Here is a 144179-nt window from a genome sequence, read left to right as displayed (position 1 = left end):
CATTAGTAAGATTAGAGGATATTTCTTCATGGGAATCTGGGCAGTGTCAAGTCACAGAGCCTTTCACATGAATTTAGAAGGGAATAGTCTTTCTTTGAGAACATCTGCACGTTTCAGCAGCACCTTCAGTGTGAGGGTGTTTCTTTCTGCTTCCCAGCTAGATTTTCCCTCTTCTCTGTTCAGAGAAGTAGGTCAGCTTACCACGGAAATAGAGAATAAAGAGAAGAAAGCACAAGGACGTACTTGTGATCACAGATTTGATTCTGGATGGCATTTGCTGGCAAAAGGATTATTTTCTCTTTTTTCTGTGTACTGGACCATGGAAAACTTGAAGGAGCCACTTATGTATATTCTGAGAGCCCTTGACTGTGAACTTCAATGTTGACTTCATTCTGGGCATCAGATTATTGATATGTATACCATCTCGTGTCTTTCCTAAGGCTTGTTTTATCCTAAAGATACTCAAAAAGAGAGATCAGTTATGTTGACAGGAATGCCTTTGGAAAGAGATAGACTTAGAGTTAGCACATCATAGGAGTAGTCAAAGACTGGCTAGCCAAATCTGCCTGGAGTATCACTTGTTACCTTTCAAAAGATATGGAGTCCAATGAGCATCAAATAAAATTAAGCAGATCTGAAATAGAATGAAGATTGATACACAGGGTTTGCACCAAGGTAACAAGGGATGGAAAGGGACTTCCACACACAGTAATGAGTAGACCTCTGAAAGAACTAGGGAAGAAAGAAAGAAAGTACCCTATGTGTATTGGAAGTGGAGGTAGTTGAAATACAGCCACTGCAGTGCTTACATATTTCAGAGCTCATATAGGCATCTGTGGCTCAGTATTAGCCTGATTTTGTATTGCTGAACTGTGTGCCTTAAGGCTGAGGCTGATGCATGTCTGTCCATAACAAACCCATAGCAGAGAGTGCAAACCCAGCATAGACATACCTGGCACCACAAATGCAGTGAGCTCTTTCTGTGTTCATTCATCTTAGTTCCTTCTGTTTCAGTTTCAGCTCTCCTTCTCCAGCATATCTCATTTATACTGAAGCCATTTATTTTGCTGATTCTAACATCTATTGCCAATAGCAATGTTGTAAACTAAAGAAGTCTTCAAGCGACTTCTAAGGGTTGATTACTGCTGTTCTCAGTAAATGTGTGCATGCCTCTGTTTGGCTTGCTGGAGGCCTGAGCTCAGCACTCCTCCAAGCAGCTCCATATGCACCAAGACCAGCAGAGCAGCACCTGCACTGATGCAGTGAAATGCTGCTCAGTGAAGAATTGCAAATCACAAGCAGTGCCATTTGTGCATACTCATAAACTCTGCTGCCAGAGTAGGCATCAATTCAGTGACACTGTGGCCACATTGATACCATGAAAGGATATGATTCAAACTATGAGATTTTAATTTCATCCACAGAATCTCCCATTCCAAAACAGAAAAGGTGTTCCAAAACAGAAAAGGTGTTCCAAAACCTTGGCAAACCTTTCAAACTCTGCCTCTGTTCTTCATTTCTTGGAATAAGCAGAATCAATGTGGTTAATACATAAATCAAATGAGCTCTGTATGTAAATAGGTTCAGTCACACAAGGAGCACTAAATAAAAGATATATAACAAAGGATCTTCACAATTTATAGCCTGCCAGACTTAAAGTTATGACAGTGAAGTTTCTTATTTTCTCCAGAATGGTCCTGTAGATTATTACCGAATTAGAACTGCACCCCATTGAGGAATGCTTGCCTGGAAATCTCACACAATAAATGTCATATTTCTTGCCTGATCTATAACAAAAATGAACACTTCAGTAGAGGGTCAAGGGAATGACATGCCATTACTACAGAAATTTTCTCCTATGGCTACTCTTTATTCTCCCAGTGGGATTCTTCCCAGGATAATGATGGAAAGCTGTTTGCACATGAACTGCTTCCCTTTTAGATCCAGCAGGCTGACAGGAATCATTCCTGCTCTAAAGACCCTGAAGTCAAGTGAGCTGAACTCTTTTGGAGTGGGGCTCCAGTGCTTACAGCTTTTCTATTGAAAAATGGCTCTCTATAGGGTGAAAGAATGGAATCTTCATAAAATCTGTTCATCTTAGATAAAGCAAAACTGAACTAGATAGAATTCACAAACATGGGAAAGAAAATGTAGGCACAAGGTGCTCTGTTTTTAAGAGACTGTGAATAAGCAGCTTAATGATACTGGTATAATAGCAGACAGAAATGGATGTGTGCACTATGCAGATCAGAAATGGATGTACCACTCCCAGAAAGCAGCATGTGGACAGCTGAGCAACAATCACACGCATTTCATGTAGCAACTCTAATGCAAGTTTGGCCCAGATAAGTTTGAAATGCAGGTCTGGGGAAACAAGAATTTGGTGTAATGAATTTGTTGACAAAAAAAAAGCAGGAAGCTCCTGTTCTGTCACAGGGGTATGCTGAAGAGAGGAGAAGTTTTCTGAGTCCCCAGTTTTCTGACTCACCCACAGGTACATGGGAGGAAAGACTGAGAATTGCAAAGCATGACACTCCCTAGCTGTGTTTTTCATGTAGAAAGCTTTTGCTACTGAGCTCTGGAAGAGGAGGGTGGAAGAAGGAAGGCTTCCCAAACCTCTTGCTGTGCACCAAACCCTTATCAGAAGGGTCTGTGTGAAAGAAGAAAACTACACTCCATCAGTAAGATGTGCAGGCATTGCAGTTCACGACAACCTCTTCTTCAGGAGCCTTGTACTCTACCTACAACCCCAGCAGGACCAAACAGCCATTAAACAGCACATACCTGCTGCAAGAGGGGCTGCTGCTCTGCCAGTTCCTACTCACCCTGCTCTGTCCTACCTCTCCAAGGCCTAAAGGCCACGTCTCACTTCTTCACCCTAGAGACGCAGCAGTTCTTCCTTCACCCATGCTGCCTACATCACTTCACCTAGCAAACACACTGCACCCACCTTACATCAGCGTTAACAGCCACACTCCCTGTGTTGATGTGTCCCTGATCTCACAGCCTGAGCAAGAACTGTCAGAACTGAGGCATCCTTGCTGCAATCTCCAGCAGCAGAGGAGCTGGGCAGTTGGTTGGCTGCAGGTGATCAGCAGTAGATTTCGAAGTGGAAAAATAGGGAAAAAGTTCCCATTATCTCAAATTCAATAAAACATTGATAGTTTTCTTCAGTGACAAAATCTGTATGTCCACAAGAGAACTGCGTATCATATTATTTCTGATCTTTTATATCTCATTATATCACTATTATCTAATGAATTTCTGATATTTATACATGTGAAGTGGAATGAATCCACTCTCTTCTTTAAAATATGCCTCACAATGTGGAAGACACAGAAATTGTCAATGCTCTCTATTACCTACCCAGAGCTCTAATCCCCACTAAACTCAGCTCTGAGAACAGCTGCACAGTGACTCTGGCCCTGAGGAAAGAGGAGTGCTCAGGGAAGGGAGGGCTTTGGGCAGGGGGCTGCACTGCACCCAATGAGCAGTGTTTGGCACAATGCACAATTGTCTTCCAGGTGTATTCATTTGTCTCCACCAAACAACATTCCCCAGAGCACAAAAGCCTTCAGTGTGGGGACAGCTAAGCATAACAAATGACATACCAGACTTTTCTGAGGTCTTTGATGATTATAAGAGGTCTCTGTTCCACCGTTATTGACTTTGCTGTCTTTGTGTTATTCCTTTAGAATGGACTTAGTGTGTTGCATCATTTCAAGTTCTGGTGCAGGGTTTGCACTGGAAGGTAGGGAAACCAGAGAAGGAAGAGGGACTGTGAAATAATTCTTAGACTGGCACTTTCTGAAGTAGTCTGTTAATTTGTTGTCTTTCTGGCTACAAGTTTTGTTGTCTCCACTCTTTTTTTTTACAAGGCACACATTTTTACAGAGTGAACGATCTTCATGCAACTCCCAACAACCACTTATTTTGGTAGAATTTATAACACCAGATTCTACTTTTAGCCAGGAAATGCAAACAAAGCTTGGAGACAGCTTGTTCCCTGACCCCAAATTCATTCCATGTTGCTATAGCATCACCCCCTGAGAAAATGGGACCAGCTCTTTTCCTCTCCTTAGACCTGCTCAATGGGCTTTTGTCAGCTGTTGAATTATAGCATTAAAATTCAAATACTAGGGATTTAATGGAGGATTATTATGACACCCTGGTGCATTCTTTGTGTTGCTCTTGGCAACAAACCCAAGGAACGAGTGAAAGAAATAAAAACGAAGAGCTGTCTTGTTAAAATCATGCTGGTGCTATGACATATTTAGGAGAGAGAGAAATGGTTCCCTAACCTTGAGTATTATTGTTGTACCAAATTGACTGAAAACTCTTTTCAGCCAGTAAGCACTGCTTGCAGCTGAACTCTATTTCAAAGCTGTTATCATTTTCTGAAAACAGGTTTCCTTCTACCTTGTGCACAAAATAAATGGGATCAACAGGAGAAGGGCATTGCATCTGCTTACTACTTTCCCTTGCTCACCAGAAAATAGCAATACTTTGTAATATTCTGGCATCTTAAAAGTGCCTGAGGGATTACTTTAAAGCAGAAAGTATAATCTGTCTCTCTCAGAATATATGTGTAGTGTTTTTTGTATACATACTGCATATGCATGACTGTCACATAAATGCTTAAATCGGTCACATTTTTTGCTAATGTCTTTAGATTGGAGGAATGTTTGTGAAAAAAATAATCAGCTGTTTCATAGAACAGAATAGGATTTTATGTTGGGCTTTAAATAGGAATTGCAGTCTGCACCATATAACCAGACTGTGGGGTGAGACATCCAAGGATTTGTGGAGGGAGAATAGTCTGCCGCTCAGCAGTTTTCTCTGGAGAAATTGGGCTCAAATTCATCTCCAATGTAACTGCTCTAATTTTTCTATAGGTGTATTCCCACTCTTTTTCTTGATTTTATTTGTATTAAATATACATAACCCCCAAATTTATCTGGAAAGATGGATATTATATTGATTTGAACAATCTAATACCACAGGAGCTTGAAACCTTGGAGAGCAGCTTAACATGTCCTTGGCAAAGACTATGAGCACACTATATTTAACATGGTGAAATTAAGACTGTGAGCTGAAGCAGAAAAATGTAGGCAGTTCTTGTTGGGTTGACTAAGGGGGTCAGTCATCCTGAGCTTCTTTTTCTGGGTAATGAGAACAGACCAGGGCAAGTTATTACACATGACCCTGCACGCCTCTGATTGTGTTTGGCTGAGAAGACTGCTAACAGCGAGCATCTGACTGGTGTGCACAGCTGAGACAGAAGCAAATGGGACAGGAGTTATAGACAACATGAGGTAGTAGTCAACTAATGACAGCAGCTACAACAACAATAAAAGAATCTTATCTCAGACTTGTTCACTTTGGCATTTCAATCCAAAAAAACCTTTGAGTGAGGAAAGGCAGCTCCAATACTTTGTTTTCATTAATAGAAAAAAAAACCCCTAACCTGAAAGGATTCTATTAAATTTTCTCTGTAGACTACAGAGAAAAAAAAAAGAAAAAAAAGAAAAAAAAAATCTCATATAGGTGGCTGGATTTTGAGAGCTTCCTAGCCAAAAACACAGAAGAAACTGGAGAAAAGTGTTTCTTATACCCTAGAGAAATCAGTAGTTGTGGTGATGTGTTCCTAGGGTTATGTGTGAGCTTGACTTACACAGAAAACTTGTTCTGTTTCAGGAGGGCTCAACACACAGGATTTATCTGGTCCCAGGCTGAGGATCAGAGCAAGTGACATCTTGAGGTGATTAATTAATATGATCTGTCCTCTTGAGGATTTCAAATAGGAAATTGATTAAGCCCCAGGTGCATCAGGAACCATTGCAAGCTTAAATTCACTTGAGGCTTGCCCACTATGTCTGCAACCAGAGTGCAGCTGTCGAGTGAAATCAGTGGCAGGAACTGTGCCAAAAAATAAATCAGCTGCTGGGAACTTCTGGAGAAAAGCTACCTTGCTTACCAGAAGGACAAAGAGAGAAGAGGGGCCTCCAAGGAGGCTCAGGGAATGGTAAAAACATCTGAGAGGGAAGTGTAGGAAGTGCAAGGCAAAGTTTTCAATGTGCTTTTCCAGCACATGAGATATCTTTTATTTTCACTGTGAAAACATGCCTTCCTAAGTACTGATCTTTACTAATGTCTTCCAATGTCTAATGAAAATGTATCAAACATGTTAGCCTAAAATGTATGCTAACATGTCCCAAATAACACCTTGCCTGGTCACCCTGGAAAAACTGTGTGTAATGAAAATTATGACTGTGTAGAATGAAAGCAATGGCCAGCATAATGTGTGGAAGAAATCATATCATAACCAGGTGCAGAAACTTAAAGAGTGGCCTTGTTTTTACAATTGATCTGTTTGCTCTGGTGGAGATGCCACCTCTGCTAGAGAAATAATGCAAATGTTTCTCATTTCCATTCTGCCCATTTTAGCACCTGGTGTTCTTCTTTTTTGTTTCTCTGGAGTAAAATTGCTCCTCTACTCTCTGCTGCTCGCTTTGCGCAGTGTAAACTGGGCATGTACAGTAAAGAGAACTACAAAAACCCAAACACACCACAAAACCCAGCAGCTACCACATTATCTCATAAATACCTTCCTGCTTGTGTTTCCAGACTGTCAGAAATGATCTTCTCAGAGTATTGTGTGGCAGGATCACCTGAGAAGTTTTCTTGACTCATTCCCACTACAAGGGTTTAAGATGTGACTGCAGCTTTCCTTATATATGCAGCTGGTTACATAAACATCAAGGACACACAGTAGTTGACTGGCTCTTGATTATCATTGTTTTTCTACACTAGAAACTATTAAGTCTTGATATATCCATTGATTGAATTTTGTTCCTTTTATTTGAACAGGATTGCTTACTGATATTTGTAGTATCTGTATTTTAAATATGCTTTTAGTTTATTGGTAAGCATTTTAGAGCCTATCATCAAAAACTAAACTAAGACTCTTTACAAGGTTTTAAAAGTATTATTTGCTCTTGAAAAAGTACTGTAGGCTCTAGACCTACCTCAGGTTACTGCAAATGACATAACCACTGCACCCAATTAACAAAGAATTAAGTGAATTCCAAATTGCAGGAAATATGCTTTTCTCTGTAATTTCTTTCAGTCTTTTATTTCTGGGGTATTTCAAATTTTCACTAATTTGAAAAAAAGAAAAAGGCTTTAAGACACTAGTTATATTACAACTTCCAAAGCAAATTATATTCCTACCACAGAAGTTAAAATTTCCTATCAAGAGGAAACAAATCACAATACTGTGGGAAAAACAAAAAGTCCCACATACCTGGCTGACCTCAGAGAAAATCACCTACTGAGAGGGAAAAAATATTATTTTCTTTCAGTAGGAGTCCTTTTTTTTTTCTTTTTTTTTTTCTCTTGTGATGATGGGCCATGGCCACACTGAGTCATACCTGTGGAACAAAGAAAGAATTCTATAAATAAGAAAGCCTTTATTGATGATTGAACTTTGCTCTTTTTTGATCTTTCATGTTCAAGAATTATAGATAGAAGTGCTACATGTGAGCCTGTCTTTTCTGGACTGGGTTCAGAAAAACTTGGCAGAGAAACCAAATGACAAAGCAAATGGAATTGTTCTTCAGACAAGTGTTAGACTACAAAACAATCTTGAGGTTTCCTGTGTATTAACATAAGTATTTTCAATAGGTTTTGGTTATTTTCTATTCTGTCACTGTCAATGAAGACAGGAGTAGTCAGCTTCTTGCCTCTTGCTATCCAGAAGCTGATTCTACTCTAAAAGCTACTTCTTCCCACTGCCTTGATAAATCCTGAAGAACTTCCTCTTCATGGCGAGATGTGTGGTGTTATTCTTTTGCAATGCCAGTTATGAGAAGTACATCTGCTTTTCAAAAATGAATGTTTACAATGAGTTCCTTAGTGAGAAGCACATCTGCTTTTCAAAAATGAATGAGTGTTTACACTGAGTTCCTTACCGACTGTATTCTACATATTTCACAAGGATTTCAGAAATTTGTTATGAGGACAACTGCAGCTGACGATGCTAGCAAAAGGAAATATCTTATTTCAATGTTTGTCATTGAACACCTGATATTTAGCATGTCTAAGTATATTACAATGTGTCTTTATCCCTCTTTATTGATCTGCTGCTTTTAGATTGCACTTAATTTTGGAGGTTTTCTGTGATGTCATGTAAATCCATAAGGATCAAATCCTGTCTCAGACCATATAATCCATATTCAGAACACAGAAAAGAGGTGAGAGAAGAAATAATCATGGAAGGATGATGTGACTTATTGAACTTTGGGAACAAGGTAGTATTTTGGGAACAGAATGCACCTCTTGTTTGTCTGCCTAGCAGTTTTAAAGTTGTCTCCAATTTCCTACTGCTTAAATGACCCATTTTACTTTCCTGTAACATTTTATGAGATGTTTGTTTACATAGCTCCCAAAATCAGCTCCAAAATTCTTTTGCAATTTTCTTCCAGGCAAAAATTATGAAAAAAGGAAAACTACCTTTCCAGTTAATAGTTTAATGTTCTAAAAATTTTACTTATTTTACAAAGAAGTAAAACGTGGATATTAAAACTAGTGGTCTCGAAAATATCCCACTGTTGGTCTGTTTTCATTCCAAACTGTGTAACCCATTGCCCATCATATCCATCAGTGTAGCTTAGAATCTTGTCAATTCCTTTGGTCTGCCCCATCTTTCTCAAAGACAATAACACAATCTTTGTAGATCTTCATTTGTAAAGGGTTTCATTTTTCTGTAAAAAAAGTCCCAAAAATCAAGTTGCAAATTTCTCTTTACCATGTTCAGATAATAATTTATTTTTGTTTCATCACTGCTTCTTTCTCAAAAATAGCATCTTTTTCTTTAAAATGTTGAAATGTATTTGTCTAAAGCAACCTTCTCATTCTCAGGCTTTGTGACCATTTTGTGATGCTCCTGAGTTTTTTCAATGTCTCTAATAAATTGCAAGTTTTCATATCTTTTCCTTTCAATAATGATGTTTCCTTTTTGTTGATTTCTTTTCAGTTTTCCAGCTCTTGCTCCAAGGTCATCTCCAAATTTGGTAGCAAAGTCAATGGGATGCTTCCTGGCAAATACACTGCTTGCATTTTTGTTCTGTGATTGTGTTCACTGAGTCCCTGCTAATATCCCGAGACCCTGTGGGGGCAATAAAAGCCTGTTTTCTGTTGCAATAATGTTTTTGTGCAATCCATTTCCTTCTGCTGAATTAAGAATGACTTTATCTGAAAAAGGTTCTCTATTATTTTTATAATGGGGCTGATGTAATGGTAGCAATTTAGAAATAGATCTGGGCAATGTTTTCCTTCATGTGAACATATGGTCTAATCTACAAACAACATGTAATGGTGATTTATCAAAAGGGCTTCTTTTTGCAGTATTTTATGTTGTACTAGGCATTCATTTAGACTGGAATAAAATTAATTCTTTAGCTCATATGTGGGTGTGCTTTCAGAAGGACAGCTGACTCTGTTGCACTGGCTGAGCAACAAATCCATATCACTTTTTCTTTGACTTGGTGACAGTCACAATATTTCCATATTTCAAAGCAATTTATTGTATAGGGTTTTCTTCCCTTACAGCGTGTGTAATTTATTCAATTCCTCATTTCTTTGCTTTACAAACTATAATAACACTCTTCTATTTTCACAGGTTGGAAATTCTTTTCCTGTACTCTTAGTTGGCTTTGTCATTTGACCTACAATGTGTCAAATGATTTTTCACAAACATGTTTTTGATCATTATTACTGGAAGGTTCATTACACTGCTCCTTTGGCTACAAGATCATACCATAAAAAGAAGACTTTTCCCCTAATCTTTTCTCGATTTTCTGTTTAAGGCACGTTTATGTTTGCTTACATCTTCACAATTTATTGGGGGATTTCATATCACCCTTCCATTTCTACTGAATACCATAATGACTTTCATTTATTGGAAGGTATTTCATTGCACTTTCATGTACTGTGTACATCAAAAATTAGTTCTTTATCATATTAATGGGTCTTTCTTGAATCCAATCTGTTCCTCAATCTTAGCTAGGGGATTTATTTGACAGAGGTATCTGTGGCAATTATCAGGACATTCAAATGGGAAAATGGTGGTCAAAATATTTTCCTTATTTATATCCAGTTCAAACCATTTTCTGGAAGAGATGGCATGGGTACAACTGGTTTTAAAAAGTAGTTCCCAGAGAAAACAACAGCAGGGAAATTGGATTTTTGCTGGAATCATACTAAAGCTTTACTGGAATCAGATTCAGTACTCAAAGTAACTCCAGATTTTAAATTCTGTTCTTGCCCAGCTGGTTCTCAGCCAGACTTCATTATTTTTGGTGAGCTCATTTAAATTTTTACTTTTTTCCTCAATCTGCAGACAGCTGGAACATTATACATAGATTTCAGCTCTTGTTTTTTCTTAAAATTTTAGCAAATATCTGTGCAGTTAGCAAGCCTTTTAATCTAGCCTAATGTAAGGGATCGCAGAAGCATTTGTCCTCTACCTGAAATATAACAGCATTAAAATAAGGGCTACCCCTAGAAAATCAGAATAAAATTTATTATACCTATTTCCAATGAATCTTTGATAGCAAATCTTTTCAGCAAAGTGCTGAAAACAGTTGTTGCAGAGAGTTTTTTAATTTTTATAACAGTTTTTAAAGAAAGTTTTTAATCCTAATTGAAGATTCCATTCTGCACACATTACCTTGTTTTTACTTATTTTGAGAGGAACTTCTTAACCAGTTTCCTCTCAAATACCAAGTGAAACAGATGCAGTCTGCAGAATGGGGAATCCCTAGAGCTAGACATAAGAATAGCTGCCAGGGTTTTCACTTTTTTCTCTTACTGGCCTTGGTTTAAGCTGTTGACCTCAGTGATGTCTAGTGTCATTGAGTTCCTCAAGTTAATCAGGATCTCTGAGAACATTTCCATTTGTTTTGCATCTGCTACCTTTCAATTTCATCAGCACACCACATTTCTTATATTGTGAAAAAGGCTAAATATACTAGTCCACATGCTTTCTCTATAACTTCACATATTTTTGGAAGCAACCATCACATCTGCTCAGTATTCTTGCTCTTTTCACTGTTTCATAGAAAAGATGCTGGCTCTAACAACAGTTGTCACAAGTTATGGACTTCTTTCCATGTTTTTGTCTTTCCCAGAACTGCTGAGGTGCTTTGTGTGAGAAGGTGTTGACATGTCTCAAAAGGAACAATTTGCAATTTATAGAAGGAACAACTTGCAATTTACAGGTCCATTCTACGTGCTCTTGGCTCTCTCTTGGGCTGTTGATACAGATGGAGATTTCTGTGGCTGACCTCAGAGGAATTCTTCTGATGGGCAGGAAGGCTGGAATGTTTGCCTGGTGACTCATCCTTGTACCCTCTTTTCCTGTCCTTGCTTCTTATATTCAAGTGATATCAGATAACATCCATTAAAAGAAGGCCACAAAAAGGGCTCTCAAAGCTTACTGCTCTTCATAACCACAGCTTTTGCTCTCAGGGTAACTTGTCACAGGGAGTTGGACCAGGGAAACTCTAGATAGGCTTTACATCTGTTTCTCTGCTGGGTCCATCTCCTAAAAGTCCTTGCTGTTCTGCTACTGTAAAATCAAAGATAGCTCTGACATAAGGTGGCTGAACCAAAAATGTTTTAAGTCTAAACACAGTAAAATCAATTCTGGAAAAAAATAGGTGACTGTTTTACCAGGAGAAAAAAAACAGTAATTCATATTTAGATCTTGATGTTGGGTTCTGAGAATTCCAAATGTCAAAACATTAATGCCACAGAAAATAGAAACAGCCGTATTGACAGTTCCAACAAGTGACAATATAAAGTTACATACTTGTGAGCTAATGAGTGATTAACAAGTCACTCTTTTTAATTACTTTTCCAGAAGGACTTCAAAGACTTCAGATGGAATTTCAGCTGAGTTTGGGTAAGTATTGGCAAGAGGTAGTCTGCAAAATTGGTTGGGCAATGCACAGGCACTTTGGTGAGATTTCTAGTTCTTCCATCTGGTCACTTGGAAATCTCAGAACTAGGTTCTAGCTTGGCCTTTTTCTGGCATTTTAAATGCAGCTTAAATCCAGGAAATGGAACAGCTAATGAAAACCAAAAGGAAGGCAATTCAGGATGCTTATGAATTTAGATTCTTGATCCTTCTAAAAAAACATTTTTGCTACCCCTAAAAAATTAATTTCAAAATTTTCCTAGATATTAAAGAAAATGCTGTTGCTATTTCTGTGGCTGAGCAAAGAAATAAGAGTGTGCTGATTAAGGCCATGAAGCAGATGGAATAGGCTTAGATCACTTTTGTCAACAACATAGATTTAAAAGCACATGAAAATTCTTGATTTCTAAGACTGAAAGTCAAAAAACGCATCAAAATCACCACCAAATTTGAATTTGGTCATAGGTAGCTCAATAACTGCAACCAATGACATTTAATAGTAAGTTAACAAGACTCTAGTTATGGCTTGCTTTTGGCAGTCAGCAGTTTGAACTCATGCACACAGATAAAGGTAGACTGAATAGAGCACTGACTATGTTTTGGATCATGGATTAGGCTATTTGGAAAACAAAAATATTACATGTGGTGTGCCTGATAAATATTGACTTTCTGGAAGGTTTAAAACCTACAATGCTAAATAAAATGTGCAGTTTCTTAGTGACACTTGACTTTCATAGTGACACTTGATCTATGAAGTCATCTCCAATAATATTATAATACGTTGAAACAGGAACAAAAAACAACTTGGATGTCTCCTGGGGCCAAATGACTACAACAGCTTTTGACTAATTTTCTGAATTTTACCTCCCCATGCTGTTTGCCACCTAGAACTCAAAGTCTGTTTCTTATGTTATGAATGCCTGTTTTGTAAATTCAGAAAACATTAGGTGTAAACATGCACATCAATTACAATAAGAATGAACTGATTTTGCAAAGTCATAGAAGGATATAATACAACACTATTACAGAATTACATTTCATAATGTAATCCTTTATATGTTTTTTGGTTAAGATAATGGTTATAAATTTATTCAACTCATATAAACCTGAAGCATCCATAATCTGATTTTGGATAACCCTCCAGCATCACATAATCTCCCCCCTGCAATGCTCTGTAGTCATGTTTACAAAGCTCATTTTGTTTTTAATAATTCTCAAGGACAAGAGCTAAAACTAGCCAATTCGCCATCTCAGCTCAGCTGAAACATTGTATGTATGATTCTAAACTCTATTTTACAAAATCATCCTGGAAGAAGTACAGCTAAACCTAATGAGGCTGTCTGAGAAAGGGGGAAAAAGTCCAAGTTCTTTGTGTTAGACTGATGAATTTTTGCATTTCCATGTTTTACAAGTGTTTTTCATGCAATTCCATAGATTAGCAAAAAAACACGATTAATGAGCTGTCTTTGGTCTTGGCTTTTTTTGTCCAGGCTCATGGCTATTTTGAGAAGAGTAGCCCAAAGCACCCTTTAGCCTATACCTTGACTACATCTGATCTTCTGAAATGGTGCAATGGGGGTAGGGATGACAATTCAGCTTCTATTTCTGACTGTGCTACACTGTGATAGACCTGTTACCATGAAATATGTGTTGTGTGCCCACAAGACATGGCACCCTTCACTTGGGGGTGAGCTGTGGAGCCCCACCCTACTGATTTGCTCTGCAACCATGCAGTTTTGCTCAGGACCACAGGCCAGGCGTAATCTGCCTGAATTTAGTCATTGTCTCATACATCCAGTTATGTGATCTTAATCAAACAAATCTTCTTTTACATTCTGCTTTCCACAAGATTGCCATGCTCATGTTTTTACTGTTGAGTAGATGCCAATTATGTAAATGATAAAGTAAAAAGTAATTTATAAGAAGTATGCTTTTAATTGAGTTCATCCTCAAATGAAGCCTTTCCATGTATTTTAGAATTTTTACAACTGAGTGGACTATCGCAAAAATCTCTGGGTAGATGACAATTACAAGTGGAAAATCTTGCTGCAAAGTAATCGTTAACACTGCTAACCAAATAACCTGAATGGAAAATATACTGAAGAAACAAGAAAAAAAGCAATTTGTCTAATGAAGCAAAGTAACTTCATGCTTCTTTCAAATTTTCTACCATTAGGTATTGAGAACCAGAACTAATGTTTCAGATTAAATATAAACAAATGGGATGTAAATTAAATGTATATTAAGCAGAGCAGTAGACTAGTGCTAGGAAAAGGAAAGGAAAAGGCTTCCAGTACAGTGAGTGACTTAACAATGCATGAGATATAAACTGAACCCCTGTGAAGACAGGAAAATACAGCTTAAAACCATCAAACTGCTTTCACTGTTTTGAATAACCTTGGTCTAAATGAATGATAATAATAGCTAGAATTATATCATATTTTTATTGTTTTCTAATCAATTTAAGCTTTTAAAATGGAAAAAAAACTCATAGTGTCTATGCAAAGCTTTAGCCTGCTGTGAATTGAGGTGTCTGGGTTCTAAATTAGATGCAGAAAGAAGGTTTTAATGGGAATAGCAACTGACCCTTGGCAGTCACAGTGTTAAGAATTGCTGCTGTAGTATTAAGTTACATCTCTGTTCCCTGGGCACAGTTTTATAAGTTGTTATATAACAACAACCATTGTAGGATTACTCAATCCCTTTACCTAACCCTAAGTGCATGGTGAATTTGTGGTTTCTGTAATAGTTCTCCAGTGCCATGTTCATAGAAGATGTCAATGACACCATCAAATCCAGATCCTGCTCAGACCAATAATGTTCTGCTTACTAGTACCACCCACCCTAAGGGACATTATTTTGTTTTTCCTTCTCTCCTTTCTTAGTTGGCAACCAATTCCTGCCCAAAATTATCTACTCCCGGAAAAAGTCTGCACATATAATAGACACATAGGCTACAGGTACAGTACATACTGTAATTCATTTCTTGGCATTTGTGTGAGACAACCACCCAGCTACGGAAGGAAAGAATAAGACATATTAAAATATGTGATACAAGTGATTTTTTGTTGGTTTGGTTTTTTGCTTGGATTTCCTGGAAATCATCTGTACAATAACACCACATCTTGAATGTTTTTTTGTATTTTACATAGGCTTTAATAGGCATAACTTGACAAATTTCAAGACAACACTTTCAAACCTATTCACTTGCAGTTAGGCAAGCAAAAAGCTATTTTAAATTGTGTCAGTGCTGTGAGTTTTCAGAGAGCAAGTCATCTGATAGGTTCCTGTTAACAGCTGCCTGGTACCACCTTTCAAAGATACAGGGGGGCTGTATCTCATTGTCTTAATAGTCTGGAAATTATGTAATTACTGATTACTAGTAGTAGCCTCCAAAGTCCTTGATCTGGCACAGCATCCCTCTTTACCAGTATGATGGCCAAGCAAGTATCAAGGAACAGTTTTCTTCTGAAAAAAAAATAATGGTTTCTCTTCAGGGAAATCTGCCTCATTCCTTTTAGTTCTTCCTGTTCACCCTGTAACACCTGGGGGTAAAAAGCAATCTGCTACCAGACTGCCTACTGTGAAGTCAGATCATCAACACTGAAAAAACAAGGATTCAAGAAAGAACAGACTCACTGCCATCCCATGGACCTGTGTTCATCTAAAAGCAACTGCATTCAGTGGAAATGTGCCTGCAGGAGAAATCCAGCCTACACAGTTTCACATCTTGTCTGCAGAGTCATCTCACTGGCAAGTCAGACTGGATAAGGGATTTAGCTACTTCATGGCATTCAGGATGTCATACAACAGATGGAGATTTCTGAGAAATCTCTCTGGCATGCTTTCAGCATGCAAAACATCTGTGTGAAAGGCAATAGATACAGTAAGAAGTGGAAAGGTCTCCTTAGTGGTGTGCTCTGGCAGATTTGGTTGCTAATGAGGCAAAAGGCAGAAAAAGGATGCAGTGTGCTGTGAGCATACCATTACCTCTCCTTAGCCTAACTCAGACATTCCTCCTAACTTGCAGGTGGGTCCCAGAGGAAGGAAAAATTTGTTGTGGAGATGGGCAAAGAAGGATAAAGAAATGTTTGCTCACTGATCAAAAGCTTCTTTCTCAAAAGCATTTTGCTTGAAAATGTTCTTCCTTTCCCTCTCTTCTCAATTTTCTTCTGTCTTAATGTTACCACTAAGTTTGCTACTCCACTCTACATATCACCTTTATTGTTTTCTTCCTCCATATTACCCTCTTCTGGTAACAAGTTATGCAAATGGCAAGACCCAGGAGGAGCAGCTGCATATATCTTTCAGTATTTAGCCTGTGAGGCAATTCAAGAACCTAATCTTTTCTCTGGTGTTTTTTGTAGGAAAGGACTTCTTGTTTCTGCATACTCAATAGAACAAACAAAATGTCTGTACAGCACTGTGGTGATAGCTGCCCAGTTCTACATTAATCAAAAGGTGATAAATTAAATATAAAAGGAGTAGACTTTAGGAAGGTGAGGCTGATTGTAATGGAGCGATGTGGTAATTGGGAAACCTGGGTCAACAAGTATCCTCTGCTTTAATTTGGTTCCCAGTGTCAGCATTAGACATTCTAATTAATGATTCCACATTTCCTCAATTTTTTGAAAAACAAACTCTCATAAAGCAGAGCTACAAGACCTTCATAGGTGCAGTTGTATCAATAACCTTACACCTTGATCTCAACTCTCACTATCTGTGTGAGATCCCTGACATGGGATGCAAATGCTGGAGTTAACTGTGATCTGTGGATTTGCATCGGTAAGCATATTTAAGGGACAGCCTGTATTTGGAGCAAGAGGGTCTGCACTGTCTCTGCTTCCATAGCTGACTTGATGCAAAAAAATTCAAGGTTATGCTTGCCTCACTAGTAAGATAGAACCGGAAGAACATACTCAGTTCTATTTAAAGTAGTGGTATAATAAATAAATGAAATAAATTTTAAATAGATTTTTAATAGATAATAAATAATAATATAATAATTAATAATAATAAATAAATAAAATAATAATATAATAATAGATAATAAATAATAATAAAATAATTTTAAAATAGATTTTTAAATTTAAATTAAATTTTAAATGAAATAAATTTTAAATTTTAAATATAATTGCATAATATTTGTCTAAAAAAGTGCAGTGGTAGTATAATTGTCCAGTGACTGAGTCAAACAATTATAACCATCTGAAAGCATAGCATTGTCCATTTACTGTCTCCAGTAATTTTCTGCAGTGGCTAGGCAAATTACTGATCTATTTGTTGCTAATGCTGTTGCCTGCTCACAAGTTGCCAAGACAGGCTTCCATTTCATCAGCAAGCCCACTACTGAAATTATAAGACACATTCATAGGTTGCAGAATATATTTCCTTGAAATACATTGCTTTCAGCATTTGCTAGTCATGAACATATCCTCCTGCTTAGCTGAATTCTGTGACATTACTTCAGTTGTTGCACTGAGTACTTACTTTTAGAAACAAGATGGAAGTGGAATAAGTTAGAGAGCTTTAAAGTTTTCGCAAGCTGGAACACTAGCCTTTGCATGGAAATATACCTTAGTTACAAGGCTTTAATTCTCTATAAAACATTATAGAAGTATAACTTTAGTGGAGTGGTGGTAGTTTCCATCAAGCAAAGATTCATACCATTTGAGCTACTCCAACACAAAGCAAAGGCACTAAGCTATTCAGTCAGTCATTGAAAAAAATAAGTGAGTGGAAACATGGATAGTAATCACAAATTACTCTTTGCAGTGTAAAAACTGGGGCCACAAGCCTTGCTGTATCACAGTGGGGCCTGGACCCCAGCTGAGATCTTCAGGAGCTACCAAAATACATGTCAGACCCAGAGAATAAAGAGAAATCTGGGTTGGTACTACTGAGTGATGGTGCACAAGCAGTAAGTGATGTCTGCCTGAGAACTGCTGATGTAAGCTGGGTGCTGCAAAAGTCCCTGCACCTGCCCCCAGAGAGACGTGTTTGCTCTGCCTCTGTTTGGAGGAAGAATTTGTAATACAGAGCTCAGTAGGTTAATGAGAGCAGGGGCTAATGGGAAAAGCAGTTGAGTTGAAAGGAGAGAAGGGTTTTGAACTAAGCTGTCATTACGGTCACTCACAGGTGTCAGTGGTGACAGCCCTCAGATAAGTACAGCAAGATGCTCAGATTCTTTGTTCTCATTCTAACCAACTCCTGGCTCCAAAGGAAGTTTGAGTGGAAACTGGATAAGGTGCCTGGTACTCTGCTTAAAGCTATTAGAGCTGGAAATAGCCCATCAGGGTCTTAGGGAACACTACAACATGTCTATGAAGGTTATATCAAAACTACACAGAAGCAAAAGGGCTACAGGAAGACACTTATCCTTCATGAAAGATTAATCACTACCAAATATTTCAGAACTTGCTTGTACTGTTGATTTCATGTCTGCTGTCTCTGACTAAGCTGCAAAAAGATTAGTCAACTCCTGTGAGACAGTAGCAATCTCCATGTCTATATGCTTCTTCTCAGCAGCATTACTTCATAGCCTAGGTATCTATTGTCAGCCAGAAGCACTGGCCAGCCCATGAGACAAACACAGTAGCCAGTCAATAGCTGATTGCAGACATCTGCCGTGCTCAGGAGCAGCGTTCAGCTGCAGTGTTTGTATTAAAAAGCTTTTGTGGCGAGACAGCAGGACTGACTCGCTCGGAGCTTGCCTATGGTAACAGTCCCCCAAGGCAATGACGCACGGCTTGAGCGAGGAAGCAGGTTCTCTGATTTACAAACCATGCTCCCCCTTCTCTCTGCCAAATCACTACACTATCTAATTGCACCTTAAAGAGGGAGTGACTGTGTTGTTAAAGAGAGAATACGTGTTGATTGTAGCTTACACTACTCCTGTATTTTATTCTTTTTTCTGTCCTACTTGCACTTTAGCCACTACTTCAGGCAGAGGAGTGTGTGTATCACCCCAGAACTGATCCTAAAAGGCAGTGGGACTCAGGGAGGAAATGATGTCCCCAGTCCTCTGAACAAGCAGAGTGTCATGGTGGCAGGATCCTCAAGCATTTTATCCTTCTTGACAGCACCATGAGCCTCGCCCATGGAGGGGTTGGTCTTTTGAGAATTTGTATTTCCCTAACACCATCTTCTTTACCAAACAGCAGTAATATCAAATGAGGCTTCCTCAAGACTACAATAAATGGCCCATGAAGTGCTCCAAATTTCTAATATAAGTCTACTTCATGGAAATTTGAATATTTTCACCACTGTCATTGTCTTATTTTGCTTTTGAAGTGTAAAGAAACTTTGCATCTGGTCCCTATCTTTCCAGGCTGGTGCAATTAAAGCTGAGAAGCTGTGGTTGAGTCCTTTTCCCCTAGTATTTCTCTAAGGATTTGATATGGTGATATCAGAGAGTGCCTTTCCTGGCACACAGGAAAACTGGAAGATATAATCAGTTCTCAAAAGAAGAGTTTACTTTGAAAACCAAAAATAAAGTGGAAGGGCAAAGAATGGGGTTCTGCAATATGATCTAAAAGCTCAGGAAACTGTGGCTTAAGGACAGTCACCATTTAAATTTCCATCATCAGTAATACTTCGTGCTCTCAGTCTGAGAAGCACTAAAGTGGGTCTGAATTACTAAAAAAGGCAAAAACATAAGAAAAGTTATCTGACATATTTAAACTTTTTGACCAAAAATCTGCTGTATCAAGCTTTCTTTCTGCATTCCAAATGTTGGTAGTCTTGCCTGTATTATTTGGATTTTCATGAATTTTTGCCTCTTTGGCATTCATTGTCAAGGGGGTGGGATCTGTTCTCTGCATTTTGGTCTCTGACTGGACTGCTGAAAGTTTCTAAACAGAATAATTATTTGTGCTTAATACCCTTTCCCAGTTATAGATGTAAGTGAAGAACTGACTTGTTTTTAAATAGTGACATTAAAAATAAAGATTCTCTGTGTGAAAATGGTCGAGGGAGAGAATCGCAGACAAATTGAATGCTGGAATGTGAACAAATATTCTCCAAGTCTGTGTTTGCAGCAATCAGGCATCTCTCACTACAAGAAGGGCAGTCATTCCAGCATGTAGTAAAAGGCTCTCAGGTTTAATCTTTCAGTGTTTCTGTGCCAAGCAGGTTCACATAGTTTGGACAACATTTGAATAAGCATCAGTCTTCTGAATACTTATCTAAGACAAACTTCAGAAAACTTTCAACTGCCTCTATTGGAACTAATTAATCCTTTGAGCTAAAGCCAGTGCAGCTGGGTTTATTCAATTTTCCAAAGAAGAGAATTATTACATAAAAAAAAAATTATCAACAAATTTTTAAGAAAAAAGATAGGATGCCTTATTTAAGAAATAAGTCCCTGATTTTGAAGTCATAGTCATAACAAATACTATATTTTATGGAGTTAATATTAGCCTAGCAGATTACTGTCCAGAAGTGAACCTGACCTTTTTGAAATCAGAAATACAGGCCCCAGCTCTCAATTCACCTTATCTAAAGTTACACAACACTGGCAAAAATAATGGTTTTTTGCTTTCTCTTGGAGCCTTTTCTCAGAAGAAATCCCATCTTCCTCACTGCCTGAGGGGCCAAAAGGAGGTGATCATATCAGCTTTTTGAGAATGCCAGTGCTCCATTTACCTTTTTTCTGCTGGTGCTAATTGATGGTGAAGAATTTTTTCTCAGAGACTCTGACTTTAGGTTCACTTCTACATTCATCAAAGCTCCTTAATTTTGCTTCTTTGTCAGAGCAACCTACCTCACTATAAAAGTGTTAAAGAAATAATTTACTCAGTGCATGAGTGAAATTCAGAGAAGCAATGAAGCTGTTTATGTGGACTGGAGTGCTCCCTCCAAAGAATAAATGTGTTTTTTTGACAGCTTCCCCATATTTGCTTTGCTTGTAAAGCCAAGGAATGGTGGTGGTAAGGCATCATAACATGCAGAGCTGTTCGCAAAGTACCATGTCTTATTATATAGAAGATACTGCTTTTCATTCTGCAGTAGAAAGATAACAAATCTTCCCCCTATTTCTGACAAAAGTGAGTTGTTGCAGTCTTTGATTTTCTTTGAATTAGATTCTGGCTTAGTTTCTCATCCCAAATGCATTTAGGTCAGGCAAAGAATGGACCTTAACCCCAAAATTATCTGGCTATTGCACTTTTTCACCAGGCTGTTTTTCTTCATTGGTCTTATTTCCATGAAACATACTGATTTAAGCACATGTTCAGCTGTTCTCCACTGTCTCATTTTCTTTTGAACTGGTGATTATTATATGTGCACTTTTTTGTGACATAGTCTTTCAAATCTTTTTGCTCGGCTATGCTTACATAAATGCATATTCATGTCACTGCCTCCCTCCATTAAAAAAAAAAGAAAAAAAAAAAGAAAATACATGCTACTTGAAAAATTAAAAATTTAGAAAAGAAAGCTTCAACTTTGTGAATTCTTCCCCTCTGTTGTATGACCTTTGCTTATCTGTTGCCATGAGGTACATCATTGTCTATCACATTTCATTTCCCTCAGGAAAAATCCTCATACTCTTTTTAATCCACTTTGTTTCATGCAGAACTGATTTTTTTTAACTTGTTCTGGGCAAGTGAAGGTCCACCTTGATGAAAACATTTCCTCAAAGTTCCTGACTACTGTTGATCAAGGCCAGAGCAGAACTTAGAGCTGTCTCAGATGTGGGCACACAGACCCTCTTGGGGGAGAGAGAAGGTGTCAGCTGGCAGACTACACCTCTACACTTGGCATCCCTGCATCTCCCTTTCTCATGTAGGTGTCCTAGGGTCTTCCCAGTGACCTCAGTGTGAAGAACTGCAGACTGGTGGTGGTGAGTCACTCAAATTCACTCAGCTTGGGGCTCTCCTCCTGCAACATCTCTGCTCTCCCTCCCCAGGCTCTGCTGCCTCCCACAGGCCAGTTTTTGTGCAATTCTATTTCTCTTTCACAGGTTTTTTTCAATTATTAAAATCAGAGATAAGGGTTTTGTTTTAAAAAACATAGGGGCATACCCTTTGAGACTCCTCTGGGGACAGAATTTTCCAATGTTCCCTTGGCACTAGAAGTACTTGGTTGTTACTTTTTAGTAGTAAGGTTTGGGATTTTGTTTGCTTGCTTTTTTGGGGCATCTATGGGGGTTTGTTCATTTGTTTGTTTGATAATGTACTAACCATTGTATTCAAAGTCAGATTTGAATTTTGAAACAGGAAGTCGATGGATGCTTATCTGGAGTACCTGGATATCTCTAATCCAGAATTATTAACATATCTCCATCTATCATACCTCATTTAATATGGGGATTTTATCACAAGATTGCTGAATGCTTCAGGTAGGAAGATAGTTTGATACGGCCTGAAAACACTCTAAAGTTCCAGACATTAATCTCATCCCAGCTCCAAACTTTTCACTCACTTCTTCTTTTATATGGTTTGTTTCCAGAGTTGCAGTGAGTATATGTTTTCAGGATGTGTTATGGAAAAGTGAAGGTAGGTCAGAAAAGTCAAATACAATTCTGGTTTTAGCAAAGACCTTTGATCACAGGCTTGGGAAAAGTAGAATGAGATTAATGGAAGTTACCCTTTCCTTGGATTCACCCTTTTGAAGCCGCATGACTTATGCAATATCTCATATAATACCTGCATCTTTGCTATGAACTAATACGACATTCACATGACAGCAAAGCTCAAATTTAGCCCTCCAAAAGCTGCTTGCTGAGGTCTGAGATGACGTGGGGGGAGTAAAACCTCTCTAATGCTTAAATCCTCCTGCTGCTTCGGAACAGTCAGCACCTCATTAGCCTTAGCTCTTTGTTTGATAGGAAATGTCAGCTCGCCACAGGAAATCTTCTGCACCCAATGGCAGGAGCATCTGTCTCCATCTAGTGTTCACCTCTGCGTTTGTAACTCAGCTACCCCATGGTGAAAACTGCAAGCTGAGAACACTTGCCCACTGAAGTGTCATCCTCTTACACACAAGAAGTCAAAATTACATGGTGGTCACAGTCAGAGGTAGAGGATTACATATAAACCTGCTTGTGAGCTGCCCTGGCATTCAGGACTCACTTCTGCCTTGCCCTAAAAGACTATGAAGTAACAAAAAATGGTTGAAAAATTTTTCCTTTCACAGTATTCCTCTACTCATGACCAAAGTTATATTCAGGGTCTTTCTATTGATTAATGCTGAGGGAATTCTTAGTAAGAGAGGTGAAATGTTTAATTAAGGAAAAATATAATGGAAACATTTATAGGAATACTTTCCACTGTCATTCTCAAAGAGTAAGAGTTACTCAATTTGCCTCACAATGTGACTATGAAGGAGATGTCACACCCTTTGTGGGTTGTGAAATCAAGATAATTTTCCCCCAAAACCTTCTGCATAGTTTAAGGGCATTTGAAGTGAAACCAGGGACAGACTTCTACCAAGGCACCCCTTGTCTCCAGAGGCCCAGCTTTCTGATTAATATCTTGCCCAAACACTTTTAAGAAGCGGAGAAACCTGTGTACAAAGTGCAGGACAAACATTTTGTGCTGGTAGAAGTAGAACCTGAAGAGAATGGTGGGCCACATAGGCTTTTTTGGGAAGAAAGTGAGTCCCTTCAAAATATTTTTAGAGTCCCAGAGGATCCTTCAGGCTACCTAACTGGAATGGGACCCAGGCTGGAACCACTACTGAAGAGGTAGCACTGAGCTGTCAGCCACAGAGACAATATCCTGAGAAACCCAGGATGGGTACAAACACAAATTCTTAGTTTTAAAATGAGAGGCAGAAGATAGATTCTGCAAGCTCACTATGGAGTGGATTGTATTAAGAGCCTTTGTGGGAGCCATGGTCTTTATCAATCACTCTTTGTGAGATCTTTGTTAGTCCTGTAATCACTAGTTGAAGGAAATTAAGCCCGAGCTCAATTTCTTAACCCTTCCATATTTCAGTAAGTGGAACCAATTCCAAAATCTCAGAGAATAATGTAAATGTCAGTGGGGTGAACCCAAATGATTCTGATGAAAGCCAAGAGAGGCAAGCAAGGAAACCATGGAGTTCCATCATGCAGTTAGTGCTGGTACCAGCTTCCAATGCCTTAGATATTGTCTCAGGGCAAAACAGGGCTGTGTAAACATGTTAACAGCAACTGTAAACATGTTTACACATCCCAGTTTTCCTGTCTCACATCTGAAAGTCTTCCCAAAACATATTTACCCACTGACAGTCAGAGAACACTGAGGGCTGTAAAAGTGTGAGAGGTCTACTGCCTTTCATGGTGGGGACCAGAGAAGAAGGAAACACAGAGGACTTAAGTGAAGAAGGAATTTAAGACAGATTTTCTGGTCTGTGGGAACCCCTTAGACCTTCAGGGAGTTCTTGAAGTGCCAAGATATAGGGAAGTGGCACACAGGATTCTCCCGGAAGAGGTGTGGGAATACATGGAACTTCAACTCCAGCAACAATGTGAGATTCCAGGAAACCTTACAATATCACATTCCTTGTTTTTTTGAGAACTAGATCTCTTCTGTTCATTCTGTCTTCTCTACTGCTTGATCATTTCTCCCTTATTCTGAGGGCTCATCTGAATTGTAATCTCCACCATTGAGTTCTTGCTGACCTCCAGTTAATGAGAAAAAGAAAAAGACCACCCATGAAAATACTGCAAGCATTGCTGATGTTGGAACTCTCAGTGAGTGAAAATAGGTTAAAGCTCTCTGTAAGAAGAGAGGCACCAGCATGGCAATATTCAGCATTTGGTATAAATTTTATTTTTGTATTTAACTCCTCCTACCTACCTTGCCATTCCTCAGGCTTAAAAACTTAGTGCTTTTTGTTTAGCTTTTGAAACAGATTTTGCTGGATCACTTTCATTTTGAACATCCCTAGTTAGCATGATAATGTCAGGAGATATTGTTTCCCCTAGGTGTTAAAGCTAAAGAAGAATAATGTGAACATGAGTTTTACAATGTACAAGGGCTGAGTTTAAACTTTATAATAAAACCAGATGAGTTTTCATACTTCTGAGTTTCACAAAGAAAATTTCAGATGGTATCAATCACAAACGGGCATACTGCAAATGAAGTTGTTTTGATTAAGCATCCAAAAGCTTGGATGCATTTAGAAGCCTCGCTTGGTTTGGAAATAGGCAAACATTTTCATCAGATTTGGATGTCTTGATCATATTCCAGGGATCTTCTGTTTCAGTCAGTTCAGAAATGGTACAGAAACTGTCACTGGAATGTTTCTATAGTATATAGTATATACTATATACTATATACTATATACTATATACTATATACTATATACTTGCTGGCAACAGGCAGATACAACATATTATATTTTTTTTTTATTATCTAATACTAATATTAGTAATACTAATCATTATTAGTATTACTATTACAGCTGGTGTTAGTTGCATATTTATGTATGTCTTCCACATTTCAAAATGCTTGAGCTCTGGAAAAAGTTTGGGGTTTTTTTCTGACCTACATTGCACCTCTGTAAACAGTAACAATAAATCTGTTGACTAGGTAGGTACAAATTTGTGGGTATATGTACAACTTAAAGTGAAGTAGTACTCAGGAACAGGAATTAAGTCCTTCGTGTTATTCTCAGGATAGTAGAAGCACTTGTAGTGGCACTGCTGTCTCATTCCATGGACGTATCTCCAGTCTTCTCTTGTGGAAACATCCTTAGCTATGACAAAAGAGTCCAGAGTCCAGTTTCTGTGGCAATTCAACTCTCAGCTTCTTTGCTGAAGCTGCCAAGAAAGTTTGCCTGATGTGGTTTTGGATGTGAAAAATGATAATGGCAAAAATGATAACAATGTTAGTTTTGAGCAGTTTGGGTACTGGAAATCTCACAATGCTTCTTCCTTCAGTTCCATCAACATTCAGTGTACCAATTTGATGTTGTGCCAATTTATGCAGACAATCTTCAAACAGCTTCTGTTTTAAATAAAATGAAGTTCCAATTGCTTGAGTAGCAGGGGTACCATATAACTGCCATGGGTTAACTAGGATTTCAGGACTTTGGTAGGGAGACACCAAATTACAAACCTCTCCACAAATCCCAGACTTTTCTTAATCAATATTGATGCCACAAATCACTAATCTGTTTAGTGCTTAAGGATGTCACATATGGCTTTTACTACTTTCATGGTAGCTCTTCTGCCCTGTAATGTAGGCATGAGGCCCTGAGTAAGCTTATGTGTGATATAAGAAGGCAGACTGACTCAAGAGCAGCTCATGAAATAATGACTGGAAAAAACAATGATCTGTGGGAATTCTGCCCAGATCTATGAGAACTACTAGGATCGCTTTTCCCAGACTAATGAGCCTTGGGCAGAAACAGTTTGAAATGTTGAAACCAAGAGCATTTTTGAGGGAGGACATTTTAGAAGAATGTCTTGAAACTGCATTTTGTAACCGTTGAGAATAAAGTGGAGACTGTGTGTGGGTTGAGACTGTTGGAATCAGGATGCATCTCACCTAACTTCAGATATCCTCAAGGAACATATTTAGTCTAAACTGGTAATTTGTTTCCTCTGTCAGCAGTAGAGAGACAAGTCTATGTTTAACCCATATGAAAGACTTCTTGGTGACACCTGTTTTAGGATATGGAGCATTGTCCTTGTAAGTATCAATCATTCCCCACTCAATAGCACCTAGAAAACTGGATTAGACAGGATAATTATCTTGTAAGCATCTTGACTAAAGTTAGGAGATACAAAGTCCCATTTTCCATCTTCCAGGAGAGGATACTAACACTTGCATGCTGTGGACCTGGTGGCTGTAATCCAGCAGTACAGACTTGCTTCTTGCTGGTATTTGGCCCTTGTCCCTGTGATGAGCGGAGGAGATGAGGTGGCGAACAGGCAGGCTGTATCCATAAAAATGATGCTGTGATCTCTTCCAATCCTAGGAGATGTTGCCTGCCTCCTTCTCATGAAAGACCACAGGTCTTTAGTCCCCTGCACAATGTCCCCATGGAATGAACCTCACAAGATATTAGTGTTTATCAGTGCTGGGACCCCCATCATTGACACTGTAGTTAACTATGCACAAATATTTTTTTTTTCCAATTTCATTGTCATTGTCCATGCACTTCCCAAAGACCCATGTCATCTTCCATACCTTAGGTGCAGATCTTCATACCAATTACAATTATTTGTGCTAACTGCCTTGGCCATACAAGGATTTAACCAAAGCACCTGAATAACATGGACAAAGAAGTTGGGTCCTACAGTCTAGGCAGGCACGGTTCTGGCCAAAGCAGCTGCGTTATTTTGATTATAGGAGGGGAACAGCAGGGAATATATTAAGAGTAGGGTTTTCTGTTTTCACTAGACAAATGTTTTGAGAGACTTGTATCTTCATTCTTTAGTTGGACAGGCCATTCAGCGATGACAGTCACACCCTTTGGCACTAACCCAAACCACTGGCTTTTTGAAGACTGCTATAGTTTTGGACAGGGAGCAGACTACCTTGGCCAGATTTGGAAGGTGATGAATAAACAGAGGTCTTTGTCCAAAGACTCTCTTCTCTAAAATATAAAATAATTGCCTGTGTCAGTAAAAAAGGGGGATTCATCTCAGTTGTTTTGTAGTCAGTACAGAGAAATAACCGCTCCCTGGAATCTTATCCTAGACAGGCATCTGGCCTGAGAAGCTGACTCTGAAAGTTGACTCAACTTTGAAGGTGCCAGTTTCTGCCAGGCTGATGAACTTAAGTGGGATGAAATAACTTATATGAGATGATGTGACTAGCAAAACTGGGAATAAGATTTCCCAAACTCTGACCAAGTGGTGATATCACAACCCATCTTTTTTGATTAATTATCTTTTAGCTTCAGAAGAGTTGCTGTTATCATCTATATCTAGTTAGCTGTGTTTATTTTAGCAGTGAAGGCACTAAGCGGATTGTCTGAATTACTGTTTCTAATCTGTCATGCATAATTGATTTTTCAGTCCATTGGAATTAAATAGAAACAAAAATAATATTTTCAGTAAAACCAAAATGACAAAGTATCAATGTCAAACATTTAACAAATAAAAAGTGTAAATGAATTTCATGTTAAGTCAAATTCAGTATTTCAAACATTTTGAAAAGAAAAAGAATACTCTAAGCTTTTGAGTACTTTTAAGACTTGCTTAACTTCTTAATTATTATTTTTTAAAAGAAACTGTTTCAGGAAGTTTTTTGTTTTCTTGGCAAGTATAAATTGGCAAAAAAATGGTAGTTGTGCAAAACAACTGAGCTGTGGCATCAAATTAACATTTTTTCCAAAGAAAAGAGGTTCAATCAACTCTAGCATACTGGAGCTGGAGAAACTGAAAAATGGCAGCTGTCCCTAAAAAATGAAATTCAAAATGAATGTGCATATGTATTACAATGTTCAAACTAATATTCAGATGAAGCCTGTAACTTAGTGAGGATCATTTAATGCAGTGAAAAAACCACTTGCCTAAAAGAAACATTGGACTTATCACATGTTGTGGCAGGAAATCTCCCAAGCAAGTCTGCAACAGACTTGACAACAATTTATTCTGACTTAGACAAAGATGAGGGAAGAAGGTTAAAAAAGGTGCTAAAACCCCTCAAAGACAGGGGCAAAGCCAACAAATTCCACCTGTATTTTTCATTTCAAGTAATTCTTTTTTAGTGTCAAGAATCCACCAAAAATTATAGGACCTATCTGGAGCTATGCCTGAGCCCTTGGGACACCACTGTGTTCCTACAGCAATAAGTTGCCACTGTTTTCATTCTTTCCCTTTCTTCCCACAAGGTTCAGATCATTGATGCTCTTCTTCCTGTGCAAAAGTAGTACAACAGCCTATCCCCAAAAGCCAAGGAGGTTCTGACTACCTGTGTAAATCTAAATAAAGTGAGTGGTATGTTGGCTTGCAAAACTACCCCTGATTCTTGGACCAGGCTCCACCTGTGAGCTGTAAAACAGTAGCTTTTTTACAAGGTTGCCTTGTAACAGCTCTGGATCTGATCTGACAATCCCCTTGTTAAAAAAAAACCCATTGCAGTGGAGTTGCCAATTTTTCTGGTTTTTTGTCGTTTTGGTTTTTTGTTGTTTTTTTTTTTTTTTCCTTTGAAATAAATTCATTATCTTTGGAATTGTGACAGCAAATGTGAGTTTGATGATGTTTCCAGAAAAGTGCATAGAGCATATGGATGAGTGTTTTGACATTACACACAAACTGGAAAAGAAGATTGCATATAATTGTCCGGATGTCATCATCCTTGGGAAAACTTCTGGCATCCTTTCACTCAAAATATTTGCTTCACCCTGACCTCCTCCAATGATTAGAACACATTTTGTGATGCTAACAGATTGTTTGTAGGAAGTTTGTAAAGAAAAATATAATTGATGTAAAAAAGGGAAAAAATCCCTTTTAATCAGTTCCTCATGCCAAAGATTAGCAGTGATGTTGACGTGTGCAACATAATCAGTCATAATCAAATCCTAGCTAGAATAGTACCTCAGATGTTGTTAATTGTATTCCTATTAGCCTAAATTTGGTTTACCCATTAAGTGCTGATGGAGGAGACAGAAACTTGTTCAAGATACTGTATATTTTCTGTTAGCAACCTAATCAAATTGATGGAAACACAGGGAATTGTAGCACACAGTGGCAGATTGGAAATGCCCATAGGGGTTGAATTTCTGCCATGGAGAGTTTGCCTTATCTTCCCTGCTTCTGGGCTTAAAGACTTCAGAATATAGCTGAAAATAATATCATCTCTACCAGATATTTGAACTATCCTCCCAGGATTTAACCATAAATTATGGAAATCCCTACATCATTCTTATAGTACTTCATTAATTTCTAAGACTTTTTCCTAAAAAGGAACAGACTCCCTGATATTTCTCTTGGCTTTTCCACTGCTCTGAGATTTAGGCAGCCTGCTAGCATGTGCAGCTCAATATTGTTTCAACCTACAGGATTCAACATCTCTTTTTGAAGTGAAAATATGCTTTCCTGCAACCTCCATCAAACATGCCCTCTCTGAGACCTCCCACTGTGGCTAGGAAGAATTTTTGCTGAAGTTCTCAGAAAATACTTACTTTCCTTTCTTTGGTTCACGATACTTCTTTCACCATTTTGTCCTATACTCCACTTGCTCCTTCTCCATTTTAACCTTTTCTACAATGTTCTATCAATACTGCTTGCCCAAGATTTATGAAATAATATATAGGGAAATAAAAAAAAAAGTTAGCTGTGGTTTTAAGAAGGAAGACAATTTGGCAAAAACCCTTTTGAAAAAATAGTGTTAACAGGGAAGTTGCAATGACTTCAAATGTACGTTTTTCAAGATTTGAGGCTTACAGACTTTGATACAGTGTAAGTTTGTGGTCATACAATAGTTCACCATATGCAGGTGTTGTACCTGGCTTCACACTTGCATTTCTCCCTCCTTTGGTTCGAGATAACTCCATGAAAAATGGACATAATTTTCAAGGAAGGGCAGTTTCAATGTTTTTGCTTCTCTTCCACAGGTGGGATGCCAATAAACTACATGAAGATTATATCATGACTAAAATGAAACTTTCTCAATACATAATGTTAAAATATGTTTCTACACACTTCCTTCCCAAATCCAAAATATAGGGTGATTGTGCATGTCCCTTCTACTGCCAGATTCTGTAAGAAGTAGCAGCTGCTTCCCAAGATTGCTGGGTAACTAATGGCAATATCTCATTTTGATCAGCTTTATAAATGCAGAGGCCTATTGCTCTGGCCAGAAATGAACATCTGTTGTTAAAGAGGTATCATTTGACCATTTCTTCCAGCTAATCAATTTTATTCTGACCTTGTTTTCCATGGCTGTGATACACATTTTGCCTTTCTCTGAGGTTAGTAAACTACAACAGCAAAGTTTTGCATCATGCTTCTTACTGCTGCACTTCATGTGATCTAGGACAAAACTTGTATGAATCTGACCAAAAGTCCCCATAGTGATTGCCCTTATCCAGGAGGGGTCAATCAGGATAAACAGAGGAAAGTATAAACATAGATGAAGAACACAGAAGTATTTTCCAAGAAAATCTGCCTTCCTATGGCAGTTTGTGGTGAATAAAAGATGCTACCTTTTTATGTAATCCATCTCTTGATGGGTTTTTTTTCCCAGATTAGTGCAGAAAACATCTGAGTTGGGAAGGAAAAGTTCTGTTAAATCTAGTACCCTACCTCTCTCAAAAATAGTTTGTGGAATTTTTGACCTTGCTACTACTACCTATAGTAGATATTAAACCATGTGTCATGACAAGTACAATTCCAAATAGTGATTAACAAAATTGATGACACTTTTCTCTCAGCTTGTTGTTGTGAATGTTCTTTTTTGGTTCTTACAGTTCAATTTTAAACATCATCTTGCATAAAGAGGGATCAGAAGAAAATTATTTGTAATGCATATTCTTTGTTTTTTAAAAAACAGCAATCATTTGGAAACATAATTTGTCTCAGTTCTGCTCTTGGAACATGGCTTGAGTCTGGTTGCCAAGTTGCTCTTTCCTGTCACACATTTTACTGATTCTGCAGCCGGGCTGCTGAGTACCATCTTCTATTTACTGCTCATGTGCCAGTGTACTACAACAAAATCCACATAAGTGTAGTTTAAGACAATTCATTCGGGCTCAGCAAGCAGCCATTGTTCATTGGTGTTCTACAACAGCAGTTACCCGAAAAACCTCAATGTTCACATCTTAAATCTTTTCCTTTTGGTTCCAAGTCCATGAGGTCTTTAAGACTGGTTACACCAAAAGCAGGCCAAGAGCCTTCTATGCAGTCATGCCAGAATGCCCAAGATTTTCTTGGATTATCTCAGTATTTAGGGATTTGATTATTTATTTGTTTGTTTGTATTGTATGAACACTGTCATTTCTAGTAGAGAAATGGTGATGCAGAGTAGACAAATATTAGTCTTAAATTTATACCATCTACATCAAGATATGTTTAGACTACCACAGCATATGATGCTTTTTATCTGTACAGATCAAAGAACTCAAATTAAATTCCCAGCCCTCTATCCCCAAACACACTGAGCTGTGGTAAAACTCCAGCATTATTTTAAAGTGTTCACACATTGAAAAAGAAAGTCCCTGCCTATCTGCTAATATTTTCTCTTGGTGCAATCGCTTCTACTTGCTACCAAAATGCCACTTACACACTACAAGAAAGGAGTTGAATTACGATGACAATTTCTGATCTGGTTAGCAATCTGTCATTAGGTATTTTGTCTTTCCTCTGCAGTTCTTTACTCTGCTACCAGGCAATCTATGGGAAATCTACCTCAGCCAGTGTTGACCATAGGTCATTTATGGTCTGTGGAGCAGTAGGCAGTGTTTCTTAGGAAAAGCCAGTATATTCTGTTTTGTTCATCGTAGAAAGCAGAAGTCATGAGTTCTTGAGTCATTCACCAAGGAAATGGGATATCATAATTATGTTACTTACATCATCCTTTTCTTCTGCCACCACATTCTACCATATCTACCTCCTCTCCCGATTTCACAGACTCTCTCTGAGGACAGCAGCTGCTGTCCAAGATGTTAAGAAAGACTTAACATCTCTACTTTGTAGCTTTATTTTTGTCTCCTGTTTGTTATTATGGAGCACAGAATTTTGCAGACTTTATCAATAAAGTGAATCTGACAAATGGATTTCCTGTCAGTAGGCCTTTTGTCAATATGGCATTGTCAGAAATGGGGGTTTTTTGATTGTATTTTACACAGCACAAAGATTTTTATGTGAAATTTTTGGAGTTAGGATAGGCTGTGTTTTTCTCATTCAGAAACAAAAATAGAAGACAGAAAACTAAGAGAAAAAATAACAATAAATCCTTTAAAAATGTTTATTTTGTGACATCAATGAAACTTATACTGAAGGAAATAGAAAATTCAGTTTTTCCTTAATTAACTAAGATCAGATTTCAAAAGGATCTGTGGAAATTGAACTGTGAATCTCATTCTCTATACTCAGTTGCTGGAATGAAACAGATGCATTTGCAGGTATTAGGAGGACCTACACAGACTGCTTTCAGTGCTCCCCCTGTGCCCTCTTAAGCAAGCCAGTCTGCTTCCAGAAAGTGTCTACCACTTCCAAATGAAAATGACAGCTTCTTCAGAGCACCTGACGTCCAATTGTCCAACTATGACTACTCCAAGATAATAGCACAGGGTCCTGGCTTTGATGTTCTAAATCTCAATTCTGTGGCTCCCAAAAAGCAATCACAGAGATTTCAGACCTGATGAAATGGGTCAAGTGCTTAAGTATTTCCAAAAACCCAAGGAAAAGTCGGTTACACAACCCCTTCTGAAATCAAGCCTCTGGTGTGCCAATGCTGGTGGTGGTGGCATGCAATATTGGGTGATATTTTTCCAGCAGCTCTTCAGGATCAGACACTTCCTACACTTTGTCAAGTCTGGCTTTGAGGCATTCCTAAAATGCAGGGGGATCATGAAAAAATCTGTGCAATGAGGAACTTGCAACGTGGTGAAAGGAACTCAAACTAGGTCCCTCCCTGAACAAAAACAGATGGAAAAATACAGACAGACCACATCAGTCCTCTGTGACCTACATCAAACCACCCTCCCAAACATCTCCTAAACCAGTACAAGAACCACATCAGAATAAACTTCCTATTGCTGGGATCTGTCAGACCAACAGCTTACAAGCATTGGGGCATGACCCAAAAGTGGGTCACCAGAGGACACCCAACTGGGTTTCATCCCACCAACTGAAAGGGCAGTAAATCCCTGTGGTTGCTAAAACCAAGTTGGAATTTTAAGCCCAGTGAGAAGGAGCAATTCTTTCCCTCACCCACACCTTCCCTTCCTGCTGTAGCTGTGCTTGCCCTGGATTCCATCTTCACTTGCCCACAGCAAAGCAGATGACTCCCTCTCTCTACTGAGTAGCAGCTCTTCAGTTGCCCTCTCAGCTCCCCATTATTCCTGTTTAGCACTGACAAAGTGCCCATGTGATGCCACAGTACTGTGTCAGAGCAATGTTGCCCAGGTGCTGAGGAGAGCAGTAACAGCCCTATTCCATCCCTATGATTTGCCAGGAAAACAGCCTCCAGGGTTGCTCACCTTGCTAACTCAGGCATAGTGGTTTCTGGTTTTCAGCTCGTGCTTAAGATTACCAAGCCCACTTGATTACATGGTATTATTCCCCATATGAATGGTCAACTCCTCATAAAGTTGTTGTTTATATTTTTACGTTTATATTAGATATGGAACTTAAAATGCTTATATTTTTGTTAAATGGGAAGAGGAAGACAGCAAATGCAGTCACACATGAACGTAGCAAGAGCTTCCCAGCCAACTCATTCCCTAAGAGTGTGTTAATAAAAATTTAATGGAAAAACTAAGAAAGTTGCTAGGCCACCCATCAAACTGTGAAGTCCAGCATTAGAAGAGCCCTTAAGTATTTAACAACTAGTGCTGACATTTCTCTAGCTGATAAAAGGCTCTCTCAATGGAACAGACAGGAGATTTGTCTTCCAGACTTTTCTGCATAGGGACAAGTCAAAATTCAGCCATTTCTACTTTATAATAATTGTTTTAATAAGTACCAACAAGAAAAATGAAAAAAAAAAAAGAAATACTAAAATGTTTACTTGCCTGGAGCACTATGTCCCTGTGGTAAATTGCAATGCAAATAGAGAGTGAAAACAGTGCTCCTGCTTTTGTTTATATCCTAAAGAAATGGGCAGGTAATGGCACATGAGGAAAAAAGACAGCAAAATCTGAAGCAGGGTTTACAATACACTAACTGTTATTATGTTTTTCTTTGAATATCACATTAGAAATTCCAAGGCAAATCCTACTGTATCACAACTGCTGGCACTCTACAATATTTCAGTAGGGCAGGGACAGTTAAGGGTATTTGTGTTAGAAGCACAGAAGGCACTGTTAGTTCCCTAAAGTGAGAATCATATCTAATGTTGCATTAATACTGCTATTTTCTCTACTAAAACAGCTTTAAGCCTTAGTCTCAAGGTTTCATAGATTTTATGGTGTTAACTTACTGTGACATCCCTCAGCAGCTGAAGCACAGATAATGCTATCTTGCAGATAACAAGCATGCATGTGGGTAATCCATTTAAGTTCTTTCCTAGATTATCTCCCAGTAGTAAAAGTGCTTAAAAATTAATCATTCTTTCTGTTGTGTTTTGCTCAGAAAATCCATACTCTTCTTATCAGGAGTCAATAAAAGCTTTTCCAAACATTAAGATAAGTATGGCAGGGAGTTTTAAAACATTGTCTTAAAGGAAATTGTAGGTATATACTTTGCATCACTGAGCTTCCCTGTTTCACTGCTGAGCTCTGGACGGCAACATTGATACCATAGAACTGTGGCTCAAAACCCCCCTGCCCCTTGTCTGACATCTCTCCTGCTGTGTACACAGGCTTGTTGTGGATTTTATGGTGTTCACAAGATATTAATGAGGTCTTGATGTGTTTTGTTGCATCAGTGATACAATTTGCTCAAGATTATATGAATGTTTTCATTCTCAGGAAGAGCTCTGTTCTGAGTTCCTGTCATTTGAATGCATATATATTCATCATTGCAGGGAACAGCTTATGATTTCCTGGGATCCTGAAAAAAGCAAGAAGAGAAAATCCAAAAAATATTCTGTCTTTGGAGAGTAAATTGAAAAAGCATACGATGTTTGGATTATTTTATCTGAAAGGCAACAGTTTTCTTGGAAGAGCTCTAGGGTAAAACACAAGCATAGTGACACATGCAGCTCAATATGATACAGATCTGCATGCTACACACTCACAAGAGGTAGACAGCTGCTGTGGTGATTTGCCAGGTGCACCAATCATCTTCCTGTCATGGGATATATAAACAAAACAAAGAAATTCAGTGGAGCTCATTTCTCACTCTTTGGTAAACTCATTTCAGATCTCCCATTTTATAAAATCCTGCTTTTTGGGGTGGCGGTGGTGATAAAAATAAAATCTCTGCTCCTCACCTTCTAACTCCCAAAAATAAGGGTGAAAATCACATTCCTTTGTTCTCTACTCCTTTTCTTTAGGTACTGGAGAATATTCTTCCAGTGTCTTTTTGCAGCCTGATTAAACACATTTCATCTGCTCAGTGTAGTCACTGAAGATTAATTTGAGATGATTTAAATTAAAACTACTGTTACATTATGCTCAGTTGAGCAGATTTTTACTGAACCGTGTTGATGATATTTATTTATCTTCAACAGCCAGCTCTGGTTACATATGACAGAGTTTAATCTGTAGAAGGTTTACTATGGTAAGTTTAAACCCTAGAGGATGACAAAACTCTACATTATACTGACCATGCCCTGCCATGCCGTGCTGTGCCATGACACACAATCCTAATTCCTTTCACTCCCCTGATGTGCTCAGTAATATCTCTGCATTTGGCTAAAATCAAGAGGTCCATTGCTCCTCTTAGAAGCTGGATATAAATCAACCACAGACACTGTTCTATGGGATCTGTCTCACCTCCCTTTGGTCTCAGTGTCCGCTCTCATACCTCACCTCCCCTTGAACCTGTGCAGCATAACATGGATGGAAGAACCAAAGCTAGACACATAAGTATGATATACACAGTGTACTTTCAAAACTCTTGGCTTGGTGCAAAGCCAGCAGTGGGTTGTTGAAAAGCATGATAGAAGGCTGTTACTTACTATATTCCAGCTGCTGTCATAAAAAAAATCATACTGCTTTAAGTAAATGCTAGTAAAACATCACATTCCTTCCTTCAGTAATAAATTAAACAGTTTATGAAAATATTACAGAGTGAAAAATATTTGGGAGGGTCTGGTTTTTCGTAAAACAGCTGGACCTACAAGTTTTGCAATGTACAGCACCATCTCCACATCTTTTGAAATAAGCATAGTGGTTAATACCCAGTTGGCTGGTTTTATCCTTGCTCAATTCTCACCACAGGAGCCTACTGGATGGATAACCTCAAGGAGAGAAATAGAAGGTATATTATATAAGATATAATACAGTTGATAGAATTAGAAACTAATAGCTAGGAGATCAGTGATCTAATGCATATTCATAGAAAGAGGCTCCCTTCATATATTTTAGATATATGCACTAGTTTCTGTGCTGATCCAGTGCTGTGGTATTAGATATTCCAAATGCATGAAATCCTGTTTTCTTCTGCCTTTGAAGTTGTGGTATGACTTCAAGGGGGAAAGGAAAAGATTGTAGAGCTTTTGAAAGGCTTACTGCAGGATCTGTAAAATTAGTAATTATTAATATTAATTAATAATTTCATTTGTAAGTACAAAAAAAAAAAGGACTCAGGTCTATTGCAGAGCGAATGCTCACTAGAATTCTAGGTCAGGTATAGCATTGGTCTTGTGCTTTACATGTAGAGGTTAGGGTAGAAAAGAGATTAAACAAAGATCTGTTAATTCAGAATCCATCTTCCTGAAAAAACAAGTGATCAGGCCAAACCGAAATTGATGCCCGGTGACTTCAATGATTAGATCATAGTCTTATGATACGAGGCACATCACATAGTAAACTGAGCTAGTGCCAAGAATAATGAACAGAGATCTCATTAACTGAGATTCTGCAAGTTCTAAATTTTACTAAATCATTTTAATGTCACCTGTCACCACTAAGTGGCAAAAATAATACAGTGAAACCACTCTGTATTTGCAGTACCGGACATGCCTAGCATACTCCCTATGAGTCCACAGAGATTATAAAAATACAAGCAAATGTTTTTTAATCAGACCCAATTAATTTATTCTTAATCCTTCCCAAGTTTTTTTTTTTTCCCAGTAATAATACTGGTGCTGTTCCTGGAAATTTTTTATCACACACAGGACATAATTATTTTTAAAGCTTTGGGAATGCACATGCAAACATGTTTTGCAAATGTGTAGAAAGTATGGGCAAGGTTAAAATTTAACATGGACTAAAAGGAGCACATTCTAATCTTGCAGAATATTTAAGACAACTTACTGTTCTGTGTGACAAACGATTTTGGAGTGCCACAATGCTTCATCAAATGATAGCTTAAAATTTTGGGAGCAGCAGAGTTATGGTGATCAAAACATAACTGTAGTAGAAAATCTGTGGCTATGTCAAAGAACCTTTTCACATTGTTCACCTCTATCTGCTGTCCACACTTGCTTTGCTGGTATCCTTCTAGTCTGATCCTTGTAAAAGTAGATCCACCAAGGAGAAATATCACACAGAGTTGGAGAATCCTTTTGACAGGAAGGGGGACCATGGAAATATTTAACAGGAAAATGGAGCACATCATTCCAGTGCTAATGAATAAAGTGAGAGCAAATTTATATAAATACAGTCCAAGTAACAAAGTTTATAATTTCTGTCTCTGAAAGCTGCATGAAGAATGAGCTGTAGACTGAATTATGATCTAGCTCACCTGGTGTGATAGGAAAAGGTATACTAGTTATGCAAAACTGCATAAAATTCAGTCTGCTTTAAACCAGAATTTGTCAAGACATCTTTTACTTAGGGATATTACTTCTGGCTTATCAGGCATTCCCATAGACTAGAAATTTTGCTGTATTTCAGGGAGAAGCTACATCAGTGATGACTGGGGTGAGACTAAACCCAGCAATAGCAGCAACGATAACAATGACTATTGTACTCCACAATCTGGATGACTACCTGTTCAAAGATTATCTGATTTCTTAGACCAGGAATAACATCATGATAGACTTCCTGCAGAACGTAATTTTGTTTTAAGCATGTTGATTATTCTTACACCGGCGTTTTTTTGGAGGCCAACAATGTCATCCTCTACAGCAAAGGAGAAAGTGGATTTCAATTGCTGGCTCTTTCCTCTTAGGTGACAAAAACCTGTGAAGCTAAATGTAAGCATTTCCTTCTTTATTTCTAGATAATTGACTAAAGAGAAGGTAGAAATCTATCTGGAAAAAACAGTATATTTTAGTTTGGTCAGAATTTTCTTGCTAATGAGCAGTATCCTAAGCCACTGAGTAAGTGTGGAACGTCTACAGAAATCAGGAATAGCTTTTCAGCTCTTCACTTTGAAGCTGGCATCTCCTCAATGACTGCAGGAGGAGACAGGAATTCTCCTCGGGCAGGATTGCTGGAGGACAATATTTTGTGTTTGGTGTTTCAGGTGATAAGTGATCTGTGATCATCCAGGGAGCTTATTCCATCCAGACCCCTCCTGACAGTACCACCTTCTGCAAAATTTCTGCTGGATACTGTGACCACAATCATATTCCACAAACACTTTGAGCAACTCTAGATCAGCTCTGCCAGGAAATTTATGATGTGCCTTATAGGAAATAAATCTTTTAATGTTTGGAACAGTATACCTCAGTCATGAAAATCAGAAGAGTCTGGAAATCAGAAAGAACAGCAGAACCACAAGCAATTATCTTGGCTCTTTCATTAACTGAAACTGCTGAGTTAAGTAACAATTAGGGCTTTATCCTCTGTAGCAAAATGAGCAGATTGTCAGGTTTCCTGTGAAATTTCTATTATTTAATGAAACTATAGCCATGAGCTCCTTTTTCCTGGTGTTTTATGGACATGACCCTCTGCCCTCACTGCATGCGGAGCAGGGAGGACGGGCCCACCCTCTCCAGCCAGGGCGCTAAGCCAACAACAAATCCCTCCCTGGCACACAGAGACCTGCCCCCAGTTAAGGAGACTGTGAGTGGGAGGTGGAAAGATACCTGAGATCTTTATCTCCTTTCGAAGTCACCGAGATTCAGTGGAGAGCAAGATGCCTGTGGAAGGGAATACACTCTCTGTATCTTGGCATGTGTCAATCTATAACCTATTTTTCACCTGCTCATTTAAAATGTAGTGACTGCAAACAAGAAGGAAAAGCCCCTTGTCCATTTACAGCACATCAGGCTCACACACCAGGTCTGATAGAATTTCACCACAAAATACCTGCATTATCAGCATGGCAGCATATGAAAACAAAACTCTTTAATGCATTTTTAAAGAATTGTCTTTTGTTCTTTGCAATTAACTGATTTTTGTGTATGTAAATTATGTACACAGTCATAGACATTAAAATCTGATTATATGTTTCAAATTCAGTTCTTTGAAATCAGTGCAGCCACTGATACTAGCAAAAGAAATAAAAATGTTTCTTCTCTTGTGAGAAAAAAAACCACGTCAAATGCATTTGTTGCATTTACATGAATATCTTACATTTGAACATACTCACAACCCGGAGAAGTGACAGTCATAATAATCATACAGATAATTGCATCATACTCACAATAAAGATGTTACTTGGAAACAATTCAATTTTTTGACAAAAGCATATGGCATTTATGATCTCATTATTCATAAATTAATGTCAAGCCTTTGATTCAGTATTGAAAGAGCCATATGTCCAGATTTGTCTCTTATACATCCGGTGATAATCAACATGGATATTCACAGTAATAACATCAAAATTTGAGTACATCAAATGTCAGGAAAAAATGTAAAATCTGGATGTTTATCCTATGTCTGTAACAAAACCATCTGAACTTCATTCATTTGCAAAGCTGGTCTGGAAATACAAAGGAACCAATATTCTCATAGAAGAAACAGATTGTGTTATCTTATAAATTGTTTGCTGCAAGATAGCTTTCTCTTACTTTTCCCTCTTTGAACTATGAAGTAATGTTAAACTAACCAGTCTTTAATCAATGCATTCATTACTACTAACTAGAGTCATATAAAAATTAAAATCAATCAATAACAACAGCAGAACAAGTAGATTCCCTGAGCTATTACTCCTCTATTCAACATTTTTTTCTGTATAAAATTATGGTACTTCTTAATTAGCAACTGTTTCCACGATCTTGGAAACATCCATGTATAAAGTTTTGTTCATATGTTTGTTTTGTAAATTGCTTCTGAGCTCCTTTTTTCCAGTTTGAAAGAACAGCTAAGTTTATGTATACAAGAAGAAACATCACCATGTGATTTACAGGTGTACCTGCAATTTTTTACATTGAGAACTCTCAGATCATATAATAACAGTAAATACGATATTGTAAACATTACTGAATAACTTCATTCCTGCCACCAGATCACAAAATCGATTAAAGAATCAATATATTTTAAAAAAAAAAATCCTTAGGGAGTTTAAGTATTTCATTGGGAGAGTTTTAGTATTTTGCCCAAATTTTGTGCCCTCTGTAAATCCTCAGCTAGCAAGGCAGCCTCTCCCCAGCATACTCCTTGTCCAGCCACGTACCTCCGCCTGCTCCCCAAAGACATTGATCAGCTTCCAGCTTCCACTTTGCCAGTTGTTGCTAATCAAACACATATTCTCTTATGACAGCAGTTGTTCCAATGGACCTCAGAAGAGCTCAGGTTGTTCTCAGGCCACAATTTGGATAGCCAGTGATGGAAAATTCCCTGAGGGCTTTAATTTGCAAGGCAAACTGTTCATGTAGAGGTGGAATCAGGGAGCAATTGACAGGATGCATGTGCATTGTATCTGCAAGTACCCCACAGCATGACCCAGACCTTGTCATGCTGCACTCAAACTACATGACCCAGACATCAGTTTGTTTTAAAATCATGGCTCTTTCAGAGTGCTGCCTGTCTCTTACTGTCATTACTTATCTGTTGGGAACTTGACTCCCTCCCTGTACAAACAGAGCAGCTGACAGCGACACAGAGGATCAGAGGCAAATTCACAGGTACCTCTTATTCTTAGTCAACTTCAACAACACTAGACCTTTTGTAATAAAGCTGGGCACCAAGTTCAGACTGTGCCCAATAGAAGTTCCTGCAAGTGAAACAACCATGTCTAGGGGAATCAACCTTATCAGTAAATTACTGTATGACACATCCTTCTTGTAGAAAGAATTTTCACAATAAAAATGGGCCCGAATTCTGGCCAGGTTTGAGCTGAAAGGTCTGCTGGTCATCATTTGGTCAGCGGATCAGGAATGCTTCGAGACAGTCTGTTCTGCTTCTCCTTTGCAAAGCAGATTGTCTGCAGTGGGACACAGATGTTTATGGGTTGTCATACCATGAACCGAGTCTCCTATCAAATTACAGCCCTTAGTCCACAGAGTGAGTGTGCCACTCTCAGTGTGTTTTCCATGAAAACTGTGGTATTTAAATTTGGGTCCACCCTGAGGATCCTAACGGGACATAATTAAAAGAGTTGTGTCTTGCCCGGGGTCCCACCACCAATGGCAGGCTTCAGCCTTTCAGAGTAGTGTTTCCAGGAATCTCTTTGATGTGATTTGCACTCAAAGAGGCACATAGTGTGAGTGCAGAGGTTCAGACCATCTGCAGTGTTTGTGCAAGTGGGCACAAGGATAAAAAGTCTCTTTGTTTCCTGCCCTCATCTGCTCCCACACTCAGCTTTCAAATGTGGGTGCTGGATTCTGATGGCACTTTTCAGCACCTACAACGACATGACTGATGCACTTTAAGATTAAACTGTGTAGCCTGTTTGCCAGACTGAGATATTTTGTGTAGAGATTCATGTTTAAAAATCCATCAGATGTTAAAAGTTCAAAGTTGTTTCAAATTATCTACATCTTGAGAAGTGAGCGTGTTAGAGTTTCATTTCTTCCTATGCCACCACCAATGAAAGCTTCTTGTTTAAGTTTCCTTAGCTAGAAAAAAACAACAACAACTTAATTATCCACTGTATTAAATGTGCTATGCACAGCAGCATGGTGCTGAGTAGTCTGAAGCCATTATTTTGTTATGATGCTGTATTTCATTCCAGCATTTCTCTCTGCTGCCTCATAACCAGGTTTCACCTGAAGATCAGAACTTTTTTTATCTGATATCTGAGTGTTAGTAGCCTGGAGTGAATGGTACTTTGTTTTCCTTTCACAGTAAGGTCAGGAAGTGCATATCTGTCCCCCCATCAGATTAAGAATTAACTGCTAAGGCATCTGATGCTTGCAGGAAACAATATATTAGTGCAAAAATCACAAAGGTCATTGTCTTCACTCTCCAACTTCCAAATATTTACTCTTAATAATCTCTTCATCATCAATATTTCAGCATTTATATCTTTCCCCCTATCTAAAGGACACAACGGGGGGCAAAAAGGCAACCTACATTGTAGTAAAGCTCTTACTCAATGGCTCTTTCTCTAATTATCAAGTGTTAATTGATTTTAAATTAACTAAATAAGTTATCATTTTTGTCTCACCAGGAAGAAGGGGGGGAGAAATTGCACCTCTTTAGCTGTAGCTTTTTGTTTCATCACAAAACACACATCCTCCCTGTCTCTCAGTGCCAATAAATTTAGGTTCTGCTCTGCACTCAGAGCCTCCCACAACAGGAGTGCTGCATCATACCTGGCAATAAGAACAGGGTCAGAAACTTATGGTTCAAACTCTCCTGGGTATGAACAGCCTTGAGGAAAGGGTGCAGGGAGGGGTGTGTCTGTTCCTGGGGAGCTCAAGAATATTTGCCTTGAATGTATATGGCTTGAACATAGATTTTATGTGCCACAGCTGTCTAACCTTAGCAAGGTTTGGGCTGTCATTCCTTAGGCAGGACAAATTTTAAGACTTTAAATCAGTAACTTCATCTTTCCATATGTTTCTCATTCAACCTAATATGCAATTTCCAGTTAAAATAAACTTGGCCTTGGGATAACAGAGATAGATAATCAAGGCAGCTCACTATCCCACATCAAACTCCTCCCTTCCTCTGTGTTAACATTCTCTGGCTTGGGTCTGATGCCATTCTAAGTGTTCCTGTTAAATATTGTTTTCTTTCACTGTCTCACACTCCTCTTTCCCTAATAATAAGATTGTTTTACTTGTTCTCATGTAACCATCGTATTGTTCTGTCACTTCCACCCATAAAAAAAAATCCCTTTGCAGTAGAAAGAGATGCTGCAAGGAGAAAGCAGAAAAGAAAAGGCAGCAGAAGGGTTCTGAGAGAAAATTCATTAGTTGGCCCAAACACATAAATCCAGAGGAAGAGCAGACCACTCTTCATGAGTCCCTCACATGTAAAGGAGCATGTGCAACATTTCTGTTGGAGGGAGCTGACATGGAGGACTGAAGTGCAGAAGCTCTGTACAGATTTGGGTTGCAGTAGCAAGCTCTAGAGCACAGACAGGGCCTTTCTATTGCCCAACCCAACATTGCTGAGACCACTGGTTTGCATGGTGGGACTATCCTTCTCCCAGAAGCAAGTTTTAACTATTTTTTAAAAAACATTTAGCAGAAATCCTTTCACTTCAAAAGTAACTGATGTTGACCACAGCAAAACACTAATGAGTACTGGAGTACTGTCTGGCTGTAAAATAATAATGATGATGATGATAATAATAATAAAAATAATAAAAATAATAATAATAATTAATTTGCTAATTAAACACATTTGCAAGGTGAGCAAGGGTCATGAAATACTCATGAAAAGATCACCTTGTAACATGGCCGAGAATGAGGAATTCTGACCTTTAAGACTGAATGTAGCCCTCTAAGTAAGTCTGCTTTTTCTAACTCTGAATACAACACAGACTCCCAATAAATGGGCACTGGCTAAGGAAACAAAGAGATCCTGAGAATGAGACTGCTGCCTTTCTCCCAAAAAACCTCCTGTTATCAAGAGAAGTGAGTGGTCTGGAAGAAAATTTGTTGATGTCTGTCTTCCCTGAAGATACTTCAAACAGTAAACGAACACACAAGATCCCATGTTTATTTTCTTTTAAATATATTTTTGAAAAAATTGTGTGATCCAAAATATGTGTTTTTCAATTTTTCATGGCCTGGCCATGAGTGATGTATTTTATCCATATTCATAACAGTGTACAAACTTTCTATTCATAGCTCTCTCCACAGCATAAATTTGGGTGGGCATGCTGGAATTTCCTTCTGTGGCATATGGTAATCCTTTACCTGAGGGCTTGCTCCAAATAAATGTTTACATTCCTCTGACAGCTCACTTGAAATGTAAAGGAACAAGGTATGTGAGTCTTCCATAAAATAACTGACTGCATTTACATGTTTGGGGGAGGAAGGAAGGCACATAGCGTTCCTACACTGGACTGGCTGCAGGAATGTCCAACCTTGTTTCCTCTCATAAATATTTCATAATAGAAAGGACCTTAAAAATATGCCAATCCAAACTGTGGATTGACCCTTCCAACTCCAGGCACCATAGCTAGGAGGGACTGAAATAAACACCACAAGTAAGCAGTGCCTGTCATCTGTGGAAACCACAGTGGGCAGTCATCTGTGGAAACCACAGCCTCCTCTTTGGTCCTGGGGACCATCGTTTCATTCCAAGACTATTCCAGGGAGGGCTGGCTGAAAGGGAGGGTGGTGGGTACCAAGGGTCACACATCAAAGGTGCAAAGAAAGGTGGAAATGATCTAGAGAAAAACTTCCTAGTCTTGGATAGGGTTTCATTTTATTTCACACAGTTCAAGCAAAAGATGTTTTTACTGATGGAGATGAAAGAATGCCTCAGCAGCTAGGGATAAGCACACTGAAGAAGTAAATAGGAAAAATTTAATCACACATGGTGATTATATCCAATTTCAGAAGTAAACGTGCCACTGTTTGCTTATTAGAGCACCAGGCCTACTCAAGCTCCTGTGATTCCAGCTAGTCATATGGGGTTTCTTTAACCTTCTAATCATTTTTCATACCACCAGAGCTATTCACTTGGCTGCCCTCCTTTAAGCTACTACCAGACTGGGGTTGGCAGGTTACCAACACATCCCCAAGAGAAAGAGCAGCACAGGAAGTCAGGAGTTTGTTATTCCACAGGAATCCAAACCCACAGCTTTCTCTGGTCACTCCTGCCCACCTTCCTTGGCAATTGAGTTCTAATAAGATATCCTTCAGCTGCCTTTGATATCCTTTACTGAGGGGACATGATGTTTAGCCCTGGCAGGAAGGTAAAATACAGAGGCTCTTTCTCCTCTGTTACTCACATTCCTGCACAGTGAAAAATGTCACTTTTCCCAGTTACAAGTCTTCTGTTTCCCAAAAGTGCTCATTGAGAGGCCCACATATTTGCTATTTCACTCAATTGCTATCAAGATCACTCCTATGCCTCTCTAAAAGGGCACAAGGAGATTGTGCAAACTGAGTAGAAATAAAATTAATATTGGTCTAGGCTGACAACACCCCTCAAAACCTGAGAAGTGCCTGAGTGGCATCTTGTCCAGGACACTCAGAGGCTGATTTTCTTCTTTAAATGAAGAAAAGCCTCATGGATGTTACATGATTTACACTGGTATAATACTAGGGGAAGAAAATGGACCCTAGTAGCTGCAGTAAATTATAATTACCAGAATAATAAACCTCAGTGTCTTCTCTGAGGAACAAAATTTCCTCTGCAACCTTTAATTAAGTTGGGATCTGAGCCTTTTGTGGGCTAATTTCCTGCACAGTGGCCAATTTACAGTGTGGATACCAGCTCTCACATATGTAAAATAACTTGCCTGAGTGTGACAGAAGAAGTCAAAGATACAGTCAGGGGTGGAAACAAACCAGACCATAATATGAATGGGCACAATTCCCACTAGAATCTGATAGCACATTTATTCAATCCTGGATTTTACTCTTACTTCACAGTCCTACACTGGTACAGTCTCATAGTAGCTCATGCATATCAGCCCAACCTTTGGATCAAAGCCTCCCAGACTACCCTTACAGGATGTCCCTAAGGTTGGCAGTCTGAGATTAACTTTTTTTTCTAGTGATGGAGATACAAATATTGACATCTTAAGATTTCAGCTGAGTTTTTAAGCATTCCACTGTGAAGTTCCACTGTGTTTAGCTGGTGAACTCTAAAACCCATCCACAGTCCTTTGCCAAACAGGCTCAGAAAATCATTGCAAAGGGAAAGAACAACCCTTAAAACTGGGCTGAAATGTATCTCCATATTTGGTTTTGTAATCTTAATGAAGACATTGCGACACACCTCCTAAATAATCAGGGCATTTCAAGTCATGCTCCTGTAGGTTTCAGCACAATTGTCACCATATGGTCAGTTTCATGCAATTGTCTCCACAAAAGTGGAATTTAGAGCTCTGTCATTCTAAAACACTCCTCTAGTACATGGATAATCTTGTATATCTACAGCCTGCCTGCATCACCATTAGTCCCATTAGAATGGCACATTGGGCTTCCATGTAATTCTTGTGTGGCAGAAGCAAAGGGGAGGGGCTGCCATTTTCTGCTCTCAGGAAAAGAAATCCGCTCTGGGGACTCTGCATTTCAGTGAAAAATTGTCACTGCACAGTAACACAAACACAAACACAAACACAAACACAAACACAACCCCCATCCTTAAAAGAGAGCTGGGCCCACCCCCCAGGTGGTAGCTTCCCACACAAGGGAAGCTATGTAGTCTTGTATGGCAAACCTGAATTACAGATTAAAAATTCCAAAGCAGCAATCAAATAATCTCAGTGAGATTAAAGATGGGAAAATAAGGACTTTAAACAATCCATGTAGACTTTGAAATTGTATTTCTATTGTCACATTATGAAGGCAGCAAAATCTGTTTGTAAAGTGCTTTGTTCCTCCCAAGCAGCAGTGGCAGCTGTTTGCATCCAAGTATTTAGTATGGGTTGGGGATAGACTGTTTAAAGTCTTTGAAAAAAGGAATTTTATTTTCATTCTTCTTTACCAGAGTGGAAAGTTACTTCACAGCTTTTAAATATTTGCAAATTCATCCAGGTTTGAAAAAAAGAGCCCACCCAAAAGACTGTGTGAGATGTATAAAACCACAAATTCCTTGAGGCTTGTTTATTTTCAAGTTAAGAAAACAAAGCATTTTGATGGCTACCAGAAGGAGAGCAATGTGCTTTTGTGCTGATTACATCAAAGGCAGTTTCCCATTGTCTGGAGAACAATTTTCTGTCAAGATATTCTTTTGACTGAGCTTTGGGTGGTAATGAGCTTTTACTATTCAATAAAGTTCTGCTTATCACTATCAACCCAGGCTCAGACTGTGAACCACTTCCTTTCGGGAATCTGTTGGGATTTACAGCTTTCTGTGAAGGCAGCAAACTAACTCACATACCTCTGTAGGTATCTCACAAAAACCCACAGCAACATCTGCAAATCAAAAAGCAATTATTAGACTAAATATTCTAGAAACATCCCTGGTTTGGTATATTTCAGCTTTTACTATATACATATACACACACATATAAAACTCTGCCTGCATTTGTGTACTTTGGAAATTATCAGAAGGAGCACATGACCACTTTGGTGTATAATTCCAAGTGACTCAGTCTGCCTGTACTGGGAAAAGACAAAGCAGTCCACAAAGGACTGAGTGCCTGCATGTCAGAATATTAGTTGTGCATAGGCTGACATCTGTGCAGCATCAGGTTTTCTGCATTTTCCATTTTTTCAGTATTAGTGGTGTTTGTCCTCATCATTATCACTCCATTATCATTTGTGCTTTTTTCCTAGACTCCCCAGTCAGATGCTATTGGTAAATGTAAGAAAAAAAAAGAGCAAGCAAGCTGTACTTTTATGCACTTTGGTGTTTTAAAATCTGCCCAAGATACAACTCATAAGCATAATTTAAAAACCATCCAGTTAAAAAAAAAACCCTAACCCACATTTTTTATTATAAATGAGATTTTGAGTGGTGTTTTGGACCCTGAATGGGAGACACACCCACAGAAGTACATTATACAATCTCATAGCTTCTGAGATTTCAGTCAATGTGACCTCAAAACTCTCAATGCTTCAGAAATGTGGAAGTTATGATATGTTCCTTTAAAGAAATCACGTTAATATCAGAAGTCAGTGCATTGCAGAAACAACAAAAGAATAAGGTTAGTAAGAATATCCAGTTAAATATTGCTGCTGTACACTCTATTTTATAGAAAGTGTGTAAGGAAAATAAAATTTCAAACAACCCATGTGTTTATATAGTAAGTGACATCTTAAACTACATCTGTTAAAGCACATGGTTTCTGGATAGATTACAGCTAGCCTTCACCAACCTCTTAAGTGTGGGTGAATGTAGAAGGAAAAAGGCCAAGTTCAGAAAACATCTTTTTTCTGTGTCTTTCCAGGGCATTGTTCCAAAACACAGGGCACTGTATCAATAGTGCTGGTATCAGCTCCCAGACCATCCCTCTATCTCCTCAGGGATGTCACGGCCTGTGCGCCAGCTGACCAGGAAATAAAGAAGCACCTTAACAAAAAACAGGAACAGAAACTAATCCATATTGCAGTCTGCTTCTAACAAGTCCCTCAAACCTCTCTGTGTCTGTTGGTCACGAGCAGGACCAGGGCTTACTCTGCCAGGCAGCTTCCTTGCAGACATACTCAGCAGCAAAAGTCTTGTCAGTTATTCCTAAATGCATTCATCCTTCTTTGAGCTGGAGGTCTGAGGTCAGGGGTAATTAAAATATCATAGTATGTCCCATAATGCACTCTTCTTTGTAGAGGCCTGTTGTCTGTGACACTCTCCTCTCTGACCTCAGTAAGTGAAAAAATAATTCATCCTTTGTGTCCTGCATTATTTTTTGCCTCACAGGGATGCAGAAGCTCTTTTCAGTGTTGTCTGAAGAATCATGCCTACAGCCTCCAGTAGACCACCTCTAAGAGGACATCCTCTTGAGATTCAGCCAGCTCTCTTGTTCCACAGCCTGAATTGCCTCTTTCAGATGCTCATGGGGAGAAGAGCTAAATATCAGCCCTGAATGCTGCTTTTCACAAACAGCCTCCTCATTACTCATTTTAAAGTAAACAACTCTTGCAATGCACAATAGAATGAGCTAGGTGTTTCTTGTGCTATCTATAAATTGGTGGTTTCTTCTGTGTTCTCTGGTTTCTTCATTTTCTATGGATAAAGGTCAGTAAAACATGAAAAAAAAACATTTATTGGTGTACAGCTTTGTTGCAAAACCATTTTTCAACATTAAATCACATTAAATTATGTGTGAAAACCTTATCACTCTCTTTTATTAGAGCAATATTTGGACACAGTCAGGCTTCTGTTGAATACATGATGAGACATAATCTGATCACAAATTTGTTTCACTGGATTATGCTTGAAGGTTTACCATTTTCTTCCTCTTCCCTCAAATTTCTGTCTTATTTTCCACACTTGTCTCAATTAAAAGTTCTGTTATTGCCTCCCTTCTCAATGAGTTTTTCAAAATTCTGCTTTCATGGATTTTTCCTCAACCAAGATAGCTCAGCAAAGTCATCCGTTCTCTCCTCAGGAAGCCAAGAAATGACAGTGACGGCAGAACTCTAATCGCCAATTTAAACAGCCAGGAGTTTAAATGGGTCGTAGATCCTTTCCATAGTTCATCCAGACCCATTCTATGAGCTGGCAAAAGACAGGAGCTTCTGCAGGTATCATTACTGGTGGTATTAATGATCTCATCTCCTCTGACGTAGGAAACACAACAGCTAGTGGTCAAGGTGGCTGGGAGTAAGGAATGTACTGTATTTTTTACACAGAAGACCAAATGACCACACAGCCACTGCTGCTAGCTTAGAAGGAAAAAAGGAGAAAAATGCTTTTTTTTCTTGAGTTTCCAGACTATCTTAGGAAAAATACTATTACTATATATGTTATATTTAGAAGAGCCAAAATATCCTGGTTCCTTGTGACACTTTTCAGTTAGAATTCGAAGTAAGTGACAATGGTTCATAGCCTGAAATATCTGCTTTACTCCCAGACAGCCATCTCTGTTTGAGGTGCTGTTATTCTGCAAAGTGTTAGAAGGACCATCAGAACACATACCCTGTTTGCCTTCTTCATATAGGTCCATACTTCTACCAAGACAAACCAACAGTATGTTTGATTCATGTCATGCAAAAGAGGGTGAGTGAGGACACATTTAAACATTATATTACACTGAGTTGCCATAATAATGTCTCAGGTCTCTGAATTTTAAGAAGCAACTCATGTCAGATCTGGGCCACGGGGAAAAAGAAAAAAAAGCTGATATAAGATGCAGGAAGAGCAATTCCCCAGGCCCTGTGTTTTCCATGCAGAGATTCACTTCTTGGTGGCAAAGGAGCATTTGAGCCCATCAATTGACTGACTGTTGTAGTATTTGTCGTTGTGGCACTTACTTGTTTTGCTAAAGGAAATGCTTTTGCAGGGAGCGCACACACAGCCTGGCACAAACCGGAGTGTGCCCACATTCCTGACAATGATGGTTTACTTAGCTGTGCAGAAGGAGGCTGTTTTCAGCTGCCTGGGTAGAGTGCCCATTTTTTCCTGAAAAAGGGGAAACAGAGTAATACCATGAAGAATTGTGGACTTGAGCTGCCTGATTTCACCACCAGATCTAAATTCTTCCAAAACAAAATACCTCAAATCTTCCAGTGGGCAACAAGGTGTGTGTTTCTACATTGCTGTGGCAGGCTGTGGAGTGTTATTTTTATGGTGACTTTCAGCTAGCTCAGTGTTGCAAACCAGACACAGTGGGCTTAGGTAACAATTGGTCTCCCTAATATTCATGTAGCATAAACTTTTTTCTCCAAAAACTCTGCTTTACACTACATAAGGGCTAAGTTCTTCATGCATTTAACCCCTTCAGGATTGGAGGAGGATATTTGCAGGTCATTTTAGGGGATGAGATGGCTATGAGGTGCAGCAGGCTGAGATGGCTCACCTGGTGGGAGCAGTATGGGTAAGGTTTGTACAACAAGATAGGAAGTGGAGAAGGTGAGGGAGAAGATGTTCATCCAAATTCTCCACTACTAGAACAGGATTCAGTTTTAAACAGATAAAAGTCACTTTGAAGAGGAGACAGTGCACTTCTGAAACATGCTGCCACTGGAGCCACGCTGAGGAACCACAGCAAATCTCTTGGTTCAAAAAAGGATTAGACAAAACTTAAAGCAAATTAGGTCCAAAATAGACACCATAAGGAATGGGAAAGGAGGGATGGTCCCTGAGGCACCACCAATCTAACAGATATTTTTTGTGCATTTGTTAATCTAGAAAAGTTAATCTCCCCACAATGGTTTTTGCAGAGCAAGTCATAGGGAATTCTGTCTCTTCCAGGTCGCTCCTAGTGAGATCAAAGAGGCTGCTTTAATTTAGTCTAAATTATCTTCAGTTTAAACCTCTCCCCAGATAAAGAAAATTTAACTTAATAAGTCCATGACAAAACTAAAAATGTCATATGGTAGAGAAAATGAAACCAGCACTATGAGTTATTTTTAGAGTAAAATAAATGTTCAAAACCCAAAACACTCAGTGTCAAATTTTTCTCCCACCATGTCAACCATCCACTGATGAAAAGGCAGAATTCAGACACAGTGGCTCAGCTACACCTTTGTCCTGTTTTGACGATGGGATTTGAGAAAATTGCACAATTTAGCCAAAAAATGGTCAGTATCTTGAGCCAGGTGCTGTGTACTTTTGACTGCTAGGAAACAGCACTGGTAGTCCTTCTTTAGCTGGTGAATGGGAACTAAGTTTATAATATTTTTTACATCAGTTTCAGGAATGAGATTATAGCCTTGGACTCAGAAATTACATCAAATATTCATTTTGATACATTTCTTCGAATTTATCAGGACTGACTCCTTCAGCAGTCAGTCATTGTTTTTCCCCACTAAGCCCACACCATAAATTATTTTGGTATATTGCCTTTTGGTTTATCTTTGCTTACAGTAACCCCACATTCCTTGATGAATGGCAATCCATGTGTAAGCTGTTTGAAAGATAACTTCTTACTGGAAACTGTACCGTACACAGTTATGACTCAGTCTGAACAACAACAAAGATTGCCTCGGTATTTTGATTTGTCAGCTCCACTCCATGTTAACCCATTTGATAATCCAGGACAATAACCCAGACTGCCTGATTTCAAGTTTTCTTTGTACCGTATTTTGCACCAGAACAAGCAAAGTTGCCCCCATTGAAGATTACATTAGGTAAAAAAGAATGATAGAAAACAGCTTTACTCCTGGGACATTCTTCTGTCTGCTGATCCTATGAGAGATCAACTCTTCACCCTCTCCTTCTGTAGAACCCAGTGTTTTGGGCCTTGCCTCCTTCCTGCAGAAGATATTTCATTTGGAATGATGCCTTCTGTATTTAGTTCAATTTTATTCTTCCCAAGCTGTAGTGTGCAAAGTAGCCTGTTGACTTTCTGCTTCATGCCTTGCTCTGAATTCCAGATTAGCCCATCTTTCTTGCAAATACTGGGATTTATTGGTACAATGCATTTCACCAGGTTTACATTTCCAAGAAGTCTGTCTCACATGTTAAGGGGGATTGTAGGAAGAAACTGCACATGAAATGAAAAATGTTCTCTTGACAACCGTAGGTATAAACTGCAGTTTAATTGAAACTCATCACAAAAAGTCATCCAGAAAGGATCCAGAAGTAAAATTAGTCATTGGCTTGGTATAGCTGTCTGTACTAAGTCCTCTTTGTATTTCCCAACAATACACACAGTTCAAAAATAATAGTCACTGAAAACCAAGAGAAATATGACGGATGCTGTGGTTTATGTATAAATGAAACAGCTCAAAAATTTAAAAATATACCTCAAAGATAAACACATCTGTTTGTGTGGTAGCCACCTCTCACATTACAGCAACCCTTTTTATTTCTGTTCCTGTTCTGTTCAGCTTTACCATCCCAAATGGAATCCTGACTTGCTTTAATTTAATTTAATTTAATTTAATTTAATTTAATTTAATTTAATACAAACGCTTTATTTAATGACTTCTCTTTATTTAATTTTTAGAAATTTTAAAACGAACTAGTAATAGCATATTCATCAGTCTACATTAATATTGACTGCAGGAATTTATTGGGCCTTATAAACAATTTTGCTGCCAGGATATAGGGGTTCTTGACAGCCGTGGACTCAATTTGCAATTGCACATAGGCTGTGGACATGCACCCTCATGGCTGTGGCTGCAGCAGCTGAACAGGTCACTGAAGCAACACCACCTTATCCCCACCTTCTCTCTGTGGCCCCTATCCAACATCCATCCAAAATAGAAGGGACCATGTTAAGAATTTAAAGGAGACTGCCCCTGTTATTTTGACTGAAACAAGTTATTTGACTGAAACAAGTTATGGGAAGTCACATGCAGAGCCTGGCCAGCAGTTCTGAGGGGCTGGTAGCTTCCAGTAGCAGAGTGGGGAGGAGGCTGTGGCACTCATCTTTTTGTTGGCACAGCTGCAGCTGGTACAGGGCTTGCATCCATAGCCTTGCGCAAACACCAGCTGCAAGGGAGGAGATGACAGAGCCAGAAGAAATGCCATATGGGCATGTCAACACACATGCAGCTTGAAGCAAAGCATCTTGGGCTTGCAGTGAACTTATTCCACTCCAGACAGCTGGAGCTCTGCCATTTACGTCTGTGGCAGAAATAATTCTGAGTTCTGAGGATGACTTGAGCTGCATTAAGTGAAAGGACTGTTTATCACACATCATAAGGTGAGTGTCAACTTGCTAAACCACATAATTAGATCATGTATCTGAGCCCTGAATTCTTACTTATGCATCTAAAGAAATAGATTGAATTTCATAAGCACTGGGAATCCAGGCATCTCCTGTTGACTTAGTCATTCCAAGGGCAACTGTAAGGTACCCAAATTCTGGGAAAATAAAACCATTTATATGGCCATGGAACCTACTTTTGAGTGTATTTATGTTAATCTTTTAGACTGCAAAATTGACTTCAAGGAAATAAAGCCTTTTTGGGAAGGCAAATTTTAAATGATGCCTCAATTATTTCAAAATACCACAAAATCTGTAAGAATACTCATATAGACTAGAGCAGCACAATTAGAGTGCTTTGGACGACCATGTTAAGATCTTAGTTTAGTATCATCATGGTTAAATTTCTTCTAGGTACATAATTTCTTTTCTACAGAACAAAAGCCACTTATTCCCATCAAATCCAAATCAGCCCCTTATTTCCAAACCTAAAAAGTGTGTCAATCACTTCAGAAGCTGTTATCTTTCAGATGCATGTAAGTAGACCTTTCAGCTCCTATGTTTAGTCATAAAAGAAAATACTTAAATAGCCAATAGTAACCTCTGAACAAAGCAATGACATTTTGCCTCTTCACTGATTTTACTGTATCTTTCACAGTATATTTAGAGGTGAAACTGGCCCAGTGCCAGGGATGGAAAGATTTGCAATGGTCTTGTGCTCTAGCCTCAGAAGTTTCATGAGAGTGAGGCAAAGAAATTATTCTCCCAACTTGGTGGTTTCTAGATTTGAACATTCACGGTAATGGAGACCCAGCTGTGTTTGGCCATAGCAATCCCTTTATCCAAGCTCAGAGTGCAATTGGTGAGGCAGCTGCCAAAGGCTGTGGGGCACCATGTAGTGATCATGGTATAACCAGAGTGTGCTTCAATGTAGAGGGGGCTCTTGACCTTGGAAGGGACAGACAGGAAAAGAGAAGCAGAATGGGGAGGATGAAACTCTGAGTAATAGGGGATATAAAAAAGAACCCCAGGTAAAGTCGCTGTGCATACTGCATGTACTTAAGGTTTTTTCATTACATCAAAACTATGTGCAATATGCCATAGCACACTCATTTTTACAAGCAAAGTTATAGATATTGCAGTATCTCACTTTCCAACCCTGCTTTCATAATCACTTTCCCATATGTTAGAGATGCCACAGTGAAGAATCAGATCTGCTGTACACAAAGTTCATATATCAGGCACCTGAGTATAATAGGTGGGAAAGGCAGCTCTGAACTGCTTTTATAATTTCCCAGACCCAGACCCAGACCCAGTGTCTCAAAATGTCTGGAGAGATGAGGGAGCAGTTACTTGTCTTTCCTCCTTTATGTTCCCTGCAGAAGCCTTCTGGGGGAATATCTGTTGGCTGAAAGCTGGAAAGAATTATGATGTTGTGTGCATTGCCCAGACAAACAGTGTCCTGACATGGACCAGGTCCTCCTGGTCCCCATGCCCAAAGCTTTTATTCTTTCTCCACTTGCCACATGATGTCATCAGGCATCAAGCCCCACCTTGAAAGCATGTTCGACCCAAAATACCTTTATTCAATCCATAATTTAACCTTAACACACATATAAATGTAACAATCAGTTGCTAACTTTATAGATCAACCAAAGGATGTCTATTACCAGGGACATGTCCTCTCAGGGACTGCTTGCCACTGGAAATGTATGAGAGCAGCATAAGGTCCTTTCCACCTTTCACCCTAACCTCTTTCTCATACCTTGACTGACCACTGCTATCCCCTGTTTCAGCACGTTCATGCTGTGCTGGGATACTGCCCAGGTCCGTGCAGATCATGTTTAAAGTGGACACTTTTGGAGCATCATTAGGCAAGGTCTTCCTAATTGAGCAATCTGAACATGCATTTGGTAGTGTTTTCCCATGCTAGGAAATCTAGCCCTTCTACATGCCATTGTCTGTGTCTGAAAATCAAACACTCAGTCTCTGTTGAATCCTTGAAGTTCAGATGGAGATTCAGGAATGAGAAGCCTTCCCACTTTTAAGTGTTTTGATTGATTTTTGCAAATGCTCAAATCAATTCAGCATTAATGAATCAATAAGGTCCTGAACAGAATGTCAGTTATGGATAAATTTAACCCAAAATGCATTGTGGTTTGACTCTATGCTGAAAATATTTATATACATGACTGAACTGATTCAAGAGCTACTGTGTTTAGCATGAATTAAGTTAAATACAGATATTAGGACTTGCCAGGCTGAAGTCTAAGACCTTGATTCAGTAGGTGATCTCCTCAGATGAGACACAATCATTGGGCATGATAGGTCCCAAGTTAATGTATCAAATAGGTCCCAATTTAATGTATCTAATGTCTGACCCTGCTATCTGAAGACAAAACATCCAATTTTGCTTAATATTTGCATGAACTAGGTATGCATATCTGGCTAGTGACTGCATCTCATCTGACTCTTGACATCATCTTATGTTATTATTCAATTTCTGACTCTGTGAGCATTAAGGTGTGTTCATAGGTGCAGCAGGTCACAGGTCACAGCAGGTCACAGCAAATAACTCCAACCTAATTGCTTTGGAAGTGTCTGATTTCCAACCCCTCTTGGCATTTACTCATCTGCTTTCAGCCATTGCAAGCACTTCCATTCTGTCAGATTTCTAAATCTTTGTGCAACATATCTCAGGCTGGTCTGCTTTGCCCATCTGATCTGGCAGGTGCTCTTACCTCTGCTAATGAAGTATCACCACAGTAGAAGTTCTTCTACCTTTTTGTCTCAGATAATATTCAGCTCCATCCTCCTCTTCCCACTGAACTGCAAGAAAAGCTCTGAACTGCAATGTGGGAGGTTCAGTCTCAATTCCATCCTCTTCTGAAAGGCCTTTTCATGTCCCAAGCATTTAAAGGTTAACACCACCAATTCCAGGCAACAGACTGCTCTGAGATCCTCCTTGATGATTTGAGTAATAAACTACAGTGAATAACCACATGTTCATTAGATCAGAGAAAGAGAATGAACAATTTTACAGACTCTTGGGTCTGATATTCTCATGGCCAGGAAAGCATCTCACCTGCCATAGTTTTTGACAGCTTGACTATGTTGCTGAAGGTTTTACCTCTGGGAGAGGAGCCCCTCTTCCATGGTTCACACTTCCTCAAGGCTCTGCCCTGTAAAATGCTGCTTTTTGCCGTAGATTATCTTGGAACATCTAATACTCACAGTGGTTTAATGGTTATCTAGAAATATTGCATCCGGTTTTCAAATGCAAAGGAAAGGAATTAAATTTCACATTCTTCTCTCCTCTGGTCCTGTTTCTGTTAGCCCTCATATTATTGAAGAAAGCTCAAAATGGCCATTTCTGTATGAATTTAGCATAGCACAGGCAGCTAGGGATTGAAGAGAGCTGAGGATAGTGAATTCTGATAAAAAACCTCCTCCAGTTTCCTGCAGTTTGAAGATTGTCAAGAAGTAGAATTTCAGATAATATTTCCTCTGGTTTATTTTTAACCACACTGGCTTTGTTTTGATCTAGGTGATGAGGATTTAGAGCTCTCTACATATTGCAAAAGGAGAGTAGGATTCTTACCTTTCAGGCAGTGGAGTTAAGACATCTAAAATACTAAAGCTGCATTTCAACATTGAAAATTCCATCCTGAGCAGCAGATTTTTAGTTTAATTCCCACTGATCCACATTATTCTGGGTGCTTTTTTAAAGTTTATCTCTACAGCCTTCAGGGTAGGGATCCACCATTCCATGTGTCTGCAGAGCAATCTATTCATAGGGTTAACAGTAATAGCAAATGCAATGGCAATCAGAAACTAACTATCAAATTTAGGTATATGAAGTATACCACCTGGCCTGGAAGCATTTGTTTCTCCTGCCTTTCCCCTCTGCACGTACTGTTCCACTTCATCTGAGAGCAAAAGATTCATCACTATCTCCCTCCAATGGTAAAGTTTGGTAATTTCTTTTGCAGAATGAAAAAAATATTAAAAGATATTACAGTACCCATTATTTAGAGGTTTTTTTCTAGTCTGATGAGTAGAAAGAAAGACTGATGACTTTATAAGTCAAATACCCTTTGCAGCATGCAGTTGCTTCTGAAGAATAATTCTCATTTATTATGTATTTATTTATATATTATAGATTCATAGAGTTGAGCCAGAGGCTGAGCAGGAATTTCTATTCCAAACACCTGCCCACAGCAGGGCCAGCTGTACCCTCAGACCAGGATGCCCAGGACTGTGTTCACTCAGGTGTGGCAAATGCCCAAGGGGTCATTGTCCTCAGCATGAGAAAGCTTTTCCTTATGCCCATGCTGGACCTCTCATTTCACCTCAGGTCCCTTGTCCCTTGGCCTCCCCTCATGCAAGAACAGTGGAGCCCCTGGCTGCCTCTTCTCAACCACCTGCTCGTGGGTGCAGATCCCTCCCCCAGGGGCTAAACCAGCCCTGTTTCTCCACCTCTCTGCACAGGAAGAATGCCTTTTTTCCTAACTCTTCAGAGGCCCCCACTGAGTTTGTTCCAATTTGTCCATGTAATTCCCACAGAGGACCCAGCTGAAGGCAGCTGAAATACCATGTAATCCAGTGTCTGTGCACTGGTTAATAGAAGAAAAATATCAAGCCTGAGAAAGCTCTCATTGTCTTTCTTCCATGCTCAGGAGTGGCTGGATGTCTCTTTCCAACCTCTGGATGAAGGCAACTGTCAGGATTTATCTGATGGCCACAGGGCAGTTGCCTCTCCCAGGCTCTGCCCTCAGGGAGAAGAATTCATGTCAGTCCTGGCCCTTTACAGGACCTTTCTTTTCAGGGTGTGAAGAGGGGATGGGCCAAGGCAGACACATTCACTCAAAGCGTGTGTCTTTTACTGAAAACATGGAAAATATGAATGTAGCTCAGCTGAGAGCACAGATCGCACAAGTCAAGGTCGGGTCTTGCTGTGGTTTCACTGTTTCCCAGGAGAAGTTGCAAGAATTTCCATGCTTTTCTGATCTGAATTTCATTTGGAAAGTATGTAAATGGTTATTTTCATTGCTTTTACTGGCTTAGTCAGAAACTCATGCTGAGGAAGACAGGCATTTTCCAGAATTTTCACAAATAATAAAGCCATCATAGCTCACTCAAGAGATGCTAAAAGAGAAGTTTGACAGCATATCTGTGGAACATCTCAGTGTGGCAGAGCTACTGGTTGTCACAGCTCAGTGTGCAGCACTGGCAGGCAGTATGAGGAAGCAAGAGCTGTGCTATTGGACTCAAAAAAGTCCTTGTTAATAGCTGTGAATTTTCTTGCATCCTTTATTTTGATACCCTATTCTGCTCCTGGCTTTCAGCAATTTAGTCAGCAACATGGTAAAAGAAATATTAAGTGTTCAAGTGTATGCAGTTTATACAAAGAAATTCAAAGACTGTGCTCACAGAATTTGCAACTGATTTCAGGGATTAAAATTATGTGTTCAGCATATGTGTATATATGCATAAATAAAGACATTGAATAAAATTTGAGAGTAATTTACTCACAAAATCTAATTTGGCAAGATAAATTTTCAGTAGCAGCTCTGAGAACTGCAAGTCCTGGTCATTGTCACTGTCAATGAGACTGAAGTGTTACTTCAGCTAGTTAGTCTAGCAGAGAGTTGTCATCCATGAGATACTTGAACATTGTCACATCTTAAAAGGTAAATGTGCAAAAGCAGAGAGAGAAAAGAAAAAAAACACTGCAAGAGGGCCAAAGAAAGTAATTTTGGTGTCTATGGTGGAATATAAATTAGTTTTCCCTTCTTCCCCAACCCTCAGCAGACAGCAAGCAGCGTACTCAAGGTAACTGAAGAATGAGGCAATCTTGGAGATGGGATCTGATTATATGAAACACACTGGGAATAAAATTTTTCAGCTTCTGTTTGCCAGAAGATGGCTGAAATCTTCATTCCCTGTTCCTTAGTACTTGTAACTCATGGAGGCTAGGATCCTGTGAAGGCTGTCAGCGAGCCAGCCATGCCTGCTGAGAGGCACTGGAAATGGTTCAGTGTTAAGGCTTTCCCTGGTACTCAACACAAGGGCCACTTGGCCACTCTACTCCAGTACGCAAGCCTGGGAGATGGTTCCTCTTCCCTTACCCTCCTAGAATATTTATTTCCTGTTGGCAAAGGAGCAGATCTGTCTTCTGGTTGATCCATAATGTGATTCTCTATCGGACGACCCAAGACCATGGCTCCGGGGACACAAATCAGGGCTTCTTACAAGCCCATCATTCTGAGCTGAATATTAAGCATGCAGTGAACTAGATGCTGGATTTCTTACTATCTCTTTTCTAATGTCTTTAATCTGATGATGCTATTGCCTGTCACGTTTCTCCTCACCTCTTTTTGTGATAGATCAAAATCCTAGGAACAGAATTAAGCCAAATCTAAAGGATGCTATATTTAAACTTCTTATCTGAAGAAAAATTCTTATCTCGATCTGAAGATGTATCTCCTAGTCTTTCACTGTACAGTCACACCATTCAAAAGACTCAACACACCAAAATTACATTATTTTACATATACATAGACTGAATTCAGGAACAAGCCAGTCTGTTAAACTGAAAAAAAAAGGATGAAACATTAATTAATCATCAAACCATTCTAAATTGCTCACTCCTAAAAAAAGATTATTTTTCCTGTTATTGCTTACTATTCCAAATAGTAAATGATAAATTTTAAACAAGTAATAATAGGAAACCCTAGATTTGTGTCAACAGTCTGAAGAATTGTGTGATTAAATATTTATGGTAGGTAAAAATATTTTACTAGAATAATTTCATATATTGCAGAAAGAAAAGGTAAAGCTGTCTGAAGGTCAAAAGGGAAAATGACATTTTCAGAGGAGGAGGTACATACAAAATTCAAGCTGGGACCAATATTTCCTAGTGCTATGATGTTCCTCTCTGTACATTTCTTATGATTAGAATTGCTTCATAATAAGCTCCCCTAGCAAAATTTCACTCTAAGGAACTTAAAGGAAAACATATGTTATTCTTAAACAAGAACAGAAAGAGTTCTTGGAAAGAACGCTTGCTTTTTTACTCATGAAGTACTCTTAGTGAATTTACCTGATCGTTTAACATGAGGTGATTTGGGGACATTTGCTTCTTTGATATCTTTTAATGACACACAGTAGGGATTGCTTAGGTGACCAAATATTAACAATAAATTTTCTTAACTATGCAGAACTTGCTAAATGGGCAGGTGCTCCCTCAATGTGGTACATTCCTACCTCTATTCTAATCTCTTTTTTCTACATCACTTCAGTTCCTAAGTATTGCTGAATTTTATTGTTTCTGGGCAGAGATCCTGTTTAATGTGTCTGAATACATTTCAGCACAGTAAGAGTCCAACCTTTCAAGGAGATACATTATACCTTATTCAATATACAATTTATAGTTTTTATAGTAGATGACACATTAACAGAAATACATTCTAAAGGTGTTTTTTTCCAAAGAAGCAGAGAAAATGAGAAGAGAGTCTGAAGGAAATCCTGCACTGAACAACCAGGGAAAGGTCTGCCCGAGTCCTGCCATGGGCGTCTCTTAAACACATTATAGCACATAGTGTTCTCTATGGCAGGATCCCACAGACATATGAGAGCACAAATATTTATTTCACAAATTTGGACTCTCTGGTGGAACATAAACATTTTGTATGTTGCCTGTAGCTTATTATCACGGATCCAATGTTACATTTCTCAGAAATCAATCACCTAGAGTGCACTTTGTGCTGAGATCCAGGGTAGGCAAGGAAAAATAAGGCTGTGTATTCCAATGATTATCCAGATGCAAGTATAGGTGTATCCCCCAGGAGCTTGCTGGAGAGCCCTGAGTGCCTTGACTGCAGGCCAAGCCATTGGTATTGTGCTGTTCCTGGTCCTTTCCTCACATTCACAGCCAGCCCTGGAGCCTGCTCTGCCTGGGCTCTCCAAGAGAGCTGGGTGTTCTTGGCCAAGGAGCAGGTGTTTTTCCACAGCTGGGACAGGAAAGGCTCAAGTGGGTACTCATGAATGGAGGGGAGTTGGACAGGTCTCTGCTGCTGGGAGGAGGTAACTCCTGGTCAGGGGCAAGCTGTCAGCAGAGGAAGAGAGGTATGCACACGCCTTTCATGGAAGGAAAGACAGACACCTTGGTAGGAAACACACCCATTTCTCCACGGAGAAGTCTCATCACTGAGATCCACTTGGAGGTCTCAGCTGGCAGCCATGAAGGGTCTTTTGTCTCACATGTATCCACAGATATTTACACACTGGGGAGAATGTCATGTGTGATTTTAATTTGAGATTCATTGGAGTGAATCACATCTAATGTAAATTAGTTGACACTTCTTTACTTCCTCAGTAATTAGAATAATAGAATAATTAAAGGCACTACTTCTCCACCCACAAGACACACTTTGAACCATCCCTCTGCTGTATATTTGAAGAATATTCACTCTGACCACAAGAAGTATGTTTTATGAGTTGAAACAAAATATCCCTCAGTAGTAGAAAAATGTTATCCAACTGACTTTAAACCCATGTGTGCATTGGACTCTTTAAAAATGTATGGTATGACTTTTATAAACTGACTACAAAAAATTTGCAATTTTTGTTCTTAAATTATTGCCCAAGAATAACTACAAATCTCTTTTTGTGTTATGACACAACATAACAGAGGAGCTTTGATTTGTGATTTTGTTTTCTACAGACCATATTCCTCTCACCTTTTCTGAACCAGACATGAATAAATGCTGCAGTTTTTCATGGTCTGCCACAGCTCACCAGATCACTATCTCTGTTTCAGTCCTATTCTTCAGCCATTTTGATTCTTGCCTGCAGTTGTGGTACCCACAGCACAAATCTGGGCAAATTCATGAGCTGCTCTAATGTGCAGTCTCCCATCCATGATATTACCAGACCTTTCTATTACCCAGAACTGGCCAGGAACAAACCACTCTTTCTCACTTGTATGCCATGGGTGTCAGGAGAGGTAGAGTAAGGCACTGAAAGACCAATTGTGCTAACTTTATATTGCATGTGAGAAATCCCCTGAGGTTATATTTGGGAGAAATTGAAGACTGTTGGTGTTTATGCAGGCATGCTGAGAGGCATTGATGTCACTGAGGACCAGAACCTGGCTCTCTATTCCCCTGATTGTGCTGAAAGCCCAAAGAATGAATTAATGACACTCCTACTGATTTCTTATGACTCTAGGACCCTGCAGCTTAGGAGAATAAAAAGAATCCCATATTGTACCTTGATGAGAGAAATTATATGATGAGATGAAATCTTCTATGAGGTATCAGTACTAAAATTTGGATTAATGCCCATTAATATATAATAAGGATGAGTCAGGAACTGGCTCCTTAAGTCTCTCAGTGATTAAGGGAAGTAGTAAGCTTATGAAAACATCCAACATTACCAACATAGAGGTAACCTGATTGGCTGCTGCATCCCTTCAGTGTTGACTCTCAACTTTACCACCTTAAAAACTTGCTATTATTGGTAAATTCTGCCACTTCACTTCCCAGCCACTTTCTAGAGAATTTCTGGATATGCTGAGCACAGATGCTTGCAGAACACAATGGATGACGTCTTCTATTGTGAGAAGTTGGCACAGCTCTCTTGGTATTAAAATCCTTTTAGACCTGCAGAGACACCAAATCTAAGTACACAGCTGTGGCTCATCCCAGCAGTTATACCCCTCTGTCATGAAATAATCACCAACAGTGTCTTAAAAATATTTGTCACTCCTTAGATAGGTGAAGTGAGAGAAGGATAGAGATTTAGAAATCATGAACAGTGCAATAGATTTGAATAAGAAATTATATTTAGAGTCTGTAGGCTGATTTTTAAAGGTTGCATGAGTCAGTAGTCATCATGAGGCTGAATCAGATTTCTTCTGAATATATAGGAAGGTATGAGGAATTTTTCAAAAATTATTTTAGGTTCCTCTTGCCAATGCTTTTGAGCACCCAGTTTGGGTGTCTGTCAGAAATCCAGAGCATCAAAATTCCCTTCAAAGAAATGAAATTGATAAATGATCAGTTACTCATTTCATTAAACAATCAGTAGAAAGATCATCTGAAACTGTCTTGTGAAACTTCAGAAAACCAAAACCTTGAGATGATTACTGTTTTAAATTGTTGTTTTTGTTGTTCTTGTTAATTGTGGATGTAGCAGGTCATCTGTCTTGAAGAGGATCAAAATTCACTTTTAAAATAGCCTCTGAGATTCAGTATAAGATGTTTCTTGTATTGATTTAAGATTGTACTTTTCAAAACTTCTACGACTTCTACAGTCTACAGTCTTCTATTTACGTGGTCATAAATTAATTAAAGTGAGATTAAATGAAGTGCAATTTCACATGCATTAAAATAAATTGTTCTTCAACACTTGAGATTAAAAGAGAAACTAATTTAAATGAAGAGAGTGGTTAAAGCTCTAATTTAAAATAGGTGTAAACCAATTTGAAGATAACAGACCATCTGGGAAAGCTCAGAAGCAGAGAGAACATCTTGACTGAGTCTGCATCCAGGTGCAGAGGGCCAAGAAATTTCAAGGAGCTAATGACTGATTCAGGCTGAGTGCTAGTTAGAGACTGTCAGATATCCAGTCTTTTCCCCATCTTTAAGTTTCCAGCCCAGAGCCTCAGCTGGCAACTCAACCTGTATGCTGCCATCCTGCTTACAGTCATCCAGTAACACACTGTGATATGTGGTGAGGGAAACAGCATCCTGCAGATAATGAATTGTTGGTTCTTCAACAATGTGTGTGTACATAGAGAAAAATAGACTGTAGGTGATATGAAAAGAGAGAAAAAGACAGAGAAACAGAGAGGAAAGAAAACATTTGCCATTGATTAATATTTGCTATGAGGATAGCTTCAGTACAGAGAAAATATTTTCCCCATCAGACTGCTTTGAGGTTTTTTTTCCAAACTGTAGCCTGAAGAAAACAGGAAGAAAGAAACTGAAAATTTTTCCAGATATCATACCAGGATGCCAGCCTTTTCCTAGGTCATCTTATCAACCTTGCTGATTGTTCAGCCCACTGCGATCTGCGTAAGTTGTTTTAACAGTTGTGTATCAACAGCAAACATTTGCCTGTTGCCTTCCTGTGCCACTGAGCTCTTCTCTTTGCCCAGGAACTCCTGGCCAGCTGCCACAGACAGTAGACTCACCATCTTGACTTGGTCATATTTGTTAACTCACTCTAGATAAACACAGCTGATCAGCAGCAGCAGGCATCCCTTACTCAGCTACTTTTCCTGACATGCTCCATACTCATGAGGTGCATTGTGTGATTGATTTGCAGGGTGGCTATCTTCACAGGGCCCTGGAGAAGGATGCAGTCAGAAAGTGTGAAGAGTTAAAACACAAGGCTCCAAAACAAGCCCTGTGAGCCTCTACAGCTCCTAGGAAACAACCTTTTCCACACTGACTGATGAAAGCATGAATTAACAGACACAACCTTAATTAATTCACTGTCTCCAATGGAAAATGACATTTCTTGGCTTGCCAAAGAAAGGAAAGAATGTGAGTTTAAAGAAGGGAAAATATTACAGCTAAAAGGGCATAGTTATCTTCAGAGATGGTGATTAATTGCCTGGGAAATACATGGTCTGAGAGCTCATGTATAAATGTTTAGTAAGCACCCAAAACCAGTTCATAACAAATTCCCTTGAACATAACTTTTGCCATGCTTGTCAGTTTTGCTTTTATCTTAAAGATGCACGGATGTGTTGCATTGAAGCCACAGCTGCAGAAAGGAGGAGTGTCAGTGACTGATACGGGTACCTGGCAGAATTGTGGCAGGGAATAGAAGGAAGAGATCATTCTGGCAGCCCCTTCCTGCCCTAATGATGCTTCTCATCTGCAGTGACTCTGGGTCATTCACATTCACAAAAAGAAAATCTAGAGAATGAGAGAGCCAAACAGTGAGCAAAATGATTGCCTGCTGAGGTTTGGTCTGCCTGCTGTCTAACCCTCTGTCACTGCACCAAATGATTTGTCTTGCATTGTCTGGTTTGAATTTTTCTTTCTAATGTGCAGGACTGTTAAAGCTCCACTAAAAAAGTCCTGCAAGAGGAGAGTTAGTTTGATAGGTGCTGATTGGTGATCTCCAGATACTACCAGAGGTCTGTTGTGGGAAGGAGAAAGGAGTATTTTCACCACTGACAGCTGTAGCAAAGTCTCTATTAGTTTTATTGTATCTGGTTAAAATAGTTCTCAGCTGGGCTCTGTGTGGAAGTCAAGGCTACACATTGCCCCTGTTTTTCACCCTGAATAGGGATTTTGTTCCTCAGATCCTCTGATGTCATGAGCTCAATTTTACTCTTGATGCAATGCCCACTTGCTTTTTCCCTGGCTGCCAGCAGCACAGAAACAGGCACACAAGGATGAGGGAGCCCACGTGTCCAGTCACCTATCCACCAGGGCACAGGGCTGAAAACAGAAAAGGAAGATGAATAGAAAACAGTCCAAAACCCAGTCCGAAAGAGCTGAATAAAGCTACAGAACTGGACAAAATGGTCCCTCTTACCTTCGGACCTGCTGTCTCAGCTCTGGAGGCAATAACAAGCTGGCTTTGTTTTTGTGATCCAGCCTCTGGTTTGTGGGAGAAGGCTGGCAGCCAGAGGCCCTTGCCCCATGCTGGCAGGGGAGCTGGGGAACGCTCACTTCAGGACAGTCAGTGGGAAGATGGATTTAGGCATATTGTGCAAACCTCTATAAGTCTTCTTTTTTACCATTTTTTTGTTATTTGGGCAAGTATGAACCTTTCCAAGGAAGGGGTGATACAGTAGAAACAACCCTGTAATATTTTTCAAGTAACTGTTCCCTACCCTACTATTTTAAAAAAGAAATTGATAATCTATTGTTGGCATATGCCCTGGTCTACTGAAAAGTCATTTGAGAATAGAGCAGAAGAGGAAGGGAGGCAAACGAAGTGATTTTGATATGTCATTTTCCAGGTGATTTACATTCCATTATAAAAGCACAGAATTTGTTAAAATTTGCAATTGAATTAAGAATAAACAGCTGTGGGAGAGTCTGGATAAGCCTGCAAGAAACTCAACAAAAATACTGAATTTCAAGTTTTTTGTAGTTCTCACTTCTAATAATCTCAGTTCAGAAAAATCTTCCCAGTTCTTCCCCAGGTAATCAAGATGTTGAAGAACAGAATGATAACAGCAAGTGGTAATATTTTATATTTGCTTTTGAAAAGTTCATTAATTTGTCTCAGCTACTGCTATATATGTCCACAGAAGATGAGTTAGAAGAGAGGTAAATATCAGCATTGATTAAAAAAAGGTGCAAAAGAATAAAAACATTTTTGTTGAATTATTCATCATTCCATTGGGATTAGTCTAAAACTGCTGAACAGAATCAGTTACTACCAAGGTTTCCCCATCATTTCCAATTTGCAGGTCCTGTTTTCAGTAGCATATAATGTTTCTGAATGCTTCATTTGGATGAAATTTTCCATGTCTAGTGTCTGCTTTAGGCTGCTTTGTTTGTGGAAAAAATCAGCCAAAATGATTCATTGGTTTCCAAGTAAGAGGTTAGTTAAAAATACATTGTTTTTCACACAGTAAAAATGTTCTGATCCCTTTTCCCTGAAGGCACTGAAGTATCCCTCTCATTTGAAACCTGGGATTGGGCTTGGCACAAAGGCTGAAAGGAGAGGGGTACTCAGTACAGGTGGGCCTAGGGAACACTCTAATATATAGGAATTAAATCAGCAAGCCCTGTAGTTTCTCTTCACTGGGCTTCTTCCAGCAGATGTCTGACAAATCTGTTGTTGGCTCATTCCTCTTCTGCCTATCACTCCTGTGCAAGTGCTGTGCAGCTGTCTGCAAGAACCAGGGAGCTTTGGACTGTATGCTTGGAATGCTCCCTGGCTGACCAAAAATTGCAGATCCTTCTCTGTCCTTGTCCAGGAGAAACTGAATTGTGGGCATTTGGCTGCTGGATTGTCAACACCTGGGAAAAGCAGCTGGCATTTCCACGGGCAACACCTAGCAGCTTCTGTCTGATTTTCTTTTCTTGCTATTTTTAAGGATGAAATTGCAGGGGGAAAAAAAAGAACATATTCCAGGTTCTTTTCATCTGTGGTTTGTACAAGGTGTCTGCCTTATCAGTTGTAGAGAACAAACACAGGGAAACATGAATAATTCTAAGAACTGGCTGGCAGGTTTTAAGCAATGCACCAGCTGCTTATTCAGCATAGGAAAAAGTGCATTGTTATGTGTCTCATCTCTTTGCACAGAGGAAATACAGAGGTATGGTGCTGGGGAGGAAATCCTAATAATCCATCATAGAAGTGGGGCACTTCTGGGAGCCTGCTGGGCTGTGTGCTTGTATGGCCATGCCTGGCACTGCATCAGCACATCCTGTCCTGGCTTCCCACCCAGCTCCACTTTGAATTATTTCCTTCTCTCTGTGTGTAGGTAAGGGGGCAGAAGTGTCAGGAGCTGGGGCAGGGTCACGTCTCCAGGTACCAGCACCCAGAGTGGGAGAGGGTTTGTGTGTCAGTGTGCAACTATCAGACAGTATCACACTGGTTTAGCTGCTGAGCAGAACAAGGGGCTTGCCTGGGAGTTGAGGGGGATGTCTCTGTGTGTTTTTGAACACCAGAAAATGAAGCAGGGTGGTGGGATCTGGGGCCTTGTCTGTGCAGGGGACAACTATCAGAGGGATTCCCATTACATATATGCAAATATTTCCCACTGATGGGTCTTCATCATGAGCTGCTGGGGGAGGGAACAGGCTTAGGCTGTTTGTGCTGTCTGTGCATGTGCAAGTGTCACTGTTGGTGCTGCTTTTTGGGGTCAGTCTGTGTATTTGCATATAATGCATGCCTCATGTTTGTGCAGATGTGCCTGGTGGGGATGCACGCTCAGTCTTGCCACTGGCTGGACTTGGGGACATGCAGCAGCAGCACCTTCACCCCTCTAGGGATGCCAGAATCAGCAAACCCAAATAGTTACGGTATTTCTAAATGCAGCGTAAGCACCCTGCGTGCTGATGGGAAGGTGAAATGGACAAATAAAATAGGCAGATAAAATCGATAAAAGTATTTTAATAGTTTCCATTAGGTGACAACTGAAATGTTGTATTTCAATAAATCTGTCATTTAATAATGCTGTATTTTAACCCCTGCGTCTCACACAGCCTATCATTTTTTTTTAAACAGTGATGGGTGTTTGAGGCACTGCTGGCTGCCAGAAAAGCAAGACCAGGACGGCTGCAGAACTCAAGTAATTCTCCCTCGGTACCACAAGATGGCAGGACCTTAGTTTTAAATCTTTTCTACTTCTGCCTTATTGGTTCTGCTTTTTTTTTTTTTTTTTTTTCCCTGTCATTTTTGGGTTGCCTGACACTCTCGGATACTGCTATTTACATTGTTAAACTTAGAAGGTGAGTATGAATGATGTGTCTTTAGTGATGATTCTTTGTCTGCATAGCAGCTTTGCTTTAGCTCTGGAGGGGATTGAACACTTTATTTTTCTGCTTTATAAGTATAACTTGGTGTAGGTAGGTGCACTTTTCTGGTTCTGTTTTTGTACCAATTTTTCCCTTTTCTTTCTGGGAGTAGGCCAACCACTGCAAATAACTTTATACTGGTATAAATTACAGATATAACAGTTTACACATAAAATGTTCCGTCTTTTGTCCCTGTACAACACCTTCGTAAAATGACTTATTTTTTGAAGAAGGCAGATGCTTAGCAGTTGTTGGGGGGTTTTCTACTTCTGTAAAGTGCATTGATAGTGCCTGATTTCAGCTCTTCCCCTCTGACCTCTGCACCTGCACCTGACACTACATCAGCAGGCACTAAACCAGATGGGCGCTGAGGATGGGGTTCTAATGGCTGAGTGTACTTTGGGCCTTCCCTCCTTTCCTTCACTGCCACTGAGCTCTCTCTCTTGCCTGGGAAGGCAAACAAGGCAAACAGCAGGGTTTAGGGTCGGCACAAAAGACTGGTTAACATGAGCTCTTTGTTGCTTCCAGGGTATGAAGTGTCCCTTTTATCGAAAAGCTTAGAGCTGATAGCATGTGCAGATCTCTCAGAGGACAGCAGAGAGTGCTATTCAATAAGCAGTTATTTTTTCAGTCTGGTTCTCTCTTTTTCAGGTTTTAAAGCAAAATCGAAGAGGAAACCATGAAAGATTGGGGGGGGGGGGGGGAAGTGGGGGCAAAAAATATTTTATTCCTTCTGCTAGGAAGGAGCCCTCCCTCCTCTACAAATTAAGATGGATGTGGTCAAAAAAAGACATGAAGAACCTCTCAAGTTTGGCAAGTCCATTCTCCTGCCTGGGTATCTCAGCTGTCCATTGCTTCAAGGCTAGCAGATGGGCAGGGGGGTAAGACCACAGCATATTGTGGGGAAACTGGCAATTACCTGCTACCATACTAGAAGTCAACACTTTAAAATTCCTCCTCTGACTCTGCTGCTATCCCACTCTGCAGGCAGGAGCAGGAGAGAATACTTCAAGCATTTGTCGCAGCCGAAGAAGCAAAATAACAATGTCTTTGTGTCAGACAGAGTAAAATCCGTGGCTTTAAAAAAAAAAAAAAAGACAAAGAAAAGTGAAAACCTTTCTTAGTAACACCATCATTAGCTGGGATCTTGTGTTACCTGTTTTAAGGTAGCTGAGGACTAGAAAAATTCTAGCTAGGGTTAGAATAGGAATAATGGGAGTGACAGAGAAAGGAAATTATTGTGGTAAACCAGCTGGGAACTAAATCCAAAGAAATTAAGATATCCCTTAGTCCAACAACTACTAATAGAAGGAGAACAGCAATATTTGAAAATTGAGAGTTAAACTTTGAAGAGAATGTTATATAGATGGATCTATTTTACTCTCCCTGTTGGGGTTGAGGCTGACTAGAGAACATAATCTGTATATTTTTCTAATATGAAATCTTTTCCTTACCTTGCCATTTCAAAAACTTTAACCTGTTGCAATGTCATACAAATATTTTTTAGGGAAAAATAGTGAAACATTCTTAAAAACCCTAATCTGGTTCAAAAAAACCCCAACCAAAAAAATAAAAAACCCAGAAAAGAACAGTTTCTAAGAATCAACTTTGGCAGACAGATACTAGGCCTTTAACACAGGCCTAGTGTTAGAAAAAGGAGGTCCTTAGAAAAGGCATGTTTTATCTTTCTATTTACAAGGGAAAGATCTTGTCTGGTTACCAAACTACCTTCTGCCAAGGAATGTCCCTCAAAGGGGAAAGTTTTTGCCAAATCTAAGATTACCTGTCCCAGATAAAAATCGCTAGGACTTCATATAGGAGAAGAACAACAAGATGGACAGATTTCATAATCTGAAACTCTTGGCTACTTGTCTTTTCCAGCCTTCCATAATTTTGTTTTGCCTAATTCTCCTCCCAATAAAATCTCTTTAATAATTTCTTTACTTCAGCACTGTTACAGTCTCTGTATATATGTGGGAGTTCTCTGTCTCCCTGTGGTATCCATTTTCACAGATTTATCCATCATCACCCTGTCTTGAAGGGTTTGGAGACATATTCCTGGTAATGGCATGGATACACTACTGAACTTGGGACTCCTAAGCTCTGTTCAACACCTTAACTATGAACTCAGTTGTTCTTTCCATCCATCATGCTTTTCAAAAATACCAACAAATTTCATATTCAGTGATCATCTCTCTTCTCTCTGCAGCTCAGCTCTTCCACACCCTAGCTAAAAAGCACTAACCTTTGGAGGTATGTTCAGTTGGACACATCTATCTTTAATTTTTTTCCCTATGGTCTGGTTCCTGAGATGCCTTTCTCAACTTTCTGACCTACTTTTCTCTGTCTTGCCAGCCTTAGAACACTAACTCCTCAACTGCTGAAGGAGGAGGAAGATCCATATAGCTCTATAATGGATTTGTGTCACCTACATCAGCAGCAAATCCAACCTGTCAAGTCTAAAAATGTGTCCAGGTTCAGTATTTCACTTAGAGTCTCCCAGAGAGGCACAATCTGGGAATAGCTTCCCCCAGATTTATTAGATGATGCTACAAATAATGGCCTACAGTTGAGCAGCTTCTATGGTTTGCACAGAATAGTGCAGATTTGTTATATATAAATTTACTGTATTCCCCAGAAATCCTTTGCAAGGTTTTGCACAGGTTATGAAGAAGTTTTCAAACCTTATCCTCTAAAATACTTTAAGACATCTTCTAAAGACAAACTAGTCATGCAATCTCAAGACAACCTGTGAGAAAGAAAAATATACTGCACAACATCCTCTTTAGACCTAAGAGCATAAACTCTCCAGGAAACCAACAGGAGACCCACAGAAATGCTATTTGTCTTAACAAAGTGGGCATTTTTAATGTATTTTCTCTTGTACTGAGAATTTGCGATCATAGGCATTTGAGATTGTCACATTATTCTTATTTCTTCATAATGCAAAATGTTTCACAGTATCGTGTCAAGCTTTAAGAACCTTTTATTCTCTAGTTCACAGGTTAGAGCAGGGGAAGGAGTTAGCAGCTTGGATTTTGCCAATTTTTCTCTCAAGAGATTGGAAATTTTTAGTGAAAAATACAGCTATGTTTCTTAAAAATCACTGCAAAGAGGGAAGTTTAAATCATGATTAAATAATGGCAATGTGCTCAGGAAACACTTGCTCAAGCCTCTAAAACTAAAAGACAGAGCAATATTTTTTTTTCTTTGCCATAATTTTGTAACAGCATTGTAAACGCTACAACTTGTCTGGTCTGGCGTCTCTAGTGAAAGAAGCACATTCAGCTCCCTGCTGGTTTCTTGCTTGCTAGGATGCAAGAAACAGCATTTACAAGGTGATGTATATGCAACCCAAGGGAGACACCCATAGGAAAGGAGAGAGCAGCCTCACAAAAGGCAATTTACCTTGCCAATAAGTCTCTGAGTCTCCAGGAGTATTTACACAATCTGTTTGTGTTTCACAAGCAGAGCTTTCTGTCTCTCAGAGCTCACCTCCACAGCACACTGTTAGTTGCCATTGGTAGTGCAACTGCAATACGTTGTCCTAGAGCAGATGTGAAGCCCCAGATTTCCTGTTACAGGAGTCTGTTGCATGCAGAGCAAAAAGACATTTTCTTGAAGTAAATATTTTTCTAGTATGCCCAGAAGCAGACTGTAAGTCACATTTTTAGTCATCTTAAATTTCCCAATGTTTGCCTGGTACCTTACCATTTTCCTGTAAACTGGAAACACCACAAAGCTAAAAATTCAATCTAGGTGAATAGTCTCCTTTGCTTGATTTGGTGTGCAAACATAAATTATGTTTACATTTTTCACCTAGGTGAGTACCCTAAGCATCAGGCCTTAGGTGTTGGGTGATGGGGCAACTGCACCTGCACCACCTGCACTTTGCAGGGGCTGAAGTAGGGAAACTCCATGGCTGTACCCACCCCCAGTGTCCAGTGCAGGACACTGGTGAGGGGATGGCAACTGCTTGTGAGGGCACCCATGACCTAGGGAGACCTCTCTGGGAGTGGAGGAAGGGGGCTAGAGGGGCTTTCTCTGTCACAGTTGTCATTTTCTTCTCCCAGCTTTACCCTCTGCAAAAAGGTTGAGGATGTTTGCTCTCTCTCTCTCTCTTTCTCTCTCCCTCACCCTTATAGGAGACACAGATGTACCAAAAATCAGAAATAAGAGGCAAAGGGCAGAAGGAATGAAAATTCTTAAACATTCCAGTAGTAATGATTGGTCTAAAAATAGTCACTTTCTGCTTGATGGGAGGAAAGAGGAGAATGAGGCCAGTGTTTCTGCTGGATTTTGTTTATTAAATTTGTGCCCCTATGGCATCTGGGATAATATGGCCAAACAGGCCTCTTTTAAACAAGCCAGACCTCCCCAGTGAAAGGAATTAAGCCCAATACAGTTGCACTCCCACAGCTGGGATTCAGCCTCTCACCCTTGCACTGGTCCACACTTGCACCCTGCCAAGATGTCACGCTATGCAGCCAAGAATGGGCTGACATGGGGTTGTATAGATGCCTGTATAGGGCCTCCAGCAGGGGAAATGAGATCAGAAAATGACATTCTCCTCTACAGGGACAAATGGTATAGCTACGTAAACACCAGTGTTCCTATTTCAGATGTCCTGCATCCTGTTTTCACTACACACAGGCAAAATCCCAAATGGTTGTCAATTTAGATGAGAGGGATATTTGAGGAGAGCCACATGTTTAAATGGAAGATCTGTAATGGATAAATAATAGACCCAAAAGGGATTAAATGCTATAAATAGTACATCTATAGATAGTCTGCAGGTGATAGGTGACTGGATCATTTTGTAAGGAATATTATTAAAACATTTTCAGCAACTGTTGGAGAATGCAATCCACCAAATATTTAATACCACTAAAATATTTACATATCTGGCTTCTCACTAGAAACTTTTAACTATTTTTTTCACACAAAGAAAAGCATGAATGACATAATTGTTAAAATAATGTATTGTGTGTAGTCATTTTTGTGCTCATCATCTACAAGTCATAGATTTTCCAATGTATATACATCTTCACCACCATGGTTTGCTTGATAATAGTACTTACTGTATATGCTATTAACTATAACTATTATAAATGCTTTGGGTAGAAACACAAAGAACATATGCTTTACTAGAGCTCAATAATGAGAGAAAACCACAGAGATCTGTGTCTGAGAGCTTTTTCCTGTGCAGTGTGACTAGGTGTGTGCTTGCTACATGTTTTTCTTCAGTGACATAGAGTTAGCTCGTAGCATTTCTCACTTTTATCCTTGTTTGAATTCTCAACAATTTCAGACTGGTTTTTATTTGTTTTCTGGTTTTAAGTTTCTGTAATAATGTGTTCACATCTGTCTTGGATTCTTTTATTTGGAAATATCCCAGAACTCTATCACCAATTTCTCTTTTTATTTACCTGTGAAGCAAAATTTTCCTTTCCATTCCCCCAGAAATCATAAAACACTTGTGGGTTAAACAAAAATGAGTGTTTAGTGTATATGACAGGTCTGCCTGATATGCTGGCAGCTATCTCTCACAGACATCCTTTCTGAGCTGGCTTTGCTTTACATCATCTTGTGCCATACTGGATAGCAAAAACAAACACCCATCTGTTCACGTGTTCCTAGGATGGGTGCCCACAGAAAGGAAATCCCTGTAGATAAGAAACTGCATCAAATCAGAGAACAGACAGAATGAAATTAACCCTAGATCTGATTTATATGTTTTGCAAATCAAGTCAACCCAGGATGGATGCCAGTAGTAGCAAATGAGACACAACACTGCATGTGAAAGGGCTCCTCTATCCAACACAAAAGCTCTTTTCTCATTTCATTGCCTGTTATTTTTCCCCTTGCTCCCTGAAGAAAAGCTGTTAAAACATGCCTAGATTAGGGATGGGTTTGAGCATAAGAAAGGCCAAGGTCCCTGCTGACTCCTGTTAGAATAGGATGCATCCTAGACTTCATGATATCTTAGTAGATGGAGGATGCCCCTCACTTTTTTTACATTCAGAAAAGATCTGTAAAAATAATCAGTCAGAAGACTTTTCTGCCTATAATTCACCATGACTACTCTTTTCAACCAGTTATATTTGGGACTACAAAACAGAAGAACATAGTTCTTCTGGCAGGAAGAAGACACCTACATAGTTACATTTCTTTATTGAAACTTCAGGAGCTTAATCCCAAAAAAACCCACATGCTATTTGGCATACACTACTTCCTTAGCTCATCCAGAACTAAAGGGAAGAATGACAGAATATATCACAGTCCAGGTATATTTGGAGCAAAAACCTCCCCAACAATGATAAAGAATTTTCCCATGTAGGAGTTTTTCCAAGCCAAGTACAGATACAGCATCAGAAGGATAAAGCTGGCCTTGTGAACTTTTACCTTCATGGCCCATCTTAAACTCCCTTTATGCATAAGTTCTCTAATGAGATTGCTATAGCTCCTAGAAAATTAATCTACCCTTGATTAAATCTTTCATCTCTACTTGAGACATGGAGCTGCTTCAGTGCCTCTCTCCTGTCAGCTATCACATGCATTGTAATTTTGGCTACATGCAGAGGAGCCCTACCAGCTCTGTGATGCTTTCCTTTTTACTTTTCAAATTCAGAGAAGACAGCTGCCAGATCCTCTCCTCATCTTCCTTCTTATGTGATATTTCTTTGCATAAAACAGCCTGCCCTGCTTAAGAAGAGGAGCTGCACAGAGAGCTGATATCAGTTGTTAACAGTTAATGAATAAAAATGGGCAGAAAAGCATTTTAGCTCAGGTTCTTGATCTGCTCTGGACTCACCACACTGCACAGAAGTGCTCAATGTCATAAAATGTACATAGCAAAGCCTGTGTGTAACTAAGTCTACAGAGGTTAGTTGTAGAGCAGGTGTTGCAGCGATCAGGGAAGCACTCTCAGCATCCAGACTAACTTATTTTTACAGCCACACTCCAAAAATGTTTATGCAATACTGAAAAAATTATAGCTTACTGTAACTGCAGTGGGGCTACAAAAATGAATGGTTTTTTTTTTCAATGTTCAGTCCTTTTCTACTGTGTGGCATAATTTCACTGGGGAGCAATAAATTTTGTCTCTTTCAGGAATCTTCCCTACCCAACACCATCTGAGTTGAAAAGTTGCCAATTTCTGAATATAAATAAAACTTTGTACATATGAGACAGAAAAACAACCTCTTAATCAGCAGTTTGGCCTATTGCAATGCTCAGCATGTGCTAACAATAGCTGCTGGCAGGCTCAGTTCCCTGTGCATGGCAGAGCCTAAATGTGAGATAAATCTTTATTGCTCCTGCTGTCCAGATCAAATCTAGAAAAGGAATGCCTACTTCTCGCCAAAGATTTATTCACTGTGCAAATATCTTAGGACACAAGCAACGCCCTGAACTACCTGGGATCAGGAAAAAGAAATGCCAACAAAGCCAAAGGATTTGTACAGGATTCACAATGAGGAGATTTGGGGTTCTGCCTGTGTTTTTCATCCCTTTAGCACCCTTAGTTCTCATATCTCAGGAGCTAAGATGGTTTTGTAGTGTGCTGCTCCCAGAAATGTCCAGACTGAATGAATCCTTCCCATAGCTTTATGGCACATGTCAGCCAGACATGCCCAAATTTATGTTTGCAAGTCCTGTCCATATAGCAGTGCTTTCATTACCTGCAGATAACAACAATCAAGGCAAAATAATACAACACAGACCAGGCTGATTGTGGTTAACTAAGTTGCTTTTAGTTTATTAATTTTACCCATATACATAGATGACTTTGAAAGCACCACATGAAAGAGGCAGGACAAAGTATAAGAAAATGGTACAGGAAAATATTTCAATATGCAATGTTTCAGTGTACCTACTGTATTTCATACATATTTTACATTGAAAACCAAAAACCCCACAGTTTCCAAAGGATGTACACATTTTGTTTTGATCCAGCAAATGTAGTTCATTAATAAGTAAAAAAATAAATCTACAATAGCAACAGTGCAAACACATCAGAACTTGCATGGCATACAGAACACAGATGAATAAAAATTATTATACAAAGGGCTCAGTGTTTCCTATGGTACTGGCTGTGATGTATACAATACACAACAGGGTAAGGAATAAACTGCAATTTAAACAGGAAGATGAACTGCATATTACTGGCTCTGTCTTGTATGGTCGCTCTATATCAGGAGGTAAAGCTGTCATGCCTTGGATCTGAAATTAAAATAGCAAAAAATTATCAGAGTTTTGTCACATAAGATTAGAAAACTCTTTTTGCTCTCAAGATAATTGGCAGCTTGCCTGATAGTCTATTGATAGTTTGGTACTTGGGCTGTGATTGTCACTGTGGAAACATCAAGCTCAGTAAAAATATGAATATACTGCATGCCAAATGATCAGCCAGTGTGCATATCCAACATTCTCAGCTCGAGAGCAGCAGTACACACTGGCATCCTCTACAGTCAAGCAAGGATAGACTTTGGTTGGCTTATTTGAGTAACCTTATTTTGCTTTGTGGGGTTGTTTGGCAGGTTTGGTTGTTGTTTTCATCTTTCTGTCAAATACAAACGAAAGCTGGCAGTGTCACTCTGCTGTGGGGATATAGGATGATATTTGAATGTGTTCATTTCTGAGTGCAAGGCTCACACTTGCACGTACAAAACAGCTAAAACTGTGTACACAGGTTTTGTTCCACAGAACCACAGAATGGTTGTGGTTGGAAAGGATCTCTGGAGGTCATTGGGTTCCATGTCCCTGCTCAAGCAAGGTCACATACAGCAGTGTCATATTGCTATGTACTGAGCATTTTTCACTCTTCCCATAGAACTCAGTGCAATTTTATGGGATTTGACGTAACTACGTGTTTGCTATAGTTTTGACATGAAATTGGAGACATTTGTGTACACAGCTCAGCTTGCTTTTCCTAAATTTACTCCCTACATGTTAAAGAAAATAAGCTTTGCAGAAAGTAAGCTCCTGGGCACATTTTTGAAAGGTTGAATGCCCACCTGTACAGCATATGCTTGCTTTGGGGACTTCATCTATGTTGCTATTATTCTGTACCCTAGAAAGAAACCCCAACTGAATATTGACTTAATCTTAGCAAACACAACACAAAAGTAAAACTGAAATACAGACCAACTCTATAGAAAAAAGAAGGTATTTTCAACTCAGTTCCTCTGCTTCAATTTTTTTCAGTCTTGTAACAACTGAGGGATTGTTTGGCTATTCAGGTTAAATCTGTCCCTGATTTTAATGAGGATGGTCATTTAAGTGTAATATCACTAATAAGGGAAGGGAAAGGAAAGAGTCCTAATCTTAGCTTTGAAGAATATGCCCATGTCATTTTGAAAAAGGAAACTATGATTAAGGAAGAGCTAAGAACTCCCAGTTTCAGTGAGCTCATTCTTTGAGTTGTAAGTATTGTTCCTTCATCCTGTAAGATAAAGAGCAACAGCATTTTCCAGAAAGTATACAATTAAAAAAACCTCAGCCTATCCCCTCTTGATAAAATTTCTGTGCTTTTCATCATCTTGACTTGTTCTCTGACAAATAATCAGTGAAAGGGTGGCTATGCAATTGCTACTAGTCATCAGCTATAAAGGTCAAGAAGTCTAACCAAAACTGGTGAAAAGTCACAGTATTGTCTACAACTGTTTTTTTTTCTGTCTACAACTACTTTCCACAGGAGGTCTACAATGGGACAGAACCTCTTTCATTACTTATAGCACACAGTATTCCTTTGTCATCCAATGGGCAGAACAGTCTGACCTATATTGGAAAAACACAAGAACGCTGCTGTAGGAGGGGCAATTTCTTCAACACCTGAAAGGACTCTGTGACACACTATGAGGAAGCATGGGCTATCTTCTAGGGTGAGGAGGATGAGGCAGAAATCCTTTCATAGGAATTACTTCATCAGTAGTATCTCACAGCAGCTCTGCTACACTGGACTGAAATCACAATAGGAAATAAGCTGGTACAGTGAGACTGCCTCTAATTCTGAACAGAAAATCTCAAAAAAGTAAAAGCCTCGAATTTGGAGTCTGTAAAGGAGTTCAAAGAGGAATACATATTTTAAAGCATTTTTTTTTAGGGATGATATGACATGCACTAGCCATTCTTTTTAAACAAACATCAACATTGAAGATGACAACTTTTCTCAGCAGTGTTCTGGTAAAATACCAATAGATATTTAGAATAAATAATAATTTATTGGGGAATTATATTTTCTCTTACAGGTTTTTTCATCAAGACAATAGGGAAAGTAAAACCATGGAAGATAAAATCTTAATAAGTTGCACAAAGGGAACAGACTATCCAATTTTATTTTTCTGGCCCAATACTATAGACAATTCTAGGATCATTAAAAAAGCATGACTTATTGCAAGAATATTCATACAGCTTTAGGTTTTCTAGATGCCCAAGTTAAGAAGGCAGATTCTTGAGGCTTCATTATGCAGTCAGTAAGCTTCCCCTAGAAGGTGTCTCAGAGAGGAAACCTGATTTAGGGATTTCAAATCATCTGTTGCAAGACCCTAACATAAGTCCCTGACCATGGAGGTAGCCAAGGTAGGACAGTTTCCTGGCATGGTCACTTCACCTGACGTACATGGCTGCTCTCTGATCAGTCCCAGCCCCACTGAAAGACTCCATCTTCCTATTACTGATCCCAGGTGCTGATTAAAGCTCCAACTTCTCTATTCTTTTTAAATGCTTCTAGAACTCAAGCTAGATGAAAGCACTGGTAAAATATTCTCATCATTTGTTATTGTATGTAAATGAAATATAGCTGTGTAAACATCCTAAAGACATATAATCATATAGTTACTCACATGCATTGAAACACAGTAAATCAAAGTAGTTTCATGTCATCATTGCCTCCTTTTCAGCACACAGACTTACCGACCATTCGGCATTATCTGTTTTAGAACATCTCACGTTCACAGGTAGTTTAAGCACAAGTTGATTATAGGAGAGACCCTCTGATCTGGACCATTTGAATTTGTTCATTGCATCCATAAAAGACAGGTTTTTATATTGCTTAGGACTCTTGATAATGAAAGGCCAAGTCCTAAAGAAAAACAAACAATTAATTTTAAAAAATAGATAAAAAACTATCAGGCTGAAATGAACGAGGAAAACTTCTGGGGAACTTAGAAAAATAAACACACTACAGCTATGTATATTATGCCTAGCTCACAAAGTTCTCTTTTCAACAAAGTTCTCTTCTACTGAAAACTGATGCAGTTTCATTGATTTTGACAGACTCATGAAAGGCTATCAGCAGGTTAGTACTTGCTACCAGATGCTTTTGGAAATGAAGGACTTCAAGAGGTACATTGCTCTTTTCTGATCCACAAACTCAATGCACAAGCAATACAAAGCAGATCTGCTGTAACTTCTGAAGAAAACAAAAACAAAAACAAAGGAAAGCCACACGCTCTCTGAGGTTTGGCAGGCCAGGTTGCCAAGGAACCTTTGCCATTAGAAAGCTGCTTGCAGACGGTTCTGCCAAGCTCAGGTCAGAACTGAGGAGTTGCTCTGCACTGGTGGGCAGCAGATAATAACCAGGGTTGTGGACTCTCCCTTTGGCATATTCCTACAAGCTGGCTGCAAGGGTACTTTTGGCCAGAGGTGGTTCAGAGACCTGCTGCACTGCTCTGAAAGATCTGTCTGGCCAAGTGTGGGAATCCTTCCCATGAACAAATGGGGACAATCTCATTTCTCACCAGCCACATGGAAAGGGAAGGAATGAGATTTCATTCAGTAAAGAAAACTAAAAAAAGTAACATAGGAAAATTAAAAGAAAAACCAAAAATCCATAACCCACAACCTTTTCAATTGTTTCTGCTTTCTTCTTGTCTGACTTTACTGAGATGAACGGAAAAAACATGGTGGAGGAATCAAACTATTACAAACACAAAATCAATACAGCTAGAGGAAGAACAGAAGTATCTAAACCTTTATCAAGTACCTAATTAATACTGTGATTGGAGCATGAGTTATCTTTTCAGAATACTTTAAACAGATCTGTGTTATCTTGTAGTAGGCTGTCTCCCACTTGCTTTGGGGAAATTGTCTATTCCCCAAATTTCTGCTCCACTCAACATCTAGGCATAGAGACTGTGATTTTAACCAAGTATTATGGTACTCAAGCCCAATTTTATCTCTTCTCCTCATGATTTAAACTGGTGTCTGTGCCACCAAACAGAGGAAAAATGTTTTTAAGTGAGCCACAATGCCTTCATCCTACTCCCAGTTTGCATTTGTAAGTCAAGAGAGATTTTGAAAAAGTCAGTGAAGCAATTCTAGTGTTAGACTGACACAAGAGAGATGAGGATCAGGTCACATATCCTTAGGCTGACAGAGTTTAATGAAACAAGAATTGTGGATTAGGTCATAAATACTAGAGGCATTAATAATCTCCTCTTCTAATTACTATTCCATTTGTGGCAGACAGTCTGCATACTTACTCTATTCAGAACATCTTTATTTCCCCAGGCCAAATGTGCATTTTTTCCTTAAGTACAGTTATCATGAATGAACACTCAAGAGAGCATACATTTGTTAGAATATTTTCTTTCTAAGCTCAGAAAGACTCTTTTAGATAGGACTAATTTAGAAACTCTGTTCTCCCTGCATTAAAAGAGGTTGTAAATGGAAATAGTGTGGAAAATTATGTAGACATTGATTGCACTGTGACTTCCTTCAAACTCTTCTTGAATATAAATTTCAGAACTAAGACCACTAAGCCTGTATGTCAAATTATTTTGCAATAATAGCTTTATATGGTTTGCTAAGATAAACTGTATAAGCAAAGACAACTTTTAAAATTTGTGATGACACACTATTACTCTGTCCATTTGATTTTAAAATCTTACTATTACAGTAGTTTAGTGCAACTAAAAATGCAAATGCAATTCACCTTTCACCAGAAAATGTTCATTCAACTTTTTATTGTTTGATTATTTTTCTGCATTTCATTCATTTGGGAACATTCCACTTTTGACTGTTCTCACTGTTCTCACTGTTTACAATCTCCTGTTGAGATGCTTTAATTTTAAGCACTATAAGGAACATATTTTTGTCCTCGGAATTCCTGTCAACAGAACTACTGAGGGAAATTCAATAACCAGCTCACAAACTCTTTTTCAAAATTACTTCTCTATATATGAAACATTGACATGTTTTAATAAATTGATAGATTTAAAATATTGATATATAGCCTTTTCACAGATGTATGTGGTAAAAAAAAAAAAAAAAACAAAAAAAAACAACAAAAACAATGTTAACAGTATTATTTCCTTAAAAGAAGAAACTGCTTTTCTATCAGAAGAAAAAAAGATGCAAAATAATTTGGCAGGAAAAATGGCAGCACAGCATATTGACCAAAAGAAGTGGCACAGTGACTATGTTTCTTTTCTTTCTACCAGAAAGAAAGAAAAGTTGTATAAAAATGATCCAAGAATCCCACAGACAGAGAGAGAGGTGCTGCACATATTCATAAAAATTTTACATACCTGACTGGTCGATAGATTTCCTTAACACCAATGAACTGGAGCTGTTCCATTATATCTGGAATGCTCGCACAGCGGGTGAGGTTGATTCTCGGGTAATAGAGCAGGTATGACAGGCACATTTCATTCCTGGTGCTCAGACCACCCTGAAAATGGGATTTTTCATTAATCAGGGTAGCACTGGAATCCCACAAATTAAACCACTGATTAGCATTCAGATGCTAATGAAAATGTATCAGAAGGCCAAATTTGACAAGTTTATCTCGTACATGAGGTTGTCAAGTAGCAAGAAGCTATTACATAATTAATTACAAAATACTCTGGAAGCTCAAGCAATAGCTTCTAAGTTAAAAGACATCAGAAAGAACACCTGTGAATAAAATAAGGCTCATATTATATTGAAGTGTACTATCTGAGAAGTTCAGGTTTGCTTTCAGTTGCCCCCAAGGTACTTAGATTAACCACATTTCAGAAAAGTGGAACAGATAAGGAAAAAAATCTTGTAGGACAATTAATATGTTTAATAAGAAATTAATTGAGCTTTGCCTAGTAAAACAGAGGCTGGGATGGAAGATTCATACTCCTTACAACCTATGAACTTAGGTTGTAAGTACATATGCCAGTAAAAAGCAAGAAGGAAAAGAATTATTTCTATTAACAGATAATGTTGACTCAAGAAAAAATGAGCATGCATTATAAAATTAGTTATTAGAATAATATTTCTAGCTAACAGAAGAAACAGATTCTTAAGCAATCTTCCATTGAGAACCATGGGGCAAACAACCAACTTAAAATTAATCTTGGTAAACATGGACAAGATTATAAACTACATGTTCCTAAATCCTGGGTGGGAACACTTCCACAAGTCTCATGGAACCACAGGAATAGGAATGGAGAAAACACATGAGCCAAGAGTTAGTGTGGTCACCACACAAGAAAACAGGACAAAAAACTCAAAAGCCTTCATTCTTGCTCTTTTGCTTTTCATTAAATAACTATTGCATATGCCTACATGCAATCCATTACTCAGGGAGAAGTATCCCTTTGCTCTCTGGATGCCAGGAACAGCTTTTCCCTGCAAAACAGACAGCCCTCAGGTCTCACTTCCCAGAGGTTTGGATCCAGCCACTCCCCCAGGAAGCAGCATCAGACCTTGGCACAGGCAGCTATATCCCTCCCATAGACATAGTGGGTTTGGCATCACTCTATGTGCTCCTAGACAACTGGGACAGTGCAGCCCATGTCCGAGTAACCAAATTTACTTCACCTCCAAAACCTAGTGACTGCACTGCAATGCCCAGTGCCTCTGTTAATCTATCAAGCTGCTTCTGGGAGACTGTGCCAAACCAGAGCTGGACACCCTCAGCAGGGAGGATGGTTTCCCAACACCTCTTCCCAACCCAAAGGACCTTCATTCTGCCTGGATTCTGTATTAGGCGCAAAACTAAATAGTTGGAAAACCTTCTGATCACAGCTTATCTAAAAATCAATACAAAAGAACTGGCAATTACAATTCCAGGAAAAATGCGTAACAACTTCATAAAAATGATTCATTACAGTACGCAGAATTTGCATGTTAATACATGTTGTGAAGAAAGCACTCCTTATACCAGAAAAGTTTGACTTCTAAGGATTTTTTATGAGCTGACGTGCTTATTTTTACAAACTAGTCATATGAATGCCTTAAGCAAAAGATCAGACCAAGATCACAATAGCTCAGATGACTTTAAAACCTAAGAATCTACGAAAGGAAAGACAATAAATAGTTATGTGCACACAGGAATTAGTAAGTAAATTCACTTTTTTAAAACAGTGTTCTGTGAAAAAGGTTTTAGTCCCCAATATTATCTGTGTACTTATTTTGATCCACCAAAATATTGCTTACCCACGTCATGCGAATTCGGTCCACAGTACTGTAGTGGCATTCTGTGACTAAATTATCACCCTGAAATACAAAATTTAGGAAGTTCACAGTTCTGAACTTTATCAACACCAGCTTCAGGTAACCACAGATGACAGCAAGCACTCAAGTAATAAATATCAGAGCAGTGGATATGACGTTTTGAAAGAGTTAAGGATTAGGCAATTGCCATATGTTAAGGCCTTGGCACTTAGCATTCATATTATCCAGATCCTCAGGGATCCCCCATGGATTTAAACAGTTTTAATAAGAGTGTTGTTTGACTTTCTTTTAAAATAGCAATGAAGGTACCCAGTTACCATCCAATTTTCTGGAAAATTATATAGTAGACAATGTAAACAAATTATTCTTGCTGCAAAACTCATCCAGTGCTACTTAACCCAGGCTAATTTACACTGCCAACTTCAATAGAAATATTTGGCAAATGAGGAAAAGAAGGCTTTCCACATCACAAAAACAACTATATCTCTGCCAAGCCTGGGAGTAGAGGAGTGGCAGGCAAAGACTTCACTACATTGACAGATATGTATGGGAAAGGCTGAATACTTACCTTCTCAAGCACATACAATTAACTTTTTGGTGTCTTGACAAACTGGTAATACTTACAGTCTGGTAATACTTTAACTCCCTATACCTAATCAAGTACAAATTTGAAAATCCCCGTGATAATCAAGTCGAATTTTTTTGTATCATCTTCCCTTATCAACCATTATGCTTCCCTAAAAAGAAACAGATCACCCTTCAAAGGCTGAGAATTTCTCCTTTCCTATAGGCTGTTTCTCCAGATCAAGGCTAGCACAATCTGTACTCCAGACTGCTGGAAGAAGGTGCATCAGCCTCATGTCAGCCAAATGGAGACAGAGGTTTCTGAAGTAGCTTGAGCTGGCACAGTGTCACTGCTTCCAGTGGGAATACTCTGTTCCTGTCAATGAGGTCTCTGGCTCTCGTATCTTACAGACTGGATAACATTCACTAAAATTGTTCCTTCTGTGAGACTAGATCTGCTGCTTCCAAATGGAGAAGAGAGTGCTACTATGTGAGGAAAAAAAATAACATGTGCTCCACAAGCTGAAAGAAGGTTACACTCTTGGGAGAGCTTGTAGAAAGAGAGACTAACAAGAACTTACATGAAAAATCATAGTATTAGTTAATTGATTAAACTGTTCTCTGAATTACACCAGATGATGTATGTAAAGTTGCACTGGTAGTTTTGCATAAGATGAAAATGAAAGGCATAAAAAATGGTTCTCTTCAGAGAAAGACTTCCATCTTCTACTTGACCTAGTTTTTTTTGTTGTTCTGCTGTTACTATCAAATGCTCTTTATAGTTTTTCTGTTGTCTATTCCCTTATGTTCTTGAATTTGAAGAGGCCTTCTGTTATAATTGCATGAATTTTCCTAAAAATGTTACAGGCTTTCTCTGCAAACCTGTCATCTTCTGCCAGCCCTCTTCCTAAACCCTTCAACCTTCTTTCTTGAAGGAGGTAACTTTGTCTTTGAGGCCCCTAGATTATGAGAAATTTTACTTCAAAGAGTAAATTCTGCACTTGAACATCCAGGTTTTGCTGTAGAAATTAAACTATAAAGTTAGCATTTTAGCTTCTTGTCTCTAAAGTACAAATATCAAAGTCTTACAGTGTGGGAGAAGAGACATAAGAGAGAAAGGGGCTTGAAGAGAAGCCCCTGAAGTTTAAACCATGGGGCTCCTGACCATACTTGAAGTTCAGTCATTTCAATGTTCTTTTCAGATCTGTCTCCCTTAGTGATTCCAATTGTAAATAAATTCAATTTTTTGGCATTTTGCAACTGACAATTTAAAAACATGCTTGTTCACATGCACCAGGACAAGCTGCTCTCCTGGACAGATATGGAGCATCCAGGCTTTGCAGCATTAAAATTTCTGTCATCATGCCAAAACTTAAATGTAGATACTGGGTAGAACAAAAGAAAAGTGAATAATTTTTAAATGAGTGACACACTAAAAATGCAGACTCTTTTCATGCAATAACTATGCATAGCTATTGCTTTATAATATAATTTTAGTTGGAATATTTCTACAAGTTCTGTTGCACTATTTTCAGGAATAGAGTAAATGGAGTTGTATGATTTCTTCTTTCAAAAGTTTTTGTTTACTAGTGAAATATTGGATGGAACATGAGCATGGAGTTTTACTCCCAACAAGAAAAAGTGTGAAACAAACAGAAGACTTGGCTGATTTTTAAACAGGTTTGTAAGGCTGGATACTTGCTGGGTGCAAATACTGAAGATATGCTACTTGGTTCCACAGCTCTGTAAAGCCATACAGAGGCATTTCCATTATTCATCTTTCTGGATGGATGAAGATGGTACAGCCAAGCACACAAGGGATTTTCTAATCTGCTTTGTTCAAACATTTGTGATCGTAAAGTTCAGGTTATTATGGCTATCAAATGCACCCAAAGAATAGCTTGATTTGATGAACCACGCCAGTTCTGTGGTGACTCATGTGGACACTCCCAAGACACTGAAACTTTAATGCATGAGTGACTCTGAGATAAATGGAAAAATTCACAGAACATCCAAGAATTCTATGATGTTAGGCTAAGAAATTCTGTGGCAAATTTAATCCTAAGGTGAGAAAATGATAGGCACATGATCTCTTAAACACTTCCAGGAAAAGTATTAAGAGTGCCATACTGGCAAGATGGTTCTTTCTTCATTCAGGTACTGAAACTCCTGGAAGTTGAAGTCAAACTCGTCATCATAAGCAAGTAGCTTCTGCTCCTCGCCATTGTGGAAGTGGCGCATCCTGATAGCTCTGCCAGCAAGGTGAGCATGGAGAAGTACTGCAAACACTTGAATCCCAGCAGGTCTCTCAGCACCCAGAGCCTGGCCAAGAGAAACCAACACCATCAGTGTTCCCAAATGAAAAGTAATGTAATGTAATATAATTCCATCTACAAATACATTCATTAATGCATTTTGAATTCACTCAGTTTACTGAAAAATGCAGTCTGGAGCAAAACCAAAACATTAAGTGAAATTCAGGGTTTATGTCCAAAAAAGGCTGGGGTTTTCTCTGTGATTATTTTTTAAAACAAAAACATATTTTTACTCCTATATGAACCCATTTGTTAAAATGAAAATCAACTGGACTGCAAATAATTCTCAATAGTTTTAAGACTTTCAAAGGAATAGTACTAAAACCTGCACATTATTTTGGTGGTAATGGCTAACACTAATGAATGTGGATGTTTATTGTGAAAATGAATTTCTCTGCAGTTATGAATGATGCCAAGAGACACACTTTAAACTGAGAGGTTGCAGTTGTAACATCCTCTACTTTCCATCTTTAGGTGAACTGGTAGGGAAATACCATAAGTTTACATCTAGAAGTTTTTTCCAGGTCAAATACATTTGAAAATTAACTTTTCCAAATTGACACAAATCTGGCATCACTCCCAATCTAGCTGACATCTACTGATCTAAACTTTATGTTGAGTATGGTCAGCTTTAATTCTTGTTCAGAGCTCAAGGTAGAAATAATCTGTCATCACAATACCTTTCAAGAACAGCCCTAGGGTCAGAAGCCTCATGATAATGGATTGCTCAAGAGTTTTAAGGCTGAAAATGCCAGGACAATACCCAACATTTAACACCACCAAGAACAAATCTAAATTTTATATCTAATTTAGCCTTCATTGTAAACCATGTTATTAATTCAACCTTTCCCTATAGATGACAAAGTATATGAGAATCTCCCATTATACAGTTACCACAGATTTTAGACAGTGCTTCCATTAACTGCAGAGATATATAAATTTTCTTAATGAAACCAAGAACTTAATAAATGTAAAACCTGCTCAGGTCTTCAGTTTCTGTGGCTGGTGTAAGAATACCTTTCAGGCTTTCACTTCATCATTAGAAGCCTTTTGCACATTCCCAGGTCTGAATTAGTCTAAACTTTTTTTTCTGGGCTAGCTATACCAAGTTATTAATAGCTTTGCCACAGAAAGCAGTGTATGCTTACATAAACACAAAATAAAAAGCCCTGTGTCATCCATTATTACTCAAATAAATAAAGCAGCCTGAGTAGTGAGCATGCCAAGTACCCAGTTCAAAAGGACAACATTTTGGAGGACAACATGTACCATCAGATGTCTTTGCTCACATCTTTCAACTGAAACTATCAATCTTTCTAAGAAGCTCAAGTGACTCTTCCAATTATTTCCATGAATGAAAACCAGTGGATTCAGGCAAGGGACATACCTCTTCCAGACATTCCAGTGTGCAGTGACCCTCTGACACAAATTCAGGCATGCCTGGTGGGATATTGTGGAACAGGCTGACCCAAAGACCAGCTTCAATAACCCCAGCATCGTATTTCCTTAAAACTGGAGTATAAATTAGCCTCAAACCAGAGTTATCTATCAAGCCTGCAACAAAAGAACACAGTTAGCTGTGGCTAAAAATCAGATTTTTAAAGGAGAAAAAACCCCAAACCATATTGCTTCATGTTTTCCATGCTGTGTCATAAGTTTTCTACATGAAAATCAAGGAATCAATCTCAATATTATGGAAATGTGTGAAACCATATGCAGGAAGTGTTTTTTCTCTTTAAAATTTTCAAGCCACATGTTCTCTTCTATTTGACAATTTTATCTATTTCTTCATAGAAATGGGTTCTACCATTAATTATATTTTCCCTTTGCTTTGGATTGCCTGTTACATTACAGACTACCTGAGATGAAGAAAATACATCCCTTTTACAATCTTTCCAATTAAGAGAGCATCAATTAAACCTGAAAATTGCCTTACTAAATCCCACACTTGTAGACAATACCCCCCACCTTGAGTGAAGCAGACAAGAGAATTACAGAGTACGTTAATGTACTCTGACTCAAGGACTTATCTTGATTTCAAAAATTGGTTTAAAGAACCGAAGCCTGCTGTTTGGAGGCTGTGTTTCTAAGAGTCAAAATAATACAAATCTATTTTGTTCACCCACATATGTTTAGCCATATGTGTTTGTTTGTACATCTATTAATAATTTATGTTGCCTTTATCATCTAAATGCTTAGAATACTTTTCTTCTTTTAGTCATTTTTATTTGTAAAGATATACACAAAAAATTATTAATCTGTTTGTGCACAGGAACTAAATTCTGTTAGCTCATCTATTCATCTCTGTATTTTTGAATAATAACTGAAATAATTTCAATTTTGAAAATGAAAAATTCAAAAACATATCGAATATCTCAGAGAAGGTAAGATGCTTCCTAATGACCTATATTAGTCTTCTGAAAAACAAAGCAGACATAGCAGTGCCTGAAGCCAAATTTTACATCAATATGATATCAGCAGTCTATTTTAAGATAAGCAAATGTCAGAGGTACAGAGCAGGGACTGTTACACAGTCACTAAAATAGCTAAGATGGAGTAGTGCATATAAATATTAAGGAACAAAGGATATGAACTATGCATAGCCAATTAAGAATGGTAGTCATACACTCTTCTGTATGGCAAAACTCTGGTATGTCAGAGTTTCTGATAAACAATCTCAAAACAGGCCACCTTTCAAATGAGAAGTGAATGTTAAGGACTACGAAACCAGAAACAGTGAAACCCATCCATGTTAAACTAAAAAATGTTTCAACTCCTCCTAACTGGGAGCCAAAAGCCACTACCAATCTGAGTCACTTAGGAAAACATTACCCCAGGTCACAATGTGAGGCAAACAGTGCAGCCTTTCACCAAACTGGGAAAATGCAGGTGCCAAAACCCACAAAGGAAGGTGACCCAGTGGCAGGTTTGCTGTTGTGTCAGGAGAACTCATTTGTCCCCACCAGAAGCAGATGGAGCACCCAGGTCTGCTCTCTTGCACTCCTGGCACAATCTTGCACTGTGTATTTTGCCAGGGAGGAGGAGAAGCATGACCTGGATTACAAACACGCTGCTCTGCCTATGCTGTCTGAATTTTCCCAGGTCTTTTGGGACTGTCCCAGCAAGGCAAAATTGTTCCTATAGCTTAAAAGGAAACAAAACATTACCAATTTCCAGTTTTTCGTATGTGCCACTTCAGCTAAACCAACACTATCATACAGCACAGTAAATTAAAATGATGGATTTAAGAACGCAACCAAATCAAAGGGACACAATTTTTCAGCACATGGTTTCTTGGGCTTTCATGCAACATTTGATGAAAAAGCATACAATATCAAGGATGCAAATTAAGTTTATTGCATCCCACATGCTGAAAGCACAGAGTCTGTCACTAAATTAAAAAAAATTCATTAATTTAAAAGATGAAGATGGGAAATGACAGTAAGGCATAGCCCACATAGAAAAATTTCTTTTAACACATAGGGGTGTAAAGAAAGGCCAGTATACTATGCTGCACTGGATTTTACTCAGTTCATATGTAGCAACCACCACAATATTCTTGGGTACAGTAGGTTAATAAACTTCTGTAAGTATCTTTCCCAGAGGCATCTTCAAAGTTCCCCTGATTTTCCTGGGATTTTTTGTTTGTCCCTTTTACTTCTTCTAAATATAAATTAAATTCAGGAAGAACAATTTTAAAACACTATTACAAATTAAAAGCTTATCTTTTAAGATAAACTGATTTTACCCAGTGAATGGTCTAGACACCTGCATTTATATTACTTCAGAAACTGTCCACTGTTCAGGTAGATGTATATCTAAAAAATACAGAAAAAAAAATTCAAGGGCAATGAGAAAAACACTGTAAACCAGGAACTATTGATCAGGAGCAAAAATAACCCTCAGCTTTTTATTTGCTCTGTTTGCCATGCAGCCAGGGATGAGCACTTGTGTGTAGTACATTTTCCAGTCTGGCATGTTTTGAAGCCTGTGGGGCTACAAACCTTCTGTCTCTGATGGATTGTCATAATGCACCTCCATAAGGACAAACAGAGGGTCGGCTGCCGTGCCAATGGATAAGCCAACGTGAGGAGGGTAGGTGAAGCCCTGGAAACCAATACACACAGAAATCAATACAGAGTTAAGGTATTTTTTGCCATAGTTAAGAGTTAATTTCTCTTTGTAAGTACATTGACTCCTTCTTGAAATGATATCATCACTGCAAGATATCATCATATTAATAATAAAATTTACAAATATCACTTATTTTACAGCTTTCTGAACATGGCATTGTGATAAAATATACTTATTATGTACTCAATAAACTTAAAAACTATGTCAATACAAAATAGTAGATCTAATGCTTCCCAGAGGACAAGGCTCTGGGCAAACTAGTCTAATTTCACCTCTGACCCTGCTTTGAGTAGGAGGCTAGATTAGAGACTTCCTGAGGTCCTTTCCAACCTGCATTATCCTGTGATCTTATGATTATTTATTCTGTATTTATTGTTTGAGCAGAAAAGGAAAATTCCATTTTAAACTTACAAACATTGCATCATCAAGCACTTAGTCTGACAATAAAACCCTTATGAAGAAATAAATCAACATTTCAAATGTTCCCAGCTTCTAAAAGCAGTAATTTCCAGGGAATACTGAGGTTGCATGTAATTAACTTGCTTTTTGTGCACAAATAACTCTATTCTAAGTAAAATTATTTGAACGATAAAGGTGATCTTTATGGCTATGTTTCCATTAGCAAGCCAATAAAGAAGCAGCTCTGCATGGTGAAACAGCTTGTGCTGGACCCACTGCCCCCAAATGATGCTCCTCTGGACAAGCGCTGGTCAGGTCCCATTTATTGCTCAAGGTGCTGAGTTCACCCCTGCACATTTATTTTAACTTCATCCCAGAGAGGCCTGTGCAACTTCTCAAACCACTCATGATGATAAACAAAGATCTGTAAGTGGGAATAACTGGGAGATTTACTTCAAAAGGTCACTCCTGATTCAACCCAAAATACCAGTATCTCCTAAGTGAACTCATTTACCAAATTCACTTTAATTGGAATTAATCTGCACCATTTTATAGTATATAGATAATATTTTAATGTGCAATTTCACATTCTAACTTTCTGAAATGTGCAATTTGAGATTCCAGCTTTCTGGAATCCAGCTTGATGGACATTAATGAATTAATTGTAGTATATATAAAAATAATTATCACCTTCATTCTACATAAGGGTAAGCTAAAGTTAGTGAAATGGGTACTTGGGCAAACCTGAATGTAACCCAGATCTGTCAGATTCCTCTCTACAGATCTTTAACAGCAGGATCATCCTTGCAAAAACCTCCATAGGGCTTGTCATATGATAACTTATTTATATGAGTTTTTAATTTCACTTAGATTAAGACAGTTAAAAGTACAAATACTAGGTCAGAGCATAGCTGATGGCAAAAATGCACAAAGCATACACCAGGGATAATGCTCCTAGTGGACTACACTTCTTTTGATGGGTCCATGTAACAACTCTTGCTTCCTCACACTGCAGCATGTGCAAATGGTTTTGGACTGCAGGCTGGCAAACAAAGGTTCCAGAAAGTTTCATTACCCCAGTCCCTCTCTGTGCCCAAGCCATCATTTGGGTGGGCACACAGTGAATCAAGGGTGTAAAGAGCTGGGATTCTTTTGGTAGTCATGCTGTGTTATGTCAGCTGAAAGCATTTACTTTAATGCAGCCTAAATTAACATGAAATAAGCTGCAAACACAGCCTGGGGTGAGCATGGCATCACAGCCTGTATTTTCAGTAGATATGCCCCACTGCCATATATAAAGTGGTCCTTATGCTGGCCCTGCACTGACACAGGATCTCTCCATCACAGAAATGATGTTTCTTTGCACAGGTAAGAAACTTCAGAATGATATGCCTGAATGGGGCAACAGTGAAACCAGGTCCTGGTGAGGCACCAAATTAATTAAATTCATGTATAACTTCATTTGGAGAGTTGTGCCTCTGTGTCTTTTATGAAGCCTAGAGACACTGCTTTTCTTTCTGTCATTATCCACAGGTAGCAGATACTGGTCATTGCTGGATGCACTGTATTTCCATGTCAGATAAGACAAGCTGATACAGCAAGAGATTTCCATGCTCCAAAGCTATCTTTCTCCCCTAAGGCATCAACTGCCTCTCTACTATTTTCATTACTTTTGGGTTGTCACTCAGGATTACCACAGCACTACATATTTGAAAGGCCTAGAGGAGGTTGAGGACTTACTGCTGAGGCATTTAGGGATCCCATACCCTTAAGAACACACAGATTAAGTAATCACTAATATACTAGGAAGAAATTTCCTGATGATACACACTCTCAAAAAGCCCCATTGATGAACCATGCTAGACAGACATTCATCCTACCTCTCCTCCAATGGCCCAAGCAAAAATGACTGTCTCACATGTAAGAAAAGAGTCTGGCATGTTGGGGTGGTAACACTCGTGCCCATAGTCCAGAACACTGTCATTCAAATTGCTGCTGCACTGGTACAGGAGGATATGGTGCACCAGGTTCTCGTGGCCTTTTTGGATCAATGGCTGAACCTGTCAGTGGGAAAATTAAAAGAAAAAAAAAAAAAGAAAACATATGTCAATGTGACTATTTCAATGCAGGTATGAAGACAGGACTAAAAATTCTATGGTATTTTCATTTTAGAAGAGGAGACTCGATGTTAGATAGTACTTAGCTTGAGACGTAACCCCAGGACTCTGCAAACTCAAGGAGTGAAGTTTCCAAAATTTTCATTTTGCCCAAGTTTTCTTTTGCATCTCTGAGGGTCAGGAAAAACATTCAGCATCTGGACAAAACCTCTGTTACAATCTTACTTGTTCTCTCTTCTCCCATCCTAGCCTTGCACTGTCACTTTTCTTTCTCCCTGCCCAATCTTGTTTAGCCACATTCCAGCAGGAGGGGGGATATAAACCAGCTGAAAATGTGTTCTGCTGAACCAGCTTGGTGTCTGAACTACTCAGAGGTTTTCATCCCTGTTTCTGCCTCTTTTGTACTATTTCAAAAGATGGCTGCCCATAAATTCTGTATATCTAGGGTGAGCCTAGAGGTATACCCCACATTCCTCAGCAGATCAAAATGGACTTTGAAATTTTTTTGACATCTACAAGAAATCCGATTTTTTTCTTTTTAATTCACTCAGTTGTAAAGACTTTATTAACATGAAGTCATTCTTGAGAAGTTGGATGCTCCAGCCTGTTTATGGCAGGGATGAGCTGGAGGGCTCTCAGGGGTGCTCCAGTGCCCCCAGTATAATTACACCACAGAATTTCTGCATAGGCTAGAATTATTTAATTTCCATGTTAAGTGTTCACTCCCTTTTTGGATGGGTGATGTTAAATCATCTCTGTCAGAGATGATGTTCCTGGGGCAAATATGAATACTTCTGAAAATAATTATTTTGCATTTCAGAATGATCATATTCCACCAAATACTAGCATATAGAGGACAGTATTAAAATGAAAGGAGATCTTCCCTTGCTTTTCCTTTCAAAGATTTCATCCCATTCTATCATATCTACCTTCAAGTTCAATAAGATAAAGATTAATACTTTCACAAGAAAAGTAAAGCTTCGACAACACAATTCTTAAGATGCAGGGTGCCATGCAGTATTTCATTTCAGTATTAGAAAAGAGAGGGTTACTTTAAAAAGGAGAAGAATATAAATGCATCCTAAATTTGCATCCATTTCATTTTGCAGGCACATTCATGTGCTACTGGAGGACAACAGGGTAAGCAGGAGCAGTTTATTACATTATTAAAATATTGTCAAAACAATTTCTCTCTCCTCATTTTGTTCAAACCACTAGATTAATTACAAAAGAGGAAGGGCAGGAGGAAGCACCCAGAGCCTGTGTGCATCAAGGCCACCCTTGCTTACAAGAATCTGCAAAGTTCACTGAAGTTGGGCTCTTGGAGGGGTCAGATGCTGCTGAGCACCTGCAAGAGATGTCCACCCAAGAAGAGCACAACCCACTTCACTGCACTTAGAAATCAGTGGAAGGATGCCAATTGATTCAGATGCACCAAAGTTATATTCTGGAGGCAAGACTGAAATACTCCATAGGGGATCATCTGTAGTGTTCTCAGTAATCCCTGTTTCAGTTAGCATTACCATCATGGTGAATTACTGCACTGTGGAAGTAAAAGGTATTTTTGAAGAAGATGAGTCAGTTTTTCCATGAAATAAGAATGTATTCCCCAATATATCAGACTGAATGACAAAGATTCAGAAATCCATTCCAGCTTGATGCTGCTTCTTCCCTCTTTCCATCACACACCTGCATATTTATCCAAGTACTGCAGAGCCCAAACACAGTCAAAACAGGGCAGCTTATATATTAAATAACAGAATGTGCCTCTAGATTTTTGAAGCTCTGCATACTGTATATGTTAGTCAAGAAAATGGTTGTGGGAATATTATCCCTCTATCTACCAAGAAAAAAAGGGAACTTTTGTCCCAACATGTGATAGTTCTGCCTGCTGCCTACAAGGTCCCAACACCTGCTGTGCTTACAATCACTACTTCAAAACCAGCTTCCCCTCAAAACAATGGGACATCACCAAAATTAGAAACTCACATCCTGTCACTAGTTTTTAGTGTCAGTTACCTAAACAATTACAGCACTTCAAAAAGCAGTTTTGTTCAGCTTTCTTTAGTGAAGAAAAGAAAAACAAAAACTAAAACAAATCCTTACACATCTTTCCAATGCATCTTGTAGAAAAACTTACATTCTTCAGATGCAGAAATAAATAACAAAGAGCAGCAGTGAAGTTATGCTTTTCACACATTTTTATTACAAGGTGGTTAAAGAGAAATTTCTTTTTCCACTTTTAAATAGCATATAAATAAGAAAGAAAGAAAATACTAGAGAGGTCGAAATTATATTTAAAAAAATCTTAGGAAAATCTCATTAATCCTGCATTATTCCAAAATGCATGGAAATATTTTAATGGCTAGCTCCTTAAGGATCACAGCACTACTGCTAAATGAAACAAGAGAAGGAAGAGGACCAGAGCTCTTAGACACTTCTCTGATCTGAAGAATAATTAACTGTATTTACATACTAGGATAACTTCAGCAGAAAACAAAATTACAAAATACAATCCCATACTCTATTGTAGTGTTTAACTGGAGCAGGAGTTTCAGTATGTCATTCTATATCCCGGGTGAGTGCTGCCCCATTTGCTCAGCTATTGGTCATTTTAGCTTATAGAATAGATTAGTTATTTAGGCTGCCTCATACTTCCTCTCTGACTTTCCACAAAGTACATCTGTACAGATCACTTTGCTCCAAGCCAGAAAGGAATTCCCAAATCTCATTTTTTTTCCTCAAATAAAAACAATCTTGTCTTCTGGCCAGCCTTAAAAGTAATGATGAATAACAACTGAGTTTCTCAAATAAGGATCCAAATTCAGGAAATTGTGGTGCATTCAGAAGTGCACGTTAGTAGTCTTAGGTGTAAAATTAGTTGCTAAAGTAGGTATCCATAATTAAGTATCTAGATCAGCGTGACCTGTTTACCAGAGTACTTATAACCTCAATGAATGATAACACAATTTTCAGAGCTCTACTTTTCCTGGTCTCCAATCACAATGATAGGGGACCAGCCCTGAAGAGCCACCAGGACCGTTTTGTTAATTTGTGCAACTTTTAGGATAATCATGGAAAGAAAATAATTCAAAGTTGCACACTAGGGCCACTTCAGGAGTGAAATATACACAAAAATTGATAAAAACAGGCATGGTACATAATATTCAATAAACTCTGCACATGTAAGTCAACAGCTAATTTTTATTTGGATTCTTATTTATACACAGCCTTGTTTGCTCTCTTACTACAAGGGAACACTAAAACGACACTTGGAGCCAAGCAAAAAGATAAGCAATAATTAAGTAATTTAGATGGGATGTAGTGAAAATGGGAATCCACCTTTCATTTTCATTAATTATGAAGAAACCTGTGACTTTGAAATGTATTTCCTTCCTCAGTCCTTGCCACTTCCTACCAATCTCTTGTTAGGCAAAGAAGTAAAGGAAGAAATTGAAAGGTGACTAAAAATGCATCAAAATGCACTAATACATACTAAAATGGAATATGCATATAACTACCTATCTTCCCCATTTTACCTCATTCTTTGAGGACCATCTGTGGAATTTTAACTGTTGCTGACATGCAAGGAAGACCCAGCTGTCAGGGTTCATCTCTCTGCCGTGTTGTGAATGAGCCTGCAGGGATACTGCACCACTGGGCACCTCAGTGACTTCTTCTCCTGCAGGCAAAGTGCATTTTCTGCTTTACATTTCCTAACTGCCAGAGGCATGGAGAACAAAAGCCCTACATCAACTCTACATCAAAATGCCCAAAGTGTTTGGGATTGCAAAAACATAAGTGCATGCAACAAGGCACAACCTCTTCTGTTTTTCATGAAACTTGCAGGAAGAAGATCATTATTTATTATTCATGATTGTTTGCTTTCTGCTTCTTTCTCTCCACCCTTCTTGAAAGCTTGGCCAAAAAGTCTTTCAAACTGAGCAACTGACATACATGAACCACACTCCCACTAACAGAGGTAAAAAAAAAATAGATGTACTATAAACCACCAGTACTTCAAATCAGGGCTCCCAAGGAAGGAGGTATTTAAAATATATCACAATCAAATGTAAGTGAAGGTAATGCCTTCTGCAACCAAAAGTATGGGTTATGGTCATGGTGCTTGGTTTGTACTCATCAGGCAGGCTGAGAGGTTTTACAGAGCTCCCATCATGGCAGTGAATCTCTTAGGACTTGTGAAAATGCTGACTTTCAAAAAATACAAAATAAAAAAAATTATAGTCATTATAATGTTAAGCCAGATGTCATATGTGCTGTTCACCTCTCATTTTTACAGAAGCCTTGTTTTAGTCAACAGGCTGACATCACATGAACAAAGAAAATGTTTATATCCGCCAGGTCTGGCTTACTCATCTTCAATTCTTCTTCCTCTCTTCTCTGTTTCCTATTATCACTTTATCTAATGCACAGTCTGAGCATTGTCATATGTTTAGGGGTTTTTTCCTTATAAAAGAAGCCAAAATTTTAACATAACAGTGCTTTGTATCTCAAGCTGATGATAAGCAGGGTCAAAATACTAATGTGTGATGTATTAAACAGGAGGAAAATGCAAACAGTTCAAGTGGTCCAAGAAGTTAAACTTCCTACAAGTTAAAAACATCTCCAGAAACCTGGAAGTCTTTCTTGCTTATTCCTGTTTTTCTACCTTTGTATTTCCTCTGATTTCTTTGATGATAACAAACATGGTTTGTTCTTTATGCCTGCTTGTGCAAATGATGAAAGTTACTAAAATATATCCATAGTCTCACCATAGAGTCCCTATTTAGAAAATATGGCCCACCAAATGTCAGAAAATAAAAACCTGACTTTATTTTTATATATGGAAATAGCAGCAGGTGACTGATCTCCTTGCAGCAATGTTACTACACTAAAATGTCAAAGAAATTAATGATTTTTTTTCTGGGGCTCAAACAGATAATACGAAATTAATCTTACATTTTAAAGACACAATGGTATGATATATTGCAATGTAAATGATTCTGAATAAGGCCTTACACAACACCTCATGCAGGTAGACATTGGTGACACAGGGAAGAAAATGTAATTCTTTCATCTCAAAATGGAAAGTAAAAATTTGATTTTTATGCTAGCACTGCTACATCTAGGAGAGTTGTTTAATTCATTTATATGAACTTGCCATGTGTCTGATTAACTCAGAGCAAAAAGTGATGGCTGTGAAACTGAGTACTGGCAGAGTTCACTTGAAAATTTTCACTACAGACCAAGTCATAGGGTCTCTGCCTCCTGTACTCCTCATCAGGAAGAACTATTACATGCTTACTGATTACTTTGGTCTTTGTACTTTTGAAAATGGGTACCAAGCATATATATTAAATAATTATCTGACTTAGAAAACTTTTTCAAAGGGGGACATGATTTCTTCGTATTAGAATTCATCAATATTTTTCTGAGTTTTTTAAAGTGTAATTGTGAAATGAACAAATATTTATCTAAAACATTACCTTTCGGGTTTTAGATTTTTCTTTAGAAAAGCAAATACTTAAAATATTTGGCTTTATAAAGTTAGGTCTTTTTCAGAAAAAAAAAAAAATCTATGTATTCCAGAAAAATATTCTCAGTAATATGGCTTTATTTTCCTATAAACATTCTGAAAGAAAACCACCAGACATTTGTTGCCTAACACTGCTTCTTGCACAAAACCCAGAGGTGTGCGGAGCTAGAACAAGAGCTGGAAACACCTCTAGGCTGGGGTAGATGTTGAAGTCCCTGACTGCAGGGTGGAGCAGGATTTTAGCACCAACAACCGAACAGCTATCTCACGTTACCAGGAGAGCCTGCCTACACCAGTGTCACATCTGGGACACGAATCTGCTGCAGACTTTCAGCCCAGAGTTACGGCGTTCTGAGGTCAGGCAGGGACCACCCTCCCCATGCCTCCACCCTACCCCATCTGTCAGAAAGCATTAAATTAATGCCACAGAATAGTTAAAGCTGAAAGAGACACTTCCAGTGCTCAGCTGGCTGCAGTCTAGTGTTGACTAGCTGCTGTAATCTTTCCTGAGATCATTTGAACATAACACAGCTTAGTGCTCATTCTGTTTTCCTCACTGTACAATCCAGATCTTAAATTCAGTCATCACCTCTAACAAATCCCTTTAAATCATTCTCTATTACAAGGGCTTCTGAGTTTATACTGTGCCACTTAGAAAGGTGCATATTTTGGTGAGTTAATTGCAGGAAATAGAGCAAAGCCACTGCTTCTGGTTCCCTCATGGTCATCAGGGATGATTATTTCTGAGGTACAAGAGGGAGCATTACTGCTTAACTTGAATTGCCCTCCAAAGGTAAAAATGTTAAACCAAATTATTCTCATACACATTTTTCGTACCTTCAAGCAGGAGAAAAATCTAACCTGAGCATTTAGTGACAGCTCTTGATTTTTGTACTTGAATAAAAACAGAGATGTAGACAAGAAAAAGGCCCAGGCAACAGAAACCATCCCCAGCCCTAATCTCATAATGTGATTAGGTATGGTTTCCTTGGAGGATGGAAGTTTTCCAGACTGAAAGTTCTATGCAATGTGTGGAGGTTTTCCCCCCCTGAAGTGAGATTAAAATAATAATTTTAATTTGAAATAACAATGTAATCTGATTGATTGATTGATTGATTGATTTAAGCTGTATTGTTGGCATTTGGGTTTACCTGGTTTTGGGTAGTCTTTTAAATGTAGAATAAAAATTCTAACATAACTGAGGAGGAAAGATCCTTACCACGTAAATGGAAAATCTAATTCAAAGCACAGATATTTCCTGTTCTTGATGTAAAAAAAGGATTTGTTTACTCTGTGACTGTGTTGTTCAATGAAGGCTCTTATTTAGGTTTTGTTTCTCTACAGCATTAAGAAGGAATTACCATACCTCTGTTTTAAGCTTTAGAATTTTTATTGGAAAAAAATATGTGCTTTCAGGTAAAATTTAAGGGCTGCTGTGCTTTTAGCTTGGAGAGAAGGCTATATATCTAAATTTACATAAATCTTTCTATCCCCATATAGTCCTAATAATAATTACACTGTATATCCAGAATTTCTGCAGCACAACTTAAATATTTTAATTAAGAAAGAGGAATCAAAAAACATAATAAACAATAAGCCCAAACATTTAAAAATGAGAGTTAGAGATGGTTTCTTGTTCTTTCTGTTATAATGCCCATTCCTAAATTTTTATTCCTAATTAATTACCTGGAACTCTGCCACTCATAAAGAGTTTCAGACTTTAAAGACTTACAGTAATTTAGACTAAATCCAAAAGAAGTTTAGCTCAAAGAAATACCAATAAAACATTGTTTCTGCCTGACGTACACCTGAAGATTTAAGATAATGCATTTACTAATAGTTAAGAAGTATAACCCTGAGGAGAAATCTCATAAAAAGCTCAAGTCAAGCAAAAACATGTTTCTTTTGGTTAAGCATCCTGGCAGGACACTCATTGTACTCCTAAGCAGCAGAGCCACTGGCAGTGGTTGTGGTCTAAAGGATGACCATAGTCTCTCAGCACAGCTGACACACTTCAAGCGGAATTAATTGGCAATTAATCATGAGCATCATTACTTCCTTATGAAAACAGTATCATAATAAATTAACATGTAACCAAATATGTATCAGGTCTAAGGCCAAAGCAGGTAACCAATAAAGAGTTTATAGTTATTCAAGAGGAACGTACAATTTGAACAGTATAAATAATAAAGTCAGCGAAGGTACTCCCATTTGTTCCTGGAATCACCATTCGAGGGCAAAATGGCAGAGGCTTTGATTCTATTGTAGAACTGCAAAACAATCCCCTCGATCATGCAGCTAAAATAACATTACGCTTTTTCTCCTCCTGCTTATGAGTGAGCGCGCAGCTTTGCCTGAAGACAGAACACATGAGAATTGACAGTGTGTCCCTTTCTTGTTTTGCATGTGCAGAAGTACACTACCAGGAAACATGTTTTCTGAAAATGACATGCTGACTTCTGTGAAGGGCTACCAAAAAGGACCATATGTGAGAAAAACCTTAGGTGTTTGGGTATGAGCTCCCAGAGGAGCCACCAACCTGCACACCCCAGCACCTTCAGTTTGAAGGGAAAGCAGGGGATAAAGTAAGCACAAGGCTCCTGATTTTGACATAACAGACTCCAGAGCAACACTCAGAAACTATTGCTCATAGCCCTCTAAAAATTTGTATCTGCAGGGTTAATATACAAACATAAGAGGGCTTACAAGTAAGTAGTTAAGTAACAATCACATTAATACTATTTCCACATTTTCTCACCCAGAGTCACATCCTGGTATACCCTTTTGCAGGACTTCATCACCCATCAACACATGCAGGAAGTCACACAAGAAGGGCTATTATCAGATACCATGATTCTTTGAAAGTCTGCATTAAAATTATACTATAGCAATTCTCTAGAAACAAAAACTGTGATTGGCATTTCATAAATCAGAAAGACACAGTTTCAGTCCCAGAAGTTCCAGTCACAGTAATGGAAAGGTCACAGCAGTGCAAGAAGAAGGGAAAAGGGGGTTATGGTCAGTTCATCACACCTTGTTTCTCCCACTTCTCAGGGAGACGAGTCTTCCTCCTACTCCTACTTCCACCTACTCCAGGTCCCTGTCATAGGTGATCTCCATGAGCTTCTCCAATGCGAGTCCATCCCATGGACAGCAGTTCTCCACAAAGTGCTCCAAGTAGGTCACTATTCCACAGGATGCAGTCCATCGGGCACAGCCTGTTCCAGACACATTTCCCACAGGGTCACAGTCTCCTCTCAGGCATCCACCTGCTCCAGCATGGGCTCCTCCACAGGCTGCAGGTGGATCTCTGCATCCCTGAGATCCTCCATGGGCTGCAGGGACACAGCTGCCTCACCACGGTCTGCACCAGGGGCTGCAGCAGATTCTCAGCTCCAGTACCTGGAGCAGCTCCTGCCCCTCTTTCTTCAGTGACCTTGGGGTCTGAACAGTTGTTCCTCTTCTCACTCTGCTTTTCACTGGCCACAATTACATCTGCACAATAATTCTTCTTTTTCTTCTTCTTAGATCTGTTATAACAGAGGCATTCCCACCATTTCTGATGGGCCCAGCCCTGGCCAGTGGAATGTCCATCCTGGAGCCACCAGGGATTGGCTCTGCTGCACATGGGGCAAGCTTCTGGTGGCTTCTCACAGAAGCCACCCTGTAGCCCCTCTGCCATCAGAACATAGCCATGCAAACCCAATACAGTCTGCTATGCATGGACATGGTGGAGAGGCCTTTTCTGACCATTGTCTGTCTATTTTTTCACTGTTACTAATGTGGAGTTTATGAATCTATGCTTTGTTCATAGCTGTGACTACTGCGCACTGCAAGTGAAAGCAAAGAGGGAGAGAGTCATAATATCATTTTCTGAAACTACCACCAGTAGCTGGGGTTGCAGATTAAAAGATTGGTATGGAAGAGAAATAATTCAATTAGATGGGAATAAATAGTTGTGTTCCATTTAAATACCATAGGAGCAATTTAATTTGCCTTATTGAAAATCTGTTTAAGATGCTGCTACAATGTGATTTGTCTGAATTAGAAGGTTGAACTTCAGAAACAATGCCAAGATGCTAGCAGAACCAAGCTAGGTTTGTTTTGTGATCCATCCACACAAGTCCCATCAAGAGAGATTTTACTACCTATGAGCTTGCTGTTCTGGTACTCCCACAAAAGATGCTTTGGAACTGCTCATTTAAGGACAAATGCTACTCTGAAGTGTTTTGTTGCCTGCTATGATAAGAAGTGCTGGATGTTTGGCTGCAGACAATTTTCTTATCTTTTCAGTGCATCACCTAGTCATAGGTTTACTTTAAAATCATATATAAAGCTAAGAACAAGGAAAAAAAAAATAAAGACATGGCACTAGACAAAATAGGGTCAACCAATAGCAATGGTCTCCTGAAGATCACCCCAAAAATTCTCTCAGAATTGGGAGGTAAAACTCAGAGATCTTCACAAAAATTGTACTTCCCCCTTTTCCATGCTTACTTTTGGTCACATTTTAAAATAAGGTTGACTTTTATTTAACCAAAAAATCACACAGCACACACACTTTCCTACCACCTGCTGGCATAGTCAATACGTTGCCATAATGGATGATGTTGCTTTTATTTAGAAAGCAAAAAACAAAGAAAATGGATTAAATTAACTAGACAGTCAACTTTGCTGATGACAGAAGTAGGTTATTTTTGCATGTCAAATATGGAATAAATAATGCAGCAATAACTGCATAATTTAATAATTCTTTTAGTTAAGATACTCAAGTGAAATGAAAGAAGACTACCACAAAATAAAAATATGTAAGAAATATAAAGATTGGTAGGACAGCAAAATCTGTGGTCATGTATAATTTAATCTGTGGTCACAGAATGGAATAATACATTAAACAATTTTGTATATTAAATAATTTAGCAGAATATGAGAAAATAATGCATTTCTGTTATTTCTTCAGACAGTGCTTGGGAAACTTTTAATTTTCAGCCTGTTCAGTTACATGAATCTCAGCACTGGAAAGCCTAATGGGCCAATTCAGGCTTGCACCAAAGAGCCAGCCCTGCAGATCAAAGGGCAGATAGCTTACAAGCTCTGCAGCGTAAGATGATTGTTTGGTTGCCAATCTAATTTACTTGGGCTGAAATTGCTTTGTAGGGGAATGCATGGGAAAATATAGAACATTTGTTTATGTCAGGTTGCATGATGCAATTTGCTAGAGTTATCACATTTAGCAAAATGTAAAAGTTCAGGCCAGAGAGTAACAAGCAGTTACTGTCTGCTATCACTCAAGTTAAAAATCAGTGCCCTCATTTAGGTACTGCAGGCTACAAGCTGCCCTTCTGGCTTCCAATCAATCAGTCTCTTAAACTGGAGTCCCTTTGTATTTTCACACTGGGGTCTTTGGTATTACTAAAGCATTCCACTGTCAAAAAGCACAGTTACCCATGGCAACAAGTTTTTTGGAGTTTTTACTTCCTTATCAGTTTGCCCCAAAACAGAACATGAAGATTAACTGGCAGCTGCTGGTGTGTTCTAATACAGGCCTTCCTTTAATTGAAAAGAGGCTCCCTCTTCTAAGGACATCAGCAATGGAAAACTTTAGTGCTGATATAAAAATACGCCTAACGTAACACTTCTCAGCTATTGCTAAATAATTAGGGTTTTTTTCTGCTTTTATGATTAGCCTATTGCACTAGTCACATCACAGGCTTAGTGCCAAAAAATTACACAGGGCTGTGGTTGAGAGAAGATCATTTTTCCCACGGGCAATTTTTTTTTTTTAAGTATTATTTTGCAAGTTTTGCTTTTATCACAGTCTCTTCTCTCTACTGACCTTTTTGGTTCTGATATATCTTCCCTGATTCATTCATCTGGGCATTACTTATCTAACACAGGCTGGTGGTCTGGGTTCTCTCATCCATCAGTGGAGAGAAAGATTGAACCATACACAGGATGCTTGAGCTCATACATTTCTGACAACTCCTCTAGGATGATACAAACAGCGAGTGTTGCCACTGTGAAGTCAATTAAGCAGCTGGCTCAGGCCCACAGATAAGTCAGGTTAGAAGAGAGGAAGCCCCTCTCTATGGCTGAAAATTTACTGTCTCTAATATGTTGCCTGAGTATCCATAAGTTGTACTGAAGAGATACTGCATTTTGACCACACAGCTTAATCCCCAGTGTGGGGATTCTTCCCCATTTCAGCAGAGCTAAACCTGCTCACACCATTCTCATAAGCAGGTTCAAATAATGCATGTGGAAGGACTGCTTTATACAAGAACCAAAGATTCTAAGAGCTTACAAAATGCAACTGCCATCCTCCTTTCCAATGCCAAATGCCCTCTAATACTAGATGTCCCATTTAAAAAGTTCTCTTCCAGAATAAGAAATATTTTATGCTCTTGGGCACAGCCACATCACAGCATTTCTCCTCATATTTCTCTGACTATACTAGTTTTGAAACAACCTATAAAGTTTAGAACTAAGGAAAAATGAGTTATTCTTAGAGAAAAGACATGCAGATACAAGTGACTGTACTACCCAATTTTGGGGTTTATTTTACATAAAATTTTTTTCCTACTCTTGGAGGAAAATTCAATATTTGACATGTTTTTGACTAGGGGATTATTACTAATGAAGCCTGAGGAACTACTTTTCCTGAGGAAAACACAGTGTTTTTAAAATAAATTAAGAAAACCTAGTGGGGAAATTTAGTGTTGGAACTAGCACAGGCATGCTATGCTGAAAAGTCTCACACAAATAGATTATGGCACGTCTGGAATGTAGGATATCCATACCGATCTTTCACGAGTATATACTCTAAATTTCCAGTTTACACACAGCATTAAACACTTTGTCAGGTGGAGAGGGAGACCACAGGTCTATAGGATTCACAGAAAATGTAGACAGTAGAAGAAACATTGTATCTTAAGGTCTTTTAATTGCAGCAGAAAAAACACTCAAGCACATGGAAGACTTGATGTAAATGCAAAGACAGAGTCATGAATCCTTAGCAGATGCAGTTATTTGAATAAGCAATACAGTTAAATTGAAGTGACAGAAGACATGGAGTATTGAAACCTAAACTAAAGATAGTAATAAAAAAGAGCTGTAGAACCACAAGTAGAAAAAGCAGTTAAGAACAAGCTTTGAATATAAAGCAAGAGCTGAAACACTGGGAAGTATTTCTCATGAATGTGAAACAAATTTTCACTTTCTTGCTGCTGGTAAATACCTTCATGATGCCTGCTCACAGAAAGGAAAAAATAAATTCAGCAAATAGGCTGAAAAAATCTATCAGCAAATAGTCTTAAAACATGTTAAAATAGAGAGATGTGTGTCAGCACACACAGATCCACACACAGTGACAATCATGAAAATCGGACATCTCAACAGTACAAAAATGACAAGAATACAAAAGATCCAGTCGACTGTCACTGAATAACTTTTTTTTTTTCCAACTGAATGAGCAAAAAGAAAGAGACAATCCAGGTAATTTACAAGGGGGAGGATACTGCAGAGACCTGTTTTCAGGATATGCTCCCTGGGATGATCACCTCTCTCAGCCCTGCTCCCAGCCTGGTGCAGTGGTGTCTCTGCCTGTGTGGGCTCTTCACACCCAGGAACCTGCCCTCAGCATGGCTTTAGCAGGGAGACAGAAAGACATTTTCATGCAAAGGTAGGTGTGTGGACCTGCCTGGATGTCTGCTCTACCAGTGGATCCCGCTCTCCCTCCTTCTAAGAGGTCCTGCTGGAGTGGAGTTTCTTCCTGAGGTGCAGTTGGCGAAACCAGAGAATTTTCTTTAGGAATGTGATTAAAGGGCACATTCAAGACCAGTCGGAATAATGGCATTTACAGAGAACTGCAAATAATCCTAGCAAGACATAGTCTCAAACCCATCACCAGAAAGTCTGGGCTAATAAGTGGAATGCACTTTTCTAAGAAACCTACTTCTGAGAAAGCTCCTAGCTAACTTCTGCATGTGAGAAAAGTGAAAATCCCTTGGGTAGTGAGCCTGAGGCACACATCACTGCCTGAAGCTCAGAGCAGCAGAACAGGTCAATGCACAGTACATAGCTGCAGGAGGAGTTTGCAGACAGGCAGCCGAGTGCATGTGAAGAGCAGCCAAAGTCCACCACTTTGGGACCACTGCAGGGCCATCCTGCAAATATCTGATTTGAATGCCTGCTATTACCTCCAAGCAAGCCTTTCCATCTGTTCTGCCTATATTATTTTCAAAATTTACCTATTACCCTTATCATTAGTTCTGTTAATAGAAAATGCTCTGGGGGGAAATCCTATAGAAATTTAATAAATTTTAAGGAGCCACAATTCAGCCAGCTAGGCAGTTTAAAGCTGAGGAGTGATGCAAACCATTAGAGCCACAAAACCAGCTCAGTGCCAGGTTTTGGTTGTTACCTGTATCACTATTGTCACTATTATGCCCAGCTATTGAGAAGCTGTCTTATTCTGTTTCATTTCTTAGCAGTCATGTTATTACGAGCTGTCTCTCCAGAAGTTCCTGGAGGCATTAGAAACAGAAGGCATTGTAGGGACATGTAGGAGGAAGACACAGTCTCTTCCCTGAAGAGAATGTTGCAAGAAATCTGAAACAAAAGAAGATTTAACAGAGAAGTTCTAAACCTGAATGGGTGTCCCCTTATTGCAGTGAAGATCTGCTCTCCACTGGTAAATGCAGCATAAGGAGAAATTACTTGTCCATGTCCTTATTCTACCTCTGAAATGAACAGAAGATCACAATCTTATCTGTTGCACAATTTACATATCTTGTAGAGCAGCTTGATCAATGAAAATATGCTGTTTCCCATTACCTGTGATTCCTGGAAAGTAACATGAATATTATCTAAAGAGAAAGAAAAGACCTAAGGTCTTACATGATTTATCTTTGATTAGTACTGAGATCTCTTGCACTAGTTATTTCTTCCTCTTGTGCAAACAGAAGAAACTAAAACACTACTGCAGGTGAACCCTAAGACCCATGTGTTATCAGGTACCCAGCTTTGGCACCATTAGACTGTATTTACAATACATATTTGTAAATACCTTAAATATATTCCGGTTTAAAGACAATATTTTTTTTAATAATGCATTTTTAATAGACATTAAAAAACGCTTTAAATTCAGAATCTGAATTCAGAATCTGGTATTTGTTAACCAGAGACAATTAAAAGTCTTGACCTCTACCTTTAATGACAGGTCTAATTTTTTTTCAGTGTCCTTCTTAAAACATCCTGCTTTCCAGAGGAAACTGATATTTAAGAAGTACTTTGTTATAAAGTGCTCAGAGCAAATTTCAAGAAGGAAGAAATGACAGAGAACGGTGGAACATAGGAAAAAAAATTCCAATTATGGCTGATGCACCTCCTTGAGACCCCAGGTCACCGTCAGATTTACACACCAGTTCAGCTAAGTGCACACTGTTGATGGCACACATTGTCCAGCAAGTGCCAAACTGAGTAGTTCAACACTCCACAAAACCTTACAGGAGCACAGAAACAGCCAAAGCCAGCTCACATGTACACTGCTGAAGTAGACTAAGTTATGACACAGAGAAATTTGCACCATGTCTACACCTCTTTTTTTCTGTCTGCAAAAATGAGATGTGTAGGTTTGTGTGAAAACTGTGCTACAGAGGGAATCCAGAATCAACATCTATGTAAGTATTTAACTAACCCGGACAGTTTGATCAGGGCAGAGAGCTCATCCGCCCTCCCCTTTGTGGAACTCAGGCTCTGTTTGCACAGCTAATATCTTCCCCAGTAGCCATAAGCCCCATCCTTTGTGTATCAGTAGGCTTTAGGAAATGTTTAATCAGTTTGCAAGAGCACATAGATACAATTCCACAACAACCCTCTATGTGGCATCTAAAAGTGCCACTTAAAGGAAAATATAAGTTGTGCCCCTGAAAAGAAAGGCTATGGAAGTGTTCCTACATAAATCTACTCTCTTTCTGTATTCATTTTTCGCTCTCTAAAAAGTTTTAAGCAACAAAATGAAATTTTCTTGCTTTTGTGAAGATGGAAAATCACTGAGGGTTTTACTCTAATTTTTAACTTTATAAAATATATGCTGATTTGAAAATATGACTTCTAAAACTTTAATATTTTTTATCCATTATTGTAAAAACAAAGAATATAAAATTGAAAAATCAACCAGTGTATTTCTGAGCTAAAATTTTGTTTTGGCTTCAACCAAACACTATTTTTTAAGGACTGAGCAACTGTATGTGCAGTGAGGCAAAGCATTTAGAAAATAAAATCAGAAATTATAAATAATGAATACTTCCGGGGAACTTTTTTAGCAGAGCAGTAAATAACCACAACTTCCATCAAATTTAACATGAGAAGCTTGATTCTGATACTACCATTTTGAAGGTCTCTCACTTTAAAGCAGAAAAACTAGGGATCTTGACATACATATAATAACACAAGTAAATTCTCTATTTCATACAGTGAAAGTAGCTGTCACAAATTTCAAATGTGATTAAAGATCAAGTACCTGAAGGCAGAAATTTGGGCCTTGCAATTGTTCATTCTGATAAAGTGTAGAAACATGCAATATTTCAGAGTAATTAAAGGTATTTATCATACAGACATTGATATCACATGTTAAAGTTCTCTGAATTAATTAAAAATTTCAGCCTTACTGAATGCGCTGAAGAAATAAGACTGACAATGGTAACAAAACAGAAGAAGTAGAATTCTACACAATGCATGTGTGGGTTCAAACAAAGATAAAAATGAGGGCCAGAACTATCTCACTGTGCTATCCTCAGCATATTAGAAAAATAAGAATTTGTTGTTTCATTAGGTCTTCAGTATATTGCTTTTGGGGAGAAATGTGAGAATCATCTTTCCCTCAGCACTCAAGCTTTCAATTTAAAATAGAAAGAAAAGTTACAAAACGTGTTATAGGAAAACATGCTTATGCGTATGAGCTTTCAAGTCACCTAGGATCCTGGTGAGCCTTGTGTGAATGTTTATTCACACATTTTCATTATTTTTTTAATAAAAGGCAATGTTTGTCTCTTTTTGAAATAATATTTAGGTTTTAAACTGCTGAAAACACTGGTGTGTGTTCTTATGTGATGTACCCTGGCTCCACACTGGTCATCACAAGAAAGACAACTGGAATCAAATAAGAGCCTGGCCCTTTATTTAAACAAACATCACCATTTAATTATTTTTTAAATTTAAAATTACTATCTGTTAAAAGAAATTCATTAAATTCCTATATAAAAGTAAAAACTTGATGTAACATGCTTTTAGACAATTTTACTTAGTCCTTGTCAGAAATATTTACAAATAATTTTCAACCTCATTTTCTTATGGGAGAGAAGATGAAGGAGAAAAGAATTGCAAGAAAGAGGCTCTGTCACTGTTCAGGGCAGTTTGAAGGGTGCACCTGAGCCAGTTTCTGGGCTCACATACAAAACCACTTGATCCATATTTGTGGATACAGAACGAGGTCCCATTTCCCTCCAGTAAGCAGTGAAAAAAACTTCAAAAGTGCAAGAACTGATTTGAAGTGTAACTATAATCTAAATTCCTCTAAATTTTCTGAGTCTGAATCACTCACCTTTGTCACGTGATGCTTTTCATGTTGTACAGGAATCTTAAACATTTGGCACCAATATGTTGTGTCCTTGTCTGGCACAGGCACCTGTCTTAATAAAATGGCACGAACACAGTATTATCATAGAATCACAGAATGGTTTGGGTTGGAAGGGACCTTAGAGGTCCAGATCCAGTTCCAATCCCCTTGCTTTGTGCAGGGACACCTTGCACTAGACCAGGTTGCCCAAAGCCCCATCCCTTGAACACTTCCAGGGATCCACAGCTTCTCTAGGCAAGGTGTTCCAATGCCTCATCAACCTCATAGTGAAGAATTTCTTCCTTATGTTTAATCTACATATAAAAGTCACACTACTCGTTGTGTGAGTCAAGGCTTTGGCTACCACCTTATTCCCATGTGCACAGAAACCTACAGCATGTAGGAGTAACTTACGTCTTTGTTTGTCAAGTCAAAGTATGGCAAAGAGGCAGATGAGACTTCCTCTCTCTCAGGGTTCAGCAAGCGCAGACTCTTTGTACCACGATTCGATCCGTGGTAATTTTGCCCTGCTTCTCCCATATCTTTGTGGTGGTAGGCCCATATTACCCGCACTGTGCTCTCCTGAAAAATCAAAGCAGAATGTCCTCAAGGGATAGGAGCAACATCTTCCTTACACAGTTCTTATAATTCCTACAATAGCTGTGACACAGGTGTATTTAAGCAATCACAATGTATTCTAGAGGAGCAGTCATCTACCTACAGAATTTGGGCTTTGAAATAAATAACATTTTATACTCAGCGGGTTAACTGGAAATACACAGAAATTAAATTGTTCTCTGAAAGACTCCTTCCCTAATGTTGTGAACTGAAATCGTATCTTCAAATGGCAGAAAAGACTCATAAAGAAGTAACCTGCTAAATGCATTACAAACATTTCTCTAGAGATGTTATTTATTTGATCAGCAACCAGAATGTTTCCCCGCCAGACATTTTCCAGGCTCAAGTCTGTGAAGATGTGAATACCTTCAGTGAATTGTTGTCCTTAGATATTATGGATAATTAACATTCAATTACAGAACAGATTTACATCTTAAAAATCAATCTACAGCCACTACACAGATCAGTTCTCTGTAAACCATTCTCAGATTACAAGAATGACCCTTGAGACAAAGTGCTATAATAAATACTGAAGTGTCTCAAAATGCTAAATTATACTGAGAATTTGGAGCAGGTGTGCAAACCAGAGATCCACTGACTGCCTGGGAAACTGGTGGTTTATACAGGTGGTGTTTGCTTCCTGCATTTTCAGCCTCTCATGTTGCTATAATTGCATATATTGTAAAAACACAGATAATTAATATAGTGTTTTACTCCTATAGTAATGCTTCCAAAAGAAGAAGTAAAGAAGCCAAAGCAGAGAAAGCCTTGCAAATCTCTCTAACCTTTCTGTCATTTCCAATACCAAAGTCATCACCTTCATGTAATTTAAGATTATATTTAGGAAATAGCACAGCAATCCCTAGGGCAACAGAAGAATTTACCATGAAAATTATTTTACCATGGAAAGCTTTTCCATAATTTTTTTCACTTTTAATTTTGAATAAAGCAAACAGACCCTTTAAATATATATTCTCAATTTTTTTAAAAAAATCTGTTTCTTAGATCAATTAAAAGTTAGTGCAGAATCTTAAAAATATTTCTCAATTTGGCCTCCCTTGAATGGTTGTAACAATGGCATATAGGACTTGATGGCACAGAAGTATCTATTCCAATCTTGTGTCCACTTGTTAGAAATTACAGAACATAATGTATTAAAGTACAAAAACAAAGAAAGCTGAAATTTAAACATAATAGTTTAAAAAAACTAGCACAAGTATTTTACCTGAGCAAACAGATATTTTGGAAAGTAAATTTCTCTAATTCTGTCCTTTTACTAAAAAGATATTTTAATTACCAGCTTAATAAGCACACACACATTTATCCTGTGTTAATTACTTCATATGTCTACATACAGTCAGAGACTCTTACCGTTATGCTCTTGTCATTTGTGTCACAAGTGTGCAGCTCTCTGCTAAAAGCCAGTATTGTATGTGTACTGTTTTCCATGGCATATTCCAGATGGTAATCCTGTTGGGGGTCCTTTTTTAGTACTCTATTTTCATCTGTAAAATAATCCTGTTATGAAAGAAAGGTGGCCCATTATTAAAATCTAATATTAAACATGAAACTCGATGTCCAGTACTGAAGCCTTTTTCAAAACATGTAAAATTCTGCAGTGTCAGTTTTGAAATAAACAATAAATTTGAGGTGGCACTGAACTATTTTTCATACAAAATGTCCAAGAAAGCAACCCTCCTTGATAAACAGCTTAAAGAATGCTTTAAGTAATTTTAGCAACATGCTGCCTGTATGTAACTGCAGAAATAAAGGTTGGACCCAGCAACAAGAAGCTTTATTTATCATAACTGGGAGATCATAAACACCAGGAGAAATTACAGAGAGAATGAAATTCACTTAATACTTGCATCAACAATAGTGTCACTCCTTTTTTCCACAACTTTTCCTATGCTTTTTTCTTTCCCATAAAAAACAAACCTCTTGAATGAACATTGACTGGAACCAGAAACCCTACAGCTTAACTAGCACGAAAAGTGCTCATTTCATACAAAAGCTGCTGGGATTAGGTTGAGGTTTTGGAAGAGGCAAGGGAGCTGTTTGTAAGAAAGATGCTTCCCATCCAGGGTTCTGCAGAGGCCCAGCACAAAGGAGTAGCATGGCAGCAATGTCAGGTCATTAACCTCCTCACCCCGGATTCCTGCAGCCCCGCGCAGCTGGGACCCATCCCTCCCTCTCCTCCCACCCTGGCCACCTAGGAAGGGCTGGCCACTGCCTCAGATGCACCTCCTCTGGTCACCCTCCTTTGAGTTTTAGGCTGTTTCTGCTTGCTTTGGGGTAGGGAAGGGTCTTTGGGGTAGAAAGTAAGCAATGTATTTCTCATGCCAAACAGGCTACTGGCAGACACCATTAATTGTGTGGTGTCTTTGCAAAATAATGCAGCACTGTCTGGTCCCAACAGGCATTTATTTCTGTATCTGCTTGGACCTCTGTTCACTTTTGGACATTTTTAACTTTCCCCTTTCATTACGGTTGAGGTAACCATCTGAAAAACAGTAAAAGATTATGTCCAAGTATTTTGATAGCAGTAAAAAAATAACTGAAACTTCATTAATTCACTAAAGGGTCATTTAGGAGCTGTAATCCTAAACTTAATTCCACCCTAGAAATCTGTGTGTGGGCAAGACACCAGAGAGTTCTTCTTTTCCTGTCACCACTTCTTACAAATACAAATGATTAAGTACATACATGAGAGAATAGGCAAATGGAAAAATAATCACTAAAAAGAACAAAACACAGGCCTGGGACCTGAAAGAAAGTGAACTGATGAGTTGTATTTGTTTAGAGAAATAACTTGGATTTGCTGTTTTCCAGACAGAAATAATAAGAGTTGTTTTGTGCTGGTTCTTCGAAGATAGATACTTTATGGGATCAAAACCCTCCACTTTTACCATGCATCAGAACTTGGAAAGAGGCAGTTTATTGCCTATACATAATACAATTCCTGCTCTGAAAACACTCTTTTGTGGAATCTCTGTTTCCATCTTTTAGTAAGCGTTTGCCTGGACAAGAATTGTAACCCTGTGAACATCAGTTTTATTAACTGTGATATCTTTGCTTAAATGTTACCTTAAATTGGAGGAAGACATTCTAAGTGAATGCCCCTACACTTTGAAATATTGAGGAACACAAATTCAAGAGCAGCTTTTGCTCATGTGAAGAGACTCAAAGTCTCTGCCTGAAACCAGTGTGAAGGGAAGCTGAGAAATGTGAAGAAAAGATATGCACACTCAAATGTTTTGTGGTGAGCTTCAAAATTTCATCACAAGTCTAGAGGACACAGCTCTAACCAGAAAAAACCCTCGTGATATAGTCCTGATTTCTATGAGCCTGAGGCAAGAATACAACAACGATGCAAAGAAGTTCTGTAATTAAGGTATAAGCTCAGATATGCCTTGATAATGTGCTTGTCAGTGTAATTATCTCACCCAGCTGGATGACAGTCACAGACAGGTCACAGTTCTGGCTCACCAAGAGGGGCCCATTTTGTGGCTGCTGGTGAATGCTTTGGGGAAGGTGGCCCCAAATCCCAGGTCCCCAGAGAGGACCAGGCTGCTCCCCATGGGATGAGAACTGTACTGAGCACTCACACTGCTGCCTGCTCAGGCACTGGGTGCCCACCCCTGCTGTCAAAAATGAAGAGAACCTTGCTGATTTCAGTGATTTCACTGAAATTATTTGGTGGCTCTATGTAGCTAATGCTATTTTTACTTCCTTTGTTGAAAATTATCCAGATGTTCATCATAAAAATAAAATCAAATTATGTCACACAAAAAAAGCCACCAACAAAATCCCCCAAAACAAAACAAAGAACAACAACATAAAACAGCAAAAACAAAAAGCCTGAACAACTCAAAATTTGATTGCTCAACCTCTCACATGAAAATGGTTTGTGTTCCAGTTTTAAAACAAAATAATGCCACATTGTCCAGGAACCAAATGAATCCCTCTCTGTTCACACAGAAGATTTTAAGTCAAACTATGTAGACTTTGCTCAATTTACTCATCAGAGCTTAAAAGCCTTTAAGATGTGTTTGTGTACAAAACAGAACGAACAAAAGGTTTTCAAAAATGACAACACAGCGACAATCTGTGATGCCACATCTTTTTCAGCCACAATTTGCAAAAATCTGCAATCTGGAAAAGTAAAAACATGTTACATATATCTATCTAGCTATATGTCTGTATCGTTATATATATTCTATGGTTCATTTCAGAGTAGAAAAATAAAAATAAAGTCCTGCTGCCTAAAGTCCTGGTGCAAATGCAATCAAAACCATCACATTTGGACTGCCTACGCTCCACTCTTTTGTCTAGTCAAGGGAAAAAGCTATATAGCTCTGAAGGCCCTTGAAATGTGGCAGTACAGAGGATGGATCTACCAGAGCCCAGAGAGGGTAAACTGGGCATCTGGGTTTCAGTTAAACTAAGGGAATATAAATTTAATTTGAAACTCTCTCAGGCCCAGACTACTATAACACAGAGCTCATCCAAATTCACAAGTTTCACTTATTTAATTCTGTAAAGAAAGGAGTGGGATGTTTTAATCCACAGCATTACAGTGCTTTGATATCTATCACAGATAGTTCTAAAATGGGCTTTGTACTGGAACAGTTTATCCTTCCCAACAAGCAGAAAAAGGCTCTAACATGGTACAATCTTTTCCTACACAGATCTGGTTTTGCTACCCCAGACAGTTAGCCAGAAAACCTGTGTCTTTTGTAGGGTAGATTATACTGATACAAGTCCCCTGAATTTCATGAAGTTCCAACAGATCTACAATAATTGTGAAGTCCTGGAAACTGGATTTCTAAAACACTCACATGTATGTGGAAAAACCCACAATATGGTTTTATATACTGATTCTGTACTTGCATCCAGGTTCTCCAGTTTCTTATACACACAAAAAATATGTTTAATAAAGTTTTCAAACTACTCATCAGCTTTACAGAAGTATAAGAATTAGTTGAAGAGAAGAATGAATTCCCTATATTTTTCTTTTGGTCCTTTAAAAACTAAGTGTTTAAAAAAGCTTCAGAAGTGTTATTGGTCATCCTACATGATTACAAAGATGTTTGTTTCAGGATTTAGGTATGTAAATTGTTTACATGCGAAACATTTAAATTTATTGTACTTCCTTTGATAATATTGCAAAAAATGGCATATTGAACTCTGGACTAAGTTATGCAATCCATCAAATAATTAAGTATCTCCTTCCTCATATTACCTAAAAGTTGAAACAACATATGGAAAATGAAAAATCTTTCTGACATTACAAGATATTGTATGCTCTTTTCCAGATGTGAGGCAGATCATGTTATACAGTTTTTCAGATACCATTAGCCACTCTCCTTCTTAAAAAAAATACTTTGTGGTATATATGGTTTCTGATTTCTGTTCCACAAACAGTCAGGGAGAGTAATTTCTTAAGGATGTGAAAAGACGCTGGTTTCTCCTTCGAGAATGCAAGCACAGCTGCAGAGGGAAGCCCGACCCCAAAAGCCCCACCAGCTGTCATCACACACTGAAACAGGTGCTTATGGGACTCTCCCCCCAGATCTTTACAATGTACAAGATTGTTTTGTTTATGATATCAATTTCCCGTCCTAAATTATATATATCACCTTTCAACCTCAAGGAGCATAAAATAATTCTCAGATTGTGGCCCCATCCAGTAATCACCTCATGAGCTCAGCTTATGAGAAACTCAGCCACCCCATTTATGTGCACTGCCTTTCTCTGGGCCATCACTGCTGTTCCAGCACCAGTCTAACACTCAAAAGTGGAAAAAGGGACAAGTCAGGAATGGGCAATGACAGGAAAATAAGCTATGTTTCCACTTGTCCTCACTGATGTTCTGTAGCAAATCCATGGAATTTGAAACATCCCTGTCCTGGTTTAGGGCAAATTTGGGAGGAAACTTCCAAAGGGGCTCCTCTAGAAAGCAGATTCAAGTGGCCTCTCCCCCAACTGGTTCAGAAAAAGATTTCCTGGGAGAAAAGTGGAAAAAACCTGTTTATTTAGCAGAGTATTCACAAGCATAAAAAATGAATAATATCAAACAATAAAACCTCTTGCTGTTCTGAAGAGATGGCAAATTCAGGAAGTCCTTTTTGTGGGGTTTAGCTCAGCTTACTCAGTCTCTTATCCATCCCTCCTGTGCTGGAAAATGTCATGTCCTGGGCTACAGTGGGCCACAGGTGTGAGCTCCCAGTGTTTTTCTGAATTTTTTGGTCCAAAGCAGGCTGATCAGTTCCATGAAAACAGTCCTAGGAACTTCTCTGCCTCAGCTAGCTAAAAACTAACCAAAAGCAAAGGAGAGGTCTCTCCTGCTCTCTCCATGCTGCAGACACCACAGTGAGCAGGAATGCTGAAGCTCTTATCTCTGCTTTTGAATACAGTCACCCCAGACATTCCACCCTTCTCCCCACTTCAATCTACTTTTAAAGGTGCAGAACTTAATATCCAGCATGAACAGAACAGACAATTTCAGATACAAGCATCATAAAGTCACTCTAGGACAATCCCCAAATTACCAAGCTGATGCCAATGACCAGGACCAAAGAGAAGCCTGGCAAAAAGGATCATGAAGCTGTAACAAAGATGAAAGCTGGTGTACGAGAGGATTTATCTTAGTATAAATAGGCTGGATAAACTGCTACGGTAAGGAAAAGAATGGAACCAAACATTTGTTTGAAATAAGCACCAAGTTATGCCTTTCTGGGTTTCCAAAAAAATAACTGTGGTTAACATTTCTCTTTTTTTTATTGTTGCGTTCAATTTAAATGGAATCCTGCTACTCAAGGTTCCAGTACACGCTAGATGTTACCACCTAAAAGAAGCTGGTTTTACACTGTATTTGGCAAGAACCAAACAGAGCATGAGTTTACAAATAAGCAAACCGAACTGTTTTGCAACCTCAAATAAATTTCAGCTTGAGTTTCAGGCAAAGATCTTACTATGCTCTTATGCTGGGGAAAAGCAGAGCCCACTCACAGCAGCCAAACATGAGGCAGGAGCCTGAAAGCATCACTGTTCTGTGTAAGAACACCTTGAGAGCATTCCAGTTGACTGAACCAATCTTGAGATTGGCTGCAAATGAAAAAATAACCATACAAAAGGGTACAACAACAGCAATCAAGTAGTTACAGTAAGTTCCTAAAGTAACTGAGATCAGTAAGTTCACAGCCACTGTCCCATGGGTAGTCTGTTTATAATTGATTTATTAGTTTGAGGGGGGGTGGGGGCATGTTGCATTGTTTTTTTGTTCAGGAGTTTTTTTATTTGCTTCTGGTTGTTTGGGTGGGCGGGTTTTGGGGGGGTTGGGCTTGGGTTTTTGGGCTTTGCTTTTTTATCTACACAGCAGATTAGTAGAAGTGATTCAGTCCTTGCTAGGAAGCCTGGATCTCGCTCACATGGGCAGTTTTGAGAAGCTGTACACAATTCCTGGTACAACTCCAGGAATTAAACTAGCTGACATGTACTAGGTTGTGGACTATTTACTTCAGTTGTACTACTAACTCTGACAAGGACAGAAAATTTTTATCTCTAACAAATAATTGTGTGTGTCTGTACTTTAAATGCAAACATAAACATATACACAAAGACACACATTTCCATTTGTGTATTTACAGAAACAGATAATGCCTGTATGTGTGTGTACATGTTCATATATTTTCTTCACAAAAGAGGGCTTGTGTTTTTTTATACATGAAACAAAATTATTTATTTAGAAATATGCCTTTTCTCATTCAGACTTTAATACACTTCTGTATATTTCTTATATCCAGTTAAATGGTGCCCAGGGTGGCTTACAGCTGGCAGTGACATCCCTTTGTTTTTCTGAAATTCATGAGAAGTAAAACACATCACTTTCTCTGCACACAAATGAAAACACTGGAGTGTGGAGACCTGTCTAACTTAGCACAAGAAGGTATAAGAGGCACTAGTGGCTACAGGCTGAAATATGACTGTCCTGGTTTAGGACAAATTTGGGAGGAAACTTCCAAAGGCGTTCCTCTAGAAAGCAGATTCAAGCTGCCCCTCCCCCAGCTGGTTCAGGAAAAGATTTCCTGGGAGAAAAGTGGAAGAAAACTGTTTATTTAGCAAACAAAGTATTCACAAGCATAAAAATTGAATAGTAACAAACAATAAAACCTCTTGCTGTCCTGAAGAGATGGCAAATTCAGGGAGTCCTTGTGATGGGCTGTAGCTTGGCTTGCTCAGTCTCTTATCTGTCCCTCCTGTGCTGGAAAACGCCGTGTCCTGGGCCCCAGTGGGCCACAGGTGTGAGCTCCTGATGTTCTGGATTTTTGATCCAGAGCATGGCCAGTCAGTTCCAAGAAAAAGAAAAGCCACAGTCCAAGGTACTTCTCTGCCTCAGCTAGCTCAAAAAAAAAACCCACCCAAAAGCAAAGGAGAGCTCTCTCCTGCTGTTCATGCTGCAGGCAACACAGTCTGTGAGCAGGAATGCTGAAGCTCTCATCTCTATGTTTTTGAATACAGTGACCTCAGACAATCCACCACTTCTCCTTCTCCCCCCCTTCACTCTCAGATCTAGTTTGAAAGGTGCAAAACTTATTTCTGGGCTGAAAAGACAAATGGGGATACAATTCCACATCATAAAGTCACCCCATGACAATGACATTGCATATTGACATGGATAATTTGACATTGTGGTGGAGTCCCAAGGCCCTATACAAGTCTTTACATCAAGAATAAATGTCAGTTCAAGAGTTTATATTCCAGTTATATCAGAAAATATAAAGCTAGATTAAAGGCTGTCCTAACAGAAAGAGACTAGACAAAACATGTAACAAAGTGTTTTAAGGGAAAGAAAATCAGTAATGAGGAGATACTGCACGATACAATCTTAGAACTGCAGTTTATCACAAGGAACATTCCTTACATAGGAGCCACATTTATTCAGTACAAGTTTTCTGGGTTTAATTATTTTAATTACTTCAATTATGAGGAAGATTAAAAACACTTAGGGGATTTTCAAGCACAACAATTAGGGATGCTTGTTCCCAAAATTTCTGGATCTGCCTTAGAAAATCTCCCTTCCTCCCTTTCCTACTTCTGTGGTACTTGTTTATATGGGGAATTTAATCATCCCCCCACTATTTTAAGTCTTTGCATCACTCACAGTGGCTAAAATTCCATATTTTTGGGGAGATGTGAGAAAATTTCATTTTCTTGGTGTTTCCAAAATCCAAAGGAGAACAAAAAATATGACAAAGGAAAAAAAAGAAAAAAGAAAAACAATCCCAACCAAACACTTGAAAACAGTCCCCTGAAGGCCTGCAAATTACAAGCTTCAGAATTCTTCTCATCTTTTGTTCACCAACTGTTGCTTCCTTGTCCTAACTATTGTACCTCTCAAAGGGAACTACAAAGCACCCAGCCAGTGGAGATGTACACTGGAGTGTCTCTTTATGCCCCACATTGAAGCCAAGAGGGAGACATTAGTCATCTGGAGATTCTGCCCCAATGCCCAAAGGCATTAAATACCTCCAACAAAACACCGACTGAGATATGTCAGTGTGGCACTCGCTTCGCATCTCTCTCTTGGTGCCTTTCAAGTTGTTTTCTAAACACTTCTTTTGTTGCTGTTGGCATGAGTGCACTTAAAAGCGGCATATCGTTAAGTACTGAAAATGCTCACTGTTTTCTGTCCTTTAAAATCTCTTCCAAGTACTTCCCTGTGAGCAATTAAGCTAACTCTATGGGATACATTTGATAACAGATATTCTTTAGTTTGGGTGACAGTTAACAAGCAAGGCTCTAATGAATAATAAAGTACTTTTTAGTGACATACAGTCCCTATTCACCCTGAGTAGGGACTATTTTTGTGCAAGTTCAACAGAAGATTCTAACAATGCAACCCTCTTGTATAACTTGCACAAAATAGGCATTCATCAAGGAGGATTACTCTCCCCAAAATGGGGCTCTCAGAAGCTACGTGCTGTGGGTGGGGATGCACAATTCCAGACAGGGGTGGAGACCAAGGAAAAGGCATGGGTCTAGCAAGAAAATGCATGCTGTGTCAATTCATAAGCACAAAAGAGATGCATTAGGGAAAAAAAAAAAAAAAAGGAAAAAAGGAAAAGAAAAAAAAGAAGAAAAGAAAAAAAGAAAAGAATGAAGAAAACTAGATGCAAAATCTAAGGCTGCCCCAAGATCTTGTATGAAGAGTAACACATGCTGCAAATGACCATGGAAATATTTCAAGGTAACATTTTGCTAAGAATGAGCTCTCCTAAGTCCAACTCCTCCCTATAGAGACAAAGACAGCTCCCAGCTTTCCAATACCGACCCCCATGGGCATCTTCTTGTTCTCAAACATGCTCAGCCAAACACTACACAATCTGCTGCTCTGACAACACAGGCTCTCAGTAATGTGTGAGAACAGTCTGTTCACTGATCTCCTTTTTCTCCTTCTGCTTGGTGGAGGTGCCTCCCTCATGACAAAGCACTAAGTCATGCATGTATGTATACACATATCCATTCTATGTCTTCCCAAAATATGTCAAGGTTCCCATTTCAAGTATCAAACTTCTTAAATGTTAGGACTGTAAATGTATAATTCCCTGATCATTCCAATGCTCTTCAAAAAACTTTTTCTTCTTCTTTCATGACATCGTAACACTTTCCATCCTGATATATTTAGACAAAACTAAGCCACAGGCTTACAAACTGTTTTAGCCTTTCCTTATGTCAGACACCTTTTCAGATTAAATACAGCTCCAACACAAAAAAGCAAACCAAAACAAACAGGTCATTGCACCCAAGTTCAGGATACACTGAAAACTGAGAAAGTAAAATCCAACCCAGGATATCCAGGACTTTGAGTTTTTTCAAGGCAAACACTGCCTGCTGATGGTGGTAATAGCATTTACTTGCTCTGAGAGGATGAAGACTAAATGCCAGAGGAAACATTTTTTTTTCTTTTCTCTGAAAACTACCTGGCAGTTTTCCTCTACCCCAATACATGGATCTTCCACAGACAGGATTATGTGCTTTTACCCGAACTGGCAGCTGTAGTCTAACTATATTTACATGTTTATTCCCAGAAGAGAACTCTTACCTCTGAGAACACTTTCTATTTTTAAAGAAGGTGAGAGAATTTGGGGGGGGAAAAAAAGGCAAAACTGACCCAAGGGACTAGCAATTTCAATGCCCACTTGAAAGGCTAAAAAGGTGTTTCAGAATATCTGAATGTCAGGCCACTAACAAGCATCTCAAAACTTTCAAAGAAACCAAAAAATGACCCCTCTAAGAGTTTAGACCACGATGTACATTTTCCAACGGATGGTCATGGAATAAAAACATATTTCTAAAACCAAAAAGAAAAGTAAGTTCATTCATTATAGGGTGTACATATTTCATGGAGTTCAGCTAGGCATAAAACCACATCTTTCAAGAGTGCTATCTATGAAAAAATCTTTTTCAGTAGTAATAATCTAAATTATGATGGTATACACTTAACACAGAATGTATTTTTAAAATATTAACTGTATTTGTTTGTCCAGTAGAGTGAAGAATTGGATATTATTGAAACAACATCCTAGAACAATTTGTTCATTTTCTAGCAATCCCTGCTGCCTGACCAGAAAAAGCCTCTGAACAAATTTTGTTTATCATCTTTGTTTCTGGCCGTTCCTTGTTGGTGCAAGTATGGAAAAATTTTAACCGAGCAACTTTTAAAAAAACCTCAGTTCAGTTTAGAAAGAAACCATGCTCCCTAGAACTGAAGAAGGAATGGGGATGGCGCAAGCCTCAAGTGGCAAGCAAGCATAACAAAAGTATTTCTTCTTACCTGCTCAAAAGTGCAACAAAATAACTCATAGCTCTTAGCATAACAATTTATGTACTAAATTACTGTTTCAGGAAAAATATCAGTAGGTTTCTACTGGTGGGCATTTGCTACAGTCCTTTTCTATTTGTAACAGAATGTTGGTGGATAAAACCTGGTGGAAGAATGGAGTTAGCATGGGGCCATTTTTAAAGATATTGAAAACCTGTGAAGGGTACTGAAAAGAGCCACAAAAGTGCTGTGAGTGCTGGGGGAGATGTCCTGTGATGCTAAAGAGCTCAATCTATTTATTTAACAAAAAAGAAAATGGAGCAGCGACTTGTCTCAATTGCAGTATATAAATAACTTTATGAAGGCGGTATGCAAGGGGAGTCGAATTTTTAATATAGTAGAGAAAATGCATAGCTGAAAGCTAAACCAAGACAAACTAATCCTGGCAATCAGGAACAGAAGAGACCCGTTATTGACACAAACTAGCAAGGGAAGTGATGGATCCTCCACCACTGGATGTCTTTACACTAGGTTTGGATGCCTCTCTAAAATACTTGCTTTAGCCTAACAGGATCTATGAACTCACCAGAAAAAAAAGCTGGGGTTTCTTTTAATGGTTAATAGGTGTGTCTTCTGAATTGCAAAGCCTTTCAGAAAGCCTTTCATTCTGTGAGTGAAGAGCTCACTGCTCAATGAACAGCCTAGAGTGGGTTTTTTTACTATTATTAGTCTTTTATTTATCCTTCAAGAAAAATTATCTTCATTTTGAAATATGGAGAAAGCAATATTCTGAAAATCACTGGTCTGCAGTTAAGGAAGACAAATATTTGCCTAAACTTCATACAGCAAATGAATGGAGAAAAGAAAAAGACATTTTTAAAGGAAAATATTTGTACCAAAAGCTCAGTTCTTCTGGAAAAGTTTTGATTTTATAAAACCTTGACAAACAGTAGGGAGATCATATTCTGCATTTTGTTTTCTTATGGTGAATTGTTAATAGAAAATCCATATTCTTATGGGAAAACCTCTTAAATTTAAGCAGCAGCCTGAAAGATCATCTAGCTCTAGCATAAAGAAGGAAAGACAGATGACTTCTCCTAGGCCATACTCTAACAACCACTCTGCTCTTAAACTGCACCTCTGACTTATTCAAGCATCTGGGGATGACAACATATCATTCCAGGCCCGATTGCCCTTTCAGTCATCCATGGGACAAGCTGTCTCTGCTCCCCTGACCCCAGAGCAACTCCTGCCAGCTGGATCTCAGGTTGATGAGATGGGAGGAAAGGTGTGGGTCCCCTCCCCTGCCATGGCTACTACTTCACCAGCCCCCAGTCCCTCTTGGAGGGGATGACTTGCTGTAAGCACCAGCAAGGCCTCTGTTCCACACTCCTGTTCCAGACGTAGCCCTGACAATATCCAGACTACTACAGAGACATCCCAAGGAAATTATACCAGTAGAGTTGGGCACCTCTGAGATTGCTTTGCCAGACCAAGGACATGTACCAGGGGTCCTCCCAGTGGCTACTCTGCAACTTCTGGGTCAAAACACTTCCAGGGGAGGAGAGGAGGAACACCAAGAACAGGAGCAGCACCGGCTGTGCGCCAGCAGAAGGGGACGTCAGCAGGCTTGGAAGCTGGTGGGATGTTGCCCTCATGCCGGGGGGATGAGAAAGAGCAAGCTCAGGCAGCACCGGGAGGGCCAAGCTCCACCAGCTGTTAGCAAGGTGAAAGGAAAGGTGCCACACCTCCCTGGGAGAAACTCTGCCCTCCCATCCCTCTCCTCCGCGGGTCTAGGCTCAGCGGGCAGGCAGGAGAGAGTGCCCAAAGGAGAGAGAATAGGGCTGTTAACATCTTCTGGATAAAGAGCAAAGAAACCTGACACCTCTAACGAAATCTATGTAGAAGTTTAGAGGGAAGGTTGGCAAAGAGAGGATCGAAAAGAACTGTCTCCTCCAGGGGAAAGGAAAGCAGAAGAATAGGGATTACCCGAAGAGTGGAAGGAAGAAGTAAAGAGGTACAGGGATGCAGGACAAGAAGGCTGCAGCAGAAACGTGGGGCAGGGAAAGAAGGGCGTCCCGAGAGAGGGACAGCGCGGGGAAAGTGGGCGGACAAGGAGGACCCGGCTCGGCGGCCGAGGGGAAGGAGCAGGGCCTTACCTGCAGGTAGGGCTGGCCCCTCTCCACGCCCCCCACCACGATGTCGGCCGAGGCCATGCCGCCGCTGGCCGAGAGCCCGAAGCCCACGTAGCCGCGGGTGCGCACCTCCAGGCGGAGGGCGAGGGCGCTGCCGCGGCGGCCCCAGCGCAGGCGGTAGGCGCCCGCGCCGTCCAGCACCGCGCTGTGCGGGTAGCTCCGCGCCGCTGCACCGGCCCCGGCCCCGGCCCCGGCACCGGCCCAGGCACACAGGAGCCCGCCCAGCACCAGCGCCCAGGGGCGCAGCCGCCGCATCCTCTCGCCGCGCACCAGCGGCCGCCTGTGCGTCTCGGCGTGTGTCCGGGCGCGGTGTGCGTGTGCGGGGGCTGTGTGTCTGTGTCTGTGTGTCTGTGCGTGTGTGCGTGTGTGTGTGTGGGGAAGGGGGGCCGGGTGCCCCGGTCACCCCGCCCCCGCTGCGGGCGGCTCCGCGCCGGCCCCGTCGGGGCAGCACGCCCTCGGCAGCGCTTTGTTCGCCCCCGCCCCGGCCCGGCGCTGCCCGTCGGGGCTGGGCCGGACCCCGCCGCGCCGGGAGCACCTGCCGGGCGCTGGCCTCGGGGGCTTCTCGCCGAGATGCTCGGAGTTCGCGTTAGCGACCAACACCCTCCTCCTGACCGAGGGAGCGGAGGGAAGGCGGTGGACGGGAGACCTCCCCGGCCTCCCGGCAACTCTAACTCCGCTGGAAGAATTCACGGGAGGAAGCCCGGAGGCAAACGAGCGCTTCCCCACTCTCGGCCGCCTCCTCACTCAGTGCGAGCGCACGGTGCGGCGGACGGACGGAGCTAAGCAGGAGATCCCCCGTCGGGAGAGTTCTTTTGCATTTTAAGTGGAAAACGGGGACCCCCCCGAGTGGTTTGCACTGAGACGGCTACAAAAGCACATCTCAAAACCGCACTCGCGTCCCTTGACAGCCCCGCAGCCATCCCCGGCAGCACCGCCGCTCGGCCAGCCCGGCCATGCGGTCCCCGACGCTCCCGCAGCAGAAGCTGCCTCCCCTTGCCCTGCTCACAGCATCACCGCCGCGGCGGGGGCGAGAGCAACGAGCAGAAAGATGCTCTTGGAGGAATGTTCCCCAGCCCTCTGCAAATCTGGAAGGAAACAAAAAAAGCGTGGCACCCAAAACGGGAAAGTTAGGGACCACAAGAAGTCATATTGACCCTTGAAAGCTCTGAGCTGTATGAAATCAGTTTTAAAAGGAAGGTATGCTACTTGAAATGTGTTCCCATTTAAATGAAAGAGCCTGGTACTCAATCAAAAATGCATACTAATTCAGTAAAAACCTATCAAATTAGTACATAAAGGAAATTAGTAATGCTTCCCTTTTTTTGGCTTTTGCATGACAATATTTCACAAGTGTCACTAGGGTTTCTAGAATACAGCCACCCATTGTAATGTGAGGAATGTATCAAACTACAAAACAACTTTTAGAAAAGAAAATGCTTATAAAAGGATAAGTACCAAAAATTACTTTTACCTAAGGCATCATAAGAAATTAGAGGAAAAAAATTTAAAGACTGGTGAAATGAAAGCAATCTTTAGAGGGAATAGATTAGTGTGACTATTCTTGCAATTACAGCAGTAACTTCAAAGGTACAGACTCAAATTACTGACAAAACAGAAAATTATGAGATGCTGAGTGTTTAGATTCTCTTCTACAAAATCGTTAACACCTGCAAGTGGATATGGATTAATTTAAGGAGAAATTGCAGGTGTGTGATAGGCCCTGCCAAGGCCAAAGGTGTGACCTTGGCACCTAACTGGGGGCACTCAGCCTTTGTAAAATTGTGTGCTAAAGGAGGGATCCTTAGGAGAATTCCAAAAGCGCACATTTATCTTTTCTGAGGGCAAAGATGATGAAGGAATGAAGAATGTTTCTTAAATGCAGGTTTTTTTCTTAATTTTCTAATAAGACTGTGCATTATGTTCTTAGAAACCCCTAGATAAAGTTTCAATCACACAGAGATGACAAACTCGCTCTTCAAAAGAATGATTGAATCTAGTACAAAATTAGTACAAAATTTGTACATCTAGTACAAAATTGCTGCCTTTAAAGCACAGCAGTGGTATTGAAGTCCAACTAGTGCTTCCCAGAGCGTGCATTGTATAAGCACTTGTACAAAAGAGTGCAAAATGTACTTTGAAGTACTCCAGCACTTCTCAGTTTGGTAAGGGTGGTGCTGATGACATTTTAGGAGCCTGTACACAACATGGGATGTTGTAATACAGGGAGGGTTGATGGACTATCCCACACAGCATGCTGGGCTACACAGCACAACAGACAGAAATAGGGTTTCCCCACTAGCCTGGATGCAGATGCCATGAGGGAAGCAGAGCTGGAGATAGGTGTGCACTGCAGAGACTGTCAGAGGAACAGCTGCACACCCCCCCATACAACCCTGCCCCCTGCATGTCCAACCCCCTGCTCCTCTCACAGCAAACAGGCACAGAAAGAAAACTCCAATGCACACAAACTTGTGGTTGGCTGGGATCTCCTCAGTCATTCTGCCAAAAGCCAAAGCAGCAGGACCATCTAGTGCCTTGGACACACTGCAGTATGTCAGGCAAGACAGGCCAGAGTTTTGCTGTAGTGGGTCTGGTAGAAGTGGTAACACTCACAGGGAACAGCTGTGCTATTTCTGGTGAGCTGCAGTGGCCATGGAGGGTGGGCAGTTCCACCCAGCCCAGCATGGGAGTCCTGTGTTGGCAGAGCCAGTGGCCAGGGCATCCCTATTCCATGGCTCTGGAGCTACCACCAGATTGCTCCTGAGCTTTACTTTGCCTATGCAGAGAAATTTGGCATTTTGGAGACTGAGAGTTGGAATAGAAACAATGCTTGAATTCTTGAAATCTCCTATGGGACTAGATGATTTTGTCTGTGCAGAGCTCAAGGGTCAGCCTGCTACTTCTTTGCAGCTCTGAAGTCTGTACATCCCAAATCCTTGTGACTTTCTACCAAAACCTGGTGGCGATGCTATCCTGTCTTCCAGAGTTACACCACACTCAGCAGCACTGCTCACCCCATCATGATGGCAACATTCAGACCAGTAGAAGTGCAGGAATAGCAGTCCTATTCCTTTCCAATTTCCAGCAAATATTTTTCCATTAAAATAAATCATCCAAACAGTTTTACAGAGCTGCACACTTGATCTACAAATACTGTGACAAAACCAACCTTTTTCAACTTGCTGCTATTTATAATCCCAAGAACAATGCTCATGTAATAAAACTTTCCTGGTAGAAGAGGCACTTTGTGGGTAGGGCTGCACAATTCCCAAAACTCACATTAGGAGACTTTGGCAACTTCATCAGAAATTTTTTGCATCATTAGGAGACCAAACATATGAAGAAAACACAGTCTATATAATTCTAAATCTAATCTTGGCCTATAAGTAATGCTGCTGGCAGGAGCACATCGATACATCAGGTTACCACCTTCTCTGAACTGAACCTCCTCTTCTGGAGGAAGGCAGTCACCTAACCAAGTCCAGAGAGATTCAGCAAGTGTTTTTCTTTTTTAAAAACTCTTACTACCATTACTAAATATCAGCTTGTCCATTTCTCCCTCAAACCATTGCATGACATGGTTTATATACTGAAATACTGATTAAAAAGTCACAGAATAATAGAATGGTCTGTGTTAAAGATTGGAGATTTCCAACTCTCCTGCCATGGGCTGGGACACCTTCCACTAGACCAGGTTGCTCAAAGCCCATCCAACCTGGCCTTGAACACATCCAAGGATGGTGCATCCATAGCTTCTCTGGGCAAGCTCTTCTAGTGCCTCACCACCCTCACAGGGAAGATTTTTTTCCTAGTATTTAATCTAAACCTACTCTTTCAGATTGAAGCCATTCTCCCTTGTCCTGTCATTATGTATCCTTGTAAGAGGTCTCTCCTTTTCTTCCTTGTAGGCTCCCTTGAGGTACTGGAAGGCCAAAATTAGGTTATCCCTAAATGTCTCTTTTCTAGACTGAACAATCCCAATTCTCTTACCCTTTTTCTCACAGGAGAGGTTTTCCCTCCCTTGAATCAGCTTGGTGGCCTGCTTGGGACTTGCTCAAACAGTGATGTCCTTTTTGTGCTGAGGACCCCAGAGCTGGATGCAGCTCTCCAGGTAGGGTCTCACCAGAGCAGATAGAAGGAAGGAATCCCCTCCCTCACCCTGCTGGCCACACTGCTTTTGAGACAGCCCAGGATACAACTGGATTTCTGGGCTGTAAGTGCACATTGCTGGGTCATGTCCAGCCTCTCACCCACCAGCACTCCCAAGTCCTTCTCAGCAGGGCAGCCCTCAGTCTGTTCATCCCCCAAACTCTGTTGATACCTGGTGCTACCTCAAGCCAGATACAGCATCCTGTACCTGGAATTGTTAAACCACATGAGATTCCATGCCTCTGGATGGCATCCTGTTTTTCAAGTGTGTGCTTCTCTACTGTTTCTTAATGAGTCAATTAATTATGAAGATTTGGCCTGATGATGGTAGTGACCTATCACCTGGTTTATCCCTGCTGGTGTATCCTGGCATTGAGGTGTTCTTGCTAGAGAGCAGTCCAGCAAGAGCTGTGTGTCCCGTCCATTTGCAGGCAGCAGGATTTCTCAAAGGCATAAAAAGGTTAGGTCGCAGCCTATTTCTAATGTATATCTTGTACTATGTGACATGCTTTTTGTTAGTTGTTTGCTGGCTTTTCTCTTACACAATTTAGCCTCTATGCAGGAAATTCATGAATATTGAACATTGATTTTATACTAATAATTAATGCAAAGTCTTATAATTTTTTTTTGTAAAGTAGATAGCCAATAGCTATATCATCTTTCTAATAGAGGGCAACAAGAATTCTGCTCTCACCTGTGAAACGTAAATTAATCACCATTTATTTACCTTTTAAATGTAATGATTTTTATCATTGTATTGATCTCCATGAATCCAGATTTTGACACCAATGCAATGCAAAAGGGTTAGAGAAGCATCTTGCAGATCCAGCTGGAAGGTTTTTACATTGGGGTAATGCTTATTCAGAATAAAACCATCTTCACTGACAATCCAGTTTGTGTTCAATACGGACAGGGAACTTAGAGCAGGAAAAGTTTTGGGTTGAACTGGATGTTGTCTTTGGAATGCTGAGCCAGCAGGATGAGTTCCTAGGAAACATTACTGCCAGCACAGGTTGAAGGGGTTAGAAAACTTTTCTGTCTTGATCCAAGTCCAATGCTTCAAGAGCAAGGTGGACACATTCCACCCATGCCTCTGTCAGCATCATACATTTCCTCAGGCACACATGATAACCTGGCTGCCCTTAAACATGTTTTAAAGTATATATCTTAAAGAAAAAAAACTTTGTTTGAAAAAAAAATTTGTTTGTTGTCTTAACCTCCTTAACTAAGGTGAAAGGACAAAGCACCATGCTTATTTTATTAATGCTGATTAAAGATGCACTGGGGAGAATAGCAATATAGCCATGTAAATGTAACAGAAGTGTGTATTGGTTTTTTAAGCTTTATTCCCATCTTGGCCTTTTCCCAAATACTTGAATTTTTTTTTTACATTTTAAAGTGGAAAATGCCTATGATTTAAGTGATCACTGTAAACAGAGTACTTGTATGAAGGTTTTTAGAAATTTTTAGTTCTCATTCTATGCATTTTATGTCCTTGTTTTGAATTTTTCTTTTCTTTTGCAGGGAGTACTAGAGAAGAAGACACAGTTGGTTTTGCTTTCAGATGTGCATACTGAGGAGATGCAATGTGCATACTGAGGAGATGCAAATTCTTCTTATCAAGTGATATACATTAATCACCAGAGCTGGAAGCAAAGTTTGAGACCAGTAGGTACAGAGGTGAACCATTTCTAGCTTTCTTTCTTGATTCAGCCTGACTTTGGCTCAGGTTAGGATAATTTTGGATTTTTGCTTGCTACCTACAATCTGCATTTTAAAAGTTCTGTTAATCTCAAACTAGTATAAATAAAGACTAGCTTGCTTTCAGCTATTCTTATGATGAGTTTGGACTCATGTCTGTTGATGTTTTAAATTACTTGCCTGAGGAGACAAAAATAAAATCATTGTTAGAAAAAGAATATTTACCCAGCCCTGTGCTCAGGGCAAAAGCAGACTGATTTAGCTTTCTTTTCCTCATCAGCAGGCTGGTTTCTGCAGATGTTGCCAAATTTCCAAATACCTTGACTCAAGTTCATAAAAACTTCTTACTTGTCCTGGGAGAGAAAACTGGAGGGCAAGAGTTTTATTAGACCAGTTGGAAAAGCCAGAAGGCTTTACAGCAAAGAGTTTCTCACTTCCCTTGGTTGTGGTTGTGGTCTTTTCCCCTCTTTTATGAGCACCTCTGCAAAAGGAGGCACTTAGGTGCAGTGTAATCCTGGGCACTGATTCATAGCAGGTCCCACAAGTGGATACCTCAGCACTGGCATTTTTACACAGGTCTCTTCAGGTGTGGGGAAGAATTAATTCCCTTTCATTTGAACTAAACCTAATTTCAGGTTTTTTACTTATCACTGGGTGTATCTGCTCTGGTGCTGATGTTCTGTGAGGTGGAATAGCTTTTAACATATGTACTTTTAAGGATAAAGTACCATTTTAAAATGGTTGCTTATGTTTCATATATATCTTTGTTAAATTATTTACAATTCAGCTGTCTGTCCATCTGCCACACAGGACATAGACAGTTTAAATGCTTTTTAGCATTAGATATTAGATATAGAGATCTAGATATATAATATTTACATATTAGGAAAAAAATTCTTAATTGTGAGAGTGCTGAAGCACTGGAACAGGTTGTTCAGAGACATGGTGGATGCTCCATCCATGGAAGTGTTCAAGGCCAGGGCTTTGAGCAAACTGATCTAGTGGCAGGCATCCCTGCCCATGACAGGGGGGTTGAAACTTGATGACCTTTAAGGTCCCCTCCAACCCAAACCATTCTATGGATCTATGATCTTTGCTGTTTGCTCCTCTGCTCCTATCAACATCTGGGAGCACCCTCACTAAGGTAAAACCAGGAAGCTAAGTGCATTTCACATTTCCAGAACTCATTAAAAGTCTTTATCTGAGTAATGCACTTCCCAGGTAACAATTAACTTTCTGAGACCACCTAAGCCAAACCCTGACTCATGGGCAGGATCACCTTTTTCCTGTATCGGACCTGAGAGGTGTCTGTCTAGCCTTCCAATTATGATATCTATCAGTGCAATTTTTTTTTTCTCTTCTCCTTTCTCCTTCTCCCTTTGTGTAGAATTAACTCTGATCCATCATTATTCCTCCTGTTAGAAAGCTGTGTTAGGTGGCTGATCTTGGAAGCATCAGTTTAGGCCCATGACTGCTGTTCTGCACCTTATGTGTGGGAGCCAACACAGCTGCTTTTGGAGGGGAGGAAGGCACTTCCTGGCCCTTACCTCTCACTACCTTGTTTTCTGTCTTGATCTTGTTCAGAAAGAAGCTGGTGGATATAGGTTTTCAGCCTGTGTGATTTTTGCCAGAAAATGAAGAGCATCCCTCCTGTGCAGCCTTCACAAAGCTCAATTGCCATCCAGTATTCTAAATCTAGATGAACAATCTCTACTTTTTTTTTTCCCAATTGGACAGATGGATTCAGAGAGCATAATTGACCTTTGGGGTTAGTTTCCCCCTCTTGTTTATAATGTTAAAATTAGCAGAACAAACACAAAACAGAAGGCAAGCAGGAGGAGGAACTTGGTGCCTTTGGGGGCATGTGTTGCTCTGCAGAAAGGGAGAGCATCCCCATGCTGTGCAAACAGCCTGCATAGCCAGTCAAGCCTATAAATGCACACAAAAACCAAAAATGTAGCAGGGTGCCAAATCTCTGCATCTTCTGGACAACCACAGAAACATCTGTCTTTCCCACAAATTAAGATTAGCTCGCAGTTACTCCATCTAAGGAAAATGTCTCCAGAATTTTCCGACACAGCAAAATATCGAACCCAAACTGTTTTCACTGAAGTCAGTGCTAAATTCCTAATGCAAACAGGAGAAGTAACTTTTCTTTTGAGAAGGAGGACGTTTTGTGGTGGAAAAAAAAATACCCATGTCTACAACTTTTTAAGCATTTTGATGAGCTTTTTTTACTTTGAACTGATGCTATACATTTTGTTCCTGCATGTAAAACACTCCCATCCCCGCCCCCAGGCACTTACACACACACAGGATGACTTGTATTAAAGCAAAGAAAATTCTGTTGAAATGTGGAGTTTATAAATGAATGTGTGTATATAAAGTGTACATAGGTTGAGAGATAAGATTCTTGCCTGCTGATTCAACAGGGAGTCTAACATAAGACTTCCAAGAGACGATGTTCAACATGGCCATCATGAAAGTGTCTGGACATTTCTCCTGAATTTCTTGAGTTGCTTGTCATGGTCATGGATGTTTTTGTCAAGTTTACAACCTAGAATGACAAGCATTCTTATTGTGAAAGGAATATGACAAAAAGCAATGAAATGAAAATCCCTAAAATTAGCAAATTATATCACCTATTGACATTGTATTAATAACATCCACGGATACAACAGCCTTGAGAAGAAATAAAAAAATGCAGAACCACAAGATCAAGTGTAAAAAAAATGAAGCCACAGGTATATGATAGAAAAAGTAGGCTGAAAGCTGTGATGCTGAAAGAGACTGACCCTTGGTATTAACCTTTGGTAAAAAATCTACGGAGCAGGAACTTCCAGTGTGAAACAATGAGACAAAGTAGAACTGGCTCTGCCACCTGGGAAGAAGACAAGCATTGCTGTGCTGTGTCCCCTCTGCCAGGATCTACCAACTGGAAAGGCAGTTTCATGCTGAATCTGGTTATTTAAGAGATACTTTAATAGAATTATTTATACGTTTGTGTTCTTATTCTTTTATAAAGAAGCTATATTGAGGATACAGTGTTACCAATACATATTATTTTACAAATCACTGACATTTTTTCAAAGACACTATGCAAGTCTTGCAGAAAAACTGTAGGTATGATGGACAGATTTTAGAGTTTTTCAGAAAGTTGAACTCCAGACTACTGCAGATTTTTCTTCTAAACATCAGGAGAAAAGCAGTTGTCTGATGCTCCCATATGAGCACTACAGTACAGATTTGCAGCTGCCTGACATTCCTAGGCACAAACTTATTCAAATTAGGGCTCGCTTCACCAAAGTTGGAGTATTCCAAACATAACTAAACAAATCTTTGCTTGGAGCACACAATACGAATCCAATGCATGAATACATGTGATTTCAGTTTTTGGTGATGACAGGTTTGTTACTATACCCATGAGAGTGTAGCCTTAAACTCAAACTTATATAAGCAACCTTTGGACATGTGGCTGTACCAGCTGAACTCAATAACCATGGACTATTTGTGGGGACTTCTGGGAGGAGCTGTAGTCAACACTTTATATAGAGATCTAGATATATAATATTTAGGTATTTAAATATTCATATTTACATATATTTACATATATAATATGTAGGTGATACCGGTTTGGGGTCCTTGCTTGATTTATAAGCACCTTGTAAATAGAAAGTTCTTCCCCACTCCATGATTTCTTTATGATACAGCATTTCGAAGACAAGTGATGTTTTTATACACTACTCTATGAGGAAAAGAAGCTTTTTTCTTTTTCTTCTTCTTTTTTCCCTTTTTCTTCGGTCAGCAGGAGAAAAATATCACCATAGTGAGATCAACATTTTTTCCTGTCAGCATAACCCTCTGAAGGTCACATATCTAGACCCATAATGGTTCTGCTTTAGAAACTTCTAAAGGAGTTTTAGTTCTTGAGAGCTCCTCAAGGAAAAAGTGAATTCAGCATCTTTTCCAGACCCTCTGGAAGCTGGAGAAGGCAGTCACAGTATACATCCATCTGTGGTCACAACCTCAGAAGGCTCATTTGATACCAATGCTGTTGTTGACCTCTACTTTCCAACCTAGATAAACAGTGTGTCATTTTCAGTAAGTAGTGCCATTTTACAGACTTTAAATCAAAAATACTTAGTTTTTTCTTTAGTTTCATTCATCTCTCTCTATTCTTACAAGCCTGATGTCCCAATAGCCAAAATCTCAGTTTTCAATTAAATAGAAGGTCTACATGTGATGAATTTTAGTTTGTGGGTGCTGTACTGCAATTTCACAGTGCTAAGTATAGACCAGAGTCTGACTCCTCAGCGTTTTCAGGAGCATCTGTGTTATTTTAGCACCATACTCTTTTTATCCCTGGTAGGATGTGAGGTTTCAGTCCAAACCCAGACTTCCCTGCAAATTACTAGTTTACTGCTCACAGCCTCTTGTTAGGGTTTTCTCTGTGAAGTACATCACTGCCAGCTCAAGGGATATCCACAGTCACCTGTTTATTCTTCCAGAAAACCTGCATCTGGACTAATAATTTAAAACAAAAGTCTTTAGGGTTTTTCAGATAACATCTGCAGATCTTGGGCAGATCTTGCACTGTGTGTCACCAAACCTTGCTCTTACATCTGGTGGAAAAAAAGCCATCAATAGAGCGATTGGTGTGGAGCTTATCCAGGTTGTTCTGATCATCCTTGAGGGAGAAGACAGCATAAGTAGGAATGCCACAGCCTCTCAGGCTTCAGATTCTCCTGCTAGGCTGTTGCCTGAGTTTCAAGCTGACACTCTGGGTTTGTTGACTTGCCTTGTTGGTTTGTTGGATTTTTAAAATAATGATTTCCCCATCACTACCTCAGAAGCAGCACAATTCAGAGGTGCAGTTGTCACATACTTGTTCTCATCCAAGATGACTCCCATGCAGCAGCCCAGACTAGCCCCAGTCCTGTGCCATCCTGTTAAGTCTTCTTCCTCCCCTTGCCCACAGCATCTTGCACAGAATAAACACGCAAGTTACCTTGGCACCCATTAAAAGCAAATCAGTACTATTAGCACCATAATGACTAATGGTCATTAGGCACCACTCAGCACAGTGGGAAGTATCCTGTAATGAGTATCCATGGAAAATTTTGCAACCCTGCATAAGTAGAAAAAACAAAACAAGAAACTCCTAAAAGGAGCTTGTGTTAGAACTGGGTTAAACAATTTTTAAACAATTTGCATTCTCCTTTCTCATTTTGATTTACATTCCCCATAAGTCTTTTTTTCTTCATCAATCAGATAAAGGAAATTTTATCAGACAAATGGTTTCCTGGTAAAGCATTTGATAATGTTGTACTTTTTGCTTTCCTTAAAAGCTTTTGGTCTGATTTTGTTAAGGACCTCATCAAAAGATCCTCTGCATACCTACATGGCAAAACCTAGTGATGAAAGACACAGCACTTAGCTGAGGAACCTCCTCCCTTCTCCCTCTCGAAATAATTTCAGAAGACCAGCTCAAATTTGTGTCTGAAAAAAAAAGAAAAAAAAAAAGAGAAGAAAAGAGAAGAAAAGAGAAGAAAAAGGAGTTCTGTTGCCTGATGAAAATATTCAAGGTGTCCTTAGCATCAAAGAGCAGCAAGTCAGATTAGCATAAGATTTTACTACCTCTTCCATACCAGCCATAGTGTTTTGTACACACCTTTCAAATTATATCAGTCTTGAAGAGTCATGTCCTTGCATTCCTTTGGGGATTGGAATTGTTGCATACAAGCAGAGAACACAGCTTGGGGCAGAGTAGTTGTTAGAAACATCCCAACAGAATGGAACAGGAGTATTGGAGATATGATTTTGGTGCAAAGGAATCATGTTGAAAAGCACATATGAACAAACTTGCATAGGGAACATCTCATATTTCAACAGCACCTTCCTGGCAGAAGAGATGAGGCATAAAAGTAATGACGAACAAAAAGTAATTAAAATACAACACCCTCTGACTTTGCAACCTCAAGGATATTATAAAGGCAAAAATATTTATGCCTTCTTGAAATTTTAAATATGATTTAATAAAATATCTGACTTGTTAAGTGTTTAAGTTTTTGAGACTGACATACATTTGTCTCATAACACTTCATGCATAGCCAAACTGAATTATGGCTGTATATCTCAATTTATTTATATTACTACAATGCCACTACTTTGGTCTTCTTAATCCTTTTGCAAACCTTCCTAACATGTCCTGGAGGGCTCCAGCCCTCCTTGCATTTTTACTCCAAATGCAGTCCTCCCAGAAAACAAGAAAATAACTGGCAAGTCAATAAAAGTTCGGGGAATTGACCACTTCCCTAGAGTCATAGCCAAAATGACTCCACCAAACTACTGAATTCTCAGGAATCAAATGAAACACAACATGCAGAACAGCTTCTGTTTTTCCCCTCCCAAAGCCGTAAAACAACAACAGCAAAGATGGTTTTTCTGGCTGTAGAGAAGGCCAGCTTCAGAAGACTATTCATAGAAGAGTAATTTCCAAAATTTGAGACATCTGTACAGTCAGCCACCATTTATTTCCCAGAACAATGTTGCATAGTGTTATTCAGTACAACCCTCCACAGTCACCTCCAGTTTCTCAGACCTACAGTTGATATATTTGTTTCTGCCCTTCTCTGTAGCACAAACTATAGAAAGATCCTTTTCTGTCTCCCCTCCTCATCCTGTCCTCTCCTCTCAAATATTTTTCTTACTTTGATTTAGTCTTGTGGTCTTTTTGTAATATTTCTGGGTTTTCAGAACTCTTCTAGTCTATGTGCATGGCTTACAAAATATCCCTTTAGACTTTTTTTCTTTTTTCTGGTAGAGCTGTGTTTGCAAATGGATGAATCATAAACCTCATAGTTTTCTTTTTTTTTTTTTTTTTTGAGAATTAATTTCTACCTAAAATGCAGAGGAGTTGAGGTTTAACTAGAGTGTTTATGGATATCTTATGTCCAAGGGGAAAGAAACTTGAGGTCAAACTTCTATGGTTCTGGCAATGCTCAGAAGTAAATTTGGGACTGGGGGTGGGGAGAGGAGATGACACGAGGGTTGTCTTGCAAGGAAATGCTTGGCTCACTGGATACTTGCCTTTTTTCAGGTGCAGCTCTATCATAAAATTAGGACTGCAGGGATTAAATAACAAAAAAAAAATCTCACTCCGGTATCTGCTAGAATAAACAATCTGATTTTTTCTCTTTATTGGGAAGAGTGTGCTATGATCAAGGCTATAACTGGTTGAGAAGTTCATGGAAGTATCTGAATTGATGATGTCAAATTGCTTCATCCCTGAATGCTTTTGACAGTGAGTGAATAAAATGTTTGTTCCCAGCCTAGAACTACTGACTTGTACAGCAATCATGTAGCCAAACTAACTGACCTTATTTGCAGAGAGTTGTCACAGTGGGGTGAGCACAGCCTTAAAGCAGAGTTGGTTCTGCCTGTACAGTCTGCCAGGCAAAGGCTGGAGCAGAGGAAAAGTTGCCAGTACAAAAGGCAAGATCAGGAAAAGTCATGCAGTGTTGTTATTTTAAAAAATTACTTCCTGTTTGGATGAATTGACACAATGTTAAGATCTGATTATGCTTATTAGAGAGATTCCTCTGCCCGAACCAAAGTGCAGGTGAGACGATGTGCCAAAGTCAATAGTACAGATTTTATTTAAAAGTAAATATCAGGTGGAGAGAGACAGAGAAATAGAAGAGAGGATGAGAAACAGAATAAGTAGAAGAGGAAGAGAGCCACTACCCCCACAGATCCAGTGGCATCCTGTTGCTCCTCTTCACCCTGCTCCCAGTGGGGGCCCCAGTAAACATGGAGTTCAATGGATTATTATATGTTCAGGTGTATGCAGGAATGCCCAAGCATCTCCTCCCCGGCAGGGAGCAGACCTCTGGTGGAAGGCCAAGGAATGAGTCTGAGGGTCTTTCATGATTTTATGACCCTTTCTAAGACATGAGAGCTGCCTCCTTTACAACTGAGCCAAACTTCCCCAAACACCCCAAAATGCTCCTGAAGACACTAAAACTCCCGATTTTCTGCAGGTTTTTGCCTTTTTTTCCTTTGGATTTCATTTGATCCCATCTCCTTTCCAGAGTGTTTGTTGGCCTTTCTTTTTTGGGTTCGCAAGATTCCGTTTCCCTTCCCGAAAGGAAATTTCATTTCCTTTCGGGAAGGGAAACGGAATCTTGCGATTTCAATGGCCACCAAGAGAGGAATCTTTGGTGCATGTCCCTGCCCTTGATGACATGCCATGACTTTTGATGGCTTTGACTTTGGGAAGGATTTTTTCATTTTTTTTTGAATTGTTTTTAAGCACCCATGCCATGTCCCTCATATCTTCCCCTCCACGTTTCGTCTTCCTCCTTGACATTTTTTCCTGCTTTTGCAATGTCTGGGAGCTTAGTTTTGGCACGTTTTGGGATTTTGCACTGCTCTGCTATAATCCCGGTCCATTTTCTTATAGTCACTAAATTGCCCAAATTTCCCAATTTTTTTTTTTTCTCCTCCAATTGCAATTCCTTTGATGGTATCTCCATTCCAGCCTGTTTGTAAGTCCTTCTTTTCTCTTTTGGCCTTCAGCAGGGATCAGTTTTGGCAAGCTTTGCTGCATGTGCCTGCACTTAAAAGCATATGGGAAAGATTTTTTTCCTTTTTTAATTTTAGTTTTTTTTAAGTGTCCTTACCATGTCCCTCATATATTCCCCTCCAAGTTGTGTTATAGTAGAGGAAATGTATTGTATTTGAATATCTGTATAGAGGCTTTGCCCCAGAGGTCCCGGTGGCCCTTGATGGGCTGCAGCTGCAACCAGTGAAGATAACTGGGATAAAAGGGGGCGGGTTAGCCAGCCAGAGAGAGCCTTGGAGGAGCTCTGAGCTGGGAGAGAATAGTATGCAGAAGAAGGAGTCTATGCTGTGAAGATCTGCAGCTATGAGGATACGCCAAAGAGGTATGGGCTTTAGAAGTCTGATAATATCATTATGGGACTCTAGAACTAGAACAACAAAAACTGGTGTCCCTGATGTGATAGTTAGCAGAAGATAAGTCAGCTGAGAGCTGTGGCAGCCCAGAGCTATGACAGAACATAGCCTTTGGGTAAAGGAGCTGTGAAAGGGTATGGCCTTTGAGCAAGGAGCTATGTGTGTTGTACATGGCCTCTGAGTCATGAGAGTATATGGGTGTTGTACATGGACTGTGAGTCATGGGGAAATGTATGTATTGTACTTAAACATTTGTACAACTGTTAAATTGAGTAAAAGAAAAGGGGGAAATATAGTAGAGGAAATGTGTTGTTTGAATATCTGGATAGAGGCTTTGCCCCAGAGGTCCTGGTGGCCCTTGATGGGTGGCAGCTGTGATCAATGAAGGTAACTGAGATAAAAGGGGGTGGGTTAGACAGTCAGGGAGAACCTTGGAGGATCCCTGACCTGGGAGAGAACAGCATGCAGAAGAAGGAGTCTATGCTGTGAAAATCTGCAGCCATGAGAATACACCAAATATGTATGGAATTTAGACGTCTGATAACAACAGTATGGGACTCTAGCTAAATAATAGAACAACAATGTGTCGTCCTCCTTGACTTTTTCCCCTGCTTTTGCAACATTTGTCAGCTCAGTTCTGGCATGTTTTGGTCCTCTGCAGTGCAGCTCATTTCCTCACAGACCATTTCTTGAAGACACTAAAACTCCCAATTTTCTGCAGGTTTTTGCCTTTTTTTCCTTTGGATTTCATTTGATCCCATCTCCTTTCCAGAGTGTTTGTTGGCCTTTCTTTTTGGGTTCGCAAGATTCCGTTTCCCTTCCCGAAAGGAAATTTCATTTCCTTTCGGGAAGGGAAACGGAATCTTGCGATTTCAATGGCCACCAAGAGAGGAATCTTTGGTGCATGTCCCTGCCCTTGATGACATGCCATGACTTTTGATGGCTTTGACTTTGCGAAAGATTTTTTTCGGGTTTTCTGAATTCTTTTTAAGCATCCATGCCATGTCTCTTATATCTTCCCCTCCATGTTGTGTCTTCCTCCTTGACATTTTTTCCTGCTTTTGCAATGTCTGGGAGCTTAGTTTTGACATATTTGGGGATTTTGCACTGCTCGGCTATAATCCCGGTCCATTTTCTTATAGTCACTAAATTGCCCAAATTTCCCAATTTTTTTTTTTTCTCCTCCACTTGCAATTCCTTTGAAGGGATCTCCATTCCAGCCTGTTGGTAAGTCCTTCTTTTCTCTTTTGGCCTTAAGCGGGGATCAATTTTGGCAAGCTTTGCTGCATGTGCCTGCACTAATAGCATATGGGAAAGATTTTCTCCTTTTTTTATTTTAGATTTTTTCTTTGTCCATACCATACCACTCCTATCTACCCCTCAAGCTTTTGTCTTCCTCCTTGACATTTTCTCCTGCTTTTGTAATGTCTGTGAGCTTAGTTTTGGCGTGTTTGGGGATTTTGCACTGCTCGGCTATAATCCCGGTCCATTTTCTTATAGTCACTAAATTGCCCAAATTTCCCAATTTTCTTTTTTTTTCTCCTCCAATTGCAATTCCTGTGATGGTATCTCCATTCCAGCCTGTTTGTAAGTCCTTCTTTTCTCTTTTGGCCTTCAGCAGGGATCAATTTTGGCAAGCTTTGCTGCATGTGCCTGCACTAATAGCATATGGGAAAGATTTTTTCCATTTTCATTTTCAATTTTTTTCAATGTCCTTACCATGTCCCTCATATCTTCCCCTCCATGTTTCGTCTTCCTCCTTGACATTTTCACCTGCTTTTCCAATGTCTGGGAGCTTAGTTTTGGCGTGTTTGGGGATTTTGCACTGCTCGGCTATAATCCCGGTCCATTTTCTTATAGTCACTAAATTGCCCAAATTTCCCAATTTTCTTTTTTTTTCTCCTCCAATTGCAATTCCTTTGATGGTATCTCCATTCCAGGCTGTTTGTAAGTCCTTCTTTTCTCTTTTGGCCTTCAGCGGGGATCAATTTTGGCAAGCTTTGCTGCATGTGCCTGCACTAATAGCATATGGGAAAGATTTTCTCCTTTTTTTATTTTAGACTTTTGCAGTGTCCATACCATGTCACTCCTATCTTCCCCTCAAGGTTTTGTCTTCCTCCTTGACTTTTTCCCCTGCTTTTGCAACATTTGTCAGCTCAGTTTTGGCATGGTTTGGTCCTCTGCAGTGCAGCTCATTTCCTCACAGACCATTTCTTGAAGACACTAAAACTCCCAATTTTCTGCAGGTTTTTGCCTTTTTTTCCTTTGGATTTCATTTGATCCCATCTCCTTTCCAGAGTGTTTGTTGGCCTTTCTTTTTGGGTTCGCAAGATTCCGTTTCCCTTCCCGAAAGGAAATTTCATTTCCTTTCGGGAAGGGAAACGGAATCTTGCGATTTCAATGGCCACCAAGAGAGGAATCTTTGGTGCATGTCCCTGCCCTTGATGACATGCCATGACTTTTGATGGCTTTGACTTTGCGAAAGATTTTTTTTGGGTTTTCTGAATTCTTTTTAAGCATCCATGCCATGTCTCTTATATCTTCCCCTCCATGTTGTGTCTTCCTCCTTGAGATTTTCCCCTGCTTTTGCAATGTCTGGGAGCTTAGTTTTGGCATGTTTGGGGATTTTGCACTGCTCTGCTATAATCCCGGTCCATTTTCTTATAGTCACTAAATTGCCCAAATTTCCCAATTTTCTTTTTTTTCTCCTCCA

General features: G+C 39.3%; 1 protein-coding gene across 1 annotated transcript; it reads right to left on the bottom strand.

Annotated features, from left to right (window-relative positions):
• Window positions 1-77615: 77615 nt before the first annotated feature.
• Window positions 77616-127392, bottom strand: MOXD1 (monooxygenase DBH like 1). The gene is made up of 12 exons (XM_071436461.1): window positions 126602-127392; window positions 113987-114133; window positions 112412-112579; window positions 111983-112066; window positions 94608-94787; window positions 92199-92301; window positions 89582-89748; window positions 88010-88201; window positions 85298-85357; window positions 83416-83558; window positions 80798-80966; window positions 77616-78106 (listed from the first exon to the last, which is right to left on the bottom strand). Exons 1-12 carry the CDS (start codon window positions 126890-126892, stop codon window positions 77942-77944), a joined length of 1869 nt encoding a protein of 622 aa, XP_071292562.1. The 5' UTR covers window positions 126893-127392; the 3' UTR covers window positions 77616-77941.
• Between the last annotated feature and the right edge of the window lie 16787 nt (window positions 127393-144179).

This window comes from Agelaius tricolor, unplaced genomic scaffold, assembly GCF_023055355.1.
Source record: "Agelaius tricolor isolate 1412-34295 unplaced genomic scaffold, bAgeTri1.0.p SCAF_1, whole genome shotgun sequence".
Classification (NCBI taxonomy): Eukaryota; Metazoa; Chordata; class Aves; order Passeriformes; family Icteridae; genus Agelaius; species Agelaius tricolor.
The sequence above is the reverse complement of the archived record's forward strand: the minus strand, read 5'-3'. Positions and strand labels throughout refer to the sequence as shown.

Excerpts from the sequence above, each read along its gene's own strand:
- MOXD1 (XM_071436461.1), bottom strand. The coding sequence starts at position 126,892 with ATGCGGCGGCTGCGCCCCTGGGCGCTGGTGCTGGGCGGGCTCCTGTGT. Across the intron at positions 89,749-92,198 it reads CAATCCATCAGAGACAGAAG|GCTTGATAGATAACTCTGGT; the intron begins GTTTGTAGCCCC and ends CTTTTGTTGCAG. Across the intron at positions 85,358-88,009 it reads AAGAAAGAACCATCTTGCCA|GGTGATAATTTAGTCACAGA; the intron begins GTATGGCACTCT and ends TTTGTATTTCAG.